The sequence below is a fragment of the Centrocercus urophasianus genome, unplaced genomic scaffold, assembly GCF_019232065.1.
Source record: "Centrocercus urophasianus isolate 14NV4802_14NV808 unplaced genomic scaffold, USGS_Curo_1.0 seq_13, whole genome shotgun sequence".
Classification (NCBI taxonomy): Eukaryota; Metazoa; Chordata; class Aves; order Galliformes; family Phasianidae; genus Centrocercus; species Centrocercus urophasianus.
Genome location: NW_024884475.1, coordinates 21,332,903 through 21,477,081, shown reverse-complemented (window position 1 = coordinate 21,477,081; position 144,179 = coordinate 21,332,903). Strand labels below are relative to the sequence as shown.

At 42.5% G+C, this 144,179-nt stretch overlaps 2 protein-coding genes and 1 long non-coding RNA gene across 9 annotated transcripts; 2 read left to right on the top strand and 1 right to left on the bottom strand.

The window, feature by feature from the left end:
- The first annotated feature begins 32,653 nt into the window (after positions 1-32,653).
- On the top strand, positions 32,654-33,638 carry LOC122157264. Its single transcript, XR_006167823.1, has 3 exons — positions 32,654-32,905; positions 32,994-33,088; positions 33,555-33,638. It is a non-coding gene; the product is annotated as an uncharacterized LOC122157264 (long non-coding RNA).
- A 1,349-nt stretch (positions 33,639-34,987) lies between these two features.
- Positions 34,988-108,211, top strand: RBM47 (RNA binding motif protein 47). Of its 7 annotated transcripts, none has more exons than XM_042812557.1 (6): positions 66,639-66,727; positions 67,186-67,324; positions 101,601-102,760; positions 104,098-104,304; positions 106,418-106,620; positions 107,432-108,211. In XM_042812557.1, exons 3-6 carry the CDS (start codon positions 101,632-101,634, stop codon positions 107,684-107,686), a joined length of 1,794 nt encoding a protein of 597 aa, XP_042668491.1. In that variant the 5' UTR covers positions 66,639-66,727; positions 67,186-67,324; positions 101,601-101,631; the 3' UTR covers positions 107,687-108,211. The 7 variants fall into 7 exon arrangements, with proteins under 7 accessions (XP_042668490.1, XP_042668488.1, XP_042668491.1 ...); XM_042812551.1 differs by lacking the exon at positions 67,186-67,324 and adding an exon at positions 67,325-67,383 and having other exon boundaries at positions 66,710-66,727; XM_042812556.1 differs by lacking the exons at positions 66,639-66,727; positions 67,186-67,324 and adding an exon at positions 34,988-35,145.
- A 25,406-nt stretch (positions 108,212-133,617) lies between these two features.
- CHRNA9 (cholinergic receptor nicotinic alpha 9 subunit) lies at positions 133,618-138,526 on the bottom strand. Its single transcript, XM_042812294.1, has 5 exons — positions 138,457-138,526; positions 137,194-137,339; positions 136,249-136,403; positions 135,076-135,608; positions 133,618-134,639 (listed from the first exon to the last, which is right to left on the bottom strand). The coding sequence occupies exons 1-5, from the start codon at positions 138,524-138,526 to the stop codon at positions 134,089-134,091; spliced, it is 1,455 nt and encodes a 484-aa protein (XP_042668228.1). The 3' UTR covers positions 133,618-134,088.
- Positions 138,527-144,179: the final 5,653 nt, after the last annotated feature.

Sequence of the window (144,179 nt, the reverse complement as noted above, 5' to 3'; positions counted from 1 at the left end):
ACACAACGTATGCACTGTAAAGCACTGCTGCATTGGCTTAGGCAGAGAAAGGTGTTTGAAAGCAGATTGCTTGGACTAGAGGAAAGTGAACTGCTTCCAGAAAATAGAAGCAAGCAAATAGAGCAAAAAGTTGCTAGACAGAGGCTATCAAAGAAAAAGGAGCAGAGAAAAATGCAGCTTCCTATCGCAAATAAACAAGGCAAGAGGCCATCATTAGTAGTGATTATATATTTTGGCACTAATGACCTTAGCTTTCCAAGATATCAAATGGTATGGTTAAGATTTGTGGTAAAAACACAGCCAGTGTATTCATCTATCTTTAATTTCATTGGTTTATAAGTTATGTACGTATATTTCCTTTTTATTATTTACCAGGAAAAGTGCAAGGCTAAGTTCCTTGGTTCTGATGGTTATGAACTGGAAATAATATAACAATCTTTACTGCTAACCTTAGGATTCAACAGTGATTTTCTATTCACAGATACTTTTCATAAACATTTCCATCACAGGCAAGAGCTCCTTTTGGCATGAATGGATAATTCTCAGAATAATACTGTTCAACAGATTAAAGTTTGACTTATCCATACAAAATCTTGTAAGATGTTGATAAAATAAATGCAGCAGCATTTAAAACAATATTCTTTGAATTTTAAAACAGGAGAAGAGCAACCAGTACAAATATTTCCTTCTGTAATCTAATTACGGCTCAAATGTAAAGATCTGATATGTGTCACATCAATTGCCAATATTTGCAGTATATTAAGAAAAACAAAATTGTATACAAGCAGTAGAAAACCCTTTGTGCAAGACAATATTTTGAGTTGTGTATGTACTAATAAAGCTGCAAAGATGCTAGCCAGAAACATCCAAGAAGATCCAGTAAAAAAAAGTAAACCACACAATTTACATCGAAAAAAAAGTAGTGATCATACAGTTTGCCAATATGTAAGAGATTTTTTTTTTTTAACCTGTTAGGGACAACATGTTCAGGTTGTAGTGACATAAACAACTCATTTAATCTTTGTCTTGTACAAAGGTGAGCATATCTATACAGAATGGAAATCCCTGAAGCTACAAATACTTAAAGAACTGAAGCTTTAAAGATTTATGTCACTACAACTGAAAATAAAATTATAGCCTGCCTTGTTAGAACGATTTTTGTGGAATGTGTTTAACGTGGCAAACAACACTATTTTCCTCCTTTTTCCTGTAATTTAGGTTGAACAACAATCGTTGAATGTCTACAACAACCGGAGCAGGAGTGGACTCCTTTGTTCTTCCCCAGTACCTCTGCGTACATAACAATGGAAGTCAGAACAGATTTTGGCTAGTAGGATCCTGGCAGCCCTCCCTCTAGAGATCAGTATTCATCAAACTGAATTTGAATACTCCTACTGAGTTCACTGATACAGGATAAAGACTGTTACCTTGTGCCTCTGCCCAGTTAACATCCTCCAACGATGTGAGCTTGAGATCCTTAGCACATTATGCAAGTCACCATTTCCATTCCATTCACAAGGAAACGTAAAGCATCCAGTTGCATAGGAGAACTGACAGTGGGAGGTTACAAACATTTATTTCTCCACTCCAGTCTTTCACTTCTGCTGATATCCCTCTCATGGTGAGAGGTTCAGATTTGGTACATACAAAAATCCAAATTAACTGCTGACCACATCTCTCCTCTGGTCTTTCTTCTTTTACAGTAGTCATGTCAAGATGAAGGTAAGCTATAAATAAGACATTAAGATATCTCTAAATCTAAATCAAGTGAACACATACCTACTGTCCACAAGTACTCATTTTTTCTAGGTTTAATTTTATTGTTAGCATAATCAATGATAAGCCCAAAAATCCTCCTGAACATGGCTTCCTCCCTTTTCCAGAGGGGAATTCCAGTTTTCAAATTCCTTCAGTCTCCAGCTGAGGCTCTTTTTACTTACGAAACCAAGTGGAGCTGTCTGCCAGATCAAACAAATCTGCCTGTTTATACAAGGGCACCTGTGCCTGGCATTGGGGTGATTCAGCAGATGAGCCCTGCATCTCAATTCTCTATCCTGTGTCTCACTATCATCTAGCAACATATTTTTCAGCCAAGGTTATTTTCATGTGCCTCTTAAAAGTTTAGACAATGTTAAAAAAGTGAAAATTGAGAAGATGGAGATTCATACTTCCTGGGCTCAAACTTTCACCAGCTTGTGCATGTTACTGCAGTCTTACTGCAATCTTGTGGAGTTTACTGGATCAAACTATTAACTGTAAGATAAGTCAGAAAATGACTACCTTCGTCATTATTTGCCTGCTTTCTTTTCATACTGAAAATGATTCATTGAAGAGCTAATGCTCAATTGAACGCCAACATGCCAACTTTGCCATTGAAGATGCAGGACATCTTTGCTACAGAACATCTTTCTGATTAAAAGCATTCACAGTGCCTGCACAATATCTTTCTCTGGTGATAAAGATGAGCCCTGCTTCAGAAATCTCAGGCACTACTCTGCAGACATGAACATTTTAGAGAAAGCTGTGATTCTAACTCTTGTTGGAATAAAGCCAACCATTTTAAACCTCAGAAGTAACTTAACTCAGCCCTATTCACGAGACCATCCCATTATATCTGAAATATTTTATATGAGACAGGTTCATGAGAACTGCTTTTTGAGCAATATAATTTAGATGCGGATACTGTGGCAGTACACGTGCATCACTGGATCTTCAGCTGGAAATGAGGTTGCTTATTCCAATGGCTACATAAAGGATCAAGAAACACTGCACTGCTGTTGCTTTTTACCATCTGCAGGTGACTTAAGTGTCTTTGCATGAGGTTTTTCTATTCTAAATGCTTTATCATGGTCTCCTAACAATAATGACAGATCAGTCAGTCAATGACACATATTGACAATTTTTTTTTATTATTATTATGACCATTCCATTCTGCAAAGTACTTTTTTACCCAGCATTCATTACCCAGCAGAGATAAGGAAAATGTCCTGACAAGTCACAATTATATTTTCATATTGTTGAGCAAACAAAAGTGATACAGCCCTCCCAACCAGGGAGGAAAAATATTCCCTCAACAAACAGAGGATCTATAGGAGTATTCATCAGTATTAGGAAGGTAAAGAAAAACATAGACTTTTCGTATCATAGTTTGCATTCTGGTCTTTTGCTGGAGTTAAGTGTTGCTCAGGACATAACTTGAAATTAGATGAAGCTTGTCACCGGGAGCCTTCTGTCTTGACACAGATTGGTAGCTCTTTTTAGACCTATTGTCTGTCACACACATAACCTGCATACCTCAATGACTTTCAAAATTGGCTTTTTATTATCTAACAGCACAGATCCTGCTAAGGCTTGGAGCCTGTCCTCACTGTGCCCATCCTTTCCTTTATGTTCCTCACTGTATACCTTTTAAGGAACAAAGAACATCAGTGGCCTGATATAAAATCTGGCACTTACCCAGCCAACATTCCACACTGTTTAAATACTCTGCAAAATAGGGCACATATTAGAAAAGAACCCTTCCATTGTTTTCATACCTCCAGCAACAGCCTTGTAGGCAAGAAATAGTACATATGCCTCATGTAAGTGATCTCATTGTTGAAGCAGATAATGACATACAAGTATAAGCTCAGAAAAATCATTTTAAAGGCTGCTGGTAGGTTTCAGTTTGTTCTACAGAGACTGAAGGCATCAATTCAGTACTGAGTTTGTCAACATAGAGAGAGAAAGACAGCTTTTTTTTACCCACAACTTTACATGAAAGATTTACAGTTGCTCTTACTGTTCTTATTGTCAGATGGATTGGGGATGCAATCTTGCACTTCATGATTTATTTGCTTCTTTGTATTACTCTGTTGATGTTAGTGTATAATCTGAGCTGTTAAATTCATTAGCTTTAATAACAAGGGCTGCAAAATTCAAACTGTGTGTCATTGTGATCATACTGGCTCTCTGAAAAAAAAAAAAAACTTACTGAAATAAGAATACCACTGTGCTTATCTTCCCTAAATCAAAACAACCATATTTTATTGAGTCCATGCAAAATTTCACTGATGCTGGATTTGTATGCCAATCTGATTCAAGTCAAAGGACTTGTGTGCATTAGCATTTCAAAAGTGAGTGATCACTGTCAGACATTATGAGATCCAATAGAAGCTGTTGAAATTAGATGTGGTATTTTTGATGGAAAAAAAAAAATAGTTCTAGTCAAAATACAACAAGGAAACTAAAAGGAAAACACTAAACAACAAATTTAAAAAAATAAAAGCACATTGTCACATTTACCATCCATCTCATTTTTGCCAAATCTACTACAAGATTCTTTTTGAAGTACTCGTTTTATTTCACTAGTGTAGGGTATCATAACATGAACTTGTAAAAAAAAAAAAAAAAAAACATAGAAAGCTGTATTTGCTGAGTTCTTTTGACTGTTATAAAGCTCAGTGGTAGTATTAATGACAATAGAAAGACTGTGGAGCTCTGAGTTTTGACGTTGTTGATGAGATGAATCTCTATTGGTTTGATATAAACTTAATTTGGAGGTTTTGCTCTTTATAGTAGTTTTGTATGTGCCTCTGAATTTCCCTGTACCCATAGAAGCATCAGTGAAAGGAAAATAGATGGATGCAAAGGGAAACCAGATTTTTTTCCCCCCTCAAAACAAAACTGTAAATAAATTTATACTAAAATTATAGGACAAGACCTCTACTTTGTAATCTTTCTTTTCTAGTTTCTTGAATCCCCATCTTGTTCCTTCAGATCAGCTCCCTTCAGCTTCAGCAGCATATCAATGAGCACAGAAAGCCATGGCTCATCCAGTTCAGGCTAAAACTCAATTAGCTGTAAGTCTGAATTAAACACGTCCATAGAGCTGAGACATTTCTTCATTTATTCATTCAGACAACCGGCATTTATGAAAACTGATAAGAGTTTCTAGAGCAAACGAAAAGCATTTTACTTTTGCCTGAGGATATTCACCAGCAGCTTCATGACAATTAGTGTATCTCAACTTGGGGTCTGCCAGCGGAAATACCAAATGATTACAATGAGGCTAATTTTGGTGATATTTCTGAGATTAACCTGAACCTTCTATACAGGCATCAAGTTACTCTTGAGAAAGATCCCAGGTTTAGTCTCTCAAGTTTATCTTTCAAGTTAACAGTGCAAACAGCCAGGTGACAGATTCAGAACTCTGAGCAAAATTTCTCATATTCCTTAAACATACGGTGGCTCTGATGTTTGGCAATAAACCCCACTGATGTGAAAGTTCCCACCACTTGTCGAGACATTCCAGAGGAAAAACATTATTCCAGAACTTAGTTTTCCCACATTAATACAGATTGTTTTAGATAAACTTTACAATTCTGTAACACTGCACTGAATGTACTCCTCAAAACATGAATATAAATTCAATGGAAGATATCGTTAATCTGATAATGTTTGATCAGACAGCTCCGTTATCAGACTGCATTAATGCTATATATCCAAATTCTCCTTGTTGTCTTCGTATCTCTCCCTGTTGGAATCCAAGCCCTGGAGTCAAATAATAAGATTTCCCCTACTCTTTGAAAGTCTTGGATCAAAGCAATGAGTGACAGCTGTGGTCTGAGAGTAGAAAAACACTCATTTTGGTAATAGTAGAGATACAGCACATGGTAACAACAGCATTAGGGCCAACTCCTGAGATCCAGATCTTCTCCCAAAACTAAACTAATCATGCAATTCCTGGCTTTAGTTTTCACGTTCAGCCCCACACTAAAACTGCAGATCTAACTCATTCAGGTTCAAATGATTTTTAAAAGTATGATTAAAAGCCTTAAGCTTCTTTCTAACTGAAATTTAAATTAATCAAGGCATCTCCAAGCTCCACATTCCTATCTCTTGTTCATTGTCCCCTCCTACCCTCCAGATTTCTGGTCCACTGTTATCATTTCTATTGCTAAGAAATAACAGCACCTGCAATCAGAGGGAATAGCATTGTTACCAATTCAGAAAACTCACAGGAATTGATGAGATTTGTCAAGTGAGTGCTCAGTGTTAGCTCAGGGATAACTGAGTTCTGTTCCACTGATGTGAAGCTGGGAAAAGAAACGATGGCTTAACTTAAGCTATCGTGGAAAGTGGTTCAAGCTAAGCTGCAGGTTTTCATGGATTTATAGGAAATGCCCATATATTCTCTTTCATCAGTAGAACATGCTCAGAGGGGGCAGCACACAGCTGGAAGCCACAGCACTGTGGATCTCCTATACTATTTTCTGTGACAATTTTGTCTGATTTCTACCTTGTCTTTGAGTACGGCCTCTTTCCCTACAGGCTTTTAATGGAACTGTTTCATGGAGCTTGGTCTCATTTGAAGCAGAGTGAAGGACTCCTCATTTTGAATCTTTCTCAACCTACCACGCACATCACATTTCAGCATGAAGTTTAGTAAAATGCATTTCTCCTTGTAGTTTTACAGATACATTTTCTATTTAAGTCTCAGAAATAGTTCAAAACATTGAAGTGCTGAGTGGCTAATAAATACAAGAAAACCAGCAGAAAAATAATTCCGTTGCAATTGTATGACCTTTCTCCACCTCTGCTTGGATGAATATGCCCAGTTTTACAGCAGCAGAGAAGCTATTTTAATTAGATTTTTAAATTATATTTTGTGGACCTGTGAAGGCTGAGGCAAATAGAGGCCAAAAGATACCCTACTGCAGAGCAACAAATCATTCACTGCCAGCATTCTGGTAGAAAAGAACTTTCTATAGCCTGACTACAGTGCAGGAAAAAGCATTGCAAGCTCTATCACAGGAAGAATGCTTGTGTGAAGACTTCTAAGAGGCATACTGAGGTTCTTTATATATTTGAACACCTTAGGAAAACATCATTCTAGAATTTCTACATCAGGAGCTTTATATGCAGTTTTCTAAAGTAAAGCCTTGCTTAGTAAAGATTTTGTGATGTATTATGGCATAGCTAAAGCTAGCACATGAATGCTTTTGTCCTCTGGATAAATAGTCCACGTTAGTCTTCAGGACTGACAGCTCAGCACTTTCATCACCTTTCCATTAAGAAAACGTTACATGTAGGAAACACTTATGGGTCTGCTATTTCTGAAACAGAGCAGTAATCACAGCTAAGAAGCAAACGTCTCAGACATTGTTTCCTCCTGCAAGTGGGTCATGAGCCTAAAAATTTAACTACAGAGAGCTGAATGTGTAAATACATTCTGAGTCCTAGCGGTAGTTAGAAACTTACATGTCAATAGCTGTTTTACAGAGCTATATTTTAAGCTTTTTTTTTTTGTTTGTTTAACTAGTCAGCTGAGTGCTGCAAAACTAGATATGTGTTGGTACTGATGAATGTGTATACCACTGTTATTATCAAGTCATTGTAATATTTTTTCTTGTCATAATTAACAAGCAAGGAGCCAGAAGGATTGAGGCATATAACCACAATATTTTAACTCAGCATTATGGCTTCATATATTTTCAGGCATTTCCCTCTACTAAAGGATGAAAGGCTTCATTCAGCTAGGGAAAATGATTTGTCATGGCAGTTACTCACAGCACGGAGTGCAAGGAGCAACTCCTGTACATTTTAAGGTCTGCATATCTACAGTTTGTCCACAAAGGGGAGTTCTAGGAACAAGGCAGCCAATTTCTTCCAAATTTAATCCTGAAGAAAAATGCCTGCACTCACTGATAAGGCAAATTCCCCTCTGCGTAAGTTACTGGACAACAGTTCAAATGTAGAATATTCATGAGGATCTCATTTACTGTCTGCTATCTTATTCTCAGTTTTGCTTCGTTCTTAATTATTTATTGAAGTATTTTGAAACAAAGAGACAGAAGAAAAGGAAATTAAAATGGCAGCTTAAAATCATTGAGTGTGCATGACAGTAGATATTTTACAACTGATAAAAGTCTAGATGTTAGCACAGAATATTCACCTACCTTATTTATATATTTTCTATTACATACATTTCAAAACATATGAAATTATGTTTTTATATTTTGGCCAATATTCTTGCTCTTTTTCATGGAAGTTTTACTATTCATTTATCCAGCACAATACTCTGCCAGATTCTGCAACAAGATGTCTGTGTGAGTTTGATTTCAGTCCTACCCCTGTAACTGCAAACTCTTTTGTACTTTTTGGAGCATTAGGAATGCAAGTAGACCAAAGAAGTAATGGCAGCAAATAGACAGCTTACTTGCTTACAGTTAGCAAATGCAAAGCTCTCTGTATGACATCGGCCTTATTCTTATCAGGTTTATCCAACAGCTTTCCTCTGGCTAGGTTTTGCCAGCTGGTTTGATTGTTATCTTTGTTATTCTTGACTTTCTAAGCACACAGTATTACAGTGGTCTTTTTTCACTCCTCCCTCACTAAATATTTGTAAGACCAAGACTTTACCTTATATTCATCAAGATGGGCATCCTAATAACAAGGAAAATGTCTGTCCAGCTCCTAAAAGTATTGTACATTCATAGAATACCCCAAGGCAGAACAGACCTATGAGAATCATCAAGTCAAACTCCTGGCTCCATAGGACCACCCAAGAGATCAGAGCATTTGTATAAGAGCACTGTCCAGACACTCCATGAACTCCAGCAGCTCAGGGCCACAATCACTGCCCCGAGGAGTCTGTTCCAGTTCCCAGCCACCCTCTGGTGAAAAGCCTTTCCCTAACACACAGCTTGACCCTCCCCTGATGCAGCTCCATGCTGTTACCTTGGTTCCCGTTGCTATCACCAGAGAGGAGGTCAGTAATACTCTTCTACTCCCCTCTGCTCAGTATATCAGCCTAGCATGTTCCTAAACACAGAGTAAGAACTAGCTGAGGTGAAATTTGTCTTCTTATCTGCCTACTACATCATATGGTCATCAGGTATGTCAGCAACCACTTCACTGAGTATAAATTTGTGTAGGTCTTGCCGCAAGAGAGTTGTAACCATCTAGAATTGTTTCATTCATATTGTGGAAAAGAAATCTTTTCAAATTACTGGTGAGCCTAGACCAGAAACTTATCCTGCAAACATCTCAAGCCAGACTAGGTTTAACATTAGACTCTCTGCTTCCTTTAATCCAAAAGATGAGCTTCTGGCAGGTGTCAGTGTGAACATGCTGATTTGTTTAGAGCTATTCAAACAAGTGCAAATGGGAAACAGCCACATGAGTCAACCACAGAAAAGCCTGCAGAGCTGTGCGAGCCTTGAAGAAAGACTACAGAGGGTGGGTCCTGGCTGCCTTTGCCTCACAAGGCAGGACTAGGAAGCTTTCATACCAGAAGCTGATGTAGGGAGGCCATGGCAGCACAAATGCCATATTAAGTAGCTTATAGGAATTCTTCAACATCTGCCTTCCTGAGTTCCTGATAAATGTAAGATATACCACTAAACTGACTTTAAGAAGTAAACTGCAGATCCAGTGGTTTGAGTATCTTTTTGGAGGAACTATTCTGACCACCTTCAAGAATCCTAGGCTGCAACCAGGACAAAGCTGAAGAGTCATCAGAAAACGCATGAATTTGGTTCTTCAAAGTCCAGGTGAGAGCCAGGAATTAATGTGAGACATTATCTCCCTCGTACTCTTTTTCTTCCTTTGTTTGCCCACTCCCAAAACAGAACTTATCTGCCATCCTTTTTAGACTACAAAGAATTTGTTTTTCCTTCCCCTTTCATCACTTGTGTTTTTTCAACTATCCACCTTATCTCCAGCATGAAAGGTGGGGTAAGTTTTGTCTTCATTTAAGTATAGCTCCAGGCATCCACTGAGAACACTACAGTGATCCTGCTCCATAAATTTAGGCTCAGTGTAGGTACGTTTTAAAGGTTTGTGACCTGTAACTGTCTACCTTTGAAAGATAGTTATTTGTGTTGCAAGATTCTAATAAAAAGTAAGGGTTACAAAATTACAGGCTAAAACCACTTAAGGCTTGGACAAACACTTTAACCACTGATGTTTTAATTATTTAAATTGACAGGATGTAAACAGGAAGCATTTTTTCATGACTCAAAAATAAATGTATATATGTGAGAATTATGTGGTGTTTCATTTACAAGATAAGTCACATGTCTTCAAATATCAGGAGATCTATGAATCTGGCTTGGATCACAAATCAAAGGCCATAGAATATATGTTCATGGACTAACATCTTAACATTGTTGACAGGTAGTATTGCTAAGAAAATGATATCTGAATCTTTTTAAGCTACAGGTGGATAGGGAGAATTTGCAAAGTTGTCTGTGTAAAGTTTTTGAAGAACTGTTATCTCAGGTATATATATCTGCCATTATGTTCCTCAAGCTTACTATAGATTGCCTAGACCTAATAAACCAGAAAAGCTTGGATTTAGCACTGAAAGGATAACAAATATTCTTTTTTGATATGTATTCAGTTAGCAAGAAGATATCTCCATTTGAAGATGACTCTTGTTCTAGCAAGAAAATTTAGAACAACAGCTTGCTCAGTGGTAGAGTTCCTATTCCCTTTCCTCCCCTGAAAGTTGTAAATTTCTGCTGAGTATTTACTAGATTTTCATTTTCTTCACTATGTGCCCTTTAGCTCACTGATAGGTAATTAATAATATATCGGGATTTAAGATATTTTTATTTGTAACATGGCTCTTGAGGGATCATAGCTAATGTGGACGACACGTTTCCCAAGTTATTATGAGAACAAGGTTATTATTCTTTAGAATTCTCAAGCTAAGTAGAACATTAATGATTTCAAAATAAGGGCCACAAATTACCTCCCTAGTAGCACTTATTTACTTGTTTATGTTGTTTAGTGGAGTTCTCTGGTGGCTAACTGTAACACAGTAGAAAACACAAGATGGCTGAGCAGCAAGGTCATAGGCCACAGCAAGTGAGAATCTGCCTAGATATAATAACAGTAAGCCCAGAAATAAGAGAAAGATACTACTTACATTTATAAGGTCCTCAGATAACTGCTGATCTCCAAATGAGACACCCTTACCTCCACTGCCAGCCCTTAAATTAGGTCTGGGAATGTGTGGATCCTGACTGCACCTCTTCCATTTGCATGCACATGAACTCCCCTAGGTTGGCTTCCCACCAGGTGCTCAGTCACTATTTGAAGCCATGACTTAGCATCTCCACTGCACTAACCAAAGAAGTTAGTTTTATGGTCTGGCCTCATAACATTTTGCACTTGCAATTTTGCTCTGACATAATGAGAAACAGTGCGTGGCTTTATCAAAATATGGTCATGTCTTTGAACATTATTACCAGTACAAACTGGGGGATAAAAGGATTGAGTGCAGCCCTACTGAAAAAGACATGTGGGGAACTGGTGGATTAGAAGCTGCATGTGAGCCAGCAATGTGCCCTCACAGCCCAGCAAGCCAACCATATCCTGGACTGTATCAAAAGAAGGATGGCCAGCAGTGGGAGGGAGCTGATCCTGCCCCTCTACTCTGCACTGGTGAGGCCTCACCTGGAGTTCTGTGTCCACATGTGGAGCCCTCAGTACAGGAGAGAAACAGACCTGTTAGAGCACATCCAGAGGAGGGGATGATTCAAGAGGTGGAACCCCTCTTCTGCAAGGACAGGCTGAAAGAACTGAGGCTGTTCAGCCTGGAGAAGAGAAGGCTCTGAGAGATCATGACTGTACCCTTTCAATATCTAAAGGGAAGCTACAGGAAAGAAGGGAACAGACTCTTTAGCAGGACCTATGTTGATAAAACAAAAGGAAATGGCTTCAAGATCAAAGAGGACAGATTTAGAATGAATATAAAGAAAATTCTTTTACGGGGTTGTGAAGCACTGGAACAGATTGCCTAGAGAAGAGAAGGCTGATTCCTGGAGACTTGAGGCAAGGCTGGATCAGAACCTGGGGAACTTGATCTAGCTGTGCTTGTCCCTGTGCATTACAGGGGAGTTGGGCTAGATGACCTTTAAAGGTCCTTTCCAACTCTGAGGACTCTATGATTCTATCAAAATTACTTGTGCATTCCTTAAATAACTACATACACACATGCATGTACACTTATACACATTCAGGAAAGTAAAGGCTTTGCTAGTTTAGTAGGAGCCATTGAAATGTCACTTGTTATTAAATAAAGCCTTAAAATGCACCTAATGACAGTAATCTCTACTGAACTTCCAGATGCATTTTCATGCATCATCTGTATCAACATGCCTCCTCTTTTTTTTGCCACAAAATTAGCAAACCACAACTTTTTAACACAGAAGTAAGGTAGAACATTAGTTTTTTGAGTGGAATTTGGGGAAACCAATTACAGTAACACCCAGAAAGCTTTTAGTGATCTATAAAGCTGTGCATCAAGGTATTTTCTTTTGTTTCTCATCCTAACAAAGCAAAGCCACGGATGTACTTGATGTATGGAAGGGTTTTTTCCTCATTCTCATACTGCACAGAGTACAGTGTACTAGCTTCCTACTGCTGTCTCAGTTCTCAGTTGTTATCCTCACACCAGTAGTGCCCCTGTCTCAGATTGCTTCTGTTTACAGGTAACACGTGCTACCTGTTGCCATGCAACTTGCTGCCCTTCAGAAAATCCTTCAGCTCCCCACTCCTCCAGCATAAGGCTGGGTGCCAGCAGCTCCTCACTTCACAAGTCCCAACCACCTAGGTTGTGTAAGAGCATGGCATTGCACACCACTGCCTTGGAGGGTTCTGTGGAGGTAGCTCACTATAGGACAGTGAAATCTGGATGGGCAGGTTTCAGATCTGTTTCTCAAAGCAGCCATTAGTAGTCAGGAGTGAATCAATACAGCATAAGTTACTGAACTGCCTGAGTGGGCTACACAACCATTCTTCCACATTCAAAAAATGTGAAGTTGAAACTGCAATCACCACCACAGTAACCCACATTGTAATAATTTGAGCTTTTTACTTTGGAGGTCCCCATTAATAGCAACATTACAAATGGATATTTCCTAAGGAAGAGCCCACCTTCCTAGTCTCTTACTCTCCAAGTCAAGAGAAGGTGGTTAAAAACCACTGAGAAGTTGCAACGCCATGAACCAGCTATAACCTCTTCTGCTAAAGAGAAAGGGATTCAGGAAATCAGTGCAACCTTTTTCTGTGCTAATCTATGGTGTATTTGATCATCACTAAGTGTACCCATTCTTCTATGTTGGTTGATCAAAAATTTTTAGCAAATATGTCTGTCTGATACCATGCATGCAGAGAAATAATAGAAAACTATGTTCCTGATCCTTCCCATAACTGTTTGCCTTTGTGTTCTTTCCCTTCACATCCCTCTGGCTCTGCTTTAAACTCTTAGACTGGAACTAACATTATGCTGACTTTGAGATAAGCTGTGGTACATAAAGGAGTTGCTAATGATGCCAAATAGGACTAGTAAATTATTAACTTCACAGGGTGGAATGAGACAGACTTCAGAAAGTTTCCCAAAATGCTGAAGTGCATTCAAGTTCATCAAAGTGTGGCGAGCTCATGAAAACAATGAAGTCACTTTAAGTCAAAAGTCAGGAATATCCAGTCAGCATTATATTATGGCAGAATTTTGCCTTGCTGGACAGCACAACCATCCCATGAGCAAGGCAAGGCTGTTATACTACTAATTAGTATACTTGAGTTCCAGTATGCAGGTAGGAAATGAAAAAGGGCAACATGCTCAAGGAGCTGTGAAGGAACTCACATAGCAAAGCTTCCACTGACTGTAGGTGATGCAGAGTGATACTTTGGGGTAGGGAAAACCCGTCACTTACCTGTGTACTTTGAATGCAGTAGTAACTAAATAGATAAATATAATAGGAAAGGTGTGACGACAAAAGGACTGGCACAATAGATAGGTACTATAAAGGAAAGGAAGATTGCTCACCTGTACCAGAAGATCCTAGATCCACAGGGGAAAGTTTCACCAAGGACAGATCCCCAGAAAGAAACCCTTTCTTAGTGGCAGTCAGCCCTTAAATGAGTTCTAAGAGAGGTGCAGCCAGGCTTCATCCCTTCCAGGCACACAGGAGAATTGCCTTCACCTGTGCTTCCAGGGCTGATTGGGTCTTTTCCCCAGGTGCTCAGTCAGTGGTTCAGGCTGTGACTCAGGAATTCCCCTACAGATGCATTTACACATTCTGTTTTCTGAACGCTGTCTTGCCTCCAAGATGCAGGTTAGTACACTCCAATCACAATGGAGAATCCACATGGCCTTCACGATGGTCTGTAAAGAACAACAGAGGTGATGATAGAGTTTTGGGTTATTGTGGAATCTTATTCCCTACTTTATTTCTCTTTTGCAGTGTCCCTCCTTCTGCAAGGACATTTCCTTGGAATGGCAGCTGTGGCTGAACTGCCAAAGCTGACTGACAGCCGGTACCTAGCCTTGAACCAAAAGAACTGCTTCCAGGAAAAGCATCCTGTTCTGAGAAATCACATTCCAAAGCTCATGAAGAATTGTGTGTGAGAATCTCACACTGAGGCATATGACATTTCTTGGCGTTACCAATCTGTTTTCTGAAGTACAACGTGTCCAAAATCTTCCATTTTATGGATTCTTTCTTTTACTGTATTTGTGGAGGAAAGGTGCAGAATTTCTTGACCTGTTTTGCCTGACACTGATAGACTCAACACGTGCTCTTCTTCCATTAAACTTTATCTTCACCGCTTTTGTATAGGATGTTGCAGGACGTGTGACAAGGACTTTGCCACTCCACTGGATCAGAGGAATCAATCCTAGAGCTGTCTTAGAATAGCTTGCTTGTCTGCATTCATCATCTATCTTTCAACAATCAGCAGAAAAGAGAAGAAGCCGAGTAGTGCTGCTGGTTAGAAGTTTTCTTTACTGTTCAGTGAAAACAAGCACATAGCCCAAAGCCAGCTGAGAGGTCTGAGAAGAGTGAATACAGTCTGCAAAACTGTAGGTTCAAAAAAAAAAAAAAAAAAAAAAAAAAGTGACAGCATAATTTTTACGTCCCTGAGAAGTAATTTAATAAAGGTATTGTGTGTCTTGCATGTCTTTTGTCTTTCTTTCAATGAAGCTTCCCCAAGTACTTCACAAATACTTTCTTTAGCTGGGGAATTTGACACTACTGTTTAATACAATGATGTGCTTGCAACACTGGAAAGTAATGTTTTTCTACAAGGAAGGGATTTTTTTTGCATGGCTGTGTTTTCACTTTTTGCTGTGAGTGAGGTGATCTATACCCAGGTCAATGCTTTTAAAAAATGTTTAAATAAAAAAAAGAAAGAAAGAAACAAAACCCCATCTTCTACATTTCCTATATAGCAGATCCCTTTTACTTCTTTGCAAAATGCCAGGAGCCTAAACAAAAGGCTGTCTATAAACAGAACTATCAAGCCAAAAATGGCCCTACTGAGCTTTTATTCACCTGTTCTGTTTTTCTGTAGTCCTTCATGAGAGCCATATTTCTGAGATCTGTCATTCATACACTTTATGGGAATGGCTACCTGCTTATGGGTGTGCTGAATGCCTGCAGAAAAGTGAAGAATGGTCATTTTAAAGACATTTGTAAAGGCAATATTAAGCTTGGTGTTTTGTTGGTTTTCTTTTTTCCCCTCCATCTAGTTAATGGCATGGGGTGCAGGAGGCCTTGCAAGGCTTAGTGTGTATTGTTCTGCTCCCGAAGTGTTTCTGGAATGCAGGAAGGCTTGAGTGCCTGCAGCTCCCTCTGCTCCCCGTTTCCCTAAAGAGTAATAATCTACCAGTGACAACTATCCACAGAGGTCTTGCAGGAAAGCTGAAGTGAGTAAGGACATTACAACACAACACCTGCAATGGCAAAGGAACACACCACTCTTAGTTTTGATTGCCCTGACACTCCAATGAGTTATATCATTTTTATGTGATGTGGCCCATTTTGAGGAAAACAAGGTCACTTCTATGTAAACTGAAGCTTGTGAGTTATGTTGTTTCTGCAAAACAGAAGTCTGATTTAATAAGTTTGCCTTTAAAAGTAATGTAAATAATTATTAATGGATGCTTATGGGTTTGTTTTGTTTTGTTTTTACACAGGATTTAAATTTGATAGGTGTTCTCTGGCCTCTTCATTACATTGTCTGAGTTCATATTCTGCTGAGTACTCCTGCTTCCGAGCAGCTCTGCCATGCCATCTAGTTAATAAAACAGCACTAATATTCACTCTGAAAACCAGATGAGGTAAGAAAAAGTGAAAGGAAAAGGAAAAGAGAGCTTTCCACTCTCTCTTCTGTTTCTCCCCAGATAGATTTTTCTAGCTCAGAGAAAGAAAACAAAAGGCCTGTCTTGTTGTTTCATATAGTCATAAAACAGAGTTTGTGGAATGACACCATGGGAGTTCATCTGGGATAGCATCACTGCAGAAGGACCACTGGGCAGCCTGCCAAAGGGTTTGAAGGTACATTTAGGTCCTTAAAAACAAAAAGTCATCATCATCCTGGTTTAAGGGGCAGAAGGAGCCAGCACCTGGCAGCTGTATCACTGCAGGAACTCCTGAACAGTTCCTCCTGGCCCTGGCCAAGTTGTTCACACGTGCCTCCAACAGGACAAGGCTGCACAGGGAATCTTGTTGGCTCTGGGCTGCATCCAAAACTTATCATCTCACATCTCTGGGCTGTGATGCAAGAGGTCTTTCCCAAGACAAGGCACTGGGCTCCTGGGTGTGGCAGAACACCTGGATGTGGTAGAAATCTCAACTGCCCATCAGTCTGGAGACTTGGGATCTCAGCTTGCTCTGGCAGGGCTGTGACTACCATTCCTTCTCCAGGGTATGTTTGAACCCAAACATGCTTGTGCTCTCACTGCAAGAAATATTTAGAATCAAAACATTTCCAGGCTTTTATATTTCCCCCTAAGCCTTATCCATTTTCTCTTGATTTTGCCAGCATCTGTTTGTGCTTCTGTCCTGCAAAAGTTTTGCATCCCAGTATGAGTGTCATTAGTGTCTGCTAGTAATAATTTGGTGAGCAATGTGGAGAAGAATGTAAGAATTTTCACAAAGGCACTCGTTTTCTGCTTTTTCCTAAGGTAATGGCTGGGATTTGGCCTGTGGATTCAAAACACCAGGCCAGAATGCATGGAAAAAATTACAGAACTTTTTTTTTCAGAATGCCTTTCTCTTTAGGTAATTCAAATGAGATCAGATTCCAAACATGAGGTTTGTATAAGACAACAGGCCCAGATGAAATGTGTGTACTGGAGACATCAAGTTCAGCTGGAAGGAGTTTGCAAATGGATGTGTAAATCAGCGGAGACTCAGGACAACTTCCCAATACAAAAATTTTGAGATGCTTGAAGTTCAGACAGCATTGCTGGCTCTTTCTGATTTTCAAGTCAATGGACGCTGCTGACGTTGTAGAATATACATGCAAATTGCAAGTGGTCAGGTTTGACTGCATTTCTCATACCAGCCCCACAAGTAAGCGGAGTAGAATACCAGTACCACTTGCTGGAAAGTTTGTTTAAGTTTGGTGCATGCCCCTTGCAAGACCTCACAGTTAAATGCACGGATCACTCTTCATTTTTGTGATGTTTTCAAATATAAGGTGGCATTATATAAACGAACAGCATTACTCAGCAGTTTTCCACAAATAATAGGCACTTTATTAAAAAAATTCCAGTTCAGCTTACAGCTTAACTGCAGTCATTGACAACTCTCATTAACAACAAATGACTACTTTTCAGAGAATGTGCATAATATTGAAAGATCAAGTCTGTGACTGACATACTTTGTAAAGGTCTTAAAAATTAGGTACTTCAAGTATCCTCTCTGAGCTTGCATTAGGAAGGAAACATCTGTTGAGTTGCAGATCCTCTTATGAACGTAGTTTGAAGTAGCTGGGGTATTTGTTTGCTGGTATAGTTTATAACCTGAGGAAAACAACCTATTGATAGTATATAGTCTAATAGACAATGAAGAATTCTTTTGCTGGTAGAATTGCTAACCCACTGGCTTTTACTTGAGCAGGCTAAGTCATTAATTTACACTTCTTAAAACATAGTTAAACTGGCAAGATCTTTAAGCACCATCTGTGCTTGTACTTACTTAAAAGATTAAGCAGAAGCATCAGAAAATTCTAAGAATATGAAAAAAAAAGATTTAAAATATCTTTCCTTTACGTTTTACTTGTATGTCTTCCCTCACAATCAAGAAAAATGTAGGCATGTAGGCCTCATTTTCACACTGAAACGAATGATTTGGCTGAAGCAAAATGTAGTATTGTGATGTTTTGGATAACTGAAATGTAGATGTTCTTTCTACTCTTATTCTGACAGCAGTACCACATTTGTGGTGGGATCATTGCTTGGCAGTGTAGCTGGAAGACGAACTGCTGGGGAGGGATCTGGGGTTGAATCATAAAATCATTAAAATTGGAAAAGGCCTCCAAGATCATCTTGCACCAAGTGCAACTGTCAGCCCATGCCCACCATGGCCACTAACCATGACCCTCAGTGGCACGTTTGCATTTCTTGAACACCTCCAGGAGCGGTGACTCCACCACTTTCCTGACCACCTTGTTTCAAAGTATTACCACTCTTTTTGAGAAGAAATATTTCATAATGTCCAACTTGAATCTTCCTGGTAAAATTTAAGACTTTCACCTCTCATTTTATCACTATTACTTGGGAGAAGAGGCTGACACCCACCTCACGACAACCTACCTTCAGACAGTTGTAGAGAGCGATAGGGTCACCCCTGAGCCTCCTTTTCTTCAAACTAAACAACCCCAGCTCACTCAGCTACTCCTCATAAGCCTTGTTCTACAGACCTCTCAACAGCTTCGTTGCCCCTCTCTGGACACACTCCAGTGCCTTGATGTCTTTCTTCCAGTGAGGGGCCAAGATAAACTAGGGGTATATTAATAAATTAAAAAATATATATTCTATAGGTCAGAGTTTAGAAAGCTTTATGTCTTTATGCAGATACAATCCTTCTGTCTCTTCAGCAAGCACTGATATAAATAGAGAAAGCATTCATTTCTTTGCAAAAACTGATTGTTTGCTATGGTGTAAATACATCCTCAGCACAACAAAGGGTGGATGTTTCTGCCTTCACAAAAGAAAGCCAGCAATCCACATTAGTTGAAGGTAGTGGCTGCACTTCATGTTTTTTTTTTTCTCTTTTCCAGCAACACATCATTCCTGGAAACGTCTTGTTCTTAGGATAATCCCAGCAGCCAAGGAGACAAAAATGGCTGCCTGCTGGCTGGTGTCCCTGACGTTCTTGACCTTTGCGGGCCACCGGTGCTACCATTTACAGGGCCTTCCTCTGGGAACTGGAAGTGCTGATGGCTTTGGTAACTCCTGAGTCTTGAATCCATCATTTCTCTTTGAATTGTCAGCAGGGAAAAGCACTGTTCTCCCAGTTTTTCCTCATTAATTTGATGGAAAATTAAGTTTGCAAATGCAGCTTTTATTCTCAGAAAGAAGGAAACTTCTAGAGTAAGATTTAAATCCATGTTGCCATTCCTGCAATTAATCCTAATTCAAACCGCTTTTGTTAACTAATAAGTAACATTAAGAAAGTTTATTTCAATATTTAGGTACCTGGATATTACAGTACCTACATACTTCAAGCTTATAGGCTACAGCTAACGTATACTTTTGGTCACACTTTGAGTGTATGAGGCCATTTTTTGTTTCTTTTCCAAGATCTTTAGTAAAACGTCACAGTAGATCACAGTATAGGTGCTGTTTCTAAGCATTATGGACTTAATCTTTCATTCTGCTTATAAATCTACGATAATATTTCTTTCTACTTTTAATTTTATACGTTCTCCCATTTTAGAAATATCACATCGCATCTTCCTCTCTGTCTTTGCAAAGAATGCTATATGCTGACAGAACACAGGCTGACCTCCTCACACATTTTGCATTTTCAAAGTTTCTAGAAATGCATTCTATAGGTATACCCCTAATTTAGATTAAAACTAAAAGTTTTGTTCCTAAAGCAATTAGCAACTTTGAATATTTGCCTTTTTCCCCAGATGTGTTTTTTCATTGCAGATCACAGGTCCAGTCTGCTTCTCCACAACAGCAGCAAAGCAACCAATTCCTATTATATTGCCACAACTGATTTTTGTCTCTTTATCAGGAAATCTTTTCCCTTGGTTTAGCTCACTTGTAACTGAGCACCTGGAAAAACTCATGCTAAAAAAATTAAAAATAAAGCATACATATTTCAGTATAGGCTTTGGTGGAAAATTTATTCACACTCAATAGCACTAGTACAGTTTGCCACCAGAGAATTAGGGGACAGTGGCAGAGAAAAAAACCTTTCTCCCTATGTAATGGATGCAGAGTGTTGCCCAGGAGCAATTCTGACAGCAGTGGACTGCATGGTCCTCTCTGCTAGCAAGCCAGATCAGTGCAGCACCCAGGCCCTGACTCTCCCTCTCACCCCTGGCTGTGGCCATCTCTCTGACCAGGGCAACACCACCTGACACCTCAGAGCTTCTGAGCAAGCTAAAGAATCTAAAAGAGAACTGTTTCCAGGAGAGAGCACAGGAATAATTCGCAGATATGCTGTTCCAGTACCCCAATGTCATTCATTGTCTCAGGTGATCAGATTTTACTCAAGGTAGCATTTTCTTCAGCTCTAAACAGGGATTGAAAACAAAAAACAAAATTAAAAAACAAACAAACAAAAAAAAAAAAACAAAAAAAACAGATATTACAAAACTAAATTGATCAGTTCTTTAATTACTTCTGGACAGCCAGACTCCTCCAGCACCTTAAAGCTTCAGCTCCGGCCATACCTACTGTGCTTGTTTGCCCAGTGCATCATGCAAGTGCTGCATCCCTTCTGTGATCTGCAGCATTGTGTTTGCAGCTAACCAACCTCCTGTCTGCCTGAAATTCACGCTCCCATTCAATTCAATCTCCATCAGCTTTGACTCCTATCCTGTTTATCGTGGGGAATGAACACCAATCTGTTTGCCGTCTAGTAGCCTCAACTCTCCAAGATTACTCCCAGTCGTGGGAGTTGTCCCAGAACACCTCTTCTGTTGTGAGTGCATTAGCCAGCACCTCTTTGAAATGCAGGCTCCAGGTGATTGACTTCCAAGTAAGTGGAGCTGAATGGGTTTAGGCAGATTAACATTCTAGCAGTGAGTGGCAGTCATTCCAGAGAGCTAAATCAAATTCTCAAGTGCTCATTAGCAACAGAAGGGGAAAAAAATTAGTTTGAGAACATATAAAAGAATCAACACATAGTGAACAGATTTGGAAAAGTCTATTTTCTTCCTTAGACTTTTTCATTGATAGGCATCTCCTTAAAACATCAGATCACGTGGCACTGCTGCCTGGCATTTTTTTATAACGTGGAGCATGAAGATGCAGCTGAACCAGGTTCACTCCAAGTTCAGAATCAGCCTGGTAAGGTTTGCGTGGCACATCACACATTAGCAATGCTGTATTTCAGCAGCAAGGTGAAAACTGCTGCAGCTCCCATTTGCTGTCTAGTGTTAAAAGAAGTATTAAGCATCCCTGAGTAATAAAATAAAAGCCTGCTGTGATGATTTCACTCGGGTCATCCAGGGCACTGCATGTGCTCATAATAATTTGTCTGTTTGGAGTGTCCTAATAGAACATAATTGAAAAATTGTTGTGTGGAGGAGGGAAAGAGGATGTTCACCACTTAGCAATTCAGACTCAAAATACTGCTCTGGCTCAGGGCATGCAGGGACAACGGTTTCATTGCAGGTCTGTAAAGGTGTGGCAGTGGTAGACATTTCCCAACAGCATGCTGGCAGTGCTGAGCAGTACTGAGTAGCACTGTGTCTGCTTGCTGGCACCCATGGCCGCCTGGTGACATGCAGCCTCCTGCCAGTGCTGGCCTCAACTTCTGGTGACCCATGACATAAGCATGAGTTCTGGGCCTGAGTCTTACAGTGAGTGAAGTCGTTTACATTAATTAAAAGTATATAGCATTTTTTCTTAATGCTTGTTTTCTTACAGTTCTAGGAAACATGCAGATTTTTTCAGTTTGGGTAGCCACACTGCAAAAGTTCACCTGTTCTCACTAAAAACATTATAAAAGACATAATCAGGAAAGATCTGAGATGATTTGCTATTCATGCTATCAAAGAGAAATCACCTCTAAGTGTTAAGGTGTTCCATGCCCAGCACGGCACTGGAGACATCCCCGTTTGCCTTTCCCACCTCAGGCTCAGCAGAGGGAAATCCTGCCCCCATGCCCTGCCCTCCCTTGCTGCTCAGTGCACTCCCAGAAGTATTTCCTCAGCCCACTGCATGTAGACATAATGAGTCCAAAACATTCTGTTGAGCAGCTGCTGGGCAATGTCCTGTGTCTCTGCTGACCTGGAAGGGAAGAAGGAAACAACTGAGCCATGTAGACAGTCTGTATCCTTCTGTTATGGGCTGTGGGGTCTCTTCCTTGGAGATCTTCAGAAGCTGCCTAAGCACCTGCTCTGATGTCCCTGCTGGAGCTACAGCTGGGCCAGAAGGACTCTGCCAGCCTCAGCTGTGCTGTGCTACTATGAAAACTGCCTAAGTGTCAGATTTAAACCAGGAACTCGAGGCAGATTCCTGCTCGCAGCTTTGCTGGGCCTCTGAGGCTGCATCTCCTCCTTCCCTGTGTTCCCACTCCCCATACCAGTGCTTGGCACCAGCAGAGCTCTGCCTCTGCACGGGGAGCATTCCTAAGGGAAGTGCCAGGGTGCTGGTAATGGAGTCAGTGCGAGACCTGGAGCTTGCTTGTTTCCTGACCAGCATCAACATTTTCACATGTTTTTTGAAAGCTTCTTTGGCTTATTAAAAAAAACAGTGGAGAGAGTAACTTGTCAGGAAATACTTTTGCTGACTTGATGTGAGGAAAATACTGTTTTTATCCAAAACAGCAGAAGAAGCTGAGTAAGCCACTTCACCTTCCTTCCTTTCCTGTTCTCCCTCACTCGAACTTCTGTCTCTGTAAAGGACATTTCTTCAACCCCTTGACATCTTTTCTAGCACCACCCACTTTGTCCTTTACAGCTTCTAGAACCATTCAGAACCTGATAGCAGCCTTTCAATATCTGAAGGGGAGCTGCAGGGAAGGAGGAGATGGACTCTTTAGCATTGTCTGTTGTGGCAGGACAAGGGGAAATGGTTTCAGACGAGAAGAGGGGAGATTTAGATTGGATATAAGTAAAAAGGTTTTTTACAGTAAGGGTAGTGAGGTGCTTGCACATGTTGTTCAGAAAGATGGTGGATGACCTATCCTTGGAGACACCCAAGATGAGGCTAGATGGGGCTCTGAGCAATCTGATCTAGCTGTAGGTATCCTTGTTCATTGCAGATGAGTAGGACTAGATGAACTATGAACTTTAAGGGTCTCTTCCAACTGAAACAATACTACAGTTCTATGAAAACAGCAGATACCTCTTGAATTGCCTGCCTTCAGCCACCAGAGAGGAGCCCAGATCCACTTGTGCACAAACCATCACTACCAACACCGATGAGTACAGGTCCCCAGGAGCTCCTGCTGCCACCACCCAGGCACAGCCCAGCCTCCCTCTGGGACCCATCATGCACACATGGCCATTACAAAGTTTCTGCAGTGCTCCAAAATCAGAAGTCAAACTCATCGAAATCAAATCTTTCTTCCTGAGGCTCTGAATCACTCAGAAGCCTGAAAGTCTTGATAGCTTTAAAGCAGCAGTTTTGTGGACCTAAGCCTATGCAGGAAAGAGCTGCATACTGGAAAACTCTTGAAGGAATTTGAGTGTTTTCTGCTAAGAAGCACCATGCATTGTCCTCGTGATCACTATTAAAAACCACAATCCTAATTTAAAAAAAAAAAAAAAGACAAGAAGCACCTTTGTACTCGCGGTCCTGTTATTTTACCAGTGTAGATGTATATTTCTTTCCTGCCTCCTTTGTATTTTTAACTCCTCTAAGCCAACAAAGGTAAGAAATGGTGAAATGGATCCATTTCTTTATGATATCGTCCATGAGCAGGAGCTTCATAAATCCTAATTACATTCACCTGCACAGACCACTCTGAAAGCTCTGTGAGCTCAAGGTGCTCCCCTGGGTCATTATTAGCAGTGGTGGTGAGCAGGCAAGTATCTGTCACAAACAGTGTGTAAATCACTCGTGTTCCTTTTAGGTTGGGGGATGCACAGGGTAACGTCTCAAAGCCTCTTCCAATGAGCGTGTGATAACAGGAAAAAGAAGTTTGTGTTCCCAGCAGCCCACCATTTGCAGGACTGTAAACAGCAGCAAGGGAATCGCAGCAAGACATAAGCCTCTTCTTACTTACAAGCAGAGTTCACTGACAGGTGTGTAAAATTGCAATAGCCCCCAAAAACACTTTGCTTCACATACAATTTTCAAGAATATCTGGTAATTTTCTTCCGAAGTATTACTACATCTTACGTTTGTGGTATTTTTTTCTAACAGCGTGCTTCCTGTTGAAGATGATGCTTTTTGTGATAGCTGTAATGTACAAGACTGGAACTGGAGCTTGGGTGGCAGCAGCTGTGCCACATCCCTAGGTTTAATGCTGCTTGTCAGAATTCAGCACAGGTGATGGTTCCTATGTGGCAGCTGTTTCTCAAGAGCAGGCAACAATTTCCCTGCTTCTCCTGGCAGTGCCAGGGACTACTGAAGTTGAGTTAGGTGTCTTCACCTGAACTACATTTGGCAGTGCTCATGCGATTCTCTTTGTTGCCTAAACTCCAATTTGCACTGAAGGTGTAGCAACAGCTGTGAGGGAATAGGCACCTCTAAGAGTCCTCTAGGTTATTGTGTTTTGTCTGCCTGTAACCTTTTCACAGCAGCTCTTGTTGTCTGTACTTGCTTTGGTGCAGTATCTGTGACTGCTTTCTCTGCAAAGGGTTTGTGATTTCCATCACCTACAAGTTAAACTGATGAATTCTGAAATAAACTGGGGCTGAATGGATTCTACCAGGGGGGAAATAACAAAAGAAAATAAAGAAGTGAAAGACGGTAGAGATTTCAGAAATAGAAGAAAAATGAATTAAAGGACAATACTGTGCTGAAGAAAAACTAAAAAACATTAAAAAGCACCTTGGCTATTGTGACAGCAAGTGCTGCTGGTAATCCCATCATACCAGCACTGGCTTGGGGGGAGAAACGTCTGCTTCTGGGTGTACTATACTTTTCTCAATCTATTTTGCTTGCAACAGTTCTGTCCACAATGCCAGTAGATGTTTTGTCTTTGTCAAGGTTATTATTAACAAACCACAAATTACTAAGCTAATAGTATTAAAAAAACAATTAAGGTCTATAAAATTCATATAAACTCTCTGTTTTTGTAGGAACAGTTTGGCAAGAATGGTGGAATCCATTACTCTCATGGCGTGCTTCCAAGCAGCGTAAGTCATCAGGCCTTTGGCAACTTCTGAACAGAGCTGGAAGGGAATCTGGGAAGCAGGTCAGTGCAAGACAGTAAGAGCTAGCTTCAGGGTTTTTGTTTTTTTGTTTTTTGGTTTTTTTTTTGTTTTTGTTTTTTGTTATAGATGAAGGAGATATTTGATTTTAAAGCACTTTGATTAGTATTAGGTCTGCTGTAGCTGAGCTGAAGCAATTCCTTCTGATCTAGATTTCATTTTGGTCAACTTGAAGAAGACATAGAAATGCTAATCCAGCAAACGAACACAGACAGTTAGCACCAGCTTATTTTTGAACTGCCAGATTAAATGTAACCCCCTCATCCTCTTCTCCATGTCTCTTCCTTACGTGTGTCAATGATGTACCTCTACTACTGCCAGGACCAAGAGAATAATGTAAGAAACAATGTTTCTGCCAGTGCAGAACCACATTTGTTGGTAAGAAGCTGTTTTGGAGCACGCAGATGTATTTGTTCTTCTCTTACTAAGACTAGTTTCTCTTCTAGTGAATCCCATTAATCATCCTGATTAATATTTCATCAGGATTCCTGATAGGAAAACCTACATGGTTATCACCATCAGTAATGTAGCTTCTCTCGCTGTAGAACGGGACGGATTTGGTTGTGGATCTGGATATTGTTGTGCAAAGTGCCACAAAATGTGGATCACACCCCACTTTTCTCCCCACAGAACTTACCTTCTGAATAGAAAATGCCCTTTGCATTGTCAGTCTTCCTCAGAACAGAATATGTCTGGACTGGAAGCTTTATACAACAATAATTACCTTTTTGTTATTACTTATATTTATATAAAAGTCAAACCAAGAGTGTCTCTGACCCAGTTTGTGACTGCATCACAAACTCTTCCAATTACTATGTATAGAATGAATCACAGAATCATAGAATGGCTTGGGTTGAAAGGGACCCAAAGGATCATCAGGTTCTAACTCTGGTACCGCAGGCAGGGTCAGCAACCCCCAGATTTGGTACTAGACTAGGTTACCCAGGGCCCCATCCAGCCTGGCCTTGAACACCTCCAGGGACAGGGCATCCAAAGCCTCTCGGACCAGTCTGTTCCAGCATCTCACTACTCTCTCTGTGAAGAACTTCCCCCTGACATCCAATCTAAACCTTCCATCCTTGAGCTTAAGAGGGCTCAAGAGAGCTATGTATGTGTCAAAAGTCAACAAAAGTCCAAGTCATACCATTATTTTGAACTTGTTCTTTTTCTGCATGAATTGATACGTGCAATCCTCATCGTTGCTTTAAGGTTTATGTCTTGAAGAACAGTGAATTGCAACAAGGTCTAAAATAATATATGAGTATTAGTGGGCTGTGGTTTTTATTTATGTATCTATAGCTTTCAGTTTTCAGGTTGGCCTGGGGGAATTTTGCTTTTATACCGTACCTTTTAGTACCTTTTCAGCTAGGGAAGATTCAGTTCCACTTTAGAACAGACTTGTCTGAACCCTCAGATTAAGCCGAAAAGGTGCTGGGAAATAATGAAAAAAAGGGAAAAGATAAAAGGTACAGATGTTCATCATGGAGGTACCAAATGATTCAAAATCAGCTGTGAACTGTTTCTTTATAATTTTCAGTGGGCAGAAGGAAGCGAATCAGACTGGGACTTCAGGGCTCCTTGGAGTGCTCCTGCCAGAGCTGCTCCTGTTCCTGGCCTGCATGAGGCTGACAGGAAGGCAGAGTGTTCTTAACAGTGCTACACCTGATTGAGACAGCTTGCTCAGTTCCACTGTGTCTTGTGGTACACATTGTTCTTCAGCATCATGTAAATTATTTTTGTTGTTGTTTCTTTTTTTGGGGAAAAAGAAAAAAGAGCAGAGAAACTTGTGAGCTTGAAAATTTCCCCGTCACCCAGCCTTCTGTGCAGGCTCAGCAGCAAGGTGTGTGGGTATTCTGCCATGCTGAGCACCCTGTCCATTCCTCTTGCTGGTTCATGACCTTCCTGGCACTTGGCTCCATCCTTCTCCTCCCTACATGCATTGCCAGGGTGTGATTTCTGTGCTTTCTTTGCAGCTGGCTCAGCCTCAGCCCTTGGGATTTTCTCACCAGTGCAGCTTCTCAAAGCCTGGAAAGACGGACTCATAGAATCACAACATTGGAAAGGACCTAGAAGAACATAGAATCATAGAATCATAGAATCACCAAGGTTGGAAAAGACCTAAAAGATCACCCAGTCCAACCGTTCACCTATTCCCAATAGCTCCTACTAAACCATGTCCCTCAACACAACATCCAGTCTTTCCTTGAACACCCCCAGGCTCGGTGACTCCACCACCTCCCTGGGCAGTCCATTCCAGTGCCTGACCACCCTTTCTGAAAAGTAATACTTCCTCATGTCCAGCCTGAATCTCCCCTGCTGTAGCTTGAAACCATTCCCCCTGGTCCTATCACTAACGACATGAGAGAAGAGGCCGACCCCCAGCTCACTACAACCTCCCTTCAGGAAGTCATAGAGAGCAATGAGGTCTCCCCTGAGCCTTCTCTTCTTCATGCTTCAAACATGAGTAATGTTTGATCAAAGGTGGTCAAGGCCCTGATCCCCTTCTTTGTTTTTTTGTGTTTTGTTTTGTTTTTTTTTTTTTCAATCATCTCAACACCTCATGTGGATATTTTAAGGAACTGCTTTGAAAATGTGTTACATCTCATGGATGGTGGTGTGCAACAGCAGCCATGCTTTCTTGAAGGCAGTTATCAGAGAGGTTTAGGCTTTTCTGTGATGGCTGGCAATTGAAACAAGGGCAGGTTCCAAATCTGAGCATCATCATAGAGCTGTGTTGAAAACCAAGACAAATTGTTTAGCCTGAAGGAGGCTCAGGGGAGACGTTATTGGTCTCTACAACTGCCTGAGAGAAGGTTGTGGCAACAGGGGGTTGATCTCTTCTCCCAGGTAACTAGTGGTAGGAGGAGAAGTAATGGCTTAAGATTGCACCAGGGAAGTTCATGTTGGATTTTAGGAAACATTTCTTCTCAAAAGAGTGGTGATGCATTGTAACAGGCTGCCCAGAGAGATGGTGGAGTCACTGTTCCTGGAAGTGTTCGAGAAATTTGTAGATGTGGCGCTGGGGGACATGATTAGTGGACACGGTGTGGATGGGTTGATAGCTGACTTGATGATTTTAGTAGTTTTTCCAATCCTAATGATTCTACGATTCCATGAAATGCAAAAATAATAACAATTTCCTGCTGAAATTCATCTTTGGGCCCTCTTTGTTCACCTAAACACTATGTGGTTGGAAGACTGAAGATGGCCAGGGGCTCAGAAGCTGTGAGATGGCATGCAGGACAGCAGGCAGTCCATGGCATGCAGGCAAAGACAGCACTGTCCCTGGGAAGCCATGCAGGGAGAGAGTCCTACTTGCAGCAACTACAGAGCCTCCCTCCAATGTACTGTGATCGCTTGCTGCAAACAGAGAAACTGTTCCAAGATCTCCCGTGTCCAAGAAATCATGTGGTTTTATATTCTTGCAGGTAATCGGAATAGCAATAAATGTTCCTGGCTCTATTAGAAGTGATGATTCAAAAAGGACAACAAAAACAAACAAGCAACAAAAACCTAATCAGTCTAACAAAAAACCCTTTAACATTAAGAGTAGGGCAGGAACATCGTGTATCTGGGTGACCTTCCTGTTTCAGAGGCAGTTTTCCCCTGTACAGCCCTGCTGCCTGCATGCACACTGGCTTTTTGTACATCACATGTTACTGCTGGAGCAATTCTGTCTATCCAAAGTGCAGGGGGTTCAGCTCTCATTATTTTTGAGTCACTGAGCTACTTGCCTGCGCATTTTCTGCTAACCACCCACAACTATTATGGGATGTGTGCAAACCCCCCTGCCTCCACAGGCACAGACCTTCCTCCTCCTTCTCTGACCTCTGCACAAGCTCACACCCACTGAGTGCACAAGTGTGTACATGTGTATGGCAATACCTGCTGCTTCTTGGGGCCTCATTAGAGAGACAAATTGTGAAATTAGGCAGCTCCTTTTGTTTTCCTTTCCCTCGTTGCAGGGATTAACAAATGGCTGAATTCTTGGCTTGATTTCTTTTGTGTTCTTAGAGCTTGCTTCAGTATGTAACGATAATTTCCTGCTGAAATGCTTCTGCTGCACTTTGCCTGTTTCACTTCCCTCCAAAAAGATGTGACTGTGGAGCACATGGCACTCAGGACGCCTCTCAGCCAGGGTTAAACCAAAACCATATCACAGTGTGTGATTTTACCCAGCTTCCAATTTCACCAGCTGCAGCTTCCAGTTTTGAGCTAGAGAAAGATTTATTTGTTGTGAATGCTATGCCCAGGTTTTAGCCCATGAATTCATGGCTTTCCACAAGGCAGAAGACATCTCCAAGACCCCACATGCAAACTATCCACCCTTTTCATCAGAGAGATTAAGAGAGAGGAACAATGTAATGTTCAGAAACTTTTATCTAATCATTTTCAGGTTCTCACTGGATTATAAAAATCAGGAAACTTTTCCACGTATGTGAGAGATTTCAGCACATTAACACCAGAAAGGACAGTGCTATTATGCCTGTGCTGGAGGAGGTGTGTTAAAGCACAGAGCTGCCTTCCTCCAGAGCCATACTAAAAGCGAGAGGGATGAGGAGCAGCCGCTCGCTGCATTTCCCAGCAGCTCTAAGGTTAGAGGTGCAGCCTGGGTTATCTCAGGGCATGTTTATGTGGAGCAGAGGTGTACCATGCACAGGGCCTGAGCTGAAATGCCCCAGTGTGCCTCCCCAACTGCCAAGGCCACCAGGAGTAGCTAGTGGCCAAACGCAGCAGGAACACAGACCAGGTGTCCCCACTCTCCTGGGCACAAAAGACAAGATAGAGCCTCTCCTATGGAAACGTGTCATTGCTGTGACATCCCTGGTGCTGCAGCTTGCTTGGCGAAGCATTTAAGAACAAGTCAGCAGTAGGTTTCTTACTTTTAGCTTGGGAACTGTATGAGGTATTGGGGTGCTAACTGTAGAAAAGTGAGTATCTTTGTGATCTGTGTTGGGACTGCCAGAGTTGTGGCAAAGCAGAGTGCTGAGATGGGCAAAAGGTGAGAAGGGCTGGGACACGGAGGGCTTAACTGAGAGTTTGAGTGTGGGAAGTGTGCAGATAGAAGGGGTTGTTGGGAGGGGAGGGGAGGTCAAACTTCCAAGCAGAAGAGAAAGACACACAGACTGGGAAATCACATCAGCTATCATCCCTGTCATTCAGATTATCAGGAAAAATTCAAGCTACTCTGAAATTTCTACACCTAACGAGATGAGGTGTCTTTTATTTTGGAAATAATGGTATTTCATCAGCTGCTTTCAGGAATGCTATCCTCCAACCTTTAGCTTACACTAGGAAAAAAGTCAAACTCTCTAACATTTAAATATGGAGTTAATTGCAGCATGTCTTTGCTTCCCAAATTCATGCACAAATGTCTAATCGTGTACTGGGAAATGTTCTGCAGAAGAAAGTTTAAACAAAGACTTAGAGTTGAAATAGAAATTTTTTTAACTGTTTCTTTTTTAACAGAAGTAAAAATATTCCTTAACTCTCCAATCAGTTTTCTGTTATTAAGAAACATTTCACTCCTGAGTACCACATTTCTCACTTGTGATTTTCATAGTTTCCCACTTATTAAAAAATTAAGAGAGGGGGAGGTTTCATAATCTGCTGAATGAAATGCAGCCACCAAACCTTCAACATGTGGTTTCTTGCTGAAATAAAGTCAGCTCTTGGCAGTAATGATAAACTGTAAAACAGATATTGCACAACTGGCACCATAATAAGCCATGTTCAGAAGGAAATGTTACCAACCAGGAGAACTCCCCCAAAATGCCCAGATCTATAGCCAGAAATTTTGTATTGCCATTTTAAGACCAGTTTTGGAGGACACCTTCCTTGATCAGAATCTGATGCCTTTAAAGATCAGTGCTAGTGGCCTAATGATGCTGCACTTAGCTGAATTCTCTTTGCTATGGACTCATTAAATTCTTTTATTTTGGTTTGAAACCCTACCATGGCTTGGCAGAGAAACAGGAAATCTCTGTTGGGTGCTCTGGGGCTGTGACAGCTCTTCTGTTTTAACCCACAGACTGGGGGTGCTGCAGAAAACTGCAGCTATTCCCGTCCCATGTGAAGAGCTCACAGCCCACTAGAACATCATGTCAGCCAAGAGGTTGGGACTCACAGAGAGAGAAAAAATATTCTGATATGAAAAAAAATGGCTCAGTGGATTAATTAGATCTTTAGATTAAACGTAAACTTAGATCAGACCTAAAACACAGTGGTGACAAGCTCTACAACTCATCATAAATTTTCAGGAATGCTTTCATCCCACCTCATCCTCTGATAGGTCCAGCACCTGATGGTAAAGAGAAGTTGGATACACGGAGGGAGAATATAATACAAAGAAAAGTTCTTTACAGTAAGGATGGTGAGGCACTGGCACAGGTTACCCAGAGAGGTGGTGTCTCCCCATCCCTGGAGATACTCAAGACCAGGCTGGATGGAACTCCAAGCAACCTAATCTAGATGTGAATGTCCCTGTTCATTGCAGAGGAGTTGGATCAGAAGACCTTTAATGGTCCCTTCCAACTCAATTCTATGATGGTTCTGTGATGATTCTAAGAGACTTTCCTGAATCACTGCTGTCATCTGGATGGGTGTTGCACACAGAAAGGAAAGTGGGCTTCAAGAATCGTCTGGCAACTCTTGCCTTTTATTTTAACTGGGATCTGTAAACCCAAGAGTGATATGAAATACACCACTTATTGCCACCAGCATTGTGTCTAGTGTGGCACTACTGCTCTAGCCTGGATGCCCATTAAACAGCTGTGGGCAGATGCATCATGGACATCCCTACACCTGCCCAGGTATGAGGCAGGTGTGGTGCCTTGCAGTCTCATGTGGGCCTATGGTAAGTGTCTGTCACATTGAAAGAGTGGGTGCTACCTGTATTTTGATTGTCAGGTGAACTATTGCCTGGCATTTGCTCTGGTTGAATCCCTATGCTGTAACTCCTTTACCTGCAGCTGAACTACTACTACTAGGGAAAATGACAAACTCTTCTTTATCTTTGGTAACTCCAAAGCAAACCCAACCCGAAGCCTCCACCAGAAACAAAGGCATGAACTCACCTTCATAGAGGGAATTGAATTCTCCCCAGCCTGCCCAGCAGTGGAAGGATGACCTGAGTAGGATGGCTGGCACAGCCAGTACTACAAGGGGAAGTTATTGTTTTCCAGCACTGTGGCTAGAACTACTCTTGCTTTTTTTTGGACAGAAATACATCAGTCAAAGAGCTGAACTTTCACAGTGTGCCTTACAGAAGCTGGCTCTGTACTGGTGCAGACACACCTCTTGGTAATAGAGCTGCTTCCTGGATGGTACATTCATATTTCTTCCCAATTTCTATATCATGTTTTGTATTTCAATGAAGAATCTAATTTAAAAGAAACAATTTGCACATGTAGGCAGAAGGCTTTTTTTTTTTTTTTTTTTTCCAACAACTCCTGCTCCTCTGACAGAGCAAATAGAGCATAAGCTGTCCCTACATTGGATTTGTTCCTACAGTGGATTGCCTGGCCTTGCTGTTGGACAACTGGACCAGGTTTTTGAGGAAGATGATGCTAGAATACTTCAGAGATGTCACTACCACTGAGACAATCAATTTGCTTTTCTGGACTATTTTTCTTTAGAAAATGTAATTGCAGAATGTTCGCAGCTAATATTGAGTTCTCATCTCAAGAACCTGATGGCAATTTCCCCTGTGATTATTTGCACGCTGATACTGGTAAGTTCTGAAAGATTTTTTTATTCTTGCCCCATTTGCTAACACTGGAATTGCATCCCTTTATCAACTTTTGAATAAAGATAGTTGGAACTTTGCAATACTTGGCTCTTTGGCTTTGTTGTAGTGGTTTGATTCTTCAATTCCTGCCCAAAGCATAACTTTCCTAGGGAGTCAAGTGTGGCTGGCTTAGGTAAAGCCAATGGAAGTTTTCTCATCTAAAAAAAAAAAATAAAATGAAATTGCAGTTTAGAGGGACAAACTGCTTTCAAAAACTGCAGGTTATAGAATATTAATAAAGCAGTATACGTATTCTCAGCTCTGAGTATTTCTTTCAAAAAAAGGATTGAGAAGAGTTATTATAAAAATTAACAGGAATTGAGAAGAATTAATTTTTGTCACAGCTTTTATCCCCACTACTATGTAATTAAAGATGTGACTTACAGGACTGCTGTCCTTCTGCTTGCAGGGAGCTTTGTCTGCTCTCCTGGATAGCTGGAGAAGCGAGGTGCTGGAACAGGCTGCCAGAGATGTTGTGGATGCCCCATCCCTGGAGATGTTCAAGGCCAGGTTGGATGGGCCCTAGGCAGCCTGGTCTAGTATTAGATTTGGAGGTTGGTGGCCCTGACTGTGGCAGTGGGGTTGGAATTTGATGATCTTTGAGGTTCCTTCCAACCCAAGCTATTCTATGATTCTATGATCACATCCCTCTGCCTGGCCATAACTCAAAGAAGCTAATTTGGGGGGAAAACAACAGTTTCCAGTTCCAGTTGGTTTCATCACAAACTGAATTGGATCTCTGCTGGTTGGTTCCATCTACCATAAATAGGTCTCGTGCTCTGTCCATGCGTCAAAGCCCACAGCCAAGCACTGATAGCAAGGGGGTGGCCAAGGTTGTGGTCCCACTCCATTGTTTCTGTAGGCATTCAAAGCAGCTGGCAGAGGGATCACTTGGATGTGAAAGGAAGGCTCGGCCGCTGTTGTTACAAACTGGTTTCCCTTTTGTCCTTTCTCTCAAACCAGATGTAACCACAGGCCAGAAAATGGTAAAATGTGGCACTCCTTTGAGCGCAGAGGTGGGCTGAGCAGATCAGAGAAGCACGAGGGCTTCTCCCCCAGCTCTGCTGGCTGCTGCCGGTGTGTGCAGCTTCGTCTTCTCTTCAAACCTCCGTCTGCCCGAGGGATGCAGATGGCCGAAGGGGAGACTTTCCCCTGCCTGACAGTAGCCAAAAAAAAAAAAAAAAAAAAAAAAAAAAAGCACCGGCATAGCCCTTGAAGATAAAATAGAATCGCTACCTCCCGCAATATTTTTGGTAAAGCTATTCTAGAAGTTCGCTTCCTTCCTTCTAGCCTTTGTATCTCTACAGGTTTCCCTCTATTTTTTTCTTCTGCCCTCCTGAAACAAGAGGAATGCACTGGCCGGGAGCCAACCAGGGCTCAGCGCGGGGTAACGTTTCACTTCAGATTTACGGGAAGGTGTTGGGAGTAAGAATCTGGTTTGGTGAGTTTGGGGCAGGGAGTAGCCAAGAGACAACCTTGCTACTGTGAGCGCGGGGAGAAGGGGAGGAGAGGGGGGGACGACAAAAAATAAAACGGCCCCGGAGCTGGGGGAGATCCCTGCTTTTACTCCCCGGGGTCCGGGAGTGCGCTGAGCTCCGCAGCGGGGAAGAGGCGAGCGCTCCCCAGTCCCAGCCCAGCCCCAGTCTCAGCCCAACCCCGGTCCCAGTCCAGCCCCAGCTCCGCGCCGCTCCGCGCAGGAATGTGCGGCTTATTGCAGGGGCTTTGGCTGAACTGCTTGAACTGCTGAGCGCGGGGCTCTCCCCACGTCTTACTTCTCAAAAAGACTTCTTACAGAAAAAAAAAAAAAAAGAAAAAAAAGAAAAGAAAAAAAAGTACAGTGAGCCAAGAGTGGAGGCTCGGATCGGCTGTTGCTGCGAGCGGCAGCGTTGCGAGGAGTTGCTCAACTCTCACTTAGCAGCGGGGCCGGAGGGACAATGCGCTAAGTCGCTGCCCCACGGCTTCGCCTTCCCCGGATGGTGCCGGCGGCGGCGGGGCTGCAGGTAGGTGCCGCGTTTTGCTCTGTCGGAACGGCAGCGGAGCGGGACAGAAGTTTGCTCAGACTGCACATTTGGGAACACGGGTCTTTATTTATTTTGGTGTGTACATATACGTATGTATTTTGTGGGCGGGAGGCAAAGAGAAAGGGTTACGAAGGAGTTTCGGGGGTCCCTTCTCATGCCTCACTGCGAGCAGTTGGCAGACGAGGGGTGGCAGCAGGCAGTAACCGAGAGCAGGGACAGAGTCACCTGCGGACGAGAAACTCAGAAATTGAGAGGAACGTTCGTCCGTGTCAAAGCAAATCCGCAGCCCCCGATGTCTCTGGAGGACCTTTCGGAAGGAGTGTTTGGTTTGTTTGGCTGTTCCTTGTTTCCGACACAAAGCACGGCAGCGTGTGCGGCACACTGAGGGCTGGCAGGTGGGCTCCGGCTGCTCAGCGCCGGCAGCGCAGCAACGGGATCTGACCTGGGAAAAGTTTCTGCTGTCTGTCTTCAACGCATGGATCGACCGGGGAGGGGGTCAGGCCTCGCCTTTGCTCTGAGTGTATGTGCCTAGATGGGAAATGCCCGGGGCTTCTTATTCGTGTTGTAAGTAGTTGCTGTGAGTTTGTCGTTGTTTTGTTTCAGGGGGAAATCTGCACAGCTCATTTCCTTTTAGAAATTTAAAATAAACCTTTACGCTGAGGCGGGCTGGGACCCAACAGACCGCGATATCCCTCCTAACGTTCTCAGCACCAGAGGGCAGGACTGCGAGACGGGGCTGCAAGGAGCCCCTCGAGGCAGCGCAAGCAGCCCGCCGGTGCCTCCGAGCCCCCGGCACGGTGCAGCCCGGCCCGCAGCCGCCGAGCTCCGGGGCACCGAGGGTGCCGCGGTCCCGCAGGGGTCGGGGCGGAGCAGCGCGGAGCAGGCGGCAGCTCCCGTACCGGCGCTCCGATAAAGCCGGCCCGCGTGTGCGGCCGGCCCATGCCAGCCGGGCTGACAGGCCAACAAGCTATCTGGGAAATAAACGGAGAGAGACAAATACTCTCCTTGCGCGCTTGGCCTCGCTCTCTCCCGTTCTCTTCCCAGCACATTTCCCATCCCGCCCTCTGGTTTGTTTTAACCCGCTGGAGCCGAGGGCAGATGCCGTTGCCCTGCATCCCCGCGGTGCTTCCTGTGCGGCTGCCGGGCACTGCGGTGTCCCGGGACACGGCACAACACAGCCCCGCGCTGGGGGTTGTTAGGGTAGCAGTTGGAGCTGACTGCCGGGTCAGTACAGTCGCTAATCGCGGCAGCCTGGCACGAGAAATCTTTGTTTGAAGTTTTAGAATGTGAAGGAATGCGCTGCCTCCAATAAAGCGGATTTAAAAATGTCGAGAGCCTTGGAATTAAAGTATTTAATGTAAGCAGCAGAGATGGCAAAGCCTTCGGGTAGCACTGCTTCAATGAGAGCTTGCACTGGGGTCTGCTGTCAGGGTTGGGCACAGTTTCAGGGTGTAGCTGGGCAAACTGTAGAAACAAAACAAAACAAAAAAAACCAAACCACTTGGATATGAAGCAGAACAGCCTTTGCTAGTAGCTGTTAAAAATGTTTAATCGCAGAAAACATTTATGGCAATTCTTATTTCTGCCATCATAGAAGTATTATTGGCTCTGACAACCAAACTGATTGTTACGGTTTTAACTGCATTCTGAAGCTGTAGTTGTTGGATTGGGCAACACCGTATTCAAAACGTACTGAAGTCTTATTTTTCTTAAAGAGCAATAGGGAAAATGGCCTGAGGGTTACTCCAGACTGGGTCTCCAACACACGTGTGCTCACAGCATCGTGGGTGACAAACTCAAGCAGATGTTGTAATCTTATGGGTGAGGCAGTAATTTACTTTTAGCTTTTCATTCAATCTGCTGGTGTTGACTGCCTGTGCGTGATCTCCCAAATCACCAGTGCTCTGATTTAGTGAGAAATTTTATACTGTGCTTTCTGTGAAGAAATGGTGATAGATACCTGAGTCACCAGATCCCCTTTGTGCCAAAACTAACAGATATCAGTAACTTTGATTAAAGTAAAAATCAAAAATTTGCTTTTTAGCATGGAAATAAATCTGATGGTTTGACCATGGAGGGGCAACCTCTATGTCTATATATCAGTGTAGGTAGCTGTCTCCTTAGTCAGGAGTTTAGATCCCCAAATCACCAAGAGCCTGCACCCACAAACCCTCTCAAGGGTCACTTAGAAATTTGTTTTGTATGGGGATTTTTAGGTGCCATTTTCAATGTTCTGAAGTCAATCCTGCAAACAGGACATTTTTTGCACTTCACTTTGGAAGAAGGAAGGACTCTGACCTTTATCTTTCCAGTGAGAGGCCTAAAATAATATTTCTCTTCACTTGTCTTTTGTGGTGTTTTTTTTTGTTTGTTTTGTTTTGTTTCGTTTTTTTTCCCCCAATGAAATACTTCTGGGTACACCTAGCTCTTGCCAAGAATCAGGAACATCATCTCAGTAGCCTTGCAGAGACAATGTAGGCTTTGTATAGCTGTGGCTGTTGGGGTTTTGGCGACACAGTAACTCAACAGAGCAAAGCAACTTCTTAATAACTGCAGAGCTGACTACCTGATATTTGAGGGTATTTTTGTCCTTTCCAGCCTTTCATTTACCATGATCACAAGCAAGCTTTCATTTGAAAAGAAGAGAGAATTTTTTGTTATGTATTTTTGGAGTCAAAGTATACGTTTTACGAAACATACTTAGGGGCTGGATGTTGCATTTTACCTGGTTAGGTCAGATAGCAGAGGCTAAATCAGTAGGGATGGCTCATTTGGCACGACACGGAAAAAAACTACAAATGCATGAGAAATCTCTGCCTTGTGGTATAAAAGAATCATGAGACAACAGTAACTTTCAGCTGTTTCTAAAGCAGGCAAGGCTTTAACGGCCACTGCAAAATGAAATGCTTTCTGTCCTATCTATCAACACAAGGACCATCTCGAAATCCACTCTGCAGAAGCGCCACTCCAAGTGATGTCATTCAGGGTTCATAATTGATGTTTTGCCCCTGAGAAATGATTGAATATTCTCAAATTTTACCTTGAAATAAACTGGAAAACTTTATTTTGGGTTGTTGGTTGTTTTTTTTTTTTGTTTGTTTTGGTTTGGTTTGTTTTTTTTGGTCAAAGAAACCCATGGCATTTGGGGGTGTAGTTTTTGCACCAGCAAGTTGAGGTCTTAGTAGAAGCAAAGGAGTTATTAGTTACTGCATGATCATAATCCTGGAGTTCCTGACTGAGGTGTTGGTGCTGTGTGCACTCAGATGCCACTGCGTTAAATGTGAGAATTATTGTTAGTAAGAAACAATAGAGGGGCCAGGCGGGGTGGAGCACTGAGAATGGTTAACTGGCTTGGCTGGCAGGGGGGTGAGTGCTGCCGTTGGATGCTGTTGTGCTATTTCAGCACAGGGGCAATGTATTTTATTTCTTAGAGAATGGAGAGCTGATAAACAAGCACAGAAGTGAACTGGTTACTCAAGGCATAAGGCTATGAAAATGACCCTTGTAATAGCATTTGGAAGATGACTGCAGTTATGAAAGCCAGAGAAAAGGATGTTCCTATCATGGAGATCACAAAAGGTCAAGAGCCCAGAATGGAGTTTTAACTATGAGGATGGGTAAAATAAGCAATATTTTGGCCAGGGAAAGAGAAAGCTTCAAGAGGTTTTGGCTGCACCTTGATAGCAAGGCCTTCTAAACAAGAATTGTGCCCTGTCTGGCATAAGGACAGTAATTGTCACTAAGGAAATGAGAGAGATTTGGGATATCCCATGAGATACCACATGCTTTATGCATGTTGAGCAGGAAGCAGTGGCTGGGCTTTGAGCAGATAACAGCAAAAGTGGGGGCATCAGTTGGGTTAATAGTGGTGGGAAAGCAAAGCAAAGGGAATTGAAGTCTGAGGAGAATTTGTAATTGAAAGCAAAAAGAAGTCATCAGGGCTGGTGGAATGGACATCACAGGAAGGCTGAATGATGGGACTAATGGGGAAGTCTAATGGATGGTGCTTGAACCACTTGAAGGTTAAAGCAGGGAAAACTCAGCAGTGAAGAGCCTGGAGCCTGAACAGGGCATGTCAAATGATTAACTTATTTCTGAGCAAAAGAAAGGAATCAAGGCAGGAGAGGGAGGTGAGGGTTAAGATAAATCATTGACGTGAATTTGCCATATTGTGAGGAAAAGAGGAAGACAGAGAATCAAAAACAAAGGAGGAAGGTGGAGGAACTGGATGACCAGGAGATGCCTGCATGGTATGGAGGAAGAAATGAGAGATTTTCATAGAATGAGTGAGAGGCTGGGGAAAAAGGTCAACCCACTGGATACAGTCTGGTGCCTGGCAGGGAAAATCTGAGAGGAGATGCTTGGTTAGGGTTGGAAAGTCTTGCTGTTAAGCAACAAGCAGGGAAGGGACCTGGAGGGAAGGAAGCACAAAAAGGCTGTGGGTAACAGGTCCTTAAAGCTAGTGTGTGTGCTGTAATATGCACAGAAATAGTGGATATGAGGGCTGGGCAGGTAGCACGCAAGGCACAACTGTGGGAGCTTTCAAGGCTGGAGAGTGGGGAGGTGCTCGAGTGGGGAAAAATGGCACCAGCAGCAGGGAGGGGAGGTAGAGGCAGGCATGAGTGCGCATGCAGAGACCTGTTCCCAAGGTGGTTTTACAGTAGAAGAACACATTCAATTCACCTTAATAAAATATTCACATTGTTACTGTGACCTTAGGCCTTGTCCAAGCCATGTGTGTGCTTTTGGCAGTAAAATTCCTGTTGGCTGTGGATACTTCAGTTTCCCTGGAGTTCACGCTCTGGTATCCATGTCTTTATGTGAGTGCTGCTCCTCACAGGCAGCACTGCTCTGCCATTAGGATTCACATTAAAGATGATGCCAATAAGGTACCTGAAGCTCAATAGATCATTGCAGATAGTAAATCTGTGAGAAGAGAGAGATTTCATTGGTGACTGTATTCAGTCTGTTGGGATTACAGTAGTCTGTCCTTTACTTCTTGGCCTTGTGAAGTGGGCAAGAACAGGCAAGGCAACTTGAATGGATGGAAAGCTGGAAGTGCCTCAGGTTGGACAAAGGTGATCTGCACCCGTTGTTGCTGCCCTGTATTGTGTCTTATGGGATTTTATGGCATAACCATGTGGTGCTGAGAAGGTTGTCTTCACCCCAAGGGCCTGCGGTGGCCCAGTAGGTAGACTGGTGTAGAACTCCCTCCGGGCAGAGATGTCCTCACAGCTACTCCCACAGTTCCATGGCTTGGAGCTCCGAATTCAGCCCGAAAGCTAGCAATTAGGCAGGGCTTTTGAAGGAGGAGAGCTGCAAGGCAAAGAGTGCTTTGTGGCAGGTCCCTTTACATGTCCTTAAGTTGTGCTAGTGGAGGTTCAGGTTGGACATTAGGAAACATTAATTCTCAGAAAGAGTGGTGAGACAGGATTGGCACAAGCTGCCCAGGGATGTGGTGGAGTCACCATCCCTAGGAGGTATTCAAGAAACATGCAGATATGGCACTGAGGGACATGGTTAGTGGACATGGTGGCAATGGGTTGGCAGTTGGACTTGGTGATCTTAGAGGTCTTTTCCAACCATAGTGATTCTATGAGGTCAGGGTTTACTCACAGGCAAGCAGGTGCACTGAGCGAGCATGTTGGATGGTGAGATCTGCAGAGTGCAAGCAGGGGATAACTAAGTGACTTCCATAGGAGCAAATTGTATTGAGCAATCATAAATAACAAGGCTTCCAGGTGCTCCTTTCACACATTGAAGTACTGAGTGTTGTCTTACCTGCATGAATCCCAGGTCAGGCTGGGTGTGCATAGAATGACTGGTCCCAGACACCACATGGGTGGCTGGGCTGTCTGGTATGTGAAGGTGCCTCTTGGGCTGTTCCCTGACCCATGGCTCACTCTGGTGTTCACAAGTCCTTCTTTGAGATGTCTTTCTGAGTTCAGGATGTTTTTACTCTTGATAACTTTTTTTTTCTGCAAGTATCTCTCTACAAAGTTACACTCAGAAAGCAGTAAGACAGACTGACAGCCAGCATTAGTTTTTATTGTCTGCTAACTATATGATTCAAAGTAAAAAATTCTTGTGGAAATTCCTGTGGAAATTCCTGGCCATCAGCACTGCCACCTGCCTTGGGAAAGTTTACTGGCTCCCTGTCTGGATGATGTATGGGGCACGGTACAAAGCTTCTCGTGGAAGCAGAACAAACTGCCAGAAGACCTAAGTGCAGTTAGGTATTGCTAAACTGAGACACTGCTGGCCTTGGTGGTTGACATTCTCCTCACAATGATAAAAGCCCAGGGAAAGGATCACTTTTGCTTGTGGAACAGTTCCAGGGTGTTTTTTCTCTGCTTGTGGCCTTTCTTATACACTGCTATCAGTGATTACTGACTGCAGCGAGCTCAAAGTGCTCTCGTAACCTCTGTATGTGAAGTGTACAAGGTTTTGGTAAATTTAACTTTGCAGCTGTTTGGGGAATATCTTGTTTCTTTTAACCAGATGTAGGTTTCTCTGTGTGTGCACAACTGTCAATGCAAATGAGTCTCAGTGTTGTATTCTCAATTCCCAGAGCACTGCCCTTCAGCTGTCAGTGTTTGGGTGCCAAATGTTTAATTTGGTCTTGAGGTATCACTTTTCCATCACTATGCCATCATTTCCCAACAATAGATAAGAAATCTAAATATTTTTCTCTTCCCTTGTGAAACACTAGAGATGTGTTCTTGAGGAGTGCTACAGGAGACAGGCTGTTGAGGAACATAGTGCTCATATGTGAGGGATGGTAGCAATGCACTTGCCTCTAGCATGAAGCATTTCCCTTCTGAATTTTCCAATAGACTCGACAGTGTTTTGCTGTTTCTTTTTTTTTGTTTGTTCGTTTTTAATAAGTAAGTTATTTGGATTTCCAAAGAAAATGAAAGCAAAACTGCTGATTTGCAACATTCTTTCTGATGGGCAGAGTAACAAACGTAGTTTTATGAAAAAATGCCATGTATCCAGAGACCTGTGAAATCCTAGAAGTTTAGGCTTGTAATTAAACTTCTTGCTGGTAACGGAGAAAATCAGGTAAAGGTCAGAACTCACCATGAATACTGTGAGTTCTCAAGGCACAGACTGTACAGGGAAACCAGTGTGCTGTAAGTTGGGATGGAAGTTTACATATCTTTGGACACACCTTCATATTTTTAATATGCAGGCAACTGTATGTTTCTTGGTCTTGCACTCTAATCGGAAAGGATCCTGCTGTAGTTTGGAGCTGTAATCATGCTGCCATGGGGCAGGCACAAGGCTATCTGCCCCCATGTGCAGTCATGCCCCAACAATACCCACAAACGGGTCAGACAAACCCTTTCCAGAGCTATGGCAAGTGCAAAGAGGATCAGATAAGCTTAGTAGTCATTGTGCAACTTTCTTTCTGAGCTCTGGATTCAAAGCAAAACTCAGCCAAAACCACAGGGCTGAAACTCTGGTGGACTCCACGCATAGCACGCAATATGGCAGCCTGCACGCAGCCCATACTGCTGATTCACTGCTTCTCCGTCCTTCCCTGCCTGCCTTCGCCTTCCAGCATGAGTGCTAGTTTCTGGAGCTACTGTGTTCTTGGGTCTCTCTGCCTGCATATATCGGTTATCTTGGGTCTGTGAGTTTGGTTCCCTGGTCCTGGCACAGGATGGGTGTTTGCAGTGATGCAGAGCTCACGTGGGCATACCCACACTTAGGTCAATATTGCATGGCTGAACACAGAGCTGCTGAGGGGAAAGCAGAATGGGTGGACCTCCTTTCCACCAAGTTTGGGAATGCTGAGTGACATGGAAGGTGAAGGAACAAGGAAACAGGCTGTTATTTTCACTTTCTTTCTACATTATCAAATCTGGGTTCCAGATGCAATGCCAAAATTCAGAGGGATGTTACCTTCAACCAGGGGAGCACAGACCTCATGTCTCCTAAAATAAACACTACAACACAAGCAGTGTGAGAACAATGTTTCACTGCTGCTTCTATAGATCCAAACCATTCCTATTGCATTTCCTCTTCATCTAATCTTATCTATTCTGTGTTGCAATCCTCTCTGCGCTTCCCTATTTCCAAATCAAAGCACAGTCTTTCTGCAAAAATCTGAATGCTGCCTCCATTTTGAAACGTGGCCTGTTTTAAACAAAAGGCATCAGTTTGTTAATTCATTGTTAATCCTTACCTGGAAAGCAACTGGTGCCAGAACAGTTGTATTCTCAAAGATCTTGCGAACGTCAATCACTGTTGAAAAGTTTTCCTCTGAACTCACGCACACTATTGTTTGTATATGTGCAACAGGGTGTAGAACGAGCCAGACAAGAAGAAAATGAAATGCATACAAATGACAGGTTCTGCAGGAAGGGCACCAGCACAGGGCTTAGGAAACCCAGCTTTGCATCCCTGCCTCTGCAAGATGATTTGATCCTTTATGAAAAATGGTATTTAAGCAGAATATAAGCCTTTGAATATCACAGTTTCCATGTACTTTGTGAAGATTTTGACTGTTCAAACCCATCTCCCAGAATACACTCTCACCCTGCTGTCTGAGCAAGACTTTAACTGTCATAGCAGTAGGAGGCTGCTAGGTGCTCTGCTGTTTGACAGCAGTATTTAGGGCATCTAAAAGTAAAGGCAGCAAAGAAAAAGGTGCTGGGGCTTGGAAGGTCAGGCTGGATGGAGGAGAAAAGAAAGGGAAGAAGGAGAAGAGGTGTGGTGGTGGGAGAAGGAGACTGCCTGGAAAAACTGACAGGCAGCAAGAGAAGTGATGGGAAGATATTGTTTGATGAGAAAACTCAAATGGGGAGAACTGAGAATTGCTGGCTGGGCAGGGAGGCAGCAGCTATGGGACCAGAGTCCTGAAGCTGCACCTATCTGAAGTCTTCGTGCTGCAACATCTCAAATACAGACCCTTCGTGTGACACACACATCACTGCAATGACATATGGTGGAGTTTGATTGTGGATCTGTTTTGTTGTGTTTTTTTTTTTTAACCAGTTTGAAACAACAGAAAAACCAACGTATGAGCTTTGGAAGCAATGCACAGCTGCATCACAAACAAACAAACAACACTGTGTAATTCAGATCTTGCCAGATTTATACACTGTGTAATACTAATTTTCCTTTAGTGGTATATTGTCACAGTCCATTCCCTTGGAAAAATTCAGTACTGGGTTTTGTTTGTTTGTTTTGCAGGGCTCTTGCCTTTTAACCTGTATGAGGAGGAGGGTAATCGATGAGTAGTTTTTTGTTCAGTGTGTAACTTATTCACTCTTTCATTGCTTTTGTCTGAAAAGAGAATTATTTCTCCTTGGCTTTTTATATGGGACTCATCTCGTTAGCATTTAATTACTTCACAAACAGTAATGAGCTAATCCACAATAACCACTTGATACTAATTTACTAAAAAAACAATAGAGACACAGAATGTAGATTAAGAAGTTTACCCTTGTGTTGAGTGCACAATTTAAGATGCCAGAGCCAGACACAAGGAGAAGTTTTTATTAGTTAAATGTTTTCTACACTGGGAAGTGTACTTTAGGACCAGTTACAGATTAATGTCAAGATTAACAGGCTATTTTGGGTGAAGTACAAAAAACATATTCCAATAAGCTGAATTGCTACTTCCACTTTTCCCAAATAAGTTTCAGAATGACATTTCATTTAAAAATCTGATTAAATTTAACCATAAGAATTGGGTAGATGATCCAGAAATTAAATGTTTGATTTGCAGCAAAACAAATTTCCTCTTTTTGTGTGTTTGCAATCTAGAACTAGCAATCTACATCAGTCACACTGCTCGCCTTATGACTTCCCAGAAAACTGAGTTTTGTTTATGATTCCCATTTTTGAAGTGCATTTCCTAGTGAGACCGCTCACAGCTCTCATCCTCTCATCATCTGCAAGAAAATTGCAGATCATAAAATGTTCCCACACCAAAATAAGGAACAAGCCATCAGTGACCATCTGTACAAAGTTTGGTTAAAGTGACTTGGCCAGTGGTAGACAGGAACTGGGTGCAAATTGAGGACAGAAAGACTTATCCAGGGCCAGTTCATCTGCCTCCACTGCAAGTTCCTTTCTCGCAGTTCATCCCCTGCAGTGTCTCTGTGATAGCGGGGATGGCAGCCACTTGAGCATGGCTGTGAATGGACCATGTGCTGTAAGGGGCAGGGGTAGTGGGATCTGGTTTGCAGCACCTAGATTCCAAATACTGGATGCTTGGGACATCTGGTAGGAAGAGTTTGTGCAGGGTGCATGTCTACGGGCAAGTGGTTTGGGAACACCAGCCCCAGGCCACTGTGTAGTCTGGAAGAGAAACCACGAGAAGAGACCTCTTCAGCATTGTTGCTTTAGGGCTGGGAAGGGGGAATCTCAGGACCAGAGAGACACTGAATTCAGACCAGCAATGCAGATGACTGTAGTATTTTCCACTGACACTGCTGTGGCTGAAAAACAGCCTGTGGAAAAGATAAATGTGTCTGGTGTCCTTAGCAGGGCAAAATAGGAAAAGGAGGACTAAGGGGACTGGGAGGGAAGAGGCTACAGAAAACAAACTGTGGGGCAGGTGTGGTGCCCTGAGTAACACCTTTGTGAGGTCTCCAGGCATGAGATATTTCCTTCCAGAGAGAACATGGCCAGCACAACTCTATAAGAAAAGCCTCAGTGACCTGAAGAGTGCAGGATCCAAGCTTCTTTATTAATGTTAAACGTCCCAGTGCAAACCAGCAAAAGTTCCTTCTTCTGACATATTCTTTTAAAGCAAAAGTGGACAAATGAAAGATACCTGTTGCACTGGGTGCCATGGACTCACCAGGAAATGGCAACCTTTGTTCAACCAGCGTGAAATCCGCAGTCAGAAATGAATCCTGCCCAGTAAGTGTTGAGCATGAGGGTGAAACCTACGGTTCCTGAGTGGGTTGCAGTGCAGAATCACACTGTAACATTCATTGAGTAAACCCAGGTTCCGAACATGCTTATGACAACTGGTGGGTGGTTGACTCAGAGGCAGAGAAAAGGACATTAAAAAGAGAGAGAGAGAGAGAGAGAGAGAGAGAGAGAGAGAAAGAGAGAGAGAAAGAGACGGAGGGATTTGCTTCCCTCTACTAGGCAACATGGTGTTTAAACTCCTTTCCCAGCCAGGTGTGGTAGCAGCATGCTCCCTTTCACACACCTGTGCACACACCCATGGGCACTTTCTCTGTTTTTCTGCAAGGTCACTGGCTTTGAGAGCTAAAGTACATGGTGGTAGTTTTGTAACACGCAATGGCAGCTTTTCAAAAAGTGCAGGTCTGATGTTGTAATTATATTTTTGCCTATTCTTCTGCTCATTTAATGAAGCATTTGTAAACAAAGCAAGCCTGCTACTTTTCATATTCAAATCCTTGGTCAGATCTGCTGTGCAATCTTTTGTGCCAGTCTCCTTCTCCTCCCTCATCTACTCTCCTGCTTTCCCACACCAACAGAATTAGAAGTCATATCTGACCACGTTACTGGGTACAAAATTTTCTTTTTGCATCCATGGTTGTATTGCCCAAACTCTCTACCTCTGGGAGAATTATTTCACATAGAGGTAGAAGTTCTGGGCAAACTCTGCTGGCCAGATTTTGCATGTATTAGTTGTATGGTACATCACAGAGAGAAAATGCAGCCTGTATTTTATGTGAGCAACTCCAGCCTGCAAGACTGGCTGTCTCACAGCAGCTCACAGTAGTAGCTGTATGATGGTGGCAGGGATCGTGTGCCTGAACCAGTGATGCCTGGCTATCTGGAATTTGTGAAAATCAGCATGTGGTTTTCTAGCTTTCCAGGCTGATTTAGCATCAGCACCCTTGGAGATAACCCACATTATTAGGGTTGTATGTGGGCAAGTTTGTACCCTTTGTATTTTTTCTTTGTCTGAACTTTGATTTAATATTTCTTCTCCCTCTCTGGTTTGGTTGCTTTGTGTCTTAGTGCTTAGAGATTTCCTGACAGTATACTGCTAGTTGTTAATGAAGAATTTCAGCAACGTCTGGCGTTTACAAGTAAAAGCCCTCTTCAGATTTTGACAGAAGGAGTTATATGAAATTACTTCTAATCTCTTTATCCTTGTCACACCACTCTGCTATGCAATAATACACCAAAGAATTTCCAGAAAGCAAAAGCTGGCGACTTGCAATACTTACCTACTAGACTGAAAAAAATAAAGAATTCAATCTGCTGCTTTCCTGTAGCTGCAATATCTGGGGGACAAGAGAGGAGAAACTTGGAAAAGATAAATACTTTCTAGTTTGTTTTTTAATAATAATAATAGCTTAAAAAAGAACCTTGAAGCCAAACAAGCCATTTCCCTCAAAAGTTGAGATCATGTTTTGAAAGTTAAAAAATGAGGCATTTTTGTTGTCTTTATCATGGTGGCTATCAGCAGTACAATGTTAATCCCTGTTAGAGTGGCAAAGCTGCAAAACAAATAACAGTATGTCCTTGAGTGCACCAGTTATATGCCTGACAGGTTTTCATTTTTCACTCTGTTGCGTAATGCTGGCATACACAGGCGACACGTAGCATATGAAAATTTCTGGGTAGGGCTTGATCCTCCTTCCATTCAAGTCAAGGGCAATATTCTTCCAGTTCTCAAAAGATGCAAGGTCAGAGTGTACACTGCACTCTACTTCACCCGGTTTGAAGCCAGGCAGCTGTGTTAGAGAAGAGCTCAGCTGTCTCCTGCTCCAAGCCCAGTCCCACACGAGTTTGTGCAAGGATTTCTTTTGAAATCTGATGGCAACAGATTAGCTTTTACCACTTGCCCATTGTGTTCTCAGATTTTGTTTCCTTAAAAGAATTTTTCAAAAAGAAAGAAATCCCAGCCAGTATTTCCTCCTGAATGAATACGTGCAGAAACCAATATATTGATATCGTTCTACTTGGTGTTTGTCAGTCTTAGCCAAGCACTCTGGGTAGGTGTTGCATGATTTAAAAAAATAAGATGAAATGTGGGTGGAACTGAAAGTGCTGTTGCTATTATTCATCTATTTATGCCGTCATACATGTGTGATCAGACAGTGATCTTGTGCAGCAGCCTGGAAACCTACGTATTGTTTGAATCATCCGACTGTAAGAGGGCCAGGAGATGTGTTATTTAATCCTTCTACTAGATGAGCAGGACTGGTATATACCAAATTGGTATTTCTCACCTGCAGCCAGCATCAACCCACACATCTGATGAAACATCAGCATGGAAATCCATAACTGTACTTTTTTTTCCTTACAATATGCAAGATCATCAGAATTCCAATGGGAGGAAAACTGTGTAAAATGAGTAATGAAATAGTGAGGTTCTTACACGAATAAAACTATCTGTTTGTATTGGGTTAATGAAACAATCTGATCTGCATAAAAGTACAAATTCCAGGGAAAATACTTCCATTTTTCAATTTGGAGCAGGTGATGTGGAAATTGTAGGAAACAACTGAAAATCACAACAGAAAAAAAAAAAGAAAAAGAAAAAACCGGAAAAACACAAACAAACAAGCAAACAAAAATAACCTGAAATTGGCTTTATTTTGTGAAGAAAAACAAGGAAAAAGATTCTTTGATTCTTTTCTATACGTGTTTCCAAGGTCAATTTGTGATAGGAAAAAAGAAAAGAGAGAGAGAAAAAGGCTGCCTTCCCAAAAGAATTAAAGAAAGTAAAGATGTGGCATTAGCATTTGATGGCCAAACCATCAAATTTGCACATGGGAGTTTAATCCTGAATGTTCTTAAGCTCTGTGGTAATGTACCTGTGACATATGTAGACTGTCCAAAAATGTTAGGTAAGATCTGTTATCACGACTTGCAGGCTCGACCACATTCCTGTTCTCATTGAGAGCAGTTCTTCTAGCTGCAGGCAGTACAAACTTGTTGCAATACAAATTATTTGATCATCTTCTTCAATATTTCCAGATGTAAAAGATTTCTTTACTTTGGTTGCTAAAGAATGAGTTCAATTTTCTCTCTCTGCTCCTCATTGGATATGTCTGCTTGTAGGTTAAACAAGCCCAGAACTGCATCTGGCACAGATGCTGTCTGCCTCCAGAGAAGGATGCTGCCTCTCCCAAATGGCTGCACCCAGACTGCATGTGAGGAGCAATCCAGAGCTCACGCCAACCCAAGCCAATGCCTGGGAGAGTGGCATTCATTCTCAGTTTGGGCAAATGATATTTATATGACTTGGGCCAGAAGTGTGCCAGGGAACTTATGAACCATTAGTTGGAGCAATTGGTTTTCAGCACCTGGAAATGCTCACTGATGCTATTTAATTCACTTCTCTGCAGGTTGTTTGTACATCTCTACCTTTCTTACTGGCAATGATCAGCAGAATGCTTTTCTTTCAAAGGCTCCCGGATCAGGTGTATATTTATTATGTCCCCAGGCAAAGTATTTTCATTCATATAAAAGCATAATTAGCACTACCAGTATTATCAAACATTATAGAACAAGACTCGTACAGGAGAATGGGATGGATGATCAAGATAAAACCCTACCATCCGTGGGATCTCTGCCCAGGAAGCACAGTGAAAGAAGGCAAAATGATAGGTAGCAGCAGATGCTGATGTTAAGAGCTGCTGGCTGCTGTCAAAATGAATCGTCTCATTGAGACTAAAGTCAAGAATTTCTGAGCAAGAATTAAACATGAGTGCATTTTCAGAAGGGAAGGAAGAGTATGGAGGCACTAATTGCTTCTTTTGTTGTTGTTGTTGTTGTTTTTTTGTTGTTTTTTTTTTGTAGTAAGGAGGACACTGATACACTGTGGGGTCTAAATTCCATTTTGCTTTAATCTACCCCTACTGGGGATGCAGTTGCAAGCAGTTCATTATGAGAAGAAAACAAATGATTTCTGATTCCCTTGGAAACACAAAACAAGCCAATTCTTTATAACTGAGTTCCCCTGGAAGGACAGGGTAGGAAGTCATTACTGGCTCCATGGCTGGTCAGCATGACATTAATGAGACTCAGCCACTTGATCAGCTTAGTAGCAGTCAAATCTTCCGATGAAAATTGGATGTCATAGTGTCTTCACCAAAATTCTGTGCTATTTCTATTTAGTGGTAGATTGAAAAGGTCTATGTGGTAAACATAGAACTATATAAGGTATGTGCATTTCCTTTACATGAAGAATGCTGGAGTTCAGACTCATTCAATTAAAGATGGTTTTCAAAACAGCAACTTCTGTAGTGGAACAAAGTATTCTCGTGCTACATGGCAATAATAAATACAAGGAAGACACTTTTTTTTTTCTATGGAATATGCCTGCTGGTTTAACTACATTTGAGACTTCTGTTTCACAGATTAATTTCTATTATCCACAAGTTTCCCCTGTGCGTACTAGGGTGGCATTTTTAAGAACTAACAGCAACAACCTTGTTTCTCAGTTATGTCTAGTTTAACTAACGTCTAATCCTCTTAGCTTTTATACCTTCACAAACAGGGATTTATTTGGCTCAAAACTTTTAATTAGCCCAATCACATGGAGCAGGCATTTAACAACCCCAAGGCAAACCCGTTTCAGACATCAGAGGTGTCTCTCAATCAGATTCTGAGAGCTAATTCTGGGAGACCTTTTCTGCAGAACTTGAATAACAGGGTGGGTGAGTGGTTGGCACCCAGTTTTTCTGCATAAGTGGGCAGCATTCTTTCATGGTTTCTTGCCAGCTCCTAACAGTGTGCTGTTACCCTTTGCTAACTTCCATCTCTGCTCTCCTTCCGAAGCAGCCTCTCAGTTTGTGCTCATAAAAATCCATCCAGCTCTTGAGAAAGAAAATACCTTCCCATGGATTTCATAGAATCACAGAATATCCTGAGTCAGGAGGGACTCACAAGGATCATAGAGTCCAATCCCCAGCTCCACACAGGACCACCCAAAATTCAAACTCTATGTCTGAGAGCATTGTCCAAACATTTCTTGAACTCTGGCAGCTTGGGACTGTGACCACTGCCCTGGGGAGCCTGTTCCATGCCCTGTGGTGAAGAATCTTTTCCTAACACCCAACCTGACCCTCCCCTGACACAGCTTCATGCCATTCCCTCTGATCCCGTCACTGTCACCAGAGCAGAGCTCAGCACTGCCCCTCCATTCCCCATGTGAAGAGCTGTAAGCTGTCATAAGGCTTCCCCTCAGCTTCCTCTGCTCTGAGCTGAGCAAACCAAGGGACCTCAGCTTCTCCACATACATCTTGCCCTCCAGATCCTGCCCTGTCTTTGTTGCCTTTCTTTGGTTGCTCTCTAACAGCTTTAAGTCCTTCTTATGTTGTGGCACTCAAACCTGCACACAGCTCTCAAGAGAGGCTGCGCAGCACAAAGCAGAGCAGGACAAACCCTTCCCTTGCCCGGCTGGCAGTGCCGAGCCCGATGCACCCCAGGGTATTGTTGGCCCTTTTGGCTGCCAGGGCACACTGCTGACTCGTGTTCAACTTGTCATCAGCAGAAGCAACAGATCCCTTCCTGTAGAGCTGTTCTCCAGACACTCATACTCTGGTCTGTGTTTGACAGGACTGCTGAAGATCCAATGGAGTGGGCAAATATAAATGCGGTAACAGGCTGAGCGAAGAGATCAAGAATTGAACCTACTGGACTTTTGATCTGAGTGATATGAATTACTTGGGCATCATACAGGTCATACCAGTGAACTATGGGGTCACAGCTGCAGACAGGCGATTCTGGGAAGGAATGCTGATGACCATGGTACCTGTGTTCCTGCTGTGCATGAAGTCCAGGGAGGAAAGGGGTGGCTAATACAAAGTGAAAGAATGGACACTGGTAAAAAATGAACAAGAGGGGTGCTTGCATTATATGCTAAACATCTAATTATTAACTTGAGACAGAGATAAACTCTAGGAGGGATGATTAAATCCAGCTTGATATGATAGAGTTCAGTGGCTTTGGCAGAGATCTTGTGGAGATAAGCAAAGCACTATAACTGCCCTGCAGTTATATTGAGGAAAAAAATGAGCGTGATAGTCTGAAACTACAGAGAAAGACTACAAGCAACAGCTAGCAGGTCAACCTTGTTGAACTCTTCCAGGAGTAAAACCCTCTCTGTGTCTGTCACTGCCAAGTTCTCAAAATGCCGGTGCCCGTAGGAGTGATGTTGAGCAAGACACCCTCATCGAGGGCGTTGCCATGCAGATATTTTTGGCCTCTGTTTTCATCTTAAATTCACTTTGGAACATCCCAAAACACTGTCCAATAGCAGAAATCTATAAATAATTGGGAAATAATCTCAGTTCCATCCATTTAAGTTCCTTTAAAATTGCAAAGAGGCGAGCCCTCAGTATCTGCCACTTATTCTAGCTAGATCTAAAATCATTTTTAAAACAAATCATTAAGATGAATGGATGCAAAACCAATAAAAAATATGTTGCCTAAACAAGATCTTCATGATCAGGCAGAATTTCCATTACAAATCACTTACTGAGCAAAGAGAAGCAAAACCATGGAGTATTAAAAGTTGCTCCTCAGTAAGCCAGCTTCTAGAAGAAAAAGGGTTTGATCTCATCCTGAACTTTAAGCTGTCAGAGGGCAATTGAAAAGCTCATAGGGTCAAGTCAGTTGGGGCATATATCTCAGTAGCATCAATTGCAGACCTTTGCAGACCATGATAAGTGTATGAATGCTCACTGTTTCGGTCACTTTCATGTTACATTATTTGATATCATCATTCAAAAATTCCACTTTCTGGCTGACTCTCTTAGCTAACTGAAAGTAAAATATGAGCCAAATGAAAATCTGGAAGAATTATGTGATGGAAGAGAAACGATGTCAGGTAGTGTAACAAAAATCTAATGAGTGCACCTAAATAATGGAGGAATCTTAGATTTAATAGCCTACATTTAATACAGCAAATAAAGCAAAGTCTTTGCTATTTCACAGAGTACCAAGACAAAAGCAATTGTGGGAACTCAATGAAACCTGTGAAATTATCTTTGGAAAAATTATCAAATAGATGGGCTACTTGAGAGCCGTTCAACAAAGCTGCAAAGGACTTAATAAATCCAATGTTCAGAAAGAAGATAAAATGCAATACTCATCAGAAATGGGCCAAAACTGCAACTGGGTCAAGACAGAACTCTTAGTTTTTCCAAATGTTTATTCAATTTTAGGAAAATACATGGTTTAATTTATCAATCTGAGTCCCCCAAATGAGTACTCCTGAGGGCAAGTATGCCTGTTGATGTGCTCTTTAAGGTCACAGGTTGCATTTTGGGGTCAGACAACTGCTTCAGGCTCACTGTGTTGTAGGTGGCTCGAACACTGATGACCAGTCCAGGAAGTTGGATTTCTACAAATTAAATATTTGGGATCATTAGCACACACCAAGATTTGTGTGGCTGTTATGTTCAAGAAGTTCAGTGTCCAACCAATAAATGTGGGCTGAAGTGTTGTGCTGAGGATATGTAATGAGCCTGGGCAAAAAGAGCGTTTTGCTGAATTCCCTAAACCCTTGGAAACAGGCAGCCAAAGCATAGGTGTAAATGCTCAGCTTCTAGCTGATAAGCTCAGGCTCATCAGCCTGGAAAAGAGACCACCAGGGGGGTGAACTGACTCAGGTCTGTAAAATCCTGAGTGGTATGGAGAGGGTAGGTGGGGTCTGTGCTGCTCACTGCCTCTTCCAAAGCAAAAAGTAGCAACTGTTCTCAAAGTATAGGAGCTGTTGTCAAAATGTAGAGAGATATTTCATCATACAGCACAAAGTAGATCTGTGAAACTCTTTGCCAAAGGGTGTGATAATTGCAAAAGGTTTTGCACGCACAGAAGGGAAGACTGGGCAGGTACTTGGAAGAATGATCCATCACTATATGGCAAATAACATCAGTCTCAAGGAATGCCCTGAGCTGAAAATGGTTGGAGTCTGGAAGAGGGCTTGAAGGAAAGACCAGACATACTTGTCCTGTTCTTACTCATCTCCAGGTACAGGCACATGGTCACTGCTGTGTATTACTGAGCTACATTGGCCAGATTAATGGGCTATGTGGACTCACAACATTAAAAAACAAAATAAAACAAAACAACAAAAAACAAACAAACAGAAAAAGGCACTCTTTTTTTTGATGGTGAACAAATTTTGTACTAATATTCTGCACTAGCACAGATTGAGTAGGTGAATTTGAAGTGCTCTGCCGTTGTATCTGCTCCTGAGTTGGAGGGTGGAGTGGTGCTGGGAGTGCTGATCCTATAGTACTCGTGGAGAGAGGTCATTCCAACAACCACACCATGGCTACAGGTGCTGAATGCAGAGTAAAAGAGCAGGATTCAGGAGCAGGAGGAGTATTGCATGAAGACATGTTGGCTGGGAATCAAGCAAAATTCAGGCTAAACTGCCTGAAGCCATGCTACCCAGATGTGTGGTACTGCTCAGTTAGTTATGTTAGGAAGGCTTTATAACTCTTCAAACTAGTCTGACAAATCTGTCTTAGCCAAGAGTACCTTTTTCTCTGGGTCTCCTGCTCACTTTCGCACCTCTTTCTGAGCACAGGGAGACTCAGAATTCTCTGTGCTTTCTTCTATGAAACTTAAAAAATTTTTGCAGAGGTTCTAGATTAAAAAATGGAGCCAATAAACAAAACACCCTTCACAGCAATACATTGCAGTTGTATTCTACTTGTGCTTGACAACATTAGGAGGAAACATTATACTCATTAGTTTAAATAACTTGCTTATCTTCAGGCCACCAGAAAAACATAGCATTATTTATCTCCCTCTGTTATACTGCAGCAATGGCCAGCACTTTGGCAAAGTATATTGCATCACTGCTATTGCATTGCCTTAAAGTGTGAAGAGATTTTGAGTGTCTGGTTCTGGCCCACTGTGTTTTGTAGATTTGTAACCTGAGTGCTGTATGTTCTGATCCAACGTAGTGCTAGGAAAATGTGTCATGAAAACAGAGAAAAAAACAGAAAAAATCACTCAGATTTTCCCATTGCTTGGGAAAAAATAGTTTTTAAAATGCGAAAGAAGTGATACTGCTGATTTTGTGCATACAGCTTTGCACAAATGCATGTGGTCACCAGCCCTGAGTTTTCTTTCTGTGACAGCAAGGACTTGGGGTATATTTTCTTACCAACTTCCGTACTGCCTCCAATACAGATTTTTATAAATAGTTTTGTAAATAACATTAGCATTTTTAAAGTTCTATGAAATGCTGTAGAGTTTTATGCTCATGTCTCAGAGAGGATAAAGCAATTTATTTCTGGTATTAGTCATTTTCCTTAAGTCTGCTGAAAAGCATTCTGATGCTATAAAGATAAGCATTGTGTAAGAGCACATCTGACACGGTACAGCTATGTTCACTGTAGTTTTAGGTTTAGGGACCCTGTCTCGAACCAAAATCTGATATCAGATGTCTTGGTGGATTCTGACCTACACAATAATTTGTGTGATTGAGCACTGCAGTTTTTTCTTTAGATTAGAAATGGGAGGCATTTGTGGGACTGGGGGACATGGTTGGTGGGCATAGTGGTAATGGGTTGAAAGTTGGACTAGATGATGATAGTGGTTGTTTCCAACCTTAATGATTCTATGATCCTATGACTCTACAACTTAACTTGGACATTGCTTCCACATCTCAGTCAGAAAGATAAATAGTCCTTAGGCACACAGATTTTTACAGAAAATTCACAACATGAAAGGAGTGAAACCTCTTTTTAGAGAGACTTACACTCTCATCATTTCCTTCTTCAATTGACTGGAAAAGAACCAACATAAAACTTAATTTCTAAAAATAAGCATCATGGAAATATATATAGGATATGCTGGCTCATCCCACGAGGCACCAAAGGGGGCTATCCTCAGACATGAGACATGTCAGACTGTTGACTGGAGATGAATCACCTACAAACACCCTCTGGCAGCTTCAGCAGAGCCTCATGAGCTTGTAGAGCTCCTGATAACCAGCAGCACTGTGGGTCCCACAGGGATGGATGCAGTTTTGTTTAAACAGTGGCAATTCCTCAGCACAGTCCTGGAATTTTAAATTCATTTCTCTTTCCTTTCTTCCCCTCCTTGTTGTCAGTCCAGAGATACATTAGCGTGAATGGGAGATCTGCACACCAAAGGAGTTACAAGCTAACGCTTTGTTTTTTGCTGTTTAACAAAGAATACCACCAGCAAGGCCTAACACCCAAAGCACTGACAAGCACATGATAAAAATGGAGTGTTAATCCACGTGCCATTTTCTGCAGAAGATCACTGCAGGCTCTGCAGCAGTCTGTAGGCTGATTCACATCCTGGAATTTCAAGCTAATACGTGGTGTGATCCCTAACAACCGCGCCTGGTACATGCTTTGTTTGGAATTTGCATGGATAGGGCTCAGCACCGTAAGAAAAAGCTGACTGACATTGATGGTTTACTTAACCTCAAGCCAGTTAAATAGTATTTGATCTATTAATGAAGTTGCATTGGTCAAGAACTAGAAGCTGGCTCCGTAGCTGGGATTCAATCAGTCGCTGAACTGCAATGTCCATCAAAATAGCATCTAAGCATCATACATGCATTTTAAGAACAGAGGTAAATCTAAAAGATTGGTGTGTTTTTTTTTTTCTCCATCTGTGCTTTTATTTGTTTGTTTATCTTTGCTGAGTTGCCCTTACACGTATCTAGCAGTGACTTTGTTACAACATGCCACTGCCTTCATTCCTGAAAGAAGCTTGGCATGAAAAAGTACCTTACCTTTTCCCTAAATGTGCAAAGGGCTCTTCCAGCATCCTCCTGGCTATGGTGGGAAGAAACACAAGGGTGGGGAAACAAGTGTCCCCAGTTTCTCTCACACAGGTGCTCAGGACCTGGAAAATATCCTGCAATAACCCTCCTCACCAAGGCTCAGTCAGACCCAATGCCTGGTGAGAGATAAGGTGTTACATTTAGTGAAGCAAAAATAACTGGCAAATCAGAAATTTACAGACACAGCCTAGAACAAATAACAAAACAATGACATCAAACTCACTACTCTTTTTTTGCATTGGACATGATCTCATTCTCCAATGTCCTTCAGTCAGTTGTATTTCACAGAATCACAGATTCTTGGAAGGGGCTTGGAAGGCACCTCTTGAGATCATCCAGTACAACTCCCTGCTAAAGCAGGATCCTGATGGCAGGTTGTGCAAGAAAGCATTCAGGTGGGTTTTGAATATCTCTAGGGAAGGAGACTTCACAGCCTCTCTGGGCAGCATGTAGCATTTCACGCTATGTTCTCCTTCAGAGCTGTCTGGAAACCAAAGGAGGTGTAGATACTGTGTGAAAATATTTTAGCAAATGAGCTGGGATTCTTTCATGTAAGGGCTGTGCAACTGTAAGCCACTAATAGCATTTAAAAGCCCACAAGTATGTAAGTGTAATATGAAATACTGACTATCCCCGTGCAAGACTTCAGGATTATTCCAAAATACCAATCAAGTTCAGCCTTAGAATAAGACAGTAGGTTGCAAGAGAAAAAGTGCAATCCATCATGAAAAGTCACATTTTCAGGTTTGTAGTATCATCACTTGTTGACATTGCTGAAACACTAACAACTTGTTTGGTTTCAGAAATAGGTATTTTATTAGTACTGAGCAAATCTCAAACAGCTGCCTTGCAGTCTTTCCTGAGACTCTTTGTAAGATCCTTCTCTTAATCCAGTAATGCTTGGAGTGTTGGTAGTCATTAAAATATGATTTGTCACCTCAATTCACAATGATCTGTGACATCCTTTTAGCCCTCTGAGTGTATGTTATTTCAGAGCAATGGTTTCAGTACACCTATTTTTCTGTGTTTAAGAAACAAGAAAATCTATCTGTCAGTGAGTGATGTGCAGTGCCACAAAATGACCCAGGCAGGAGTGCAGAACACAGACAAAACTTCAAATGCCTGGAAAAAAACCAAACTTAAATCCACGTGGAATAAATAAAGCTGTGTTGAATTTGATACATCTTTTCATTTCAGGCATTTAAATCCTCACTGGAGACCATTCTGAATCCACACAGCTGAAGATCTCTAGTACAGATGTAGGTCAGCTCAAATGCAAACTGTTGTTCTCAAAGAGGTTTTATTCAAGTAAAGCAGAAGTCTTACAAGAACAAGCTGCTCCCAAGCGTTCCTCTGTCACATGCAAAGGTTACTTAGAGCAAACTGTGTAATTCCAGTTCTAATGTAAATCAAATCCAAACCTGCCAAATCAGAGTTCTAGCCTGCAGGTGAGCTGAACTGAAACCCAGTCAACCGCAACTGTGCTTAAAAATAGTCAGCACTTTTTCCCCCTGTAATGAATGTATCCATCAGCTCCCACTTTCATATTAATGGGTAGCAGAGGATTCAGCTATCGAAATGCAGCATCTGCATAATCTAAAAGCTCGCAACATGAATTTTGCAGAATCTTGTGAAAGGCTTTTGAATTGTAAAAATGGATGTAGGAGTAAAATACATTTTATACCTTGAATCAGAATTTTCTCACCAGTCACACTGCATTCCTCAGGACAGCTATGTTGCACAGATTATTTGGTGCAGAAGTTGCCACTTACCCCTGCCCTCAGAAAATGCATCAATATGCTTGCTGAAGGTGGTATTACAGATTTACCCTTAAATAATTTCTTTGCGTGGAAAAACTGATCCAGTGAGTCATTTGAGCATTAATGGAAGATCTAAAAAAATAGAAATACCATAAAACTACTCTGGGAAACTGATACACTAGCTAAATGCTGCAGTTTTCTGGTACAGAACATTGTGTTATTCAGTTCTTCAGCTTTCATACAATGGATGGGAACACTGCAAACATAAAGTATTACTGGTTGTGTGTGCATAGAAGTAAACAATATTCTGGTTTTAGCCCTTACATAGGAAAAAAAAACAAGTTTAGCAACATATTTTTATTGCACATGTGATGTAGAGAGGGTATTGCTGGTTCTCCTAGGCTCCTTTTATGTGAAGATTTTTAGTAAGTAAGAAAATCTGCTTGAAGCTATTTCTGTCACAAACAGGAAAAAGGCGCATTGTTTCCTTCTTGCTGAACCGTTACCCCTTAGGTTCCCACTCCCCCTTCCCCTGGCAGGATGAGCTCTGGTTCCCTCCAGCTCTCCCCACTGCCCTGTCAGCAAGACAAGCCTTATCCCTCTGTGTCTGCACCCCAGCTTCCTTCAGCCCAGCTCCCACGTACCCATCAGTGTTCAGCTTCTCAACCTTGCAGCTCTCCACCATGAATTACTCTGGTCACAAGCATGGCCCCAGCCATTCAGTTCCTCCTAGGAATCTTGAAACACTTGAGCTATCTCCACTTTGACTTTTTCATCAGTGCCTCTTGGATGGTCTGTATCCCATCAGTTTGACCCAGAACCTGCTTGTCCCACCATTGCTTTCCTTTCAGAATTCATGGATTTACTTTGACTCTACACACAAGGTGCTTTCCCAGCTGTTTTCTACCTTTCCTTCCAACTACCACCACACAATTCCAACTACTACCACCCAGTTTACATCACCTGGTCCTCTTGAACCACTTCTGTATATTTCTTAATTTCTCTACAGACAATTATCAAGTCCTGACTACATCCTGAACTTCCTAAACCTTCTTCATCTTTTTGTGTTTGCTCATCAAGCTCCATCCTAGCCGCACCACTTCCTCTAGGCACAAATCTCATCTTCCTGTTCTTTTAATTGGCGATGAGGTGGATATGCTGTAAGAGGCTGTCTGCTGAAGCTGAGGGATATTTTGAGGTATGGAGATAATTAAGAGCTAAATAATAGCTTCCAAATATTTAAGTATAGCCCTCAGGATCTGGTCTTGCAGAGATCTGTATCAATACGTCTGCTGAGATTGTCCGCTCATCTTTCCCACTCTTCCTAAGTTTACCAATGATGATACTGTCAGAGGCAGTGTCAAGAGCCCTGCTGAAGTCAAGGTACACAATATCAGCTTCTCTTCCCTCATCTACCCAGATGGTCATGACATCACAGAAAGTTACCAGCATACCAAGCATACCCCTTGATGAATCCATGTTGACTACTCCTGATAACCTTTTCTTCCACTTGCTTGGAGACAGCATCCAGAAAAGTTGTTCCATCACCTTACCAGCAACAGAGGCCAGGTCAACTGTCCTGTAGTTTCCCTGCTGTTCCTTCTTGCCCTTTTTGAAGAATGGAGTGCCACTGGCTTTTCTCCAGTCCTCAGGTATCCCTCCTGCTCTCCATGACCTTTCAGAGACGAGGTAGAGAGGAGCCTCAGTGCCTTCTAACAGGGAGTCACCCATTGCAAACAAGCAGCATTTCTTTTTACTGTATCCATTTCAAGCTGCCAGTAAGTTTTTTTTCATGCTAATCCTGGTCATAGGTGTCCATAGCTGTAAGAGCTTTGTATCTGTTTCTGGCTGGAGGGTGATGATTGAAGAGGAGCCCTGCTTTTGTGGGTCACCAGGGACCAACATGCCTCCTCAGTGGTTTCTGTTTTTGGAATATGATTACTAAACAGCCTCTCTCTCTTTCTCACATGCTTGGCTATATCTGCTGGAAAGGTTGATTCAGTCCTAGCTTTTCCATTCAGTTATAAAATCTCCATAAGCATTATCTTCCTCAGCACTATTTTTAAATAAAGATGTTACTTGTCTCCTGGGGTTCATTCAAATCAACTAGCTGCACTTGTGGAGTTCTATAAAGATGTCACATGTAATCAAATGTTAGGCATGGAATTGGATGGCAAATATTTGCCTAAATTTAACATTCAGTGCTAAGGACAGTGCTAAAAAGACTGTTTACTCCTAGAATGAACACAGGGTTCTTTCAGTTCCAATGTTAAAGCCCAGAAAAGTAGAATTAAAGCATTGTTAGCAACATATTCATTAGAAATTCTTTGTTTTTACTGTTGCACACACCTAGTCCAATCTCCTAGAGCATTTTAAAACCTAATGTAATATGTCACTAGAAAGACAGGTGGATAGATAGACAGATAGATAGACAGGCATGCAGGTAAGCAGCAAATATTTTTTAATACAAATACTCTCCTGTATGAAATAAACACTTTCTTTTTTATCTTAAAGAAACTATACAGAAAAAAAAAGTCCTGTCCCAAGCTGTGACTTGTATTAATCTAATTTGTATGCATTATAAACATACTTAACAAAGAAATTAATTAAATCCTTAACTGAAACATAAGCAGAAGAAATCTGTTTTCCTATTAGTATACTTCAAAGAAGAAAAATAATAAAAGCATTACATTTGCATTACAGTTGTTTAATTTTACAAACTTTTCCACTTTCTAAGCAGCAGTCATAGACATCTATAATTACTTTAATCTTGAAACTCTCACTGTTCCCCATGCCTATTAGCATATCCCTAGAGTACTAGCACCTGGTGGGAGGAAATCCATGAGGTCTCTGCACTGTTCACTGCAGGCATGTCAAACCTCTGCGACCCAAGGCTAGGCTGATAGAACACAGGTTTACCTTGCCTGCATGTGATCTACGCAGTGGTTCTGCAACACACTGAGGAGCATTTCTGTCAGTGCTAGTGCAGCATTAGTGGCTCTGCTCCTTCATATGGGAGCTTGCCAGGCAGCTACATCTCTAGCAGTGAGTGCATGGGCAGACACAAGTGTGTTGAGAAGTGCACCAGGAACATCTCCTAAGCACCCAAACTGCATAGAATCCTGACTGCCTGGTGAGAAAGCCAACTAAACCAGCACTGCCAAAGCCTGAATCCGAGGTTCTCCTTATTCAGTAACTATCAGAGCGAAGACGCAGAAGCAGCTTAAGTGGGGGAGCTTTGTATTAACATCAAACCCATGCTGAATGCATACCTGTGATTTTAAGCTGTAGCTTTTCTAACAGTCCTTTCCTACACGTGACTATGGGTGGCACCATGCAATGCAGCAATACACGTAAAAGCGGTCGAACAGCTACAAAGAAGGGAGTTTTTTAAAATATTTGTCTGCTGTAAAAAGTTGCTAAACCACAAGCATAGTGTGTTTGTACAAAACAGAGATAAAGTCAAAACAGAGAGCTCTCAAGAAAGCTTTGGATGATAAGGTTTCGAAATGCCATTTTTGCATTTCTGAATGCAGCTTCTTTTCAGAAATTTTCTAACCTGGCATTATATAATTTTCTACATGCATTGGTTAGCCAAGTATCTAATAAATCAGCTCTAATGAAAGCGTTTGCAAATATTTTTTTCCCACCAGTATTAAGTTTCCCTGTGAATCATGAGCAAGTTTTCCTACATATCTTGAGTATTTTGCAAGGTCTGTGCCCTCCAAGAGAACAGCAATGACTGAAACTGCCCAGTTAAACATAGCAAAACAGCTCTAGGATCAGCCAGCAGAGGCAGTTTTGTAAATAGTTCCCTTGTTACCTCTTTCCTCATGTCACTGGGGGAGCACTTTGTCTGTCCAGAGCTGAGGACTCGTTCTGTAATAGATGAAGACCTACAGTGCGTTTTGCTCAGGAAGCTCAGCCCCAACCACTAAATGATGGATGAACGGAAGGCAGAGCAAGGCCATGCAGGATTTCTGAGAGCTCAGACGCCCAGCCAAAGGCACAGCTGGAGGGAGAGGTGTCCTCATGCATGCCACCTTCAGGCCACTGCTGAAAAACTCTCCCAATGGACACCTCATTTCTCTGCTGCTTTCCAGTACTGTAGAGATCCTCTAAGATTTGCGGGGATGACTTTCCCCTCCCACCTACTTCTTTCACAGCAGGCACCAGCAGTCCCTCTGGCCCAGAATGGGGAATGCAGTTCCAGTTGAGGGCCATCAGCATAGCTCCAGCATCTCTTAAGAGCTGGTTTTGAAACAGCTTAGGGATGGGTCTGAACATATTCCTCTTTGCACCATGTGCTCAGGTACAGGAGGCTGTTAATGGGAATATAAAGTGTTCAGTGTCTCTGCAGCAGCCCCTCTGGATCTGCCTGTGCTGCCTCCGAAGTGAGTGTTACCATGCAGGATGAAATACAAGGGAACTGGAATAAAGTTAAATCGTGCTTCATTGCACTGAGTACTGCAGAACAGAAATTTCCCCTGTGTTACCTGATCCTCATGTTTTAGTTTTGTTGTTGATCCCTTTGCTAGGGTTGCTAACACTTCACTGTTTTCTTGAAAACGCTCAGTCCTAAAAGCCTATGTATTTTAAGTGTTTTTTTCACTTTTAGTATCCATATCTTTTACTTTGGTTGCTCCCAAGCCAGCCCAAGAATATTCAGTTTCTGTACTAAATTAACATTCGACTTTACAGTCTGTATGCTTTGCAACCCAGCACCTCCTCCATTTGCAGTAAGTAAATACTCAAGTGTTACGCTGCCCTTGAACCCTACGCTATGTGATAAAGGTTGCGCACCGACGGGAGAACAAAATGCCAGGTTTCTGTGGGTCACAGTTCCCTCTGGCAGTGGTGTGTTAATCACAAACTTGCCCTCAGTTATTGGTGAAAGCATAGTAAGGGGAACTTTGGACCAGATGACAGAGTCAGGCTTGGCCTCCTGAGAAGCATCCACCTCTCTGGGAGCACCTAATCTGCTGCTGTGAAAGACTTCAAAAGAAGAAAATAAGGAGATGCTTGTTAGGCTTGGGTTGGACAGAAGGTGCCTGCATTTGTTTGAGAAGCGTGGGCAGTGATACCTGTGGGTCTTGTTGCAGACTGCATGGCCTTTGGGACATTATTTTATCTCAGCCTGTTCCAGTCTGTGAAGAGCCAGAGGTATTAACACTTTAGAGAAGTACCTCACAATGGCACTTCAATCTTCATGTTCATGTCTTGCCTTCAGACGTAACACTCTGTAAAAACACTGCTATTTCATTCCAAGGAATTTTAAAACGCGTGGGTTTGGGATGACTTTTATTCAGATGTTAGTCTCTGAAAACCAGAGAAAAAGTTATAGAAGCTTACATGAATTAAAGACTGGGTTTTCAGAAAGCAGTAACTATATAAATGTACATACAGAAAAAAAATCTCTTTTATTGGTTGTCAACAATTAAAAAACTTCAGTTTCTATTGTATTATAGCAGCTTGTCTATTGGGGCAGATAAGGTGAGAGGACCCATCAGATTATTACTATCATATTTGTTCAGTGTGGCTTGATACAGCTTCAGCTGTAGTATGGCAAAGCCATCATTTTTCTGTGGTAGCTACGCCTGGGAGCTATGACTGCTACTAAATTTCCTTTGGTTCAATACTGCATGTAACCTGAGTGGCTCCTAGGCCTGTACAGTGCTTGCAAGCAATGCAGAAGTATTAGCAATGCAGAAGTATTAGCACCTTGGAGAAGTGAGTAGCTGTGCAGCCTTCCCATAGCAGGCAGCAAATAGAGGCCTTGTCTATCCTACCAGCCACAGAAAATCTGAGCTGATCCCATAATATGAGCACCACGTGCCTCTCTGCCACTTCCAAATCCTATTGCTGCTGCCTCAGCTTCCAGCCTTGCCAGAGTCCATGCAGCAGTACTGCTACACAAAACACAGCAGTGATAAAATCTCGACCTAATGCAGATGAGTGGGCTGCGCCACTTGAATGTCTTCTGTAGAAATGCTTCTACAGTGCAGAAATGCCAAAGAAGCTGAGAAGAGACTTTTTGGCAGAAAGGTAACTCCATTCCTCCAGTTGTGGTTAGTAAGGTCTGTGAGATCTCAAGTTGGAGACATTCAGCAGAGAGACAGCACTGCAATGCTCTCCCGAGCTGGTCAGGCAAGGCTGACAACAGAGATAAGCTCTTTCAAATAAGGCCCCTTGTTCTGCATGGTGATCACACAGCCGATAGCCACAGTTCTGTGGAGCTGCTGTTGGTATTTCCACTTGCACGAGCGGGATCAGTGAGGTACTAAGAGGTTAATGTGATGTGGCAAGCATCATGTTGCAAACCTGGGGAGAAGATGGCAAAAGATGGTGGGTCTCCCACTCATCTGTGTGCTAGTCACAGTGTTATTCCTCACAGTCAGGAGCAGATGCTGTAAAGCAGTTGTGAATATATTTTTTTTTGTCTAGAGGGAACTCAAACTGATGAATTAATTAGGCATGTGCAAAAGACATGGTCAGGTCTTGAAGTTTGTCCTGCAGCAGCATGTCTAGCTGTGCAAAAGTCCATATGGCTTCCATACTCATGCCAAGGGCTTGTCCTATCAGCAAGTCCCAAGCAGTAGCAATGGTGGCCTTACATCCCAAATATATGAGATTACCCATGTGTGCAGGCAGACCAGCAGGAGGGACGCCACGCCTGAAAACATCTGCAGTGATTGGTGGTGCAATGGAGAGCCCAGAAGGCCTGGGTGCACTGGAGCATGCAGCTTGGGCTGCAGCCACAGAGCTCGCTTCGCCACCATGGCATGGTTAAGCCTTGGCAGCCATGGCCTCACTTGGGGAAACTATCTCAGAGGTGATGTTCCCCACCAGTTTCGGGAGCCTGGCACTGCATCACTGCAGCGGGTAGGACTAATGAATGCCAGGCAGCTCTCCTTCTGAACATCTGAGAACTGCAGAGGTGGATGTGGGAAGCCCCCTGGGTCATACCCCCTTCACTCCACTGCTCCTCCAGGAGCACGTCACGTTAAGCATTCATACTTCTCACACTACTGTTTGAGTCTGGTTGCTGGTGCTTATGGTGTCACATGTGTGGTGAGCTGGGTCAGTCTGTGCCCCTGCCACCCGTCATTCAGTGCAGTATGCCAGTGAGCAGAGACAGACCCTCCAACCTCACGAGATTTGGCTGGCAGCCTTCAGCCCATGTCACTGAGCACGGCCAGGCCAGGCATGGCTCATGCCTGGAAAGCCAACTGTATCCCAGGCTGCATCAAAAGAAGCACTGCCAGCAGGGCGAGAGAAATTACCCTGCCCCTCTACTCTGCGCTGGTGAGACCTCGCTTGGAGAATTGCGTCCACATGTGGAGTCTTCGGTACAGGAGAGACAGGACCTGTTGGAGCACATCCAGAGGACCACAAAAATGATCCAAGGAATGGAATATCTCTCCTATACAGACTGGCTGAGGGAGCTGGGGCTGTTCAGCCTGGAGAAGAGAAGGCTCAGGGGAAACCTGGTAGCGGACTTTCAATATCTGAAGGGGGATTATAAGAAAGAAGGGGACAGACACTTAGGAAGAATCTGTTGTGATAGGACAAGGGGAACTGGTTTCAATCCAAAACAAGGGATCTCGATTGGATATAAGGAAGAAGCTAGTTATGAAAGGCATTGAAACAGGTTGCCCTGAGATGTGGTGGATGCCCTGACCTTGGAGACATTCAAAGTCAGGCTGGATGGGGCTCTGAGCACCTAGCTGTAGGTGTCCCTGTTCATTGCAGGGGGGTTGGACTAGATGACCTTCAAGGGTGTCTTCCAATTCAAAAGATTCTATGATTTGATGTTGGGAGCACCCCCAAGGGCAGGTCTCCAAGCCCTCCCAGGTCCTGCAGTTGCCCTCTCCTCACAGGGAGTGGCAGTGGCACCTTGTCAGCACCACGCACTGGTGCCAGCCCATTTCTGCTGTCCTCTGCTTGTAATTGTTAACCTGCTGGGAACGTAAAAGCTCTGTTATTGCTGGTAGAGCTTTAACTTTGGGCACTCCGAGCAGCCGAAGCAGAGGAGCAGTGACTCTGCCTGAAGGTAAACCACTGATTATTTCTTTTGCTTCTTTTTCTGTTCAGCCTCCCTCCATGTTATTTCATACTGTGGTTTCAGGGTACAGCAAAAAAGTCTCCTTGCTGACATTTTGTTTTTGAACTTTTAGCTGTAATTTGAATGCCTGTTCTCTTAAAGCTGGAGATTTATTTGGAAATTTGTGTACTCCCATAAATTACCTGTTCCCTCTCAGCTTTCAGCCTGGCACGCCTAGGCTTGCAAGCAGTGTTAGAACAATACAGAGAAAGGTTATCATGACTTACCTGCCATTAATTATCTATTAATAGCTCATTTACTTAGGCCTTTTTATTTTTTCTTTTTCTGTGGCACACTTATCCCCACTCAACAGATTTCCCTCTCTGTGCTTTGCTTACCCGGGGGAGCACAGGGCAGTAGAAGTGCGGCCACCCCCCCAGTGCCACGTTCCCATTTGGTGTTTGCAGGGCGGGTGGGACAGAGGCTGCCTGGTAAAACATTGACCTGTGCACCAAGCCGTGGCTGCAGAGGTACGGGGCTGCCCGAGGACGACAGGGGAGCCTGGCAGCCACCAGCACACACGGGAGCATTCCGACTTCTCCACAGGTACTGTGCACTGCTGACCGACCTTCTCTTGGTTTTTTGGGAGCAAAGAAGAAGCAGAGGTCAGTTACAAGATTTCCAAAGACTCCCCTGGTAGAAATCTGGGGTGGGAAAAGTGCTTGGGTGGAGAAGAGCACTGTTATTTGTTGCTTTCTTTTGCCAGATACATTTGGTTGTGTCGTGTCATCTAATGCTTGGGTTGGTTAATAGCTAGTTGTTTTGGTTTTGTTGCGCCTTCATTTAAAACAAAATCTTGTGCCATTGCATTTGAGTGCTTCATTCATGGTTTTCTAATTAAGTTCATGACAGCCGGCTTCTGCTCATCTTCTAACCAGCAAGCAAGAAAATGAATCAAAGTTTCTGAAGAAAATGTGTAACTAAATTATTACAGCAAGGATGTGGTTGGTGACTCATGCTGAAAAAGGCTTGCTGATAGTTGAAGGAGCTTTGCTAATATAGACTAAGTGACTGATTTTTCCAAGACTTTTTCCTTGTAATCGCTGTGTTCTAAGAAAGCAGGAACAAAAAAAATTTCAGGATTTAAGTTCCCAGTAAAATATTATGCATATGCTACCAAGAGAGATGAAGCTGAGTGGCTTCAAATAATTTCTTTAAGTTTATTCAGTGATTGAACATTTTTACCACACCGAGGAAGCTGATTCATCCATGCAGGATCTGTTCCCACGTGTAATTTCCTAGTTTGTTCTTATATAAGTACCTATGATGACTCCCAGAAATCACCTTTCACATCCCAGGTGACTATCAAGTAAACCCGAAGGGGATTTCTCACAGCATGCTAGGTGTAAGGTGACTGATGTGTATTGAGTATTCACAAAGGAGCTGCAGCGTGTTTTGTGTGCAAAACAAAGTGAAGGAAAGAGGTTTTTTCATATGTTTGCTTTCAGTTTCTTCGTATGAAGAGTGTCAGCGTCAGGTCATGGCTGTGCTTGCTGCTTGCTCCTTGATCTGACTTTTCTTGATCTGTTTGCTGACTAGGCTTGCGCATTACACACTGGGCTTGCACATTACACACTTAGTAAATTCTTGGTGGTGTTATGCTGCACCAAAGTGCGGTAACACATTTACTTTATTAAAAGTAGTCTAAGCGAAGCATGATTTCGATTCTTAGCAGCACTACACCTCCTTGAGAAAAGTTCAGGGAAAAATTACCGGAGAACAAAGCAATCAGAGTTCTACAGGCATCTGCGGTAAAGAAATGAAATATAGCTCAAGAAAGATGTTGGTTAAGGCTGCACAGAGCTTCAGTTTGTTGATAAATCCTTAGAGGTAAACCACTGATCATCGCTGAAGTATGTGATCTGCATGTGTGTGATTCTTGCTTTCTCCTTCCAGGACCAGTGATCCCAGTATTAGGCAGTAAATTGGAGAGATGTAGAAGTTTCCTTTGCAGTAACTAAAGAGTTAACTGTTACCTCAGAGCTCTCAGAGACTGAGTTTAAAAAGAAAAAAAGAAAAAAAGAAAATCTAAAACTAAAGTGATGACAATGTTATCTCATCTGTTTTCATACAATGATAAGGTCCTAGCTGGTGACTGCAGGGAAGCTTATGTAGCTTAAATGGAAGGAATGGGACAGCTGAAAAGATTCAGTCTTTGAGCCCTGTTTGCACAATGGCAGACTGCTTTCAGAGAAGCTCCAATCCTTTTCCATCTCCAAATCAAGGAGTCAAGAAGAAATGTTATCAGATAGGCAGGTTTCAGGGCACGGGGGCCATAACAATTTAAAGGCAACAGAGAAAAAGGTGGTGCAGTGCATGCTTCATGGCTAAACTAAACTTCAAACAGTTGTTGCTCCTATCACAATTTTAGTTTGGCCTGAGAGGTTATTACTGTGGTATCAACAGTAAATAAAATTACAAGAAGACTGCTAACATCCTCCATGCCCCTGACACAGCCGTGGTTGTGACACTGCATATGTGCCATGGTGTGCCTGCTACAGTAGGGAGAAATGCAGCAACATTCAGTGGGATGGCTGAGCCATGCATTTACAGCTCAGTACTGCTAACATGTATCAGAGAGGTAGGAAATATTTTTGTGGAAAATACCCTTGTCTTTCCCACTGATGGATTATGGAAGAATCCACTGCAAACACCTCGTTTGGGGAAGGCCTATCCCCAGGACCACTGTCTAACGTAATACTACTAGTTTCTTTCCAAAACATCTGAGCAAATTTTCATCAGAGAGCTGACTGTGCTAGTGGGAACCCTCAGCAGTTCTTCTCTGTTGCTACTGGTTTTGAGGCACGTTTCATTTGTGTTTTAGACGATCTGATAATCTAAGTAACTTAGATCATTGCCATACATAATAACATATTATTATTTGCAAAAATGGAGCAAGCAGATTTCATTTCATGGACTGCACTTCCAGCAGAGCAGTTTACCAGGTTTTGGTTAGTTAAACCTATGTAAATACGATGAAAGAAGCAGGTATCATGAGGGACAGCTTTGTCTGTGGAACCTTTTTTCTGGTACACAAAGTGGAGAGGGCAGATCAATGCTTAGCCTGGGCTGCTACGAGAGATGCTGTTTAGAAAGAAATTGGTCTTCACCCTTAAAGGGAATGCCCCCCTAAAGGGGCATAGACATTAATGCTAGAGTTATGTGTAATAAAATATCACAGATCCTACAAAGACCTTACAGAAACACTTTCCCAGATTGGCACTGTGGTAACTCTTCATGGGTAGGAAGAAGGTTTTATATTTGAAGAAATAGGCAGAGTAAAGGGATATATTAAAAAGTGGACGACCTCTGCACAAACTTATGCAGGAAATGATGCTTTCTCTGTATCGTTGATCAGTGTTTGGATGGCAAATAACAAGTGGTGCCAAAAACAAATTTTCATATAATTAAAACTAGACCTGCTTAACAGGGCCATGAAAAACTTGGCCATTTCTCCCCTGAAATTATCTTTCCTAAGTGAGCCTGGAATCACAGAGCAAGAGCATGACTGAGGTTGGCAGGGACTTCTAGTCCTCTCAAGCAGGGACACACACAACACTGTGCCCATATCAGACCATATCCAGATGACTTTTGAAGATCTCCAAAAAGGAGATGTGCCTGGTCTTGCCAGGGTTACCTGGCTCATAGCTGTGCCCATCAGTACCCTTGTAGAGGGCTGCATGTGCACTTTCCACATCGAGCAGCTCTATGAGGACTGGCAGCAACAAGCTGGGGAAGGAGCACTGAGGAAATACGTGGCTCCCATGCCATGGAGTTTGGGTTCAGCTGCTCAGCAGGCAGAGATGGTGGGACCAGGAGTACTGCTCTGCCTCCTACCCAGGGCTGGGTCTCTTCAAGGACATCACCACATGGAGATATTCGTAGTCACTGGTTTTTTTCATCTGATACAGCAACTGTAGAAGGCAATTGCTAATGTTTTGGGCTTGGGACAGAAGTAGGTTAGAAGTAGCTTCAAGTTACTTCTGTTACTACTGTAGCTCTTCTACAGCGATGCAGCTCTGCACTTTTCTGCCCATGAGTGCTGGAGAAGCTTTTCTCTAGCTGTCCACTTGTACAACACCCACATGGTAGGAGTTTCTCCTTCACATTACTCTAGGAGAAATTTAAAACATTATCATCAAATTCACTTACTTCCTGAAGGCAGAAGTATGAATTTTACCAAGGGTTTTGTGCCTTTTATAGAAGTAAGAGTTTTCTAAGGGGAACTATTTAGCTTTTCAGAGCCAGTTTGCAGAAGCGTATTTTTGTGACATTGAACTGTTTTTCCTCTTTTTGTTGCAGTGAATGAAATGATCAGGTAAAGTGCAAGCCTTAAAAGACAGTGATTGCAGACATGTAAACAGCCTTGCACACTTCCAGCAGAGCAGAAAAACTCGTGTTGCATTGAAACCTCAGCTTTTCAATTTTGCTAAAATGATGCAAAGTGTTAACCCATGAATTACAGCTGAATATGAAATATCATTTTCGTGAAATGAAGTGACTTTAATTATTTTAATTACAAAAAATTATTTTGTGCTGAATGCATGCGTGTACAGTTCCCAATGATGTCAGTGAGAGATGAGTGCTAAGATCTTCATTTAGTTTTTCTTCCCTGTGATGTGTTCTTCCAAAGAAAACACTTCTTTCTGTGAGTGGTTGCTCTCAGTAGTAACTTTCATAACTTTTGATCTCACCAGAAGTCAGATGTTGCCCAGATCAGAGTGCAGCATGTAGTTGATGATTAAACATGCCTATCCAAATGAATGGCAGCCCTGCCTCCACACTGCTGGGTCACAGTGTTTCTCTTTACTTCCAATATTTAACAACAACTGCCAATAAGATACTGTATTTGCTTACACACTGGCAGACAAAAGTAGAAATAATAACTAATACTCGCAGCAGAAATATTTTTCTAACTGCCTGACAAAATAAGGCTCTCATGCTGCAGGAGACTTGCAGTTTTACTGGTCTTATGCAGGGTTTCAATGCATATCCCGGTATATGAGAGTAAGAAACAGCTGATATTGAGCAAAAGCTGGAAAGACATTTAACTTTCATACTTGGAGCGAATTGAGTTAGAGAGGTACACAGGTTGCCTCTTGTGCATCTAATATTTGGCTTTAAAAGGAACACAAATTTTTCAAACCCATGTCTTTTATGGTTGTTGAGTGAAGGAAGCCATGTTTTACAGGTGTGAAGTTGCTATTGGCTTTTCATCCTTTCTGACGAGCTGTAAGAACACTCATCATTCCAGCCCTTCCTGTCTCTTACAAAGATACTATCAAACAGCATGGCACTATAGCAGTGATGTATTTTCATAGCGGTCCCCAGTAAAAGTGCACATCTTGTTTGGATTTCTAAGCAGCCCTTAGATAGACTTCAGCTGGGATCAGGCCAAGCTTTACTGAGCCAAATATTTTCACCACAGTAATGGGGGTGCTTTGAAGGGAAAACTGCTGTATTAACATTCTGTAAGGTGCAGAAAGAACTTTTTCTAACCCTGTCTATGGCTCTTCTCCAAACAGTATTTGAGGCAGCCACTTCATCATTTTATCATGATGTTCTTCCATTTGAACAGCTTGCAAAGATGCTCAGGCCATACCTGTAGTTAGCTTGATGTAGACAGACAATCTGTAAATATCTCAGACATTAATGACTTGACAGTGGAAAGTTGATGAGTAGGCAGCTCCAGCTTGAATTTGTTGGGATTACTCTATCTGTTAGTGTTAATCAGTGAGGTTGGTAGCTTAAATCTTGATTTTGCAAACACTTCTCTATTTTGCATAGTGTTTGTTCCTGCTAATACTATCCTTGGGAACTACATAACCATTACTGCATGCCAAAGGAGCTTCATCAGGTTATGATTATGAGCAAATTCTACAACCGATCCAGCCCTACCTGACTGGGCCCTTCACAAAACGTAACAGAAAGGATGGAACCAAGGGAAATTTCAAGCTGCAGTACTACGAAGTGATAGCATGTGTCTAAGGACCTCTCCAATTCTCTTTACACACCACTCCCTTGTAGAAATGTGGGAAGAATGCCTGGGGTTGCTGCTAGGAAAGTTTGTGTGACTTGGTGGTGGGTACCATCAGTACGGATGGAGGACAGTAGATTGAGTAGAGGTGACTAGAGCTATTATCACTGCTTTATTTTTACTTAGAACTCCTCATCAGTAAGTCTTGAAACATAAAGCTTAGTTCTGCGTCAGTTATAAGTCCCTAGGCAAGGAAATATTTTTTGAAACTGCAATGCCATGGGTGGCAACATCAAGACAGTTGGAGAGGAGAAAGTAGAGCGGAAGTCTGAAATTTGGAGGAGCTGCCTATCTACACTCTGAGGTGTAGGCTTTCAACCTAAAATCAGCAAAATGCCTCCTGGTCCATTTTGTACTGTACAGTTTCTTTCCCATCTTCCTCTTTTGTCTCTCAGTGAGGTTCACAAGAGGATAAGATGTCTTGGGAAGTGGGAAGTCAGTGGTGAGAGACCCCAGCCTCAATTGTTTCCAGCAGGAAAGGAGAAATGAGGAGAAATGTGACCACAGCCATGAAACTTTAAAACTGAACTCGACAGTCATTTGAAGAAGTACGATACTTTTCTCAACCAAAATGTCAAAGAAACTATTAAAACAATGTCAGTGCAAAATGTTACAGAGAATGAAATCTTGGTATTATACATGTGAATTGTGAAAAATATAATCAGTGACTTTCTGCTGGGAATATAACTGAGTTTAATTCTCAGAACAACTTTAATAGCAACAATAATAATAATAATAAAAAGATAAGACACATAGCTAAGGAGTATTCTTTTCCTTTCCAGGTTAAAGAGTACAAGCAAGTATTTTCCAGAATACTTTCTGAATAGAAAAAATTGTTCTTGATCAGCTGGGGTAAAAAACATCCTTCAGATTCTCTACTATGGCTGTAATGACATATAGCCCTAGTAAAACTGGAGTCATGCACAGCTCTAGATTGTTGTGCTAAGCTTTTTTGTTCTAGGTAGTTATCTATTTTCTGCTGGAATATTTTGATTTAAATTGCTGGTGAGTTAGTGCTGATGCTGGATGCAAATACTGTGAATGTCACTAACTGGAGTAACACACATACCTAATCTAGTTGCTGACAACCCTGCCAATGGCCTTTTGGGTCCCTTCCAATCTAAGCCATTAAATTAATCTTTGATTTGAGCTATTTTCAAAGTGGCTGCTTTCTGCACAGTGAAAATGACTTTCAGATGAAGAATTTGTTTCTTCTAGGAAAAAATGAAAAGTGAGAAGTCTTGATAGCAAGGTACAGAAAGAGGTTTATTTTTATCTTAATGATGACGTGTGCCTTTATGGAAGAACAGAGGGAAGAAATGGAAATTAAGTCTGGTTAAGCAGACAAAAATGTATTCCAGTTCATTTAATACTGTAGGATCAGCTCTGATCTTCATTTGCATTTCAGACAAGGAAGTTTCAATAAAGAAATCATTGAATTACTTGGGAGTGTCCTCTAGACAGTATGAAAGCACAATGAAAGTACAGCTCTGCTGTGTGTTGGCTGTAATGACATGGGGGTTACTGGGAGTTTTGTCTGTGTTTTGGGAGAGGCATGTAGGGTCTGATTTGTAATCTTAAATACTTTGTAATCGTGTTAATATAGATGCGATGTAAACTGTTTTTAATTGCTTAATGATTTTACTGGCTTGGTAATCTAATTAAAGGTCTGTTGTACAAAAAAAAATGAAGAAGTAGGTTAGAAAGAGGACAGTAAGAAGAAATTATCTTGAAAGAAGTACGCAGGATTATTGTTCTCTCTTAGAATGCTGAGTGACTGTTAGCAATACTGGCAAACTCCTGTTTCCATGAGCTCTTCCCTTTCCCCCCCATGGAAGCAGGCAGCCCTCCTGCTCACTCATATGGACCAAGGGGCTCTGGCAGGTCCTTGTGAGCCCCAGTTGCATGCAGCAACACTTTGTGTCCAGAGTCCAGGGTTGCTCTGCTTGGCAAGTTGCTAACTGGCATGCAAGTTTATCAGAGAGCTGAACTTTGAGGCCTGACAGATTTGTTCTTGAATGTAATGGGGAAGTGTGTAAAAAAAAAATAAAAAAAAATTGAAAAATATTGAAAAATCTTATTTTGCAGATGTCAGACTTTGACAGCATTTTAGGATGTCAAAATTTGGCAACATTATGAAAGTGGAATTGTGCTAACATGCCAGCCTACAGGGGATAGGATCTGTTACTTCTCTTTCCTTTTTCTGCTTGCCCAATCCAGTTTAAGGGAGTTTTCTATTTTGGTTACACTTGGCTTTTCCAGAGATGTGATTATGTAAATTACTTTCAGCTAATATTGTTGTACTGAAGTCCATATCATTTTTAAAAGGGGCTTTCTAGTTCCTACAATAGTTCCTATCTTAAGATGGCAGATGTCTTTTATAAGGGAAGCGAGAAATTGAAAATCTCTGTTCTGTGTCACTCAGACCATTAGCGTGCAAGATCCACAAGTTTGCATAAGGGAGATGAAGAACATCTGCAAGGATTGAATAGATTTCCAAGCAAGCCAATGGCCAATGAGTGCAATCTCTCTTGCTCTGACTGCAAGAGTTAATGCTCTGTACTCCAATATCTGCAGGCCTCAGAGATTATGACAGTTCCTGATGGGGCCATTGCACACAGTTCAGCAGCTGGAGTTTGGTCATTCCAGATCGAACTTGCCCCTGATTTATTAAAAAAAAAAAAAATAATTAAAAAAAATCACTTTCTTTAGTGTAGCAGCTTTAAGACTGTTAAAAAGACTGTTAAATATTTTAGCTCCTGGGGCAGTTTTTTGAAGCCTCAAATGAGTATCATATTGGCAGTACTTTTATGTGCAATGGATTTTCCTATTTGCTTATGAGCTAAAAGATTTGGGAGTAGCAGTTTTTAGTCAAATAGCTAATTTATAGTGAGTATAAATTTTCTTTCAGCTCTGTCAGTAAGAGACAGATAGAGTCAATTTTTTTTTCTTTCTTTTTAAGAAAATTAATGTGGGGTAGAATAAACAAGCTGGGAGATTTTTTAAAGAGAACTATCACCAAAATGGATGTATCAGCCTGGAGCATCTGTTCAAGTCAGCTTTCAAACAGAATACGTTTCTGATCCATGCTCTACTTCCTCTGGCTGCTCATGTGAAAAAGAGCAGACACAAACACCAGGAAGATGTGGCCCGTGCCACGGGCCCAGAAAAAAGGAAGTGAGCAGCAACAAGCTGGGAGTGTAGGGCTCCATCCCTACATCCATCACCAGGTTTGGGTGCAGAGAGAGAGCAGTTCTGCCTTGCAGAGGAGGACACATCTGGGCACACAGATGGTACCCATGTTGGATGGTTGGTATTGGAAAAGAAACACTCAAACCTTTGCAGTTTCTCAGATTATTAAATGGCAATTAAAATAATTCCTCATGTGTAAAATGCAGTCAGGTAACAGGGCATTCTGACTCATTAAATGAATGCCTGTCAAAGTTTTCTCTCAGGGTGTTCCACTTTCTTGCTTGTTTCAGGATGTTAAACCACCAGTTGCACCAAAATCTATGAGCCAAATATTTGGTGGGTGAACAAACCAGGTTTCCAAAACACAGCTGTGCAGTCAGCTGCCAGTTGGATGGCTCTTCCTCCCACCCCAGAGCATTTGTACAATAACCTGTTTCTTCTGCACAGCCTACCATCCCCAAGGCAAAACGCCTTGTTAAAATTCGATTGTGAAATACAGCTTTCCCATTCACCTGCTATCACCAGGATGCTTTCATGTACAAGATGGATGTAACAGCACAGCACTTAAATTGTTGTGGTTGGTGGTTTGACGCTCAGCTACAGACTATGCTGTGAGGTATCTATTTGTGTGTGTGTATGTGTGTGTGTGTTTGCACTTTTGTACCAGGTTTCTTCATTTTGCAGGGTTGGTTTTCAGCACTTGTGTGGGCAGCATTGGGCACAGCACCAAAGAAGGGCAAACCATCTTCTGGGTGCTTGGCTTAGCAGTGCTACCTTGAGAACAGTGTGTGTACATGAGATCATCACACTGAGTGATGAGGAGTTAGATGTGAGTTTCTTTAAATTTGTAACTAAAATAGCCTTTTAGCTATATGCCCAGGTTTCAGATCAATGCTCCACTTCTGAGCAACCAGAAGGAGAATAAGTTTTTCCTCACTTGAGCTTGAGGCAGGTTTCAATAGAATCATACAAAGTTTCCTGGAAATAGGAGAGTCAAACATTTGTGGCTTGCATCTCCAATTTCCAAATTTATTTCTCCTACTTGATTTGTGCTTGGAGAACTTTTGTAACCAGTAACATTCACTAGCATATACTAAAAGTTCTGCATTGTGTAAGGGAAAATAAAACATAGTTAACAGGTGATTTATCCCAAGGCATCAGCTGCTGCCTAGAGGAGCTGGAGCTGAGGAGGACTGCAAGGCTGAGAGGCCTGCTGACCCCAAACATGACCCCTGAGACTATCACTGCTTCCCACTTTGGAGTACAAACCTGTGGGGAGAATATGGCCACAGCAGAGTCCCCTGGCTGTACAACCATCTCTGCTGCTTCATCCTTTCCCATGGAGCATGTGTCAGATTCATGGGGGTAAGAAGAAGGCTGTAATGACCAAGACCACTCCTTATCTTCTAGCAGCTCCCACTATGAGCTGCTACCTCTTTTGCATGAGTGGTACATGGTACTACTCTGTTAACTCCTTCAGAACAGGCTGGCTCATACCTAAGATGCTTATCCTGAGACTTCTCTAGCAGCTGTGATGTTCTCCCTAGTCCTAAGGTTTGATTAGCTTTTCTTGTATGCTTTTGATTAGCTCTCACCACCTGAAGCATAGCAGAGGAGAGTCATGAAACTGAGGGTGTGTGTTTGGGACACAGAACGGAGTCATGTAGGGACATCTCAGCATGTAAATTCTGCATCAGGTCAGGCAATCATGCCTGGCACAGCCTAATCCATTTTGCTTGTTGATGGAGCCACATCTGCGCTTTGTTTCAAGAACTAGTTGGTTCCATCCAAAAACGTACTCAATAACAGACATTTATAGAGTGTGAGTGCTCAGCAGACAGGGCAGAGCATGATCTGCAGAACTGAGCATGGTGCAGATGCGCAGAGTGTGTGGGACCAGGGACCAGGGTACGCAAAGCATTTCCCCAACAGAGGCAATGGAAAGGACATGTGTACCATCTTCTGTGATCTTTCTCCAAGCCAAAAGAAGCTGCAGCACAATAGAGATCCAGCCCTTCCTCTGCTGGTGAAGTTTTCAGGCCTCAGTGGATCTAACTGGCTTGAGCCAGGCAGCTGAACCAGCCTTCTGTTTGGGGTAGAAATGCTCTTGGACTGCCTCAAGCCATGTTCTCCTCCAGAGCTTCACTCTGTGAGAGCACAGTGTGACCCACATCGCTCTCCCTTCTAGAAATAAATGTGATCTTCCCTCAAAAGGGAGTATCTGCCCCTGCAGCTCCTCCACAAAAGACAAGAGCATTTGAGTAGAGGGTAAAGAGTAGAGCGTTATGTTGTGACTGGTTGAGATTTTTTTTAAACCAAAACACAGTTTGGATGGAAAGTACGCATCATTAGAAACAAAAGTGTTGAGAAGAACTCTCCGTTTTAATTAGACATTTGTGTGCAGTCTGTAATTTCTGGGCTAAACCATAAGAACTGCTCCAAAGCAGTCAGGAGGATGACCCCAGCAGCAGCATACATTCTGACTACAGCACTCAGGGCTTTTGCCTGCAGCTGTGCCACTGAAACAGAACACATTTGTCTTCCCCACACCAAATCTCCAGCTGTCAGTTCCTCTTTCTGAGCCATGAACTCGCAACAGAGTTTGTAAAACATTGCACTGCCAGTATGACAGGCACTTAGGAAAATTCTTGACAGGTAGTGACAGATTCTCTCTGCTCCTATTATAAATTTTCCCATGTTTTCACATGGTTCCTTATTTTCTTTGATAAGCCCAGACTAAATTTATGGTTATATTCATTCTGTCTGTACAGTTGAGCAAGCATTGGCTTCCCTGCTCTGATGGGAAACATGAACATTGTTTGGTATTAAACAATACATTGTTTTGGTGCTTTTGCTGCTTTTGAGAATAAAAACATCAGACATAAAGCCCAATAATGGGGTAATAAATAAACTGGCTTTTCCTTTTGCAGAAATAAATATACAACAGCACACTGCATGTTAGCTTTCAGAGGTTTCCAAAACACAAGCCAGACAGCTAGTGGGATTGTTCCTTATACATCCTTAGTAAAGGATATATCTCACTCTTCAGATTTCTATTTGTCATAGAATCATAGAATGGTTTGTGTTGGAGAGGACCTTTAAGATCTTCTAGCTCCAACCCCCTGCTGTAGGCAGGGGCACCTGCCTCTAGGTCAGGTTGCTTAAAGCCCCATCCAGCCTGGCCTTGAGTGCTTCCAGGGAGGGGGCACTCACAGCTTCACTAAGCAACCTGTTCCCCCATTTTAGGTGTTTCTTACAGTTTTATTAGGTCAGTTCTTTCTGAATATGTCTCCTTTGTTATTATTGCCTTAGAATTAGCCAACTGATATATAAAGCAACTGAAAATGGGAGAAAATATGAGAAAAACAACTCTTTCAAACCATCATATTTTCTCTTTGCAACGAGCTCTTTCTAGAAAATGAGGGAAGGAAGGAAAGCAGCTCTCTCTGTAGCCAATAATTCTACAAATGAACTGAAGGAAAAAAAATTTAAAAAAAGAAAAGAAAAAAAAAAGCAGCACATCTCTCCCTTCCACCACTGCAATAACCAGTTTTTTTAAGTCTTGCTATATGGCATCCCATTGGATGTTCTCACTATTTCTATGACTTTCCAGTAACCTTACATTTTTGTCTGTAGTATTCTTAAAAAAGCTTAAATCTACTGTTACTGAAGGAAGAAGGACCCTTTCCAGAAGCTACACTTAACAGTTATGCATTTATTGAGTTCTATGCTTAACAAAATGAATAGGTAGCACAGACTGGGAAATTTGGTTTGTACTCAGGGTTAGAATGTAACTGCGTACCTTTTTTGTTGCGTAATTTTGTTGATAAGGCTTCTGGTAGTTGGGCAACGTAATGATTAAACTTTGTATCTGAAAGATAGAACTTCTGTGCTTTTTGTTTATTTGTTTGCTTTTAATATGTTTCCATTTTAAGTCAGACTTCCTAGGACCAATACCTAGGCACTTGCAGAGTTTGCAAAGGCCTTGATCATGCTTAGCTCCTTATCTCAGTGTGAACTTGACAGACAAGAACTGAAGGATTTAACATCATTATAATTGGATGATCTGTGAGTAGAAGAATTTATTAAGTCTGACTTTCTACAGTGCCTCTGTAGGAATGCAGAGCAATTCCATCCCTGTCCTGTGTCCTCAGCTTGTCCCATCCTCCCTCCTTTTGTGTCTCTTCTTTGCTCTTTCCTGTACCTCTTCCTCTTCAGCTGAGCAGATCTGGAGGCTGTTGCAGCGCGTTTCACTCAGCATGGCTGGACATTGCCTTTCAGGGCAGGCAGTAGCCCAGCCAAAACAAGCTCTCACTTCTTAATTTCATTCCTTAGATTTAGCCCTTGTTTTCATGAAGCTGGCCAGCAGATCTGAAAGTTATAAACAGAGAGAATGGGACTGGCAGTCATGGTGCAGTTTTGTACGCCTGTGGTGGGGCACATGACCGTTTTTAGAAAAGCAGACTGAGAGCACCAAGTGTTCATCACAAACAGGAAGAGCATGCAAGAGAATCATGGAAATCATAAGTAAACAGGGAAATTAATCGCTATGCAAAGACAATGAGGTATATTCATTGCCTTCTTGTCATGGTTTCAAAGAAATGTGCAGAAATGCATTTTTGCTCCCTTTCCAATTTTAAATTTTTGAAGCAGTCAGCACCTGTGAGCTCAAAGTTTCACAGAAGCTTTGTGAAATGGCTTTAGGCATTTTACTGTGAGTTGCTGCTGGACTTAGCTCGCTTCAACATGCTGACCCTTGGCCAGTTGAGGTAGGAGAGAGGCTGGTTGTTCTTAGTGAAACGTGATCACAGTGTACTCATGGAAGAGCCTTTTGTAAAGTGTGTCTTAACCAGCTCTAGTCATCATTCAGTGTCTGCAAAGATAATTTCAGTGGAAGAGCATGTAGGAGTATAAGTCTTGTTACTCTTTGCCCTAAGAAGACCTTTCTGTAGCTGAGGTCTCAAAGCTGCAGACTGGGTGCTGAGGATACCACGATGTGGTGGTACCATGCACAACATGGCCTAGCTGCTCATCCCACCTCCAGCCCCATCGTAGCCCTACATGAGTCCCAAGCCTGCTGCTGCTGGCAACCGAGGAGCAACCGGAGGCTATAAACTGTATTCAGGCACCATTCTTCAAGATGATATTATGACTGTGCTTACATTTCCTATAGCTTTAGCAATGATGCAGACTGTGCCATTGGGAACCTGATCAGTGACTCCACTGTCCAGTGGCCAGTCCTAGATGACCTACCAAATGTTGTAATCATTGATAGAAGAGTGATTATAGAAAATCCTTCTTTCAAAGAAGTCTGTCATCCTAGTCACCAAATACAAGAGACTGCTTTAGATCTCAGAAATGCTGTTTCTATCTTGAAGCTGACTGTATTCCAAGTACAACTGAATATCTTCATTAGAAACTGCCAGTCACTTGGAGGGTCCTGTCCTTGGTTGTATCTGGTAGCAGTAAGATTCGTGGATGGCTTTCCTTCATTAGTTTAAAATGTACTGCCTTCCAGCTTCACTGGAGGAAGCACTGAAATTATACAACTGTTAATGTGTGGAAATGACTCACAGCCAGTGTTGGTGTGTGGTCCAGGGGGAAGGGCTAACCTTTTCCAGAGCTTCATGCTTAAAACCAAGCATACAGTGAGAACGTGCTTAGTTTAGCTTCCCGTGATGTGGGCACAGATCAGGCACTAGCCTGCATCTGCAGTGCCTCCCAGAAGTCGTGTCCAAACCAGTGTGTCTCCCCCACCACCACCTGTCCTTCTCTTGCTCATGCAAGTAGGAGTATCAACTCTCTGCTTGTTCCAGGTCTCAAGTGGTCCACGGCTTGCATAGCAACCATCACACTGTGCTCAACAATTACTCCTTCAACATTACGTTTAATCTTCTAAAGAGATCAGCAGCAAGCCAAAAGCAATCTTTTCATGTGCAAAATTGTCTTCATTTTTCCCAAAAGATCATAGAATTTCCAAAGAATCTCCATTAAAATGACACAAAAGCAGTCTAAAGCCTCAGTATCACCTTATTGCTCTTTGTTGGTCTTGTGGTACATCCTCCGGATAAGATTTTACAAAGAACAAAGTTCAAAATGCAGATACTTCATCACCTGGTCACTTTATATTTTCATGGAATGCACTATCACCAGTTCCATAATGTGAATATGAGAAACAAATTGAATGACTGATGTAGCATCAGTGTCAAACATGATGTCAACATTATGTCAATCATGATGATGAGGTACTAAGAATGAGTAGGCTTAGTTCACATTAATAAAATTTCCACCGATCAAAATTTGACCAGCTCCTCACCGGCACCCCTAAACGAAGCAGCTAATTACTTTTATAGATAGAAAATAACTTTTTAAAATTTTAATACATATGAGACGTGTTCAGGCCTCAGAGGTGATATGGAATTCTAAGTAGCTGGGCAGGTGATGCACAGATGACAATCTGCTAGTTGCTACATTAATCTGCACACTAGGCACTCTGAACTCCACATTCAGAGGTTCCATGGTAAATCATGTTATCGAGTCAGACTGGGGAGACTGGAACAGCTTGCACAAAAGCACCTTCCTTTTTCTTTAGGAATAGTCTACAATAACATAGTGGGAAGAGCAATGTCTTCAAATGCAGATATCTGGCTACCTTCAGTGGTGTTCTGAAGATATATACAGCCATAGAAAGGTCAGATTTCAACCATCTCAGATGCATGCAGACTGTAGCAAATTTCACCAATGAAATATGTTCCCTTTAAAAATTTACCTTGTATATTTGTGAAAAGGGTAAAGGGTAAAAAGTCACTGCCCTTTTTGTTCCTGAGATTTTAGCTAGTTCTTCAGAAAAGAGACTGTCTCTCTGATATTAAGATCATTTATCACCTGGTTAACCTGCTGACAGACTGCCATTTCCTGTATAATTGCAAAAGCTACCTCACAAGCAGCTACGGTTTCTGTTGCATGTTGAACATTATTTATGTCCAAGAGCCAAGGACAGTAGTTCCCATCAGTTACATCTCTACTAATGAATAAAACATGCCAGGGTCTCTTCCCTGGACAGAAGAGCAGCACAGCACACAGTATTTTAATGGAAATCTTGTCCTTCCTCCAGAAACAAGGTAGATATACACCTCATCACCTACCCTGGGCAGTCCCTGCCCCATTCTCTTTGAGACTATGCCCAGGCCAGTGCAAGTAGGTTGGCCTAAAACATTTTCAAGGAGCATGCAAGCAATTAACAATGTAACTTCACATCCCAAAGCCAAGTTCTGTATATTTCCTTGTACAGATGTAGGCACAGAGCCCAAGGGGGCTAGATAGAGGCTCAAGAAATTTTGTTACAATGAAGGAGTGGGGGTACAGCCCCAGGTACCAATATGTGAGTGCGCTAGGTTCTTCAGGTATCCACCCTGCAGGAGACAAGAAATACGAGACATCAAACACAGCAGACCTGAGGGTACAGATGTTGCTCAGAAGAGCTCATTTTGTCCCTCTATCCCCCTGCGTTAGCCAAAGGAAAGGCTTCTTGCTATCTAAGGACTTTTTCGTATAGCTTCTGAGTCTAACTCCAAGGATGTGGTTAATGCCCTCTTTAAAATACAAAGTTTGGAAATGCCCTCTTTAAAATACATATTTTCCATTAGTAATAGAAAATATGGGGATTTGGTGTGTCCTGGATGGGATAGGATATACTTCCAACTTAAGCTTTGTGAAGGACAGAGGATGCTAGGTCATTGTAGAAACATTTTCTTAAGCAAGGAAGGGAAGGAACAACTTAACCAATGGATTTAGTACTTACTCCATTCAGACCATTCTTCTCATTCCTAACCATTTCAGCTATTATTGGCCTTGAAATAGCAGACACTTTGCTTATTTTATCTTGTCAAATATCTGTAGAGGTAAGTTATGTCAACAACTCTCTCGGGTCTTTCTTTGAGAGTGAAGTGTTTTACAGCAGAAGTGTAGTCCCATAAAAAAGTCACCATACGGTGTGATTTGGTTACCACTGCCCATTAACAAAGTCCTTGACCACTCTCAAGTTTAATTAGGGCAGCTCTACCCAGCAAGGTGACCTGGGGCAGCTCTGGCTGTTAGAGGTATGACCTGCCAACAAGGCCATGCCAGTGGTGGGCCCCATTTTGGGTGCAGCCATGGAGGTGAAAGTGCTCTTTTACTGTTGGAGAGTGTTTGGTTACAGGGGGTGGTTTCACTGCTGGGTTGCAAAGTTCATCCCTGGAGTTATACTAGCATTTCTGTGCCACAGTAGTGATTCTGGAGGGATGTAGCTCTGGGACTGCATACTGCAGGTTTAGTGAAGTAACTGCGGATAAATGGGCAAACCCATCCTACTTCCTTCACTATAGAAGCCAATCTTATTCTTGCAATTGAGTACTTTTGGTTGTAGTCCTTAAAACAAAAGGAATCTTGGGAATGGAGTTTCTGATACAGTTCTTGCCTGCAAATGAGCAGCCTGGCTCCTGCCTCCATCTCAGAGGAGGCGGTGGGTGGGGAGGAGCAGGCCAGAGGCTGCTGTGGGGAGGAGCAATCGGATTCACACTTGGCCGCGTGGACAAAGTGCATTGTGATGAGGTACCAGGAGGTGGGACGGCACTTCTGGCTTGCCTTATTACACACTGTCACTAAGAGCTTCCCTCAACCTCCCTGCCACCCCAGCATCAGAGGCCAGGTGTCTGGGTGTGTCATCATCTCTCAGTCCCAAGACAGATTCTAATGTGACTTGGTCACATCAGTGTTCTACCATAAGAAATGAAGTTCATTCTAACTCTGATATGAAGGTCATCTGTTTAACACTAAGACTTCTCCAGTAGTGATCCTCCTGTGCAAATAGGAGTGCAGACTCTGCTTAATTCACATTCTGTACTCCTGACAACGTATCAGCATTCCATGACACGTCACTTCTGCCATAACGTAAAAGCCAGGAACTAATGAATGCAGGCAAGCAGTGTGTGTGCATGGTGTGGCCACACAAATGTTGAGACAGCAATGGAAAGGTGAGGAAAGGTGCACAGTGTGCCTGTGGGGAGGATGCACTGGGGCCTTAAATTTGCATCACCAATTTACAGTATTTGTGAAAATATGCTGTGAAATGGTCTCAAGCAGCCACATCAGGCTGGTGAGCACTAAACCTTTTTCCCATAGAGTGTTTTATTTACCAAGGGACCAAAAAGCAATCATTGAATTAATCTCCCTTGTAGATATATCTATCTAGAACCCAACCTGTATTTATTTTACTGGAAAGCAAACATCCTACAGAAACATAATGGTTGTAGTAATATAGAAGCTCTTCAGGTTTTAATGGTTTCCTTCCTTCCTCTTTCTTTCTCTCTCTCTCTCTCTCTCTTTTTTAATGTCCTAATTGAAAGCAATAACAACCAATGGGCTTATTCAGTATCTATCTGCTTAAATTTCAGAACTTAAACCGGCCTTCAGGCTTTAACAAAAGCACAGAATCTTACATGGGGAATCCACCAGGGAGTTCCTCTGTACTGACGTTCCTTGCAGAGTGACAACTGAAGTGTTTGCTAAAATGAAACACAAACTTTGTATAGCAACAGTTCAGGTTATCAGGGCAACTCTGGCTGCCCATGAACCAGAGATACTTGAGATTAAAACACAAAAGGGGAAATCCTGTTGTGGCCACCTGCATAACTCCACAAGCCTCTCCTTGGCAGGTCTCAGAGAGAATCCCACCTCCTACATCATCAGCTCAGCTGACCTCAATCAGTGACCACATAGCAGCTTGTCCTAGCAGCAGCAGGATTTGTAACTGCTGCTCTCCAGGAATCTGGCAGGCTTATGTGGAATGACAGTGCATTTAAAAGCACCTCCAAGGTCTGTAGTTTTTATCTGGGAAAAGCTTCTGGTTAAAATCAGAGCCAATTTTACTGGTGGGACTCCACCTCCCAGGCTGTGACATTGTCCTCTCCAGTGGAGACGTAGGAAGTGGCCAGGGCTGGCAGACAAGAGGGGAGTCTGCCTGTACAAGGACATTTTCCAAGATCCCAGTGACAAGATAATGGCCAAAGAACTGACGTAGGTTACACATTGAGACAGTTTCAGTCTTAGAGAACCTGGAAAACTGTTGTCTCTGAGCGTTGTCCCAACTGGATGCCTGAGCACCTCTGAAAACCTCTTGAGATGATGTAGTAAATCTGTTTTGAGACATATAATACATGTGTTTGAGTGTTGCATATGATCCATTCATTAAAAAAAAAAAGAGAAAAATGTTTTGGTACCTATTTGGGGCTGCATATTCTCAATATTCTCAACAATCTTACCAGTTTTTGGTTTTTAAGTCAGGAAATGGAGAAGTGTGTTTGCACAATCTCATTGCATAAGAATGAGAGCAAAATAACGTTACTCATTTCAATAAAGTGCCGTTGTGTCATTAAACATTCAAATAGGCAATAAAATTGTTCTGCAAACCTGAGGGAACCTGTTAGACCAAACACAAAAAGGTTTTGTTAAAAAGACAAGGAAAAGAAAGAAAAGGGGAGAAAAGGGAAAAGAGGCTGCTAGCGTTAATGTTATGAGGTCCTGTGATCTAGTGGCTGGCAACCCTGCCCATGGCAGGGGTAGGAACTAGATAACCTTTAATGTTACCTTCATCCTAAGCCACTCTATGATTCTATTATCCTGTTTTTTGTGGCTGTATAGTGGCTGACCTAGAGCATATATGTGAATATACTGATAAATTGTAAAGACTTCTCAGAGACTTCGTGGGTTGCTCATAAATTTATGTGTCCTTTTGGTGAAATGTTTTAACTGGCACATTCCCTTTTCGTTCCACTGCAGTTTCTAAGTAGTCTCTGAAGATCAAATGTGACCATAAAACTAAAACCTCTGCTTACTCCTTACCATTTCTACTCCTTTCATGTTCTCACATCTGCATCATCACAGGATGCCATGCTACCAACCTGAAATCCTTCCTGAGAGCCTGTTTCTTACCATGCTTATCAAAAACACTAGCTCTCACCCCATTAAAGACCCTCTCCAACAAAATGATGAGCCTGTGATCAGTCTCCAAAAGCACTGGGGTTGGATCTTTGTAAAAATCCCAGAAAAGCACTATCAGTAATCTAGTAGGGCTTTTCATCCCATGGAACACATCCAATTAGCAGAAGCAAGTGCATGTATCTGTTCCTAGAAAGGACAGGCGAGGGAAAGCCCCTAGTCTCCTTGAAGACCTTTTATTGCATCAGGGAGTAGACCTCATTTGATACTCATCAGCACGTTCCAGTGTATCTCAGATTTTTTCCAAGCATCCAGTTTTTTCTTTCATAATGTTCAGAACAATTATTTAGGAAAAGCTTTTCACATCCCATGCAGGAAAGAGTAAGAGAAAATAGAAAATATTTTGGAAAGAAAGCATGAACCAGATGGTATGGACAATTCTCTGTTCTGTTTTCATTCACATGAGATTTTGCCCCTGCTTAGCTGTCAATCATAAAAAAGTGGAAACAATTGTATATTTATGGTAGTACTGTATTGGAGGGTGACACTGTCATCGAGTCAAGCTGTAAATTAGAAGGCAAGATATGCTTCTATTCCTACAGCAGCTCAGTTGTGCTGTATGAGGAGCGGAGCATGCGTGCACATACAAAATCTATCCTCCATTCCACTGGGATGCCTGTGCTGTTAACCCTTTTCCACTCTGGCTTAGATGTATCCCTCTCATGATGCCAGCGTCATAAAGAGGCATATGGAAAGTCATATAATCACTATTATGGTGTGTATGAAGCCAAGGGGCTCATAATGCAAGGAAAGCTGGGTACACAGATAAAAACTTGCACAATTCTGCCCAAATTTCTTAGGCTCCCACAAAAAAAAACTTGCAAGACAAAATAATTTATTTTCAGTTTCTGCCATTGAGAATACTTCTTATCTACTGATTTTCACTACTTTAAATGATAGTGGGGACAGATCTTGGAAATGAACAAGGTGGAGCTAAAAGTGAAAGTGTAAAAGGAAAGCCAAGAGTTTGAGCCACCTCCCTACACATTCCTGATTCACATGGTATGTTGAAGAGCCTTCTAAAAGTGAGCGTACTGCATTTTAGCCCAACACTCTGCTAGCAGAAGTGTGTTCTCAGTCCACTTATCACGCTTCTCTGTGCATTCAAGTGATAGGATTCACTTTGTAATGCTTCTAGTTAAAAATTAAGATCAGCTTGTTTTCCAACAGAAAAATGTGAAGTCAAGGGAAGAACAGTGACTTCAAAAAGATAATGTGATTGAAGGGAGTTCTGTGAGTTTATACCAACTAAATGCCAGCTTCCCCGTATACATTCATGAGACTGAAGCACGGGACAGATTTTGGCATAATCTTCTGGATTTTATCCCCAGATTTGAGACTGATTATTTCTACAGTCATGGGCAAACCACTGAATTTTCATGAGGCAGCTTCCCTGCCTGCAGAGCATCTCGTGACGGATGAGTTACGTTTGCAGAGAGGAATTCTGAAGATAAAAAATCCATGTAGTACACTGGGGCTGTAGGCATTCTGGGACCAGGATCCAGGCTGCAGGTGTGTTTGTACAGTGCCTAACACACTGTGGCTGCAGTGCTGTGGATAAACAAGTCTAACAGTCAGAGCAGACTGCTAGCAATTGCCTTTTGGGTTTGCTCCCAGCAACCATCACAGCGATGCTTCTTTTGCCAGTCTTTGTTGTCCTCTGAATTCCTCTCTCCTGAATGGGACCTTCTAAATTTTTTAGCTGTTCTCTCTATATTTTTTGACTCCTCTATCCTTTTTCTGTCTTGACCAGCCTGTCAATGTGTACTATTAGGAAGTTTCTACGTTTGGTGAGTCCAGACTAAGACACTCAGAAGATAAGAACAAATAATTGCAAAGGACCAACTGATACCATCTGACAGCACTTTCTCCACAGAATCCACCAGTCTGTCCCTGGGAGGTTCAAACACTTCTCTTTTCTCACTGGGGTGTCCTGGTGCTGCTGGCTGCAAGCTGCTTGGCTAGAGCTTTGGAATGAGCTTTGATTTTTGTACATAGGAAAGACAGAACACAGGAACACCAGCTAAAGAACAACCAAACTGCAAGCTTAAAATTACCAATAGGTAGGGTAGGAATATAGGACCGTGTGCATGTATATACAAATTTTTTAGCCAGGCAGCTTTTGATTTTTAGCTTGATACAAGCATGATTAAACACAGATGCACTGTAATTATGCTCTTTTTAAGAAGAATTCGTGGAATCTTCAAACTATCCCACTATACAAAACTATCACAGCAATCAGGCCATGCTCTAGATCTTGAGTGAAGCCACTCAAAAATAAACCATGTGTAGCCTCTTAGGGAACTTTGCACTTTGGGATCCCTTGAAGCCTTGAGAGAAATGGCTCCCGCTCCTCCTTGCAATACCCTTCCTTTCTGAGCCATCGCTCCAAGGTCATGGCACAGCCCACATGGCCCTTTGTGGAGCCAGTCTGGGCCAGGGCAGTAAGCTGCCGTCATGCTCCTGCGACACGCCGCTTGCTTTCTGTCTTCCCCAGGCTCAGGCAGCTCCCAGCTATGCCCTGCGCCCTCTCCTCCCACTGGCAGTTCTGCTTGCTGCTTGCCAGCCTGCCGGATCCATCATCCACGGCATGTTTCAGTTTGGTTTCTCCTCTTGACCGCTCAAGAAGGTGTGTTGTTTGCTTTGCCTAAGTGCTTCTGGGGCCTAATGTCCCGTTGTTATGTACAGACCATTCCTGCTGTCATGAATCATGTTTTACCACCCCTTTGCCTTCGCTTCTGCACCAGGCTTTTTTCTTCCAAGCAAACACATTTGAGTTCCGTGTTTGCAGCTGAAGTGCTGCGCTCCAGGTATTCAGCACACAGCTCTCGCCCCACGAGCCACAGACCACTTTTCTTGTGACTGAATGCAAATGGACTCCATGCAGCCTGAAAACAATTTTGCCAGACACGTATGAAGAGAAAGATTTTGCTGAAAACTTTGTGCCGTCAAACAAAATATGCCCTTTTCTTATCTTATCTGTTGTAACTCAAGATATTTGCACAACGCCTTGTGCTAGGAAGGAGTTGTTTGTACATGTTTCACTCCCTTTTCTCCAAGTTTTGAATTTTGAATGAAATCTTTCTGCTCAAATCTCTCCCCCAGCCCCCCGTCTGCAACAACATCAAAGTTTCTCTTGTCCATTCTTCCTTAAGGTTTGGCCCAGCCCTCTCAAAACTCATTAGCTTCGTACTTTTTGCAATTAACTTTCAAGCTGCCACTAAGAGCTCTCGGTGTCTGGCAGCGCTCACATCTCTGTTCTCTTCTGTCCCACCCACTCGGCCTCAGCCCGAGAGCCCTTAACAAATGACTCCCAAGGAATTTAAATGGCTAAGACTGACTGACCAATAAAGCGATGCATAATCCCCATGAGCAGGTCTCACAGCTCGTGCCATTAGGAAGAAGGGCTGCTTTGGTGAAGGCTCAAGCCCTCAGCCCGTTGCACTTGGATCGTGGGACCAGGGTGGTAAGGTTTTCTGTCTGGCTCTGGTTTTGTGGCTGTTTGGGAGTGGGCATTTGTCAGTGCCAGGGTGTTGGATTGGGTTTTTTTCTGCATTTATAGGGGCTTTTACAGCTGTATGAGAAGGAAGCAAAAACTTCTAAGCTAGAACTGTGAGCTGTTATGAATACCTACCAGAATTTGTGTGGCAACTGGCATGGCAAATATCAGAAAATTGAAAACCAAAATGCCAATGTTTTAGACAGAAGATAGAAAATAAATTCAGATTTCAGAGATGTTCTATTACTTTTAATGAAGTGTTAGATAGCCATTTACAGCTGTTTTGTGCTTTATTTTCAATGGGATTTTCTCTGACATCTTCTTTCTGTGTTGACTGATAGTGTGTTTGGCTCTTGTATGAGAGAAAGACACCAAAATGGAGCTTTAAAAGTGGATTACAGCTTTAGGCAGAGAATTCAGAGCTTACAGCTTGAAGATGGTTAGAAATAAGCAAGATACTTATATGCAAGCATTATTCATACAAATCAATGTATGTAACTCCAGCACAGTGACTACTTGGTAACATGTTAAGAGAATGAAGTTTGGTATTATTCTGTTCACCTTTTCACTAAGCAGCCTGTAAAATGTTTAAAGGTTCTACGACATAGGACATGTGATGTTAATCTGTTCACCTTTACATATTTATTTGTTCATTTATTGCTTTATTGAAGACAATGCTGATAGCAACAGTAGAGTTTGAACTTAAAACCTGGAAAAAAACAAACAAACAGTTGACTCTAAAAAAGCAAAAGAGGAAAACATATAAGATTCAGCTGTGCTACATCTTAACATAACATTCAAATTGCTCCTTGCCACAAGGACCGGACACAGCAGCTGTGTATCACGGCGTCCTGTCCTGAGTTGGGTGGCTCTGGAGCCATGTGCAAAGCATTCCATGAGCGTCACACACCTGACTTTGCCATGGATGGCAGCGGGTGCTCAGAGTGCATGAGGGGTGTTGCAGGAAAACTTCACTTGTGTCAGTTTCCATTGTGAACTGGTGGCCCACGCTGGTGCCGGCTGGTGATGCTGATCCTAAGGCCTTGCCAGGTGTCTGAAGGAGCTGAGAGGGCTTTTAATTAAATGGAGCAAACAGCGTTAATCTGACTGCCTGCAGAACGCATATATTTTTGTTCCCCTAGAAAGGACTGCAGGACTGCATCTATAAAAAATTTGTTGTATCGTTGTTGGTTTGATTATTTTTCCATGGGTTTCTCATTTAGCTTTGCACTGTATAACTGAATTAGTTAATGTGATGGATAAAAACAAATAGTTAACAAAGCAGGAGGCTTTTTGCAAGTCTTTTTAATAATTTTTCTTCAATTCTGTATTTTTGGTTCAATTCTTTGTTGAAGAAATTGCATTGAAACAAATATTGCTTGTCTTCTTTCGTCTTCTTTCTCCAGTCTTTAATCTGAAGAAAAAAAAAATCCCAGTTAAGGTCAGCAAAAGGTGAATCTCAAATGGCACCTGTCTCAAATACCATTTCTGTCTTGAAATGCACAAAACCATCATTTCCAAATGATGGGTATTTCCAACCGAGCTGCAATTTCAATGGACTTAAATTGTCTTGAATTAACTCAGGCCAGAAGCAGTGCCTCCTGAGAGAGTCCCTGCCTTCGTTAAATATTTTTTTTAATTTATAATATTAACCCTGAGCATGGGTAACGAGTACTGGAAATCTCTTCCTTGTACTTGTAAACCTTGTTTCTCAATTTCAACCCAAGGTTCAAAGGTTTGTACAGATCTCTTAGATCAGAGGTCAGGTACAAATTGCTGCACTTTGCAGCTTCGTTCTGCCGATATGACAGAATTTCACAGCAGAGACGATTACCTTCCATCCCCCCTCTCCTCCATCCACAGGCAATGCCAGGCAGTTAAAAGCGTGATATGTACAAGCCAGCCATTGGTACCTGAGTTTAATAAATAACTAACTGAGTTTCAGTGGTGCAAGGTGCACGTTATAAAAAGGGGTCAAATGTCAGTGCACAAGGAAAAAAACCATGCAGTCTCTGACTAAGCCAAATGCTTTGAGTTTAATGTGCTTTCAGCTGCAAACATTCACATCCCACTCTGTGGTTCTCCCCATGCTGATTTTAATTTCTGTAACCTGGGGGAGAGGGAACACAAGTTGGGCCACTATCAGTTTTCCCTTAAATCGCAGCCGAAACCAGAGCAGCAGGCTGGGCACCCAGCAGTGAACGTGTTGTCTCTGCATTCAAGTGGTAAACACAGAAGTGTGAGAAGTTCACAATAACAACAGCATGAAATATGAAATATTAGTTAAAACTGAAATTTCTTACACTATTGTTCTAACACTGACATAGTAAGTAGCTTTTGTGTAAATAATCCACATGCCGTATTCAGGCACAGTATTCTACATTCTAGTTACCAGCCTACCTCTACATCCAGAGTTCAGCAAAGCATTTCACAGACACTCACAGCCGTTGAACTAGGTAGCCCTCTTACATATATGTATAAATAGGAATTGGAGCCATATGTGTCTCTTACAACTCAGAATATTCTATGATTCTATGATTCTATATAGTGTTTGTTTTTTTTTTCTTAGAAATAAGAAGTGGAATAGATTAATGTCTTATCTTTCCTGTATAGCACTTAATAGATGTTTCTACTTTTGTTTTTGCTTTTCAACTGCCAAAGATCCCTTCCAAAGTCTTTTTTATGGCAAAAGCTTGCAAGCTCATAGTCACCCTAGCTGAGACACTTCTTCCTCTCCTGGAAAGTATGCGCTCTAAAGCAGATTGTTGGTGACAAACTTTTCTGTACCAGATTCTCTGTAGAGAACACTGTTCAACTGCATTTGTGATAAACTGACTTTGGAAGAAGTTCTCCATTCATTCCAGCTCATCTACAGTAGGAAATACTTGTTACACACAAAGTGATTACGTTGCACTTTATTTATATGTCATACACTTTCCTGTCTGACTGTGGTAATAGACTTTGTGGACTAAATTGAAATATGTGAATCTGTGGAGAAGGGAAGAGTTGTGTTTCCTGATTTGGAAAGCTGATAAGAGTGATTATATGACTCATCTCTCATCTTCTCGGCCTTCTTCAACACATGGCTTCAATATTGTGTAGGATAGTATCTGCAGGCACAATCAGTAATGGCTCTATTGAAATACTAAGAGTTGTATAATTATTTTGAGTTGGACTGGGTAAAAGATAGGGCTGGGACAAACTGTGCGACACAGAGGTTACACAACTTGTTGGGACAAAGTTCTGAATGGCTTGCAGCAAAGTGCATTATACAACAAAAGAAGAGACTGGGTTTCACTTACTCCAACTTTCTTCAGAAGTGGTTTAAGTTGAGATGGCTGCTGTCACACTGGGGTAGGTTAAAACACTCAAGAAACACACTCTCAATTAACAGAATGCACATTGCAGAAACAGAGAAATAAAAAATGTGTAGCTGAGATGCTGTAGGTGTTGGTAGTGCTTTGGCAGATACCAGTAACTTTTTCATCAATGTCACAGGCTGAGCTCCAGACTCAGGAACCTTTTCTGGCTTTATTAATTGGGTTATCATTTTTTAAAATTTAGATTTGCTTTAATAGTCTTTCTGTGGCTTCTAGACCAGGAGGTCAGATGGTTGAGGAGCCTCCATCCTTGTGAATGATCACTCTTGTGCACTGATAGTGCTTTCGGATAATACTAGTGGAACTTCTGACAGGCTTTGTAGGATCACACTCCAAATTAAATATGTCTTAAAAGGGTGTAGAAAGGGTTGGTAACTGAATAAACAAGAAGTTGGCACAATACAAACTTATTATGTAGGGGAATCATAATTTCAGTTGCATTTCTTTTTCGGTATAAAATTGCTGTGACACAAGATTAATTTAACTACAAGAAGTGATATAAATATGGCTAAGAGAATAAGGTCTGTCAGAGCTATTACTCTTAATGATAGTGATGAAAACGAGAAGCTTAACCTTGGAATCCTAGTCTGAAGTTGTAGCCAGTGACCGACTCTGTAAATTGAGGCAAATTCAAACTCCCTGACTAGAACTGAAGTTTTAACCAGGGAAATTCCAGCTTGTTATCTTTCCAAATAATTTCAGATGTTTTCCTCATAAGTAGGTGAAAGTAATTAAAGAATAGATTTAGAGGAACTTTACTATCATTTTTTTAACTAAATGCGCTGATTTCATTGGTGCCTGGGGGACGTAATCTGTCCCTGCAAGACTTTTAAGGCAGGGATTGCAGCAGTACTCCTCAGTGTCTTACAAATATATTCATAGAAGCCATTAGTCCTACAGCTGATATCGACGAAGTAGTGCTAGATGCTGATTGTGCTTCTTTTTGGAAGACTCAATAAAAAACTGGAACTGTCAATCAAAAAATTCAGTCAACAGTTTTTAGCATATTTGGAATTAAATTAACCACTGTTAACATGCTTGCGCCACATAGGACAAATGTAAGCAACCGAGAATTGTGTACAGATCCTTTCTCTGCAGGAGGCACATGCTGAAAATGACTCCTCGAGCCCATAACACTGACCTAGTCCATACCAGGAAAAGACAAACTGGTTGGAATAAATTCATAGTGTAAGCCTGAAATGTGTGACAGGACCCCTGCTGGTCAAGATCCCTGATGTCATCACCACTTCTGCAAGTGGGAATTTCAGCTGCTAGTTTCAGGATTAATAGGTCAGACATTTCTTCTGTCCTGGAAAACTTTATTCAGGTGTATCACAGACTCATAGAATCATTAAAGCTGGAAAAGACCACTAAGATCATCTAGTCCAACTATCAGCCCATCCCCACCATGCCCAGTGTCCCTCAGTGCCACATCTATGTGTTTCTTTAACACCTCCATGGATGATGACTCCACCACCTCCCTGGGAAGCCTGTTCCAATGCCTTACCTTTCTTTCTGGGAATAAATGTTTCCTAACAGGCAACCTGAACTTCCCCTGGTGCAACTGAAGGTCATTACCTCTTGTCCACAGACGAGAAGTCCTCAAAACGTATTAAGCAGCTCTTCTCTTCAGACTGACTCTTCCTAATACAGTCACCAAGACTCTAGTATTTGTCTTAGTGACTGTACTCTAATACTCCCTGGCCTTACTTCTGTACATGTCAGTCTGGCTTAAAGAGAGATGGGTGAAAAGATCTGACTTGGCTAAGAGGTATCAGCCACTTCTGTTACTCTCCTGGTTCCTTTTCTCTACAGGGACCTACAAAGCTCTCCTTTAGTCCTAGATGGCTCACACAGCCAACATGTCCTTACTGATAACTACACAGGTCTGATGTACAAGTTTACTCTCCCAAGCTGCTCACTGTGTTAGCCACTTTCTCCTCAGACATCTGCCTGAATGACCCAGAGTGGGAAAAGTCACCTCTTCAAAACTTTTGTTGGGCATTTGAGCCTGGGGCAACTTTTTCACCCTGCTCAGTTGCAGGTAAAGCGTTGCAGATAGCCATCACAGTCTGTCGGCCTCAAGTGTTTCTTCTTTGTTAACTGTGCAAAGACATCATCCATCCTTCTGCTGAACAAAGACGTTTTCCCTAGAGACCTTCCCCTTTCTGTAAGAACAGATAAGAAAAGGTCTCTGACCAGAAAGCCAGACCTAAATGACCTGCTCCCTCTTGCACCAATGCAACATGGGTCTCAACTTCAGACTTTTGCATTTTTGTGAGTGATAGCAGGTGGGGAGCCCAGCTCTTGTCCACCATGGATAACCATGGTGAGGATTAGCATCTGACTGCAGCAAGCAGCAGGCAAAACAGCCAGAGGCTACGGTGAGGCGTGTTCCTACAAAAGATAGGACTTTGTTTCACCACCAGAGTGGGAAGGAGCCCTGTGACATTGTATACACAAAATGAATGTAACAATCCCTGGAGTCTCCAAGGGCAGGTTCAATGGGGCCCTGGGCTAGTCTGATCTAGTGGGCAGCAGCCCTACCCATGGCAGGGAGCTGGAACTGGGTGGGCTTAAAGGTTCCTTTGAACCCAAATATTCTGTGACTTTGCAATTGTATGTGAACTTGCCATGAGAAGAGTCAACTTTGGAAAATACAGAGATTTAACTGCTGCAGGGAGTCCAGAGCTGCTGCTGCAAGTCAGCAGCAGGATTTCTATTTGCCCTTATTACTGCAATGTAAAAAAGTAGGAAGGTCACATTTGAAACAGTAGCTGATATTTCACTCTGTCAACATGGTGTATTTAGTTAAAACGCTGATGGCTGACCTTCCCTCCACAGCAGCAGAGGCTGCAGCACACAACGCGAAGCTGCAGCAGCTCCAGAAGTAAGCAGGCTGACGTGTCCATGAGGGCACATTCTGTATTTTCAGCAGGAATTTGCACAGTCCAAAGCACCCAAAAGGGCCATCACAGTGACAGCTGGCAGAGAAGTCAAGGCTTTCCCTGGGGAGGGGTCTGGTGCCTGAATGACCCAGGCACCCCACCAGCTGCAGGTGAGGCACAAGTGTCCCCTGTTTTTGAGGAAAGCTCTGGGTGGGATGCTTCACGCACTACCTAGGCTCAACATGAAGCAAATGCCAAAGATGCTTGGATTCCACAGGTGTCCCTCGGTGCTCCTTCCTGCTGTGGTGCCAGCACCTGTTCCCATGCCCTGTGACTGCTGGTGGCTCTGTGGCCAGTAGAAGGCAAAAAGCAAAACTGTATGGGTGAGTTAATGCAGACACAAACAAAGCCTTTCATAGGAAAAAGGAGGAATTTGCAGCAGTTGCAGCCACGAAGACACCAGTTGTGTCTCTGTGTGTGTAAAAGTCTGTTTCATCATAGGTGGCTGAACAGAAGTGCAAGTGGCTGCCTGGGGTGATGCTGAGTGCTGTGTGAATTCAGGGATAAGGTGTTACAGGGATTGCCTTTTCTTAAGTGATGAAGTCTGACCAGTGAAGCCTTCTAGGAAAACCTTCTAGAAAAGTGGGATTACTTTGCTTTGTATCATGCAGTTATTTCCCTTTTTATGTCTTAATGAACTCTCAGTATATAACTAGCATTTTTTTGCCTGCGTCCTGGGTACCAGATGTAGAAGATAGACTCATTGTCGTCCCTTGCATCTGCAGACCCAGAGATATGTCTTAAAATGCAGGTGGGTTTCTTCAGCCTCAACGCTTTCAGCATCACAGGCCACCCCAGAGACAAAAAGGCCAAACCTCCTTAGCCACAAGAAAGAGAAAAAAACAACAGCAGAGAGGGAACAGCTCTTGCTCCCAGCAGGCACAGAGGAAGAGAGACTTTCTGCTTCCCCTTGCGTCAGTGAGCAGCTCCTCTGCAAGTCCTGGGGCATTGCCTTCTCACTGCAGTCCTGAGCTACCCCTGTTCTGGCAGCACTTGGCCCCACGCTGTTGTTACTCAAAGCATGGTGTTCCCATTTAATGAAAGAGGTGCTTGGTACTCATAGTATGCTTTAGCTCAGACACTGCTGGTGTGGTAGGTTTTCCATTTAATATTCTCAGCTCTGATAAAAATAAATAAATAAAAAGAAAGGAATTAATGTTTAGGTCAAGAACTATTTGCACACAGCTTACTGGTAGCAGAGTTTCATAAGCAGAAGGAAGTGAAATCTGACTGGTTTCAATGAAACATGTACATCTGAGAGTTCACCTGCAAGTGAAGGAGAATTCCTGCACACTGAGCTGAGCCAGAAGGGCTCAAGGCTCTCAATATGCTGCAGAAGTCAGTGGACACCTAACTGAGCTTTGAAAAATCAAGCAGGCTGTACCTTTTTCTGAGAAAAACAGAAGCCAGCCTTGTTTCAGTCTGGGTAATAGGTCATTTAAAAATTGGTCATCTCCAAAATGCAATCTTTCTCATTATAAATTAATACTTTTTGTTTGTCTTTCTGCTTTATGAATCTTTGTCATGGAGATCAGGTGTAATTTCTTCTTCATAGGCTAGAAACCAAGCTCTCATATTTCACATGACATCACATTTTAACATAGCTTAAACCACTGACTCTGCTCTTAGCACCAGCCACACCTCATGGATGCACAGGAATCCCTCTGCATTTACCCACCGCTAAACTCACAGCATTAACTCCTGCCCAGATACACCCACAGCACATGGTAGCAAGTTTCCATGAGCACTTAACTGCAGACTAAAATCATCCATCAACAGTGCTGAACGCTTCAGAAAGAGGTCATTTTGCAAACTGTTTTGTTGAGAGTGACTACTTTTCAGCACGAGCAGGCAAGGTATTGCTGGCAGCACAGGAGGCAGTAAGAGGAGAAGGGAGCACTCTGTCTCTCCTGCACTTTTCCTCATCAAAACAGGTGATCTCTGAACCCCGTGAAGGTGTTGGCAGTGTCAGGTGGCAGTGACAGTGACAGTGTTACATGCGTATTTATGTACATCAAGCAGGGCTTGAAGGGCCTTAATAAGTGTAAAATGGGTTTTATGTTCACAGTAAGTTGTTCAGTAAGATAATGTCTGCAGCTGAGGTGGCCATCAGCATTTAGCAGCACTTTCAGGTACAGATTCTGATATTAGAGTTCAGGAATTGGGCTCCATGATCCCTATGGGACCCTTTCAACTCAGGATATTCTATGATTCTATGATTAGAGATCATCTTGCTGGTGCTCGGGGACATGCAAAGTGCTGTAGGACAAGCTAGTTCCTTGACAAAAACCACGGGCAGCCCCAACCCAATCCCAGCAGCTGGTTCTGTTGGATCAGGGAGGCTTTGCTCTATCTCCGCCCTCTCCACCCTCCCAGCGCGTCTGTTGCTTTCTAGACTTCAGCCCCACTTCTGAGCCAAACCCACAACAGGATACAGAGACTTTTGTTTTGTAAGTTGACCTAAAACTGACAGTAATGATTCATTTTTAAACTTACCTACCCTGAGATAATAAGTAATTCACTTGCCAATGGGTGGCCCGTGTGAAGGTAATGATTATTCCCTGGTAAAATGCCTGCTTACCAAGCTTTGATTTTACTCAGAGAAAGGTAAAAGCAGATCTTTAGGAACAACTTGTCAAGTGTAAAAAGAAGATGTTTTTCTCTGCTTTAATTTCTACTAATGATGTGAAATAATTCCCAGAAGTAAAACCAAAATGGCTGGCTCTGACACATTAGAAAGAGAATCATTTTTATAAATTACATTTAAAAGTGAGATTCTATCAAAACTGATGCATGTCTGTGAAAGGCCTGGCTTCAAAGAAATTGTGATTTCTGAAGGAAAAATACTGCCTGGACATGACTGTCACTATCAGTGCCCCTCCAGCTTCTCTACCTCCCTCTTTGCTCTCCATATTCTTGAAAATAGAATGACTGTTCCACACCAGGAGCACCAGTGTGCAACACTCATGGCCCAAACACACCAGCAGGATCAGACCCTGCCACAGACCAAGGCTCAGAGACGTATGGTTTCCTAATCCCAAATGCAGTTTCAACATGCATGCATGGTAACCAATGCAACACAAATGATAAAATTGTTGTCATTAAGAGTATATATCAGAGTCTTTGTGGAACTGTGACTAAATAACGCCATTACATGGAACAAATACATTTGGCTGAAGCTTTATCCTTTATTAGGATACAGGCCATCAAACACAAACTGTGGCTATTTCTGATGGTGGCCTGCGGAGTTTCCTACAGGAGCCAGTGCCCTTTGACAGTCAAAATAAAACAGTCATTAATGCAAATCGTGGCAAATAAATGAGGGAATGATGCAAAGGCTGATGGAATTGTATATAGAAATAAGGAGGTACCAACTGAGGAGCACTCAGTAGGTGGGACCTACTTACCAGGAAGTCGAGATATGGCTAACACAAGATTGTGGCACTTAGGAGTAACAAACACAAGACTTGCTTGCTGGATTCTACATAACACCAGTGAGCAATATCTCTGGAATGACTTGGGATTAGAAATGACAAAGAACTCAGCATGCTTCGCTTGAGAGGAGAGTGGAGAAATGGGCCTTGTGAGACAGAGGAGTGGGGAGAAGAGAGGCAGGTGGTCTTCATCCCTATGTCCAGCAAGGGTGAGAAAAGGCAGAAAGTCTGAAGAATGTGGAAAGAGACACAAACACAATTCCAGTGAAATAAGGACTAAATGTGAAGGCCAAATAGAGTTTGGCCTGCAAAATTTATTAAAAAGAGGATAGAGTTGTAGCTTGATGACACAGCTTGAATACCATCGTAAAGCAAAAATAGAGAAACTGAAAGACTATTTACTCAGAGAAAGGTTTAATGTAATGCTAGCTGGAAGAAAAGCCAGACAAATTCTCAGGAGAAATAGCATACCTTCTTGTCAAAGAGAATAATTAACAAACAAGCCTTAAAAGGAAGTGCTAGGCTCTGCAGCTCCTTGATGCCATAAAATCAAGGCTGGGTGTTCTTCTGGAAGATGTGTTTTACTCAGATAAATGTTACAGGACTCCATGTGCCAATAACAATACAATGTAAAGGTCCATGTTATATACAATCACTCATATTAAATGTTCTGATGGTCCTTCCCAGCTTTAAAAGGCCATGAATTAACTATTCTAAGTCCCAGTGTCGTGTTTTATTTGTGCTCAGTGGTAGATCCCATTGTCCTGCAGTCACGGTTATCGGCATTTTCAATCTCCTGTATTTCTGCATTTCCTGCCTGGATTTAAATGTAGAACGAGATTTCAGAGATTTACCCTTCCCTTGCTGGCTTACAGGGCTGTGCAGCCAATTGCAGGCTGCCTGTAATAAAGAAGTGATTCTCCTCAGCTTTTCTGAAGTGCTGGTCTTATAAGAAAAGAGACAAGCACACCACACACCATACCACAAGCAGCAGGCAGCTCAAAAGCTTGCCAGGTTGTCCTTTGCACAAGAAGATAAGAACCATTTTTCCCTGGTGTGAAGGTGTACTTATTATCTCCTACTTGACTGTTCTTGTGAAGGTCTAGATGAGCCAGGGGCTGGCACAGAATGGGTGCTTCTCATGCAGTCTGGTATGGCTCTTTCATCTGCTTTTCTGAAGCCTTATATCTCTGTGAAAATGAGCTTGCAGAACTGCCGAAGGTCAAAAAAGAAGGGCTGGTATTCTAGTGGCAGCTAGCAGCTTGTAATGAGTGTCTGCTTCTTCCTTCACCCAGGTTTTATCAGGCTTTGAATGAGTTTGACATCATGACCGCTGAGGACTCTACTGCAAGGATGAGCAACGATTCCACCAACGTGAGCACCACGAAAGTCCCTGAAGGTGTGGCCGGTGCGCCCAACGAGGCGGCCCTGCTGGCACTGATGGAGCGCACCGGCTACAGCATGATCCAGGAGAACGGGCAACGCAAGTACGGCGGCCCACCGCCTGGCTGGGACGGCCTGCACCCTCCTCGCGGCTGCGAAGTCTTCGTGGGCAAGATACCCCGCGATGTCTATGAAGATGAGCTTGTCCCCGTGTTCGAGTCTGTTGGCCGCATCTATGAGATGCGCCTGATGATGGACTTTGATGGGAAGAACCGCGGTTATGCCTTCGTGATGTACACACAGAAGCATGAGGCAAAGCGGGCTGTCAGGGAGCTGAACAACTATGAAATCCGCCCAGGCAGGCTGCTGGGTGTGTGCTGCAGCGTAGACAACTGCAGGCTCTTCATTGGAGGCATTCCCAAGATGAAGAAGAGAGAGGAGATCCTGGAGGAGATCGCTAAAGTGACGGAAGGTGTACTGGATGTCATTGTCTATGCAAGCGCTGCAGACAAGATGAAGAACAGGGGTTTTGCCTTTGTGGAGTACGAGAGCCATCGAGCAGCAGCAATGGCCAGGAGGAAGCTCATGCCAGGAAGGATCCAGCTGTGGGGACACCAGATTGCTGTCGACTGGGCAGAACCAGAGATAGACGTGGATGAAGACGTCATGGAGACTGTCAAAATCCTCTACGTGAGGAACTTAATGATTGAGACCACAGAGGACACCATTAAAAAGGTCTTTGGGCAGTTTAACCCTGGCTGTGTAGAGCGGGTGAAAAAAATACGCGATTATGCCTTTGTGCACTTTACAACCAGGGAAGATGCCATCCACGCCATGAATAACCTTAATGGTGTCGAACTGGAAGGCTCGTGCCTGGAGGTTACCTTGGCCAAGCCAGTAGACAAGGAGCAGTACACTCGCTACCAGAAAGCAGCAAAAGGAGGGGCTGCAGCAACACCCGAAGTAACTCAGCAACCTAACTATGTTTACTCTTGCGATCCATACACACTAGCGTATTATGGATATCCATACAATGCCCTGATAGGGCCCAACAGAGATTACTTTGTGAAAGGTTAGTAAGCACAATCAGGGGATGCGATGGGCAGATTTGATCTAAGGCTGGTGTGACCCTAGGTCTATCTGAAACAAAGGACAGCTGGTGCTTGGCTGTTTTCTTAACCACTCTTTTAGAGGTCTTTTTGTCATATTTATATTCCATTTCATTTTAATTTATGATCTTGCAGAGATAAAAGCTAATATACAGGCTAGCATCAGAACTACACAGACAGAATAAGCAAACAGACCAGTTATGGGGTGGAGAAGGGAGGGACCTGGTTTTTCTGAGCGTTGTACTAACACTGGCCAAATGGACAGTCCAAGGACTTTAGGTTCTGATGTCTCTTTCCAAAGAGCTGCATCCTAGGTATTAGGGATCATGGCAAAGGGTGCTCCTTCTGACTTCTTCTAGAGGTGTGGGTGCAGTGAGAACCACCTGGTAGACCTCAGCAACCAAAGGGAGGGGTGTCAGGAAAAGCCTGAGCTCAAAACTTACCAGATGTCATCTGTCCTCTACATTAAAATTACAGCAGTGCTGCATCCTTCATAAAGCCTATTAAAAACCATTTGCAGAAGGAATAAAATCAGTGCAAAACAATTATTTTATTATGTATACGTTAATCAGTTCTGGATTGCAACCATTATAAATAAACTGCAAATGCGTTATTCACTAATTCACTAAAAAGACAAACAAAAAACAACAAACAAACAAACAAAAACTAGTGGCTATTACTGTTATTATAATTATCCTGTACTTATAGGAACTATAGTTTCCTGAAATTTATTGCGCATTTCCAAACAAGAGGCAGAGTACATTAATACCACAATTTCCAAAATATTGTCATAAAGTGTGTGGTGTTGGAGAGGGGTAATCTTCACATGTACAGAGAGAAAACAAAAGACATTTATAAAAATAAATCTAGTGGTGTGACAAAGGTGGCTAAAGACTAGATAAAGCTTTGGGCTATCCCTGCATTTCTGAGAGATTGAGACTCCTCTGGAGGACAGCTGAGAGCGGAAGCTGTTTCCGTTGCTTAGACACCACCTCGGACGGAGCCTTTCTCTCCTTACTGTCTGTATTATACCTGAAAAACTGGACACAAAAGTTGCATCAGTACAAAAAAGCAGTTAATTTACCCTCAGAAATGTCAAGAGCAAAACTTATGTAATCTTACTGGGTGCAAACAAAGACAAAATCTTTTTTTTTCTGTAAGCAAAGTCACTCAGATCAAACTGGCTCCAGCAGTCTCATTCCTAAGCATGTGCCTCCCAGTTTCCCAAAGTCTGTTTGTATTCCCCATATTGCTGCTACTGTTTGTTGTTCACCATCTTTTTCTATGTTGTTATCATAAGCAGGCAGCATACGAGGTAGAGGGCGAGGCGCAGCTGGCAACAGAGCCCCAGGCCCCCGTGGCTCCTACCTGGGGGGATACTCTGCTGGCCGTGGCATATACAGCAGGTACCACGAAGGCAAAGGAAAACAGCAAGAAAAAGGATACGAGCTGGTACCCAACCTGGAATTACCAGCTGTCAACCCAGTAACCATTAAGCCTGGTGCAGGTCAGTATGTGCAATTGGGTAGGCTACATCTGCAGGATGGAAGGAATGTGGAGGTGGCAGGAGAGTTCTGAGACCATGGTCCAGGGCTGGCCCATGTGGCAACCCTGCTCTCTCCAAGTTTCTAAACTGTTAGTTTCACCCTGGGCAATTTCCCAACCCAAATTTCCAGAGCTCTCCCCAGTTCAGTTCTTGTTTCTCTACAAGGCTGGGAAGAGGAGCAGGTGCTTTCCTACTGCAGGAAAGTCCCTGGCTAAGGACAGTTCCTCCACCACCATCAGCAGCATGGGGAGCAGCGTGGGTGTCCTACTTACAGTCACACAGCTGAGATACAAACTGTGCTCTGCTGGGCTATGAGAAGCAGGCCCAGGGTCCAGCAAATTTTAACTGCACACCTAAGCAGCATTGAATACTACAGTTACAGTAGTTTACCAGAACAAGTTCCATACTGTCAGTGGAAATTACAACTGTCATCTAATGAGGGATGATTCCTTCGTAACAGAGGGATGAGATAATGTGAGAAGAAGCATTGAGGAGTGCTGTTAAAAGATCAGAGCCAAATCTTTAAAGGAAGATCTCTGGCTTCCTGAGAAAACTACCCACTCACAAACAGAAAATATTACCATTATCCGTGCTTGTAAAGATAATTCAGCTATGACTGAAGGATGACTGAAAAGTTGTCAGTTTTCTCCTTGAAACACACACTTGATTTTACCCTAGTATTTATCAGTGATGTCCATGTAGTGGTGTCCATTTGATTACCAAACAAAAGCCTGATTCTCAAGATTAAGTGTTTCTACATTTCCAGCACATTCAGATTCAGAAGTCTTCATCTGGTCTTCCCCTCTACCACTGCTCCAGCATAGGCCCTGAGTGCTGAAGCGCCATGCTTCTTTTTCCCAGCCAGATGAGCTGATCAGTTAAAAAGGCCATGTGCAAGACTGACCTCTGTTATCAAAAGGAAACTACTCTAAGATCACCTATCAGAATGGAAAAGTAGAGGTGTATCAACTCTGGAAACTTCTACCTCTTCAGAAATATCTCAAAGCTCAATTCCTTGCAAATGGTTAGGAAACTTCTGAGACATCACCCCAGTACCACAGCTGCCTGATTCTGCTTTTCTGCCAGAAGACACTACAGAATAGAGCGTGTGAGCTCTCTGTCTTTGCATCAGTGGGGCATTACCCAGGTTATTTAAAGCAGTGAAAAAATTGGTTTGAGCTGACCAGGTGAAATTGATCTATTAAGTTACCCCATCTTCCTTGTGAACGACTATCCTGCTGAAAGACTCAAGAACTGAAAGCTGAACTGCACGTTATGAGGCAACAACAGAATTACAAATGTGATTATTGGGAATGCCCAGCAAAACATATTTCTTCCCTAAACAGTGCAGTGAAACTCCATATAAGACCATGTACAAACTCAGGATCTCTGATACACACTCTGATTGGAGCATTTACCCTTTATCTGAAAGAAAATAGCTCTATGTATTTTGGATTGTCCAATTTTGGCACAAGGGAGAATTATAGTAAGACTAATTTTTTTTTTTAGTGCTGTTAAACAGATTGATACTGAAGCAGAAAGATAGGATATTAAGCCAATTTAGGCCTGGGAAATGTATAATAATACATTAGCTGGTATTTCATACTGTTGGCCAAAGGGCAGCATATAGACTGACCTAGTTTCCTGGTTGCTACTTCTACAGTAAAAACAGCACCTTTTTTTCCTGAAGCAGCCCCATGTCCTTTGATATCAGCAGCTAGAACAGAGATCTTGCCAGGACAGTAGGTGCTTCTTGACAGTAGGCCAGGGAGAGAGTGGTGATGGTCAGAAGGGGCTGCTTGAATCCAGAGCAAGGCCCTAGCCCTGGGACAGCCATGTCAAGGGGAGAACTACGGGGAAGAGCAGACAGCACCAAGCCCATCACCACACACATTTCAAGAGCATTGGCTTCAACCTGCAGGGGGGGCAGACTTGCTACCAGTCCCCAACTAGCTCGTGAGACTGCCTATTGTGGTGGGATCTAGCAGAGCCAAGAGTAAGGCTGTGTGTTCTTTGAGAATAGGCTCTGGAGACTCTTCTCCAGTAGGCCTGATGTGTCTGGTCTCTCTCCTAGTGGCCATCCCTGCAATCGGTGCCCAGTACTCCATGTTTCCAGCTGCACCACCAGCCAAGATGATGGAAGATGGCAAAATCCACACAGTGGAGCACATCATCAACCCTATTGCCGTCCAGCAGGACCCAGCCAGTGCAGCAGCTGCTGCAGCAGCCGCAGCCGCAGCAGTAATACCAGCTGTGTCAACGCCTCCCCCATTCCAGGTGAGTTCAGCGCAGACACCCCAATTCCATATGTTCTGCTCTGCATACCCAGGGCAGGGGAAAAGCTGCCTACAGCACTCTCTGACTGATGCTCTTGCTTGGTGCCTGCTTCTGTGGGACAGGGCTGTTGCTCAAGCATGACCCCACTGAGATCCTCACATCCCACTGCAGCTCTTGTGTTGATTTCTACTCCCATTACTTTGTCCTTTCTTTCCAACATGCAGAGAAGTTCATCTCACATAACCTGAGACTTTCCCCCAGTGGTTATGTCTGGCACCTGAGCCATACACCTGCCTTTACATGGAAAAACTTCCTTGGTAATCCAACCCAAACCACTCTATGTGTCACAGAAGAGCAGGCACCCCAAAAGTACTGTTCATTTGACCTGTCTTAGACATCTGCACTTTGGACAGTTGTTTTTACTCTATGAAGGACCTAAATTTGGTAGGAAGAGGAGAGTCCCCAAGAGGACATCTCACTGTAAACGCAGTAGACAAGGACAGGAAGATAGACAGTGTGGATGTTGAGTGAGACACACAGGGTAGTCTGGATTGGGTGCACGTGAAGGGTATCCAGTCCGACTGGTGCCATGACAATGGGGAGCCTGTTACAGTGCCTGTCCACATTCTGGTGAAGAACCTTTTCCTAATCCTCAACCTGACCCTAGCACTAGGCCTGCTTGTGCTCAAGGACTGTTTGAATTATGCGTGATTTGGCTGTGAGGCTGCCCAGTGTGGAGTCAGGAGTTGGACTGGGTATCCCTCATAGAGTCCCCTCCAACTCAAGACATACTGCAATTCTCTGATTTCAGGGCCGCCCCATAACCCCAGTGTACACCATGGCCCCCAACGTGCAGAGGATCCCCGCTGCCAGCATTTATGGGACAAGTTACGTGCCGTTTGCAGCACCCGCTGCAGCAACAGCAACGATAGCCACTCTACAGAAGAATGCCGCCGCTGCTGCCGCCGCCGCTGCCGCCTATGGGGGCTATGCTGGCTACATACCTCCGGCCTTCCCAGCTGCCACCATCCAGGTGCCCATCCACGACGTCTACCAGACGTACTGAGACTGTCGGCAGAGAAACAAACACTGAAGGAACACTTTACTATTTATGAAGAATGCGCCTGCTGCAGGAGAGTAATGTCAGGACTCAGTAAACTGACGCAGAACCTGAAAGTGAAGAATGTCACAGAAAAACATGTTCAAAATGTTTTCTACGCTTGAAGTTTTCACTAACTTTTTTTAGGCTATTTTTAAAATTTAACATGCCTGTATTCATACATTTCTAAACGACTTTGATGCAGCCACCCGTCACTTATGTGCCTTTATATGCATCACAGTGGGGTTGCACAGGGTCCTTTTTTTTAGCAGTTATATTTTCAATATATTTGTGGTATGAAGGTTATTTTTAGTAACTACTGCACTCCAGAGATGTCTATTTTGTAGTGCCTTTAATAATATATCAGCTATATATTAAGAAGCACACCCGAGCAGCTAGGGAAAGTTTAAATGATATATTTTGAAGAATATATTCAATATTTAAAGAATACATTCCTTAGATTTTTTTTTTTTTTTTTTTTTTTTTTTTTTTTTTTTTAAAGAAAAGAAAAAAGCAACAAGTATCTTATTTAAGAAATGTTATACTGGAAAGTGCAATTTGAAAAACGTGCAAGACCTCTGCGTTTTTGTGCTGGCATTAATACAGTCTGTTTGTTACTGTCTGAAATCAAAAGTAATTCATATTGCCTTTGTAGGAGGAACAGAAAGAAGAAAGCCTCCTCACGCGAAGCCCTTTGCAGTGTGATTAGCAGGCTTATGATGCTCAAAGGAAAGGCTCAAAGTTTTCCTCAACAACTGGAATTTTTATTTATTGAAGCTACCTGTCTCAGAGCACATGCAGATACGTGCACCTCGTATTTTGCGTAAGACGTCTCGACTTCGATCTTCATCCAGTATAAAACCCAGGCTCTTTTTAAACGCTCTTTATTTTATTCTTTGAAGTATATGCTGTAGTGACTGAGAATGTATGCTGTTGTAGGCAAGAGCACGCCCGCTCCTGGCAGCAGGATGCGCGGTGCTACTTACCTATAGCTTCATCACGTCCCATGAGAAATTTCCGAGGTACTGGGGGTGGTGGTGATACTGGAATTGACACAGCAATGCTGGCGTCCCTCCTGGCGTCCCTTCCACACCGACTCCAGCTCCCGCATCTGGAGCTCTGTGTGCACATCAGGGATGGGAAGGATTGGACCCAGGCGTTTTAAGATGTAGAGCTTGTAAATACCTTTTAATATACTTTTTAAAAGTCATTTTATGTTGCAAATTTACATGGTATGTGGTTTGCCACAAAACAAACACAGTTTATTTTGATGTTGTTAAAAAAAAGAAGTTTGTTATATTAAGGAGTAAATATATTATTGCAGTGTTTTGTGGCCTGTTTAAAGGCTTTTATTTAGTAGTGCAGTGAATGTAAAACATGGTAAAACGTTAAAGAAATATCTCACCCATTTTATGAAGTGTATCAACTCTGCAATCACAGCTCCAGCAAAGGGAGGTGTGGAGCAGTGAGTGAGTAAACAATTTTGCTTTGCTTTTAGTGGTATAAATACCAGCTGAAGGGGTTTCATATAAAGTATATTTTAACAACAGAACCACTTTCGGATCATCTCCAGCTTAGTAAAGTGACCTTTTAACGCATATTTTTCTTGCCTCAAAATGGAGCAGTTGTTTTTAGGTGCTCTTACTCAGCAAAGCTGAGCTCTATTTAAACCTGTCCAACTGCTATCAAAAGCACTGAGGAAGTTAACCATTAAGTCGGACTCTGACCCTCCGTGCCCCTTCCCTGGAGGCTTTTGCCATCTGTCCCACAGCTTCTGAAAACAAAATTCTTAGCCCCCAAACCCTCATTCCAAACACCGTGCCTGTTTTTAGGGTGATGGGAGGTGAAGCAGGCAAAGCCTTGCCAGAAGACCCTGGCGGGAGTACCCAAAAAGTGCTGGGGGCTCCAGCTAAGGCTTTGTACAGCTCAGTGCTAACTGCCACCATGGGTCACAGCCAACCTCAATGTTGTCCAGGCACTGCAGGCTCTGCTATCCCCTTTCCAGCTCCTCCATCACAACCATGGACAACCCAGAAGAGTGTCAAAGGGCAGTGGTTGCTCTCCCAACCATCCTCTCCCCACTGGCCCCTGTTGCTTGCATCAGGGACAAAAAGGAGCCCAAAGAGGCAAGCCCCTAGGCCACCACGCCAGGGCAGGAGCAGGCAGGACGTGGGAACGCAGCCTCCCACCCCCATCTTTCCACTTGCTTCTAAACCATTTCATGTACACTACTACTGAGGTAAGTCTGATAACTTGAAATGTGAACGTCTTTAGGTTAAGAACAAACTGTTCAAAGAAATATATATATATATTATAAAAAAAAAAAAAAACTAGTGTGCCTTATTCTTGAAAGAGCTGATATTTTAGGTGTTTTATTGTATCTCTGTTTTCTGTATTGTCAGAAGCCTCTGAATTTATTTAGTTCTTGCTCCATTTACGGTACATTTCTAGGACATAGTGAATAAAGCATTCTATAAAAACAGAGACTGTTAATTTATTGCAACATCCTACTGCCAGGTGGGCTTCCCTGTGGGCAATGTGTCCCCTCCTGGCTGGGCAGGTTCTCGGGGCAGGAGGGGAGCAGGGAGCCACAGCCAGCATCCCCACAGGCTCCTTGGGAGCAGAGATGGGTTGAAGGACAGTGCTAACCCCAGCACATGCACTGGGTACCTCCTCAATTATCCAGCAGTTGTGGATCAGCCTAAATCTCTTCTGAAACCCAATTTAGAATCCATGCCTGGATGCAGACGGAAGAGCTGAAGCTGCTGTTTCTCTGTGCTTTCCACTCACTTGCTGCACAAGACCACTACAACCCTGGGCAGAAGCTCTGGGAGCTGGCAATGGGGTGCTCTGTTAAGAGAAAGCCCAACATCACTAACCTCTCAGCATGCTTCAGCCCACAAACACAGCCCTTCCATGAAGAACAGATCACGGGACTGCACTTCCTGGAAGCAGTCCTACAGACTACCCGTTTGTTTCTTTGCTGTAAGCCCATCTGAAGATTGTTGGGTGCATATACCAAGCCTTGGGACAAGGGCAGTGTGAGAGAGAAGAGCTAAACCCTAAGGCAGAGCAGAAAGAAGGTTACCACTAGTGAATAATCCCAAAAAGGAGACCAGAACAAATACTGCACAAGCTTCTATATCCTTCATTAGGACTAAAGTGTATCTGCAACTTCCTGTCTTTAAGCATCACTTCTCATAATGCAATTAAGTCAAGACATCCCATGTTAATGTCTTGGTTTTCCTGGAAGATACTAATAATGAGACATTTCCCTACCGCTTTTTTGTTTGTTTGTACTAGGAAAGTGGTTTTTGCTTGTGGGTTTTTGTTTTTTTTTGTTTTTTATTTTGTTAGGACTTGGGAATGGGTAGAAAGACACCTAATTTTGCTTGCTATGTCTAAACATTGTAAGTTTGGTTTAGGAAGTCTGTACATTCCACTAAAAATGACCAGTAGCGGGTCTCCATATCTTACTTAGTAAAGGGTTAATCATCACAGTGCTAAAAGCAGTTTTTAAGGAGATACAGCCACATCAGAACTTTACCTGTCAGGCAAACAGTCAGGTCAAACAGGAAGACTAATGCCTTTCCTGCAGTTCCTTCTTGGCCTCCCCACTCACCACCCCTGTGGGCATCCAGCTAAGCCATGCACTTCACAGGCATCAGCTTTTTACAAGCGTGATGAAGGACTGACTGCCTCACTAACACATGGGTCTGGTTCTCTCATGGAAATTTTCCTCTTCCCTTTATCTATCCTAAATTAAAATGATTCTACACAGCATGCTCTGACTTTCTCTGAACAGACATTTCACGAGAGAATTTATTATTTTCCTAGATTTATGGTTTCTTATTTCAGCTTTGTAAGATCATAATTAATGATTAACCCATCCAAAGCTCAAACATGCGAGTCATTCTGGAGATATTAACATAAATAACACCAGAGAAATGCAATCATGCTTTTAAAATGACCTTGTTGATCCAAGAATGCCAGGAGCTCTAGCGAGGCCTTGGGCACTGCGACAACTCAAAATGTTGCTGAGTTGATCTCATTCCCTTTCTGACCACATTTCTTAATGGTCTTGAAGAGCAGATACACACTGCTCTAGCTGGTGTCAACTGCAAGTGCTAAAAGCAGCTTTGAATTTTTTTTCAGAGAACAGCACACATTGATATCACTGTGACACAAGCAACCGTATAGACAGATTACCAAGAAATTCAAGTGGACTTACATCTCTCTGATATTGCAACATCTTATATATAAGAACTGGAGAGCTCAAAGCATACGCAAAATGCATTTTTAGTGCCTCTAGAAGGTATACACAGGATCCCATGTCCTGCTTTGTGACTGGTGCTACTCGTGTGGCATTTCTGTTCCCGGTCCTCAGCAGCTACTGGCAGAGCTCACTGTTCTCGATGCCTATCAGCCTCAAAAGTGACCCATCATGCTGATCTGTAAAAAAAATAAATCCAAGACCTACCTCATAGCAGGGGAAACTACCTCTGCTGTGCATCTGAAAGTCAGCAGAGCCAGGTTTTATGCTCCAGTGTGTCACTGAAATGCTGGATCACATTTGACTGAATTTCAGTGTTATGCTCTGCTTAGAAATGAAACTGCACAAGGGGAGTTACAGGGAGAAGCTGTAAGCAAGGAAATGAAAAAAAGCAAGTTTGTGGCACACAGTCATCCTTTCTTAACACAGACAGACTGCACATCATACACCACTCCAAAGAGCAAAGAGAGTATGAAATTTTTTTTTCATTTGGTACAGACCAGACTGTAGAAGTACTTCCGTATAAAATACTCCCTGTCAAGTTGATGAATTAGATCCATTTTTTTTTTTTTTCCTCCAGACAGAAGGCCAGGAGATTAATGGTTTTCTGACATAAGAAGACAGAAGACCAACCCTGCAGCAAAATTACAGATCTGCTTGTAGGAGGTGTGCAGTCAAGGGCTAACTCTTCATTACAAGACTGGGCAGGAAACAGTTCAAATGTGCTTGGATCTGTCCCATGTGCACCAAGACCTGAGATCCCAACACGATGACATGATGACAGCTATCACAATCTGAAGAGGCTGCACTGGGAGCCCCATGATGAAGGAAGCTTCTGCTCCTCACAGTCCCCTTCTACCACAAGGGAAGACCACCGGCCTGCATCCATCCCTGCTAAAAAGTCCTGCTATCAATCCCATGGGTTACTATGGAGGCAAGATCACAAACTCAGCTCTCGGTTGTAGGTTTGTGCCCACTCAACTGTTCCTGTGCCTCTCCATGTGACGAGACTGTATGGTGGTCACCAGTCAGAAATGGTGGTCTGCCTGTCCACGGCTGTACTTTTACTTTGAACCATGGCATGCTTTTATTCCTTTTTTCTAAACTCTTTCCAACAAACACATTCGATTTTTGTCAGAGGTGAAAGACTCGGGCTGTACTTTGAGCCTTGTACATGTTTGTAATGTCACTGAAGATCTGTGTCAGCTTGGCCGCTGACTGTAGTCTGCTTGCTTATGGGAAGTGGGATGCCACAGTTAACCAAAAGATCTCACTGAAGCATGAAAAAATCTGCAAACAGCCTACACAAGCCATGGGAGCCACCTCAAGCCAGCTAGCTGAGAGAGAGACATGTTTAAATCAGCCAGAAGCAAAACAGCCAACATTTATTAGCAGATCCTTTGTTCCAAAGCTTTGAAACAATATCTGCAACAAGCAATTATCACTCCTGTAACGAATCTGCAGGATATGCACCAGGGTATCTTGCAATCACTCAACAAGGCATGCAATAACAAGGGATTACTTATTAAACTTGTACACAGGGCATCCTTAGTTCCTCCAGTCTTTGACTTTTTGGTTGCTGTTCCTTCCTGGAGGGTATTCCAGCCACATGGATAAGTGAAGAATTCCCTTAAGGCCTGAATTCACGCCAGACACTCTGGCTGACCAGCTTTTGTGCAGGATGCAGAGGGACACATCACAGCCAGCAGCTGCCAGCTGGTCTCCAGTCTCACTACAGAGGTACCCGCAGCCCCCCAGGCAAGTATCACTCAGACTGACCATGAAACTCATTGATGGGGTAACATCCTGGGGCCTCAGTCTGTGGGAGAGCTGCTCAAATAAGGGTGAGTCAGACTGTGGCAAGGCAGAAAATCATTCCACACCCTCAGTTTGGGCACACATCCCTCCCCACTGAAGCTGCCCCAACACAGAGGGTGTGTGCAGGGCAGGGCTGCCCACCCATGCACCCGACTACATTCAGGGCTTTCCAGAGCACTGGCCTGTCAAACTCAGGAGTTTGGCTGGGTAAGTAGGTGACATTCACAAAGGGCAGCAAAACACCTTCAGCTGTTTTGTCTGCTTCTCTCTCCTGAGCATCGAGAAGGGCAGCGATAGGAGTGCATTGGCTACAGATCCCTCTTTCCTCCTAGCAGTCCAAAGGGAGATACATAGGAAGGCCAGTCTCATTTCTGCCAACAGATCTCATACCAGTGTTCATGTCAACCCTCCCCAGAGACCTGCTCCATCTCAAGCACAGTTTTTCCCTCATGGCCCCACAAAACAGAAATGCATACAAAAAAAATCATTCTATTTCTATGTCCAAATTCTTATTTCTCTTTTGCCAGAGAACTGAACATGACATACAGCAAAGAAAATCTGGTTCCCTTTAGGAGATGGGAATAGCCAAATACACATACGCAAAGCAACTGAAATTCAAATGAGGAATCATATTCACCGGTGAAGCAAAAGGGATGTTTTTCCAACAGCTTTGTTACTGAGCAGTGCCATATCCACAAGGTGACCAACACCACCAACAGGGGTACAATCATTACAAATACCATTACTGTAGGCATCAAAGGCACAATATGAAGAGCATCACAGTTTAGGAAATTGTTCCTTCTTACCCATAGTTACCATCAGGGGCTCATTCAAAGCCCATCACATGCTTTTCCCTAGAACAGTATCCATATCCCATCCAAAAAAGCGCTGTCAATCAAACTGTACATTAAGTAGTTAAACACACTGCAATTAGCAATATGCTTTTCCTGCTAGCTCCACTTTTCTCATATGAGGGTTTCAGTGGAGCATAGACACCAGGCTGGGTCCCCTACCAGGGCTGTTCCACGAGTGCATCAGCTCAGACTTTACCTGTAATAACAAAGACTTCAGCTGCGCACAGTGCCAGCATATCTTCACCATTCAGCATTCACAAACATCACTACCACTCAGAAGCAATGAATAAACACTCGCCAGCTGCTGGGCCTGGCTTCAGAGAGATCCAGCCACAGAGCCCAGCCTGCGAAGCCCCAAGACCTGCTTCCAGTGTGAAAACATGAGCCTGCTGCCTCTCCCCTGGGGTCAGACAGCACTTTCTACGCATTCCAGTATCTCTTTGGAAGCACCAATGAAAAAGGCTCTTTGTAAGAAAAGCTAAATAGCTTACAGTCTAATGCAAGAGCCCCACAGGGACAAAAGAATCATTCAAATGAGCCTGCTGCAATTTGTATTTGGCAAGAAGAATCGAGTCCTTTTCAGCACCACATGGTCTCAGAGCCCCAGATTCCTTAAACCCAGCACACCTCACCAGCCCAGTCCCAAAGGCCAGCCATGACCTGCCAACATCACCCCCACCCCCAGGGCAGAGCTGATGGGTCTTTCACTAATCCGTGAGATCAGGATCCCACCTGTCTGGCTTCCAAGGCAGCTTGGTATGCTCTCTGATGGCTTTGTTACAAGCTGGGCATCTGATTGTGTTCCACAATTTTGCTTTTGTATGGCTGAACAGGAATTTTTTTCGGGTTGTTTCTTTTTCAGGTTTGGACTGGAACAGCACCGAGGTCTTAAAGGATTAGATTTAAGAATAATAAATGATGCATTACGTTAAAAAAAAAAAAAATCCACTCCCTGAGAAAGCAAACTTCCTTGTCTTTCTGTGGTGTCTTTGTGAGCAATAGAGAGGGCAGAGAGAATAGGGAAATGTACAGCACTTGGCACTTGGCACACCTCAAACCAGTTTTTCCACATTTTACAACCAGCTCTGGCCATGTGACCTATGTGGAAAGATAAACTGAGACAATTAATCCTTTTTTTTTTTTTTTTTTTAAACCACAAGGAAGCAAAATTTATGTGGTTGTGATCATTAAATTACAGTAAATGATTTGCCCACAAGAGAGAAAGAGCCACGGTTTAAAAGTGGAAAAGCTGAGGAAGGGGAGCTGCTCACAGCCAGATGCAGTAGCCTGAAAACCCTTTCAGGGAGCTTCACTTTCGCCCTGGCTGTGGCATTTAGGGAATCAGCCCTGTAACCTTCCTGCAGGTGAGGGCTGCCACTGTTTGCTTTTGCAACCAGAGTATTAACAACCACTTTCCAAAAGTCTAGCTTTCCCATCTGCCCTGCTGCAGCAATTACCCACAGGTAGAAAACTGGGGAGTAAAAACATACTGCTCCACCAAGCAGCAGCACTCACAATTTTTGCTTTGTCTCCAGAACAGCACCAACTTTCAAAAGCAAAGCTCAGCACTGGGGCAGGAGAGCCAGCTGAGTGCGGGCTGGGTGAGAAGCAGCCATATTCCTGTTAGCACACAGAACTGCTCTGCAAATGATCCACAGGTGCGAAGGGCAGGTGCAAGAGTGCCTGTCACCGGAGATTGTCCCCTTCAGTACCCAAGGCTTGCATGCTCTGTGATTTCTGACAACTGCGGCTCTTTGCTTTTGTTTTTCCTGTTTGGCTGTTCTCCCACACTCTTAACATGTACCAATACTTCCTTTACGGCAATGCTAGTTCGACTGTTTAAACAGTTTTTTGCTATAAGCTTGTCAATTCAGGATGCAAGGAAGCCTTGGTCTAACCAAGATAACTACCAAGTTTGAAGAGTTCCTTTTCACTGCTGCCATGGGACATGCCAGTCAAGCACACACAGAGGCCAAGCAGAGTTCTTCATCTCAGGTACTACAGGAGCACAGTGCCCACATTTGCAAACCAGAACAAGAGCAGGTGAGCCATGCACCCCAAGCACCCAAGATGTATGCCCACCACCAGGAGAAAAAACTGCCATCAATGCTGTTGCTGGCTCAGTCAGCCCTGGGACAGGGCTCAGGGGAGAATTGCATTTGGTCAGGCTCAGCTTCCTGATGTGGTCTGCCACATCCCTGTGCAAACCATTGCCTTCTCACAGCGAGGAGGCAGGAGCAGAGCCACAGAATCATTAAGACTGGAAAAGACCACTATTGATCTCTGAGTCCAGCCATCAGCCCATCCCCACCATGCCCACTTACCATGCCCCTCAGCACTACATCTACACAGTTCTTGAACACCTCCAGGGACAGTGACTCCACCACCTCTCTGGGCAGCCTGTTCCAATGCCTCACTACTCCTTCTGAGAAAAACTGTTTCCTAATATCCAACCTGAACCTCCTTTGTACAACTTGGGGCCATTCCATCTCATCCTATTACTAGTTACAAAGGAGCTGACCCCCACCCTGCTACAACCTCCCTTCAGGTAGTTGTAGAGAGCAGTGTCTCCCCTGAGTCTCCTCAAATGGATGGTTAAGTCAATCCCTAAGTCCTAAAAGGTTTAAATCTCCTAGTGAGTAGAAGGGAAGCTACCAGTTGTCTGTGAAAACTGTACCTATGTGCACTTCCAGAACATTTTCCCTCGGAGTTGCATGGACAAGGTCACTGCCTGGGCTTGGAACTACGCTTGGAGGTCTCAGATCTTGTCTCCCAAAAGTTCTCCACTTCTGTCACGTTGGAAGGGAAGGCAGAAGGAAAGAGCGTGCGTAAGTGAATGTGGGAATTCACCTCCCAAAACAAAAGATGAAAGCTAGTCTTTTAATGAAATATGAAGGGGGAAAAAAACGAAGGCAAAGTAGAAAAACCTGCAAGAGGTCAACAAAGGAAACAAAGGGCAGCTTTATGTAACCAGCTAGTTCACTCCAGAAATTGTAGGGCTGGCTAAGGCACTGCTGCCCGGGTTTTTTTTTAACAGAAATTCTGGATAATACATACATACAAAGGAGATAATGACAAAGAACCCAAAAGATAAATATAAGATTTAATAGTAGATGAGGCTTGGAAGGATGGAAGAAGGGAGAAACAGGTCTCTTACCTCTCAAAATGCAAGGAACCACTAAGGAAAATGGAGGGGATTCTCTAAATTTTAATTTTATGCTTGGATCGCATAAAACAAAAAGCTTTTGATGACTCTTACAGGATGTACTGATCAAAAATGAAAGCCAGGTTCAAATGAGCTAATACCAATAATAGAAGGGTAAACAGATTACAGTGTTCTACTAAGAAAGCAACTGTTGGATAACTAGTGACTGACAAAACCAGTCATTTTTTTTTTTCAGAAATGTAAGGTTTAAAATGATAAAAGCTTACTTATGTTTAAATGGACCTGAAAGGATGGACCAGTGTCATCACAAAACGATACAGGCACTAGCAAACAATAATGCCAGGCTTGTATAGGATTTTTACCAAAACCCATTTGTATGCATCCAGTGGAGCTGCAGTGCCCACCACCTCGCCCTTCACTCCTGCTCCTTCGGGATTGGTCCCACAGGTCTGAGCTGCCAACACCTCCCGCTAGTAGGATGACTTGCCCTGGCAGCTTGCTGGGTGACAATTTGCCAGTGTCTCCTGCCAGTGAAATTTTGATGTGGGTTGGACACTCCCAGTATAATGAACCTCACATGATGGCTGTTTTGGTCTAACACAGCAGGCTTTTTTTTTTTTTGACAGAAGAAAGACAACTCCACCTGCTTGAACCTCTCGTGTTTCCTCACTTGCTAAGCCCCAACTGCAAAGCAACTTGATTTTAGCTAATCTGCTTGCTCCTACAAGGAACGCAAGGAGCAAAGATGGTCCAAAGTAGCCCAAGAATAAAAGTGCAGGAGATGCAGAATCACAGTACTCATTTGGTTCCACACCACTTACAGCCTGACATAGAATTTGTCACCCCAGGAAAAGCTTTTAGTTGCTTTAGCAGCTGCACACCCAGAATGTACAGGCAGCTGTGCTGACTGGGATGCAGGATCCGGCATTTTGTCTCTAGCAATGGCAGATGTTAATAGCTAGGGAAGAGCAAGAATACTGCAAGTTTACTTACTACTGTGGTGGGGGGAATGCTAGGGCACAGGAGATTTTTGGAGATAAACATATTTTCTGCTTACTTTGTAAGTACCAACAGATCTCTCTTCCAAAGATTTTTCTCAAATCATACAGAAGGCAGCCCAATCAAACATCCTATCATTTTCATTCGCAACCTAATTCTTCTGTTTTCATTACTTTCTACTACGTGATTGCTTTCCTTTAAACCATACATGACTTTCTTGTGCCTGAATCACAGGACAAGAATAAATTCATTTTCCTCAACACACAGAAGCGAGTTAACTGAAAAGGTGGGACAGCATTCATCTCTGGGGACAGCATTCATTTCTGGGGACAGCAGGACAGACAGTCAGTGCTTCACTTCAGCATGCTGATCCCAGCCTGCAGTAGCTGTTCAGCAGCTATGAACATTCAGACCCCAACTCAGTGATTAAGCAAAATCACTTTTTAAGGTCAGAGCTTAAACTCAGTTCACAGTAATGTCCTTAAAAATGTTCATTGTTTTTTAAATTGTTGGTATTGGTTGCTACTGATTTTAAGGAGAGAATTATGGATGAAACAGCTACTTTCCACTAGGCAATTCAAGATTAGCATATGAAGAAATAGCATCCATACTCTGCCCACAGAAGCAATTAAAACTTACAACATACCTAATATTGCAGCACGCTATTTGTATTGGCAATAAGACTACATCTTCAGGGGCAAAGGTTACCTTAGGTGTCCAAACCATACAGATCATGCCTAGGCACTCTACTGGCTAAGAATATAGCCCACAAGCTGGCAGAAATGGAGCAGACGTAATGGCTGTACAACATATGGCAGTGTCATGTATCCAGTATGCCACACGTACTGTCCACAAAGTTGGTTTCAAATGGGAGTCTCACCTATCCAGCATCAAGTAGCTAGGACATGCTGCAAGATGGGAGAAGGTGGAGCAGCTGAAAAGTTGTGTTTTGGAAAAATGATGTCCACTGGGAGCATACAGGTGGAGAATAGGGTTGGAGGGGCTCCTTTAGAAATGTGCTTGAAAAGGAGGATACACAAATACATATTTAAGAATAATTATGCATGTTGCCTCTAGATATTGTTTGGGTACTATTTTTTAATAAACATACCCTAGCTTCCACCATGTGCTGCCAGAAAAGCCGCTCTAAGGCATGTCTGATCATTGTGTTCATCCTCTGTGGTAAAAGCAATTCAGCAAAGGGACTAACAGACACACACCCCAGAGAGATCACTGAAGCCAGCATTCCCCAGCACAACAGGACACGGGTTTGCAGTACGCGTTCCTCCTCCACACGCTCTGCATAACCCCCTGCAGGCCTGGACCTGCAGAGATGCACCTGGGGATGCTTGGCACTGGGTTGCAACTACAGCAGCCTGGCTGAGGCACATGCAGTGCACTGCGGCTGCAATAACACATCCACGCAGTCTTGAGCAACTCACACTACTCATACCACACAGCTCTAACACAGGGATAAAGATTAGCAAGCTGCTAATTCATTAGTGCAAGTATGTAAACACCTACACAATGCTTTGAAAAACTACACACGCATTAATAGTTGCTTATCTTCAGTAAACCCTCCTAAGCATTTCAGGACTCTCCCATTTAATGCAATGGATTGAATCTTGCCTCTTGATTTCTACAGATATAAAAGCACTATGCAGCCTAGTTCTTTACTCACAAGCCACACTTTACAGGCAGCATGGTAGCTTTGCAGCAGCTGCCTCACACAGACACTCCTGCCAAATGGCAGCACTCCTGGTAGGAAAAGCAAGGCCGAGAGAGGCTGCTAACCATCAGAGACCCCAGAGCAAAAAGCGGACAACACTGAGTGCACAACTCTGGGCTGACTGCCACTGCAAGTAGTGGTCCTCCCCAGTACAGCTGCCCTAGGAGCTTTCTGAACTTAGTAAGTCTCCAGCACACCACCTTTACCAACTATCCTCCAAGAGCTCCAGAAAAGCAGTAATGCTATCCTGGCAATGCTGTCTCAGAGAGAAAACACAACACAACCACCTTGTAAAGATAACCTGAAGGGGACAACATGCAGAAAGGATGGGGACAAACATCAATTTTTGCACATCCTCACCCAAACATGCACTAAACAGCTCACAAAATACATGATCACAGTACGAACCTCTGAGACCATATGGTTCAACTACAACTTAAGCATGGCCGCCCATAGCAGGCCTGGTAGCTTTCGGAGATCTCCAGGGAAGACAACTGTATGAGTTCTGTCAGTGTTTCATCACTTGTGTAGCAAGGAATATCCAGACAGAACCTCTTGTGCTCCACTTTGTGCCCATTGCCTCTTGTGCTGGCACAGGGAACCACTGAAAGGAGCCTTGCTGGTCTCCTTTGTGCTCTCCCTTCAGGTACTTAAGGCCGTTGATGAGACCTCTTCCCCCACGCCTCCCCTTCTCCAGGCTGTAAAGTCCCCCGGCTGAACAGACCCAGCTCTCTGCTTCTCCTCACAGCAGAGGAGCTCCAGACCTTTCATCATCTTGGTGGTCCTTCATTGAACTCTTTCCAGGATGACCATGTCTCTCATACTGGGCACCCAGAATTGGACTCAGCACTCCAGATGTGGCCTCAGCAGTGGCAAGCAGAGGGGAAGGATCACATATCTTGACCTGCTGGTGATACTTTGCCTAAAGCAGCCGAGAACACCATCAGTCTTAGCAGCAGGGTCACGCTGCTGACTCACTGCTTGGTGCCCACCAGGCCCAATTCTCCAGAGCTGCTCCCATGTGGGTACCCCAACATATCCTGGTGCTACTCCTCCCCAGGTGCAGTACTCTGCACTTCTCCCTGCTGAACTCCAGCAGGCTCCTGTCAGCCACCTCCCAGCCGCTCCCACCAGTTTTGTGTCATCACAGATTTACTGAAGTGCACTCTGCCCCGTCGTCAGATCATTAATGAAGATGTTAAACAGAAGTTGACCAAATACTGACCCCTGGGGTACTATGCTGGCTAGTGGTCTCCAACTAAACTTTGCACTGACCACTAGCCTCTTGGCCTAGCTGTTCAGCCTGTTTTTGATTCACCTCACTGTCTGCTCATCCAGCCCATATTTCAACTGCTTCTCTGTGAGGATCTTGTAAGGGACGGTGTCAAAGGCCTTATTGTAGCCCAGGAAGACAATCTCCACTGCTCCCCCTTCATCTGTCAGGCTGGCCACTTTGTTACAGAAGCTTATTGGTTGGCTGTTCTGCAGGATTTGGGGTTAACTCAGCATCACCTTCTTGGCTGGACTCAACCAGCACTGTGCCCAAGAACAGCAGTGGGGACAGCCCTGGGCAGAAGAGTACATGGAAACAAAGGCCAAGCAGGAATGCCAGGTAGAAGCAGTAGGGTGACCTGAGGTTTCTGTGAGGATACTTTGCTGCCAGCTGCTCCTGCTTGCCTCAAGTCGTTTAGGGGCACTGAATTCCTTGTTTGTAAATAAGCAAGGCTTTGGAAAGCAAACCGACCCTCACAAAGGCCCACTTCCACAAGAGCTGGAACAAATCTTCAACACTGACTGGTGCCACACTGAAACACCATTGTCTCGTTTTCAAGCTTTCATCACTCTGGACATGGTCCATGCTCCCCATAAAGCAGGATTAGGATCCTACCACCCTCCACACAGTTCAGAGACAGGTTCACATCTGATGTAAAGTTGCTTCTACCATTCAATTATGCCCCACTGAAATTACAGGTTTCCAACCTGAGTTTGAGATGTCATGAAAAATTAGATGGAAGTGAACTATGAAGGCAAAATAGCCTTTCTTTTTGATAAAATCTCAAGAGAATCATACATTTAATCAGCAGACTTCTGCACTGCCTTTCATAGCCTGAGAGGTACCACGCATTTAAGCCATAGAGGCCAAGTTATCTTTATGACCTTTACCACCAGGAAAATTTACAAATGGCAATTAGTAGATCCAGAGGCCAAATAATTAACCTAGATAGAAAGCGTGTAATAAACCTTCAGTATTCATCTCAAGGAAGCTGAAATGGAAGAACCAAGACAGAAATTAGGCTATATGACAGCTGTGCTGTGCTACAGCCACAGATCACAGCAAAAGGAACAAGAATTTGTCTCCTTGTGGGAGTTTTGCAAAATGTCATCCAGTTTATATAGGATCTCAAATTACTGGACAGTATTTAAGGCAACAGGAGCAAACTACATAAGACTGCATAGATTCCTGATAAGATATTTTTTCACCCTGTTTTACAGTGAACCTTGGAACTTACAGCTCCATCTGAGAATGAAAGCCTTTTCTCTCAATAGCATGCAATTAGGTTAATTACTTGTTATAGATAAAGTTGCTCTTTGGAGAGATATTACTTGCAGTGAGAAACTATAACCCATAGGAGCGATAAAAACAGAGGTTTGCATACCAGGTAAACAGTAATGAAATTCTAACAAAGCTAGGGATTGTAGAGCACCGACCTCCCTCCCAAACCCTTCCTGGATTAAAGTAACTCTGTTCCCTTTTCCTGCAGATTTCACTCATTCTAAGATAAATCCTAATCTCTGTAATGCAAATTGCCTATGCTTGGTTGTTCAGCAATAACAACTGAGTTATAAAAACAGCACAGCCCTATACACCTTTGAGAGACCTCTAAATCAGTGGTGGCTCTCCTAGGGCACCAAGAACCACCAGTGCCAGCACCTTTGACTGGATCCAGATTTAAATGATTAACTGTGAGCAGCCCGTTGGCAGGCTCCTGAGTTTAGTCAAAGCAGCTGCCCTAGCACAATGCTATATTTCTATAAGTATGGCACTTGCCAAACTTGTTCAAAAGTACTTTTGGGAAAAAAATTGATAAAATTAAATTAATCTTCAGTAGCTTAGTAGAAGGAATAGGGAAGTCACTAACAAGGTATGCAGTGGTCCTGGCTAAGCATCCTACAAAACATATCAGGCAATAAAACAATCAAACAAACAAAACCAACAGTACCATTGTGCTGTGTATTTACTGGAGTGATTTATCCACCTGGAGTGATTTATCCACACACACACACACAAGAAAATCACAGGGTGCTTACCACAAAGCAAACTACAACAGTGGCCTCAGTCCCAGCCAGACCACAGCAGCAGGACCAAAGCCCAGAGCTATAATGATACTCAGGTGCATCCTTTTTAATATTCTAAAGCATCTCATTGAAACTAGACACCAAACCACTGCAAATCTTCCCCATGGCCATCACCAGTCTGTGATAAAGCCCCACTATTCAGGTACAAAGCCCACAATTTTAGGTACCCTTTCTTCTGAGTTCACCTCTTGTGATATTTGAAATGTCCTGTATGAAAAGGAACATCTGAAATCAGTAATTGTCCCGTGTTCCTTTGCCACAGGGCGGGTTTAGCATATGCAATGGATTTCAGCCAATACTCATACCAATCTGGTTAATATTTAGCTTTTTGTTCTGGCTGGATGTCTTTTGTATTTGGGGTTTTTACTCGTTTGTTTTTAAAGAAAATATATGCCATAAAACTGCAGTTCAGCAGCTGCGGTGCTACAGAAATAAACAGAAATGAATGGTGACTTACATTTTGCTACTGCACAAATATGAAGTTCTGTCTCCCAAGCCAACCTGCCAGCAGCGGCTCCCATTAGAGTTCGTACCCATGAACATTTCCAGGTCTGGGCTATACTAATAATCACTAAGCCAACTAGTGCAAAACACTATTTATAACCTAGTGTGCTGGGCTTCACGTTTCATTGTGCTGAACAGACAAGCTATACTGTACTGTGCTTGTCACAGTAGGTTTCTGCAAGCTGTTTCAATCACACAGTAGATTCACATCCCTCATTCTGTTCATATCTGTAACACCTTACTGTAGAACCTTCAGCCGTTCTGTCTTCTCCGCAACATGCCTCCTCCTTCTGCCACAGGAAGAGAGACCTTTAGGTCTGAGTGCCTCTGGGACAGAGGAAGGGGAAGAAGCCAACTACCAACCTGGGTTCAGGAGGATCATCTCCAGGGAACAGCTGGAAACAGCATCCTGGGGCAAGGTTAGAGCACAGGCAAGAAACAGGTTGAGATTTAAAGAAACGTATCATTTGAACTGGACCAAATTACCACCAGTCCTATTACACCTGCTACGCCACTTGAGTTGTAGTCTCTACTCTCTAGTTGTCTTCCAACAGGGGACTGCAATCTGATGGAAAAGCAGAAGATTTAATTGTTTTGGGTTTTTTTTGTGAAGAACCACCACCTCTGGGAATAAGCACAGGCTCTGATTTTCACAGAGAGCCAATAAGAAAAAGCAAAAAATCCCATATGGTACACTCCACTTCTGGCCTCCAGAAGTTACAAATGGTATATTTCAGTGTGTCAGACTGTTGAAATGAAAGCTAACTATTGAACTGCCTCTATTATTTCTCCTTCCTCAGCCTAGCTGTTTGTAGAGATGGTCTCATCAAAAACCTCTTTTCCTATCAACACATTTGCAGTGAGCAAAGCATGAAATCAGTTGCAAATCAACAGCAAGAGCAAATAGTCCCTCCTTCTTCCGTATCAGTAATGTTGCCCTACCCAGTCAACATTTACAGCTACTGAACTCAAGGAGACACATTTACAGGGCACAGGGAACGGCACCATGATGCTAAAGGAATTGCCCTAGATTATGACTATAACCCATCATAACACGATTCTTCCTACTTCCAGAAGAGAGCATAGAGACTAAAGGAAAAGGGCTGACGAATAAAAAACAAGAGTGAGATGGTCCAGTCAAGAAAGATCAGAAGAAAGCCATTTGCACAAACCTGTTTTTCTAAGCTATTTGGTCAGAAGCTGTAGCATATCACTGTTGCAAGGCTCCTGTTGCTCCCATTGCCTTCAGCAGGCATTTTCTCTCAATCTCAGTAACAGATCACGCTGACCAGTCTTGACTGTTCATGAAGCCTTAATTCCTTAGTACTTTGAAGACTTGCAGATTACATAACATCATATTTGTTCAAAAGACTACTGGCCCACAGTTAACTAAACCATATCTTTGGAGGAGATGAAGCTGCCTTTCAGAACAGTAGCCTTTGCAGTGGCCCACAGGACACGTTCCTTTATTTACTTAGACCTGAACAAAAAGCAGTCAGCAGAAGAAATCACGCTAATAAGGCACCAAGTCTACATAGCTTATTGCTCCTTGAAGAAAAGAAAACATCAAGAGCATGTTTCTTTACTTTTCTTTTTTAAACACTTTAAATAATTGCCCACTAGCACTGCCTAGAAGCACCCAGGCAAGAACAGCACTTGTATGACCCCTAGAGGTCTCAGGATTGAGATGAGGAAGGAGCAGGAGGAGACTGTGCAAGGCACTGACTTCCTTGGCATACAGCTTAGTTCCTGAAACACTGCCACCCTTTGCCACTACCATTATCCCAGCTGTCCCCAGTTTTATAGTTCTTCTAAACCTTGTCATCGACCCTTTTTAGGCCTCACAGATCACTGAAGCCATACAGTCAAGAGAGTGGGGGCAATCTCAAGCACACAGGACAGGAATCAAGGCCCCCACTCCTTGCGTGACAAAGCTACTGAGCGTTATGTGTGGATTAAACAGTGCCGTGCTCAATAAATGCATGTCCAACCCATTCCACTTTGAACTATGGTGTTTAGAAGTGTTGTTATGTGTCAAAGAGCTTCTGCAGAGTACTAAGTATGGCATTCAAATACAGAACTAAGGCAGTGCACCTGAGAGTAGGTGAATACATGAAGTTTTGCCCAAATCTGCCCAAATGAGTGAAATCTTCAGCAGTTAGGAACTGGTTTTAGTTTTCTCACTCTGTTTTTTGTTCTTCACTTTCTTCTCTTGTCTCTCTAGAAGGACAAAAACATAACAGTTATCATTAGTTTTACCAAACTAGAAACAAGAAAATTTTCATTTCCAGGAAGACTTAATCTTCCTAGCTTTTCAAATAAGTAACACTCCCCAGATTAACTCCAGCTCTCTGTGCCAAACAGCATGAAGTGGAAAAACTATCCATACCCAATGGCTTCTCCATTCAAGCACACAGCAAAGCAGGCACGGAAAGAGGAGAAAGCTAGAATCATTCACTCAGCACTTCTGGAAGAAATGCGCAGAATGTCAGATTTGGAAACTCAACCAACTAACACAATAGCACAAGCAACATCACCAGAAAACAAAGACAGTGCCTCACCATACCCCGAGCTCACTCACACTATGTTACCGGGTAAGACTGGAAGGGGATGAGGGACCAGTTTACTTACTCCTGGTTTTCAATGCTAATTTTAAGCCTTTTTGAAAATTCCTGTCCTTTAAGTTAGGAGGAAACATAAAGGATTATTTGTTTTGTGATCATTATTCTGCTTCCAGTTACAGCAGGTACAGTAGATAAAAGCAACACAAGTTTCACTCATCTCAGCTCTCTCACTGGCAGTTACCTAAAGAATTAACATGCTGAATAAAAACAGGCACAATCCACAGGACATGACAATACATTTGAACAGTTCTGAGCCATGTCAGGCATCCTGCAGAGCAAACATTTCTATCAAAAGTCTGCGGAGAGATCAGTGAGCTGGATTTTTGCACCCACAGGTGCTAGAGGGAACTTACCATATGAAGTATTCCCAGAGGAAAACAACCTTCCTGGTCATACAAATGACAGTCCAGGGCCCCTGGACACATCTTTTCGGGAACAGAGTAGAGGAGCAAGGCGGGACTTGTTTGCCAGCAGGCAGTGACAGTAACTCCTCAGAGTTCCACCTTTCCATCACTAGGTAGTACAAGCCTGGACACACAGGCATGACTTGAAGTACACTGAAAACCTTACCACTGGCTGAGAGAGTAACTCCCTAACCTGAGCAGAACCACTGCTGCAACACAGCTCCAGGTGGGAGCACATCTGGCCTGCTGTTAGCCCAGGCCTAGATGCAAGCTGGCCACCAAATGGTTGGTCTAAAAGGAAAAAAGGAGCACCACAGCAAGAAGCTGAACAAAGGCTGTGGTAATTTTACACCTTTCACTTCATTTTTATATACCTTCCCTCCCTCCCCCTTCCCACCTCCCCCTTTCCTTACTCTGATTTTGCAAACCCCAAATTATGTTTTGCAACACAGATCTGCCTGCTGCCTTCCTCTAACCAATTTAAGTCCTACAGAGGCCATAGCATCCCTTCCATCAACACTAAACATGAACTCCAAATGGACTCCAACATTTCATCCATGGGGGCCTTTTTCAGCCTCTGAAGGCTACACCAGAGGACATTAACATCTATTTAACTTTATCACAATTGTTCATTTTTGTTGCAGTGAAACACTAACAAAAGCATATCCTCTGTCACAGAAATGAAGTGAGCAACTTGGTACCATTTGGCCAGAACTGAATACAGAATGAATAAAAGAGTCAGATCTACTGTTTACCTATGGTACGCTAACGACAGAACCATACAGATGTGTGCATAATCACAATATCATTCTTTATTTGCTCGTATTATACTGGCTCAATAATTTCCTGCTAGCATGCTCTTAAGCATATTAAAGGAGAATGTGCAAGCAAACAAAACAGAATACAATGTTGTTATACAGTATTTAAGACCACTATCAATCAAATTTATTAGTGGTGACACATTGCAAGCAAATACACAATGGATTCTAATTTACTCATTTTATTCACTGAAGCTCTGCCTACAATTATCCAGGTTAAATCTGAGCAATTTTAAAAACTATGTTATTTTTTGCTCCAGTGCTCTTCCTTCCTTTGCCAGCTCTGTCATAGAGTTCAGAGTAACTGAAACCACTACATTCATTAAATCCAAAGAGAACAGAATCAAATCTTTGGCATAAAGTCCTCATGCAATTCCCATCACAATAGATAAAATCCTGTTCAGTGAACACCATAAAGCACAGAACCTGGTAAAGAATTAATGCTCAGAAAGGCAGAAGAAGCAAACAACAATATTTTTTCTCCAAAGAAAAACAAAACAGAACACCAGAAAAACAACAACCATAATACTAGGTGGCTTACTTAGAAGGTAGCAGTACTGAGTCACATTTAAAATAAATGTTTTCAGGAACCGTAGTGGAAAACTCTCTGCTCTTCATACTGTAGCTTTTTTTTTTTTTTTTTTTTTTTAAATTTTGATTTGTGCTTTCCATATGCTCACTAGACTAGGTTTTTCCTCTGAAGAAGTGTCCGAGAACAAACCAAGACATAACAGTTCCATACATCTGGAATTAAACATATGCCATGTTTTCCACCCTGCTATGCTCCCCATCAACTGACATATGTCCCTCCACAGCTGTAAGCAAATTTTGTCCTGTTGCAAGGGTACCCTGTATTGTCTTCTCTATCTCAATGGCTAGAACCACACCCAGAGATGCACAGCCATGGGCAGCCAAAGGAACACCACATGGCCAAGAAAACACATGATTTACTGCACCACTAGCCTGCTGCAAGGTCAGTCCCTGCACCTCAATAACCAGAAGACGCACTGCGTGGTCTGAGACTTACCTTTGTGGAAGATGAACCTGAAAACACATATCCTGACGGACCCCAAAAGTTGATATGGAACTTAAAATGGCTTGTAAGATCCAAAGGAGTACTATTACAGTAAATGGTTTGACAAATGCACTGCCCATTGCCATTGAGTGGTTCTCAAGTGGCTGAACAGCTTCTGGAGCTCAGGCTCACAAATCCCTAAGTGCAGCAAGGGGTTAAAACAGCACAGCTTAACAGAGCAGTTAGAATATACTCCCATCAGCCCTGCAAACCTTCAGTGGCCCATGAACAAGAGATAAGAATCAAATGCCCAAAAGCATTTAGAAAGAAGCCCAAGCTGGGGTACCTGCAACCTCACTTGCTCACTGCAAGCAATGTATAAACAGTACTGTTCAGCGTCACTTTGTAGAAAGGAGTTCTTAAAAGGGATAGAATCGTTCCCTTGGAAGGGATTTTCAAGGATCATTCAGTCCAGCTGTCTGACCACTCAGGGCTAGCCAAAAGTTACAGCACATTCAGGAGGGCACTGTCCATGCACCTCTTGTACACTGAGGGCCACAGACTCTGGACAAAATGAAGTTTCAGTATGCACAGTACAAAGGAAATAAACCCCTTCTGCTATCTCTATCCACAGCTGGATTTATCTCTAGCAAAAAAGTAAATATTCCTCCTTCATAGTGGACTCCAGAGTTAGTTAGAAAAGAGATATTTGTTCTGCTCCTCTAACTGATCTCCAAGCTTTCAAGTACAAAAGAGATGGTTGCACAGAAACCACAGAGGCCATCTTTGAGTGTATATCCTGTTGATGATGAAAAGATTTTATGAGTGAAAACAAGAGTCTACATATTCCTCTATACAACAGCTTTTAAATGAGAGAATAGATGGATTCTTCCTGGCTTTCAACAGTACAGAAAGAATTCTCTCTCACCCCACGCTCTCTTCTTCCCATCTCCTAAACCTGTACAGACATTACAGGTCTTCTATTTCTCAAACTGGCACAGAGCTGCTCCCTCTCTTCTTGCCACACTCTTTCATTTCTTGAGAAACAACTCTCAGACATTTCCTATACTTCTGGCATGGTTAAAAAAAGCTTTGTTAACCAGAGGGTGAAACCTTCAGATAGCTTATAATGCCACAGGGTAACACTTTTGAGTTTTAGCCTGAATCCTCAGGATGCAGTTTCCATAAACAGATTTCTTGGCATTGCTAAGAGCATCTCCTACTTTTCTGCACTGCAACCCAACATCCCACCACACTTCAGTTCTGCAGTCCTGAACATGGAAGAGAGTACAGCGAAGGCAGCACAGGAGATAGTTTGTATTTCTCCTCATTTTAACACTGTGGTGACTCAGTACAAGAGGGGACAGGTGACCTCTGCCAAGAGATTGGACAAAAAAAAAAAAAGTGAGCTAGTTCCATTCCTCCAAAGCCTCTGTAGCACACAGACCTCACAGACGTAAACAGTATTTACAGCATCATTGCCTTCTTCAGTAAATATAAAGTCACTCGATGCCTTCATGTTAAGTCTCACAGTTACTCAGACAAGTGTATAAAGCATTGCTTTTCTGTTACTATAATTCTACTCATTCATCATCTCTAGGTTTAATCTTCCTCCAAGATTACTGAATCTAAGCATGAGACACAAAAAGGAAAGAGGAACAGACCAAGACAAGCAGAATTAAATTCTCCAGCCTCCACTCAGCATTACAGGTGTCACACGAAGTTCTGAATGCTAACACATTTGGCATCAAAGAAAAAATTGCTCTAACACTATCACTAGCTACAGTTATACAATATATAAAATAAATACAAGAACACAGAGAGACAAACTGCTTTCTCTCCGGTTTAACTAGAAACTCCCAAGGCAGCTTTAAACAAGATAGCCCTTGCAAAGCTGGCAAAACAGCTGCTGCAGCACAGCCCTGGGCTCAGCCTTGTCATCAGAAGCATGGCCATGCCTTAGCACATGATGATTTTACTCTGGAAAATGATTAAGTTCAAATAGGTGAGTCTGAGGGACTCTGGATGGAGCTTCACAAAAACAGTACAGGTACAAACATCTACCTACACGCATCAGTGCTGCTCATACTCTTTATTTGAATTTCTTTGTTTAGCTTTTATGGTCTAAGAACAAAAAAGATGATGTTACAGAAGAAGATGAAGATTAACCAGTTATAAGTAAAGGAACAGAAACACTTGAGAATGCACAGAGATCCAAAGAAAAATAATTTTTAAAAGCAAATATAATAGTTTTTAGAATAAAAAAATAGATATTCATTATATTCTTGTAAGGAATAAAATTATTTAGCAGCATCGGTTCTTCATAGAAAACATACTGGAGAGAAGTGCAAAGTATGATGTCAGCATCCAAGCATAAGTACACTGAAGAGCATAAGCAAAAGAAGGTCCAGGACCCACTGAGACTGCTAATTTTCCCTTGTGAAATCCATAACTGTATGCACACAAGCTGCAGTTTATTTGAACAGAATGGCTTGAGCATGATCTGAAATTCCAAAATATTCCTAGTCAGAATAAAGGTTTGTCTAAACCTAGAAGCTGTCTCCAACGGATGCCATAAACAGGATGAAGAGCACAAAATAACATTCAGTAAAGAATCCCTAAAAATGTTGATTTAGCTTCCAGCACCTCACAACTGTATTTAGTTTTACCCTGACAGACTTGAATTCCATTTTTCCCTCCCATCTCTTTACATCCATGTGATCTTTTAGCATTCACAAATTCTACTGCAAGGATTTTCTCAGCCTTCTCACACATTTTATGGTCAGTCTCCTCCACTGTCATACACTGTATATCTGATGCACCTGGTTCCAAAATTGGAAGAGACAGTGAACAGTAAAACTCTTTGCTTTCTTTATGCCACCCATAAGTCTTGGAGAAACACTGCATCAGCCATTTGTTTTCCATGCTGAAGATTCATGTTCTGAATATACTTCCTTTATCTTTAAATACTTTACTCTCCAGGCTTTTGGGGCAATATCTTTTTTCCACAACAAAGAAGAAATCAGTTTCCTTGAAGAGGCAGTATAAATGTCAAACCTTGAACTTCGTGGCAAATGGCTGTGACCGTTCTTCTGTGTAGTGAAAATAAACAGCCTCGTTTCTAAAAGAGATATTCAAAGTTACCCCAGTTGACTGGGAGCTGATAATAGATAGGGAACACACTTGAGACTTTTTTCCACATACTGAGTTTATTCTTAGCTACCCACCCAGTTTATCTTTACATTAGAACCTGGACTTTAAAGTTTGCATTATGTATGAGATTCCAGATAAACTTACAGCATTAATTATTCCACAGAAAAGAAAACCCAGCATTAAGAATTCAATGCATTGTTTACATAATAATAATAATAATTACAAATCCCTTTCTTCCAGTAAGTTTGGGCATGACAACTGCATCACTTTGCCACTTTGACTCCTCACTCTTAAGGTACAGCTTCACAAGTATGCTCCTATTAATTGCAACAATTACGAAAACTCATTTTATCACATGAACTTTTGACTGGGATCCATTACAGAGTCCTTCTGCCTCTCCCACCGCATCTAGAATATCATGGTTTCAAAGTTCAGGGTGCTTTGTAAAAGCAATTTATTTGCTGAGGGCAAGCCTAGGGTATTAAGCTTCTCAATTTACCATGAGACATCTTCCAGAACTCCGTTAGTCTGAGAGGGTTACCAGAAATTAACACAGAGGGCTTTTGGTGTCGTCAGCAACAAACACATTCATGTACACCTAAGTACTAAGGTGTTGAACAAGGAGTTGATTATGGCACTGCATTAATGATTGTGCTGTAAGATCATGCTTTTGTGCTAAGTAATGCACAAATCAACCCTGCCATTCCTCTAGAAGCTTATAATTTAAGTATTAAAGAGGATGTAAAATTGGATAAGGGGATGGAATGAGCATTGGTGAAGGTCAGTAAAATGATCAGAGACAAAACAGACTCACAGCCTGTTTTAGCAGCCTCATAACTAACATTTAAAAGCCCATCTTGCACAAATGTCCAGGGCACGAAATATCCAGGGAGGAGAGAAGAAGCCCTTCTTACTATTAGACTCAGGAAGAAGGGAATAGAAGAGAGGCCCCGTGACCTGCTGTGGAAGCAGTCCTGGCAATCTGGCTTACTGGACCTGTCAGGACAAATATTTAGCAGCAGAAAATGATTAAAAGGAAGATCAAGGTAAACCAAATGGCATCAGAAGCGAAAGGCACGCCAAAGAGCAGAGAGACAAGTTGGGCTATGAGCAGATATGAGCAGTGACCAAAAAAAAAAGCCATTAAATTAAAAAAAGAGCAAAAAAGCTAAGCTAGGAAAATAAGCTAAATAAGGGCAATAATAATAATAAGGCAATGCCACATAGAGATAAATTCCAGGAATTGCTATGATCTTGCAAATACCCCAACTTTGTTCTGGCAGAGAGAAAAGGTCAACTAAGTTTCAAGGAGCAGAGATGCAGCTCTCTAAATACAGAGTACCCTGATAGGCTGTCTCCTCCTTCACTGCAATGCTCCACCTGGTCAATCTGCAGTCATGGCCACCATTCATCAAGACAGAGCAAAGACTGCTTATCCAACAGCCTCATCGGGGCTGCACTCCTTTATTAATAGCAATGAAGTCACTAGTAAAGCCCTCAGTTGAGCAATGTCTCAACATGTGTTGCAGCCTACTGAAATAGTTTACTGTTACAGAACGGAAGACACAGAGACCTCAGAAGCACACCTATCCCACAGCTCCACTGAAAGGAGCTGACTCAGTACACTCATACCTACACAACACGTTCATCTGCAGCTAAGCTGCTTTCCCAATGATAAGCACGCTCATAAAAAACACCATGATAAAAAAAATCCACATGAAAAACCTGTCCATCACCTTTGCCACTTTCTTCCACTCAATTCCTTTGGCCCGGTTTGCTTTATGGTCTCGAACACAATTAGCAATATACTCAATATTTTTAATCAGCATTTTGTAACAGGAACAGCAATTAACATTCTCCCTATCATTTTCACCATGAACTCCAAAGCTTTTATTCAAATTTCCATTCAGATTTTCCTTGAGATCACTACCATCATTTTCATTGGAAAGGTGACTCTTTCCATCTGCCCCCCGACACATGTCACCGCCCTCTAACCTGTGTTCTTGTTCTTTCTCTCTTCGTGGACTTGTACAATTTTCACCCACATCATAAACAAAAAAAATTTTTGACATATAGTCCAAGATTACCACTCTGGCCCACTGTGGAACAGGCTTTGCTTCTGAGCCACAGTGATGCACATTCATTATAATGATTGTCAGTGCAGTGGAGGCTGTGATCATGGTCATAGTTGCTATGTAATACTTGCCTGGAACACAAAATAAAATTATATTAAAGATGCTATCCACATTAAAAAAAAAAAAATCATTGCAGAAATAGCAGAGTGACAAAGGGGTTGGAAAGGACAGGGGGGGGACACTGAGAGAAAGCAGATCAAGGCTAGGTCCTGTCTGCTTAGATAGATGGGTAAGGTACTCAAATACAGCAAGTCATAATGTGAGTGGGAATTAATTCTGGTGAGAAAGTTAGCATAACTAAAAATAAATATCAAGTAAATGTAAAGAGCTTCAGTTTAACTGTACAAATACCATGCATACTTCAAGTATTTCACTAGATTATTATTTTTTTCTTAACAAATGCAGCCAACATTTATCTTCCCAAAAGCCATACGTGACACAGTCAATCCGACATTACAGCCCTGATTTCAATAAGCCATGCTTAAGGACAAAGCATGTAAAGCTCACCTATCAGAGGTACGTTTTCAGAGGGAGGCATAATCTCTGCAACCATCAGCTGGAACACAGTCAGAGCAAGAAGAACTGTAACACCTAGAGACACTTTTTCTCCAGAGTCTGCGGGGAGATAGAATCCCAGTGGAGCGAGGAAAGAGATCAAAATGCAAGGAAGAAGAAGATTAAATATGTAGAAAGATGATTTCCTTTTCAAAATCAGCGTAAACGTTACGTCTGGATAAGGCTCAGAGCAGCAGCCGTAAGTGATCACATTCTTAACCGCTGGCATACCATGAATCTCCCATTCCACGTCTTCTACAAAGTCAGAAAGGTCACCACTATCAAGAGAATTGATGATGTCTACCTGATTACCATTATAGGTCCAGGAACCAAATGTAAGGTTGCACTGCTGGCTGTCAAAAGGAAAATAAGACACATCCACTACACATGAGCTTTTTGTGATAGCAGGAGCATCCCAAGTGATTTTTCCATCATATCTCAACACAACATTAGTATTCACAGGTTCTGAAAAGTCATCATCAGCCCTAAAAGACAGAAAAGCAACAGTCAAGATTGACATGCAGCAATTCAGTGCATGGGTTGGGGAAAGCCAGGGGGAGATCCTGGCTTCACAGCATTAAAAGCATGCTTCTGAAAATGTGTTATTAATTCATACTGATTTTTACTAGAAACTTGCTATATTACTTACTGCATTATTTACAAGTACCAGTCCCCATTAGTGCCAAATATCAGTGAAACTAAATTATACTGTATTTCTTGGCTACTGCTTCTTCAAACTTGACCTCAAACAGGGCACAGTGAAATACCAGGTTCATTAAAAAATCTGCTGCTCGTTACTGGCCAGGGAGAGCAGACAAGATATGGAGCCTTTGCCCTTCTGTAGGCACCATCTTCCAAAGCTCTTCAGCAGCTTCTGCAGAAAGCATTTAAGATTGACAGTGTTCAAAACTCAGTGCAAACAGGAAATTCACCACAGCTCTGCTATGTAGCTGGATCAATTGCCAAACTATTTTATCTGTGGCTCTTGGGATGATTAATAATAAACATTAAGACAACAAACATATTCCCCGCTAAGGTAAAATGAAGTTCAGGTTCCATTAGTCATTTCTTCTTCTACCCTCTCCCTTACACCCATTCAAGATGATTCTCTCTGGCCTCACTCACTTGTTATAGAGGACAATATCTGGCCTCCAGACCAAATTGCTTGGAATTCTGATAGAATCCAATCCATCATATTTATCCTTATCCCATTTGAGGTATGCATCATACCAGCTTTGTCGAATCCATAAGTAAGCTGTTAAAATTTGGTTCCTTTCATCCTGCATAAAAAATACAAAAATATTTCTTGTTCAAGGTGAAAAAAAGTACATTCTAGATACTGACAGCATTTGTTGTACAGCTTTAAAGCAGTGCCCAAAGCAGGCCTCAATACTGACAGATACATACGTACATATAGTGTACGTATGGGGAGCTTCTCTAGTCGATCCTCTTCGACACTCTTGTTCAAACCTTCCTCTCAAAAGGAGTTATTTTCCCTGCACCCTCCCTAGCTTTAAATACAGTCACCTAATGTTCTTGTATCTCTAAAAAGTTCCTTTTTCCAGGGTCAGAATAACAGCAGATTTAGCTTAAAACTCTCTGAAAGCTTGAGGTCTTGAAGATGTAATTCACAAGTCAGAAGTGATTTTCCTTTTCCCTTCCAGACAAATTTTCTTTTGCCTTAGAAGTGTATCTGTTAAACTAAGTTTATAAAAAGGTACTGGAAGCTAAAATAGGAGGTTTAAGGAGAAATTAATTGCTCCTTAGAAAAAAACACTCCCTCTTTCTATTTAGTAGCAAAAGTTGCCTGAAAGCTGGAATACAAACACTTAACTGATACTACAAAAAAAAAGTCTTAACAATTCAGCAGCTGTAAGTTTGTAGACACGCAATGGAAGTTGTACAACTGCAATCAGATAAGACTATTAAGAACTGCAGAACATGACCCTTGTGAGGAATCGTTACTGATGTTGCCACAGCAGTATGCAAGCTGCTTTCCTACTTCAAACAAGTTAGCAGTTGGTACACTTCTGCACATTTTCAGAAAAATAGAACTGTATTTTTACTCACCATGTCTTTAATTTGGGACAATGTTATCTGAAGGGTAACATTCAGCACTTTATCTGTGTCTTCCACTGGTCTTAGAGCATTTGAATAGTCTTCAAACAGTTCATTGAACAGCATCTGAGCATATTTCCCTTTGGCTGATTCTACAGCTAGATAATAGATTTGTTCAGTATATCAGATTAAGCACTGAGCAATATCAGCAGCAATCCCCTTCCAATAGCTTCCAAATGCTAAATATAGCAGTTGCTATATTTATCATTCAAATACTGTAGAATATAATTTAGTGCAGAAACAGAGCAAACCTGATAAAGTTGTTCAAATAAAGACAACATTCACCTGTAGTAGATGAATAGCTAGCCCTAGCTTTTCACACCTACATGAAAAAAAAAAACAAAAAAAAAAATCTCTGTATCCAGAGATTCTTGCCATTTTTGAAAGTAAATATCATTACATTTATTTTACTCATCTCTTTCATAGGCATGGAGATTATTGACTTAGACACATCTGCCAAACTAAAATTACAAGCAAAGCCTGAAGCCACACTTGCTCCCAAGCTAATAACTTGTGACATCTCCCTAAACACAGCACTGATAGATTCATGATACTTTCAGAATTCACCTCATCCCCCCTGCACCCTTTTTCTTTTTAAGCAGTACTTGGAAATATTCCGAGCTGCTTTTCTTCACAATTTAACAATTACATGAAACATGAACACATCCCTGGACCAACACATTTCCCACAGCATATATTTGGAGGCATTTATTGCTATCCACGTGCCATGGATAATACACCAAAACTTTAAACACTTTTGCTGTTCCGTACGACTTTATGCATTATAGTTTTTCAAGACAGGGTCTCTATTATCTTTAGATTCATGCATTTTTGCAAGCAAAGGACCAGGATAAGGACATTCACAAGGCTTGTACAAATGCCAGCTGGCATAAGGTAGGAAGCTAGCGTTCTGGAACGCATCGCTCTTTGGTGACTCACAGTTACTTCCTGGGCTAACCAGAGTTCAAAGAAAAACCTCTTGATTAAAAAGAAATCTTAACAAAAATTTCATAAGGAGCATTTAGATCTATCTGGTTATACAGAATCCTTCATTTTCTCAATACATCTGAAAGATGAAGAATAAAAGCCAAAGAAAAACACACACATGAAGGGGACTTCTGGAGCTCAGCCAAGTACGACACATCAGGACACCAACTCCTATTGAGTAGAAGAAAGTTCAATGCAGTATTTAGCTACCAAGAAGTGTTTTCTCACCTTGAAGCATCGTGGCTGTGAACAGCAACCAGAGAGAGACATAAAAGGATGACAGGTTATTTCTCTTCATTTCTAGACCTTAAATAAAACTGTTCACCCAGAAGCATGACAATTTTTATCACTATCCAAAACTGTAACAAAAGATGAGTTACTATGGTACTGAAGTACAGCTACAAGCAACTCAGTCCTCCTGCAGCTGTCAGTTGTCCTGGAGAGATGGCCTCTGTTCCTGCAATGCCTGGGGCTCTGCTGAACCCTCCCTCTCTCTCCGTAACCTGAGAGCTGCCTCCTTGAAGCTAATGCTGTGCAAGACAACAAACGGATGGGATATCAGTAGGAAAACTGTTTTCCATTGCTTTACTCTCTACAAACATACGATTATGTTTCTTCATAGATCAGATATTTTTCATTTCTCCAGCAGGTCAAGACTTAGTGACCTTACATTCAGGAATATCTTGCTCAAAACCAGTCCAGTGAAGCCTGTGAAACCCTCATCAAAATAAATAGATAGATAAATTCAATAACCACAGATTCACTAAGATCATCTAGTCCAACCATCCACCTACTAATATTGCCCTCTAAACCATGTCCATTAAGTAATACATCTACCCTTTCCTTGAAAACCTCTAGGGACAATGACTTCACCACTCCAAGCAACTTTTCCAGCACCTGGCCAGTCCTTCTAAGAATAAATTTTTCACAATGTCCAACCTGAACACCCCCCTGCTGCAACTTGAGGCCATTCCCTTTAGTCCTATGCCTAGTTATGCAGGAGAAGAGGCTGTTGCCCACCTTGCCAGTCTCCTTTCAGGCAGCTGTAGAGCAGTAGGATCTGCCCCGAACCTTCTCTTCTCCAGACTGAACAATCCCATTTCCTCAGCTGCTCCCCATAAGGGCCTGTGCTCCAGACACCTCACCAGCTTCATTGCTCTACTCTGAACATGCTCCAGGGTCTCAATGTCTTTCTCATAGTGAGGGGCCCAAAACTGCACACATTACTCAAGTTGCAGGCTCATCACAGCTGAGTAGAGGGGGACGATCACCTCTCAGTTCCTCTTGGCTACCCTATTTCTGATACAAGCCAGGATGCTGCTGGCCGCCAGGGTACACTGCACTGTTCAGCTGAGCATCAACCAAAGCCCCCAGACCCTTTTTTCCCCCACACAGCTTTCCAGCCACTCTGCCACAAGCCTGTAGTATTGCACAGGGATAATGATATCCTCCTCGATATTTAGTTGGTGTGGTTACACCTGAACATTCCACATCCAATACGTCACACAGCAAAAACTACAACCTACCTACTTGTATACTAACAAAACAAAGTTTTGACCCATCAAAGTGATGCCATGGGGAAGAGATGTAGCTACACCAAGAACTACTGATAACAGAGGCAACAATTGCCAGGGGACATTGAGCACTTCTAGAACCAAGAGTCATATTTCTTCACCACAGGCTAAAGACAATCTTGTGAACTGCTGCACTAGAAATACAGACCTGCTGAGATGTGCAGACTGATGCTGTAATTAGTATATAACCCCATACATTAAAGAACCATGCTACTTTAGAACACTAGAAGGGCTGCTTCAAAAGCAATGCTGCCTGAGGTGGATGGTGGTGGTATGGCAGCAGAGGTTGAACCTTCCCACCAATACTCTGTTACTTTTAATTGCTGTATGGCAGCAGAGGGCACTCTGACAAAATGGCAACTGACACAGAAGTGAATACGAAGCAAAGGGTGTCTCTGAATTTCTCCACGCAAGAAAAATAGCACCCCTTGACATTCTTCCACGCTTGCTGAACATTTATGAAGAGCAGACAATGGTTGTGAGCACAGAGAGCGTGGTGCATTTCAGCAGTGACAATAACAATGTGAAGGGCAAGCCACGTTCCAGACAGCCATGCAGGTTTTTGTGAGCACTGCACACAGACTCTTGTTCATCACTGGGCAAAAGCATATGGGCACTGGTGGTGACTGGCTTTTAAAAGGGTGTTTTATAGTTCAGAATTTGCTCCATCAAATGGTGTTATTGCACTCTTTGTATCTACTGTATTTTCCATGGAAATAAAAAGGAGGCATTTCTTTCAGAAAAACCAATATATTTCCAAAGGAAACTAGGTTCTCAAAATAAGTACACAAGAAGCATGCCTGTATATGTTGATTATTCAGTTTACTCCTACATGTGTATAAACTTCATATTACTCACTATAAATGTGTAACCAGTATATTCCTGTCAAATAGATAGGAGCTGTTGCATACATTATATACAGACAGTGAGCACGCATATCATAGAATGCACTGAGTCACAGGAGACCTTCAAGAGACCATCTTCCACCCCCCAGCCAATGGGCAGGACTGCCACTCATCAGAGCAGTCTGCCTAGGGTTCCATACAGCCTGGCTTGAGCACCTCCAGGGATGGAGCATCTACAGCTTCTCTGGGCAACCTCTGCCAGTGCCTCACCAGTCTCTGAATAAAAAGGATTCCCTTTAAGGCTGAACATAGATCTCTTCTCTTCCCATTTAAAACCATTTCCCCTTTCTCCTATCACTATCAGACCCCATAAATTGTTGGTCTCTCTCCCATTTATAAGCTCCCTGTAAGTACTGGAAGGCCACAATGATGTCTCCCCAGAGCCCTCTCTTCTCCAGATTCAACAAGCCCATGTCCTTCAGCCTCTCATAACAGGAGAGGTGCTTTAGCCCTTTGATCATCTTCATGGCCCCTCCTCTGAGCCCACTCCAACAGCTCCATGTCTTTCTTGTGGAGGTCCCTAGGCCTGGATGCAGTACTCCAGCCGGGGCTTCATGAGGGCAGCAGAATGGGACAGTCACTTCCTCTGGCCCCCTCCTCTTTTGATGCAACCCAGGATCCAGTCAGCCTTCCAGGCTGCAAGTCCACACTAGTAAAACACGAAATACTTGTGATGCTTGAGATGCTACATTGACTACACAGTACTAACAAAAAAAAATACAGAATACATCCAAAAGCCTTTTCAATATTAAAGACTTAATAACTTCAACAGTTGTTAATAACTTTAACAGCATGTCAGACCATTGGTCTCTTCTAGATTTTTTCCCCAATAAATCTGATTTGTGATTCTAAACCAAACATCCCTGAAGTAGACATTTGTGTGAAGGTGAGTATAAAGATTCGTTATTTAATGATCTGAGAGATTCATCTAGACACCCACACTTCCTTGGAATATAGTTTAAAATTGTGGCTTAATCTATAGTACTACTACTCCCAGATGAAATATTCCATTTAACAGTTGAACAGAGTATAAATTTGTCAAACAGTTCTGTTTTTCCAGCAACGTGTTCTTCTATGAAGTCAGGAATATAAGTACAAAGCAGATTACACAGAGAATTTCAGAGTCACAGGTGTTTGCAAGTTAGATTCCAGTCATTAACTTCTCCTAAAACTAAACTTCGCGACTGGGTGGAAACAAGCCATCCTGCAAGAGTGTATCAACCAGCAGATGGCCCTGTTAGCCAGCCCACCAGTTTACCCAGACATTCAAGATGATTTTTGTTTATCTTGTTTTTAAGTACCTTCACTTTTTCATATACTTGGATTAATTTTGCTGATTATTTACCTTTTGTTTAATACAAGATGAACAAAGACAAGACTTTCTTTCAAAGAAGGCAAGCAGAAAGAACAGAACTATTTAGTGGCTAACTGTGGCTCTGGGTCTGCCTAAATTACATACATGAGGTTAATCACAGGAAGGTCTCAGGGAAGCAAATATAAATCACTGTCAAAAACTGTTACAATATGAAACCATGCTTAGAGCACTGACTGCTTCTGGTGATGCAGAGAAAAATTAAGGCACAATATCCAGCCCCATTTCCTTATGATCTTATTCAAACATTTGACTTTGCTCTGTTCTTTTCATAGCCAGTACACACTTTGACACTGTGCTTGTATTCACATTCAATGGGACAACATTGTACCATTCATTCCACAGTGCACTGAGCCAGAATGATACTCTCATGACAAGCAACTTCACTGTTCCAGGCAAACACATAAGTTGCAGTGCAGAAACCTGCAAAATACAAATGCAGCATAACACCATGCAAGGTAAGGTTAACTTTGCATACATTTTATGGAGAAACTGAAGGTGAGGAGGATCTCTTTGCATATTAAGTATCTAGAATCTGGAAGTTTTTATCTTGGACAAATTACAAAGCAGGAAAGTTTAAAAACTTACTTTTTTTTTTTAAACTGAAACAAATTGTAAAATCATTCCTTCCTCAAATAATCCTTTACCCCTGAGGCTAAGATTTTGACTTTTTTTTCTTAAACATTCTCATCCTTTCTTGCATGATACACAAGAAGAGTTTTTAGACCTCCAACTGAAAAAGCAACAGATACTGTATTATCACAGACCTCAAGGCCGTCTGTACCATTTATAATCCACTCCTTCATCAGAGAACAATAAAGAAGAACAGATTGGTTTCCAAGCACAGTTTGTAAGAAGCGTCTCACAGTCTGCTTCTACTTGCCTTCCTGCCAATTTTTCTTCCCAGAAGCTGTTGTGCTCACATTCTCCTCAGCATTTGCTACAGAATATTATCTTGTGATAGGGTCAAACAGCACGCTATCTTCAGAGTCAAGCTTCTCTTCTACTAAGACTGGTTATTCTAAGGAGGAATGACAACAGCTATTCCTGCCAGCAGAACAGCCTAGCTGTGCCTACCCCAGAGAAGCAGAGTACAGCACTTCACTTAAATGCAGCATGTTTCTCTCCGCCCCATTTTCTCACCCACCTACTGCCTCCTCCTTCCTTCTCTCTAAAAATCCCCTACCACCTGAAACCAGCACACTCATTCATATTTTCTTCTTCTGCAGTACGTGCAAAAGACAGGAAATACATAGGAGTGTTCAGCATGTTAGGTCATGAGATAATGTGGAATATTAGCTATATTTTCCAGAAACAGTAAATCCTGTTAAATGTTAGTCATGAGCTCTGAAAATAAATTTTATTTTGGCCCACTTACATATACAGTTCTACTGATCATCTTGCAGCATTTGAAGAGGAACCTTTTCTCCTAAAAAGCCTTGTACTGTTTAATATGATCTAAGATGCAGCACATTCATCCTTTTCCACTAGGACATGCTGCCTAGGATTTTATCCGTCCTTGAGAAACAAGTATCTGGCAGGGTTAAGAACAAAGCTATTTTATAGCTTGAGCTGTCAAAAAGCTATTTTATATACAGCTCTTTATCACTGGGATCATTTCCAGCTTTGCATCATGCCTCTGAGTGACTGATCACAGGATCTACACTTTGCAGAAAGACAACCTCTGGGCCTAAACACTGTTCCAAATCACAGATTTGCTCTGACAAGCAGCGTCATGCTCTAAACCAAACTGGATTACTACAGAAATTTTTACCCTGATACAAGGATCTATACAGAAAGACTCAATTTTTTCCTGCCTGAACACTCTCGAGCCATGGAAGACACACTACCTCAGCTTTCCAAAGCAGCAGGGAGTTCCCAGCAACTGGTAGAGGCTGAAGACAAATCTAGGTTCCCCAGAAGGAGATTCCTTCAGATTGAGGTGGACAGCAGAAAAACAGCAAAGTGCTGTCTGAAGAAACAGGACTAAAGGGTGAGTAACATTAGTTCTGAGATAGTATCTGAAGTTTCATTTCTACAATTCAGAGGGTGCAGAGGGACCAGACATAACATCTTTAAAGGGACATCAGATCTCATCAC

Bases quoted from the DNA above. Each gene is read 5' to 3' on its own strand.
- RBM47 (XM_042812556.1), top strand. From the start codon at position 101,632: ATGACCGCTGAGGACTCTACTGCAAGGATGAGCAACGATTCCACCAAC. The intron at 102,761-104,097 runs GTTAGTAAGCAC...TGTTATCATAAG, and splicing joins CAGAGATTACTTTGTGAAAG to CAGGCAGCATACGAGGTAGA. The intron at 106,621-107,431 runs GTGAGTTCAGCG...CTCTGATTTCAG, and splicing joins CAACGCCTCCCCCATTCCAG to GGCCGCCCCATAACCCCAGT.
- CHRNA9 (XM_042812294.1), bottom strand. From the start codon at position 138,526: ATGAAGAGAAATAACCTGTCATCCTTTTATGTCTCTCTCTGGTTGCTG. The intron at 137,340-138,456 runs GTGAGAAAACAC...TCTATTATCTAG, and splicing joins CACAGCCACGATGCTTCAAG to CTGTAGAATCAGCCAAAGGG. The intron at 136,404-137,193 runs GTGAGTAAAAAT...TTTTTTATGCAG, and splicing joins TGTCCCAAATTAAAGACATG to GATGAAAGGAACCAAATTTT.